This window comes from Coturnix japonica, chromosome 26 (assembly GCF_001577835.2).
Source record: "Coturnix japonica isolate 7356 chromosome 26, Coturnix japonica 2.1, whole genome shotgun sequence".
NCBI lineage: Eukaryota > Metazoa > Chordata > Aves > Galliformes > Phasianidae > Coturnix > Coturnix japonica.
Window position 1 is genome coordinate 4572366 of NC_029541.1, and position 135447 is coordinate 4707812.

At 57.4% G+C, this 135447-nt stretch overlaps 8 protein-coding genes across 18 annotated transcripts in view; 3 read left to right on the forward strand and 5 right to left on the reverse strand.

Annotated features, from left to right (window-relative positions):
- Nucleotides 1-19330: 19330 nt before the first annotated feature.
- FOXP4 (forkhead box P4) lies at nt 19331-51987 on the forward strand. Of its 5 annotated transcripts, none has more exons than XM_015885354.2 (17): nt 19331-19561; nt 29811-30009; nt 35244-35333; nt 39903-40025; nt 41213-41299; nt 43923-44073; nt 44240-44444; nt 44620-44724; nt 45623-45710; nt 46435-46518; nt 46938-47139; nt 47230-47306; nt 47431-47532; nt 49975-50096; nt 50188-50254; nt 50351-50517; nt 50711-51987. In XM_015885354.2, exons 2-17 carry the CDS (start codon nt 29827-29829, stop codon nt 50856-50858), a joined length of 2001 nt encoding a protein of 666 aa, XP_015740840.1. In that variant the 5' UTR covers nt 19331-19561; nt 29811-29826; the 3' UTR covers nt 50859-51987. The 5 variants fall into 5 exon arrangements, with proteins under 5 accessions (XP_015740840.1, XP_015740844.1, XP_015740845.1 ...); XM_015885358.2 differs by having other exon boundaries at nt 43926-44073; XM_015885355.2 differs by lacking the exon at nt 19331-19561 and adding an exon at nt 19591-19760.
- A 7475-nt stretch (nt 51988-59462) lies between these two features.
- On the forward strand, nt 59463-69857 carry MDFI (MyoD family inhibitor). The gene is made up of 4 exons (XM_015885396.2): nt 59463-60146; nt 65703-65843; nt 68186-68431; nt 68799-69857. Exons 1-4 carry the CDS (start codon nt 60098-60100, stop codon nt 69053-69055), a joined length of 693 nt encoding a protein of 230 aa, XP_015740882.1. The 5' UTR covers nt 59463-60097; the 3' UTR covers nt 69056-69857.
- Nucleotides 69858-85726: 15869 nt separating this feature from the next.
- Nucleotides 85727-98321, reverse strand: TFEB (transcription factor EB). 2 transcript variants are annotated; one of them, XM_015885324.2, is made up of 9 exons: nt 98188-98321; nt 90052-90290; nt 89726-89980; nt 89573-89653; nt 88803-88923; nt 88488-88544; nt 88131-88206; nt 87856-88003; nt 87275-87709 (listed from the first exon to the last, which is right to left on the reverse strand). In XM_015885324.2, the coding sequence occupies exons 2-9, from the start codon at nt 90244-90246 to the stop codon at nt 87275-87277; spliced, it is 1368 nt and encodes a 455-aa protein (XP_015740810.1). In that variant the 5' UTR covers nt 90247-90290; nt 98188-98321. The 2 variants fall into 2 exon arrangements, with proteins under 2 accessions (XP_015740812.1, XP_015740810.1); XM_015885326.2 differs by lacking the exon at nt 98188-98321 and having other exon boundaries at nt 85727-87709; nt 90052-90307.
- Nucleotides 98322-98936: 615 nt separating this feature from the next.
- On the reverse strand, nt 98937-103098 carry LOC107324900 (gastricsin-like). Of its 2 annotated transcripts, XM_015885329.1 has the most exons (11): nt 102983-103098; nt 102545-102645; nt 102420-102440; nt 101354-101507; nt 100901-101018; nt 100690-100808; nt 100184-100383; nt 99969-100091; nt 99698-99842; nt 99405-99503; nt 98937-99266 (listed from the first exon to the last, which is right to left on the reverse strand). In XM_015885329.1, exons 2-11 carry the CDS (start codon nt 102589-102591, stop codon nt 99114-99116), a joined length of 1179 nt encoding a protein of 392 aa, XP_015740815.1. In that variant the 5' UTR covers nt 102592-102645; nt 102983-103098; the 3' UTR covers nt 98937-99113. The 2 variants fall into 2 exon arrangements, with proteins under 2 accessions (XP_015740815.1, XP_015740814.1); XM_015885328.2 differs by lacking the exons at nt 102420-102440; nt 102545-102645; nt 102983-103098 and adding an exon at nt 101829-102364.
- Nucleotides 103053-108358, reverse strand: LOC107324901 (gastricsin-like). 2 transcript variants are annotated; one of them, XM_015885331.2, is made up of 9 exons: nt 107291-108358; nt 106942-107095; nt 106403-106520; nt 106075-106193; nt 105583-105782; nt 104926-105045; nt 104528-104675; nt 104206-104304; nt 103053-103191 (listed from the first exon to the last, which is right to left on the reverse strand). In XM_015885331.2, the coding sequence occupies exons 1-9, from the start codon at nt 107344-107346 to the stop codon at nt 103156-103158; spliced, it is 1050 nt and encodes a 349-aa protein (XP_015740817.1). In that variant the 5' UTR covers nt 107347-108358; the 3' UTR covers nt 103053-103155. The 2 variants fall into 2 exon arrangements, with proteins under 2 accessions (XP_015740817.1, XP_015740816.1); XM_015885330.2 differs by lacking the exon at nt 103053-103191 and adding an exon at nt 103763-104053.
- Nucleotides 108359-108469: 111 nt separating this feature from the next.
- Nucleotides 108470-118640, reverse strand: FRS3 (fibroblast growth factor receptor substrate 3). 4 transcript variants are annotated; one of them, XM_015885321.1, is made up of 8 exons: nt 118414-118640; nt 117906-117991; nt 117060-117194; nt 116791-116879; nt 116081-116267; nt 114275-114436; nt 113578-113735; nt 108470-112989 (listed from the first exon to the last, which is right to left on the reverse strand). In XM_015885321.1, exons 4-8 carry the CDS (start codon nt 116854-116856, stop codon nt 112087-112089), a joined length of 1476 nt encoding a protein of 491 aa, XP_015740807.1. In that variant the 5' UTR covers nt 116857-116879; nt 117060-117194; nt 117906-117991; nt 118414-118640; the 3' UTR covers nt 108470-112086. The 4 variants fall into 4 exon arrangements, with proteins under 4 accessions (XP_015740807.1, XP_015740808.1, XP_015740809.1 ...); XM_015885322.1 differs by having other exon boundaries at nt 117906-118099; XM_015885323.1 differs by lacking the exon at nt 117906-117991.
- Nucleotides 118641-119141: 501 nt separating this feature from the next.
- PRICKLE4 (prickle planar cell polarity protein 4) lies at nt 119142-125774 on the forward strand. Its single transcript, XM_015885201.2, has 8 exons — nt 119142-120078; nt 122788-122940; nt 123028-123135; nt 123210-123347; nt 123424-123624; nt 123833-124019; nt 124094-124408; nt 124657-125774. Exons 2-8 carry the CDS (start codon nt 122791-122793, stop codon nt 125109-125111), a joined length of 1554 nt encoding a protein of 517 aa, XP_015740687.1. The 5' UTR covers nt 119142-120078; nt 122788-122790; the 3' UTR covers nt 125112-125774.
- Nucleotides 125775-125952: 178 nt separating this feature from the next.
- The window catches only part of LOC107324772, a 10502-nt gene continuing 1007 nt past the window's right edge, over nt 125953-135447 (reverse strand). Inside the window, exons 3-16 of the mRNA XM_015885102.2 lie at nt 135250-135363; nt 134857-135021; nt 134411-134525; nt 130126-130242; nt 129730-129843; nt 129337-129501; nt 129045-129124; nt 128587-128720; nt 128330-128463; nt 128097-128243; nt 127787-127900; nt 127124-127243; nt 126702-126809; nt 125953-126480 (exon numbers count right to left, since the gene is read on the reverse strand). Coding sequence (XP_015740588.1) covers nt 126298-126480; nt 126702-126809; nt 127124-127243; nt 127787-127900; nt 128097-128243; nt 128330-128463; nt 128587-128720; nt 129045-129124; nt 129337-129501; nt 129730-129843; nt 130126-130242; nt 134411-134525; nt 134857-135021; nt 135250-135363 — 1810 coding nt within the window. The 3' untranslated portion in view covers nt 125953-126297. The remainder of the gene's footprint in view (nt 126481-126701; nt 126810-127123; nt 127244-127786; nt 127901-128096; nt 128244-128329; nt 128464-128586; nt 128721-129044; nt 129125-129336; nt 129502-129729; nt 129844-130125; nt 130243-134410; nt 134526-134856; nt 135022-135249; nt 135364-135447) is intronic.

A 135447-nucleotide genomic window follows, 5' to 3' on the forward strand; every position in this document is an offset into this window, starting at 1 on the left:
CCACAGGTGCCTCCATCCCTCCACCTCCTGAGCACCGAAGGTCCCTTGTCCCTGTTCTGTTCCTGCATCACCGCAAAGTCTCACTGGGCAGAAAGCAGCATAAGGCCACGTGCTTTCTCCCTGCCACCTCCCTGTGTTAATCCCTCACTTACGTCACGGCTCCATCCCCACCCAGGCACGTCACACCACGTGCTGTGTACAGGCCTCCGATGCACAGAGAACATTTGAAAGCAGGATCAGTTTGGGTTCTTTCTCTTTGGGATCTGTTTTTTGTTTCCATTCAAAACAACCCCCTCGGCCGCAGCAGCTCAGTGTCTCATTTTGCCATTTAAAACATCCCACGAGGACTTTTGCAAAAGGGCTTTGGGGAACACAGTGCAGAGCCCATACACTGCCCAGCTGAGGCTCGGCGGGGGGGGGGGGCCCCCCCCCCCCCCCAACCCGCTTGTTTTTCTTATTTTAATTTTTTTTTCATTTCGGTGCCTCTCTTTGTCAGAATTAGTCAGGGCTGAACTGCCTCCACTCCCCGAGGAGACCCCATTTCACCCCGCCTAAAGTTCACCGCCTTGTCAAACCGAGCTAATCTCCTGCCGCGGAGGAAAAAGGCTCATTTCAAACTGCGGCGCATTGGGGGGAGCGGCTGGGGGAGGAGGAGGTCTTCCTGGCTCCAGCCTGAAAAGACCCCGGACAATAATACCCTTTTTGTTCTAGGGCGGTGGGAGGGGGCTCGGCGGTAGGAATGAAAGATGGGGGATATTAAAGGAGCAGGTGAAAGACATGCGTCTTCAGCGGGCGCAGATAAGAGCCGACCCCCTTCTAATCTGACTGAAGCTTATTATCTTACTGCCACAGTCATTACTATTAATATTAAAAACAGAGAAAAAGAAAACTGTGTGACACAACAACTGGCTTCGAAGCCCCCACGCTCGGAGGTGCGGTGCTGGTCAGAGGGACACTCAGCCCAACACTGTCCCCTTGACCCAACACACCAGAGCTGCCTGGGCCGTGGGCTCTCATTGCTCCTCGCAGCTGAAAGCAGCACAGTGGGTCTCTGGGGTGTGTGGGGCAGCAGTGTGATGCCATGTGCTCACAGCACCTGGTTAATGCACAGAGGAACCCGTGGCACATGGCTGCTGCTTGCCTGAGGAAGGTGACCTCTCCATCCCTGTCACGGGTGGTGGCCCCAAGACATGGCAGCTCTTTTTCCCCTCTGCCCCTCAGCCAAGGTTCCATTGGTTCTGGGGGATCCTGATTCTGTTTGTGCAGCACTGAGCGCTCCCACATCCCTGCACTGCTGTCATTGGGCAGCCCCTGTGTCTGCATCTGCAGTGTGGATGCATTTGGCACACAGAGGGTGGACTTTGGGAACCAGCTTTTCACCGTGGCTTTATCCCCAAACCCAGCACGGATGTTCAGCACATGAGGACGCAAAAAGACCACAGCTGATCCCAGGGTGCATTATCCAAAGGCTCCCATCTCTGAGCTCCCCCATGGGGGCTTTGGGGGGGTCCCACCAGTGGCACCTGCAGCTGTACAGCCCCGCTCCCAGCACCAGCCTGTGTTTCCCAGGGAGGTGGGAGCGCTCCCGGGTGAGGCACCGGGGAGGAATGTTTGCTGCCTCCTCCTTCCCCTACAGTAAACATGCACGGGTGACCCCGCAGCGACACGAGAGGGTTGGGACGGTTTGTCTGTGCAGCAGAGCCGTGGGAATGCGGCCGCAGTGGCACTTTGTGGTCACAGTGCTGCAGGGCTGGGGGCTCTGGTGGGCTGCGTGGCCTCAAATGAGTGCAAATAGTCGGGTCTATGGAGAGGAGGGTACACGGTGTGGTTATGGATGATCAGCGTTTGGCCAAGGGATGGAGCTGGCGATGGCCGTGCTCACTGCAGGGTGCTGACACGTGGTGGTGGAGCTGGGTGGGTAGAAATCTTTCCAGTGTCTGAAGGGGCTGTAAGAAAAGGGGCAGAGTCTGTAGCTGTGTGACAGGACAAGGGGAAATGGCCTGAAAGTGGGGAGATTCAGGTCAGATCTAAGAACCAAGTGCTTTGCAATCAGGGCGGTGAGGAGCTGCACAGGCTGCACAGTCGGTAGTGCCCCATCCTTGGAGACCCCCATGGGCAGGGATGGGGCTGTGAGCACTGATGGGTGCAAATCAAGGCCATCTGACCCCACTGCCTGCGGTGCACAGGGAACCAGACAACCCCAAAATAAACCCGGAGTGAGGCAGAGGACACAGAGCACCCCCCCCCCCCCCCCAGCGCCCCTCCGTGTCCTTGGGGCACATCACGGCTGGATGCTGCCCCTGCTCAGAGCCCACACGCTGCAGCTTTGCACGGCGGCTCCCGGCGCTGCGGTCGCTGCTGTGGTCGCTGTTATCATCGCCCAGCCCAGAACACGGTGCTGGGGCCGGGTCGGCCGCTGGGAAGGAAGAGGTTCGACCCCGCTTACAACGCGAGCGGAGCGGGGTGTGAGGCAGATGTGTGCGCCGAGCAGGAAGGGGGGCTTTTCCTCCCCTGGAAACGCGGAGAGTCGGGCTTTTGTGTTGGGAAAAGGAACAAACAGAGCTCAGAGCCGCCCTGAAATGCAGCGATGAGGACAGCAGGGAGGGGGCGATGGGTCCGCGCCGCTGCTCGTCCCATGGAAACGGGCTCACGGCGCAAACACGCTCCGTGGGTCCGTGGGGCGCAGGGGGAGCCGTGGGGCGCATTTCCCAGCGCTTTACCCCAGTTTGGGGTCCGGAGGGGCTGCGTGCTCCCTGCTATGGCTCCGGGCACAGAGCGCGCCCCGCATCTCCTCCCAATCCCAGCAAATACAGGCGGGGAGATGCGAGCAGACAGAGCGCCGGGATGGAACAAAAAGAACAGGGAAGGAAGTTTGGTGAAACAAAATAAAAGGAGGGGGGAAAAAAAGAGAGAAAAAGGAGAAGCGGCCCCACAGAGTGACGCTGAAATCACGGCTCCGGCTTTTCCACCTCGGAAGCATGAAAGCGGCTAAATTAGCAAAACAGAAGTAAACTGTTGACTGCTTCATTGCAGGATCAAGTGTGATAAATGGAGGTTTTGTTCAGCCTCTGCCCAGATGTTGTGTCTGCGCTGGGTGGGTTTTTTTCCTTTTTTTCCCCCTTTTCCAGTTTTTTTTTTTTTACATTCTTGGCCCGAGGCCCGTATATATTTTGGATACTGCAGGGAGTATATAATATCATTGGAAAATGATGTGGTCTGGTAACCTTTTAAATAACATTTCCTCCCTCCTCTCTTTTCTAATAGTTTGTTTTTCTTTCCATGTTTTCCTTTTATTGGGGGGGAAATTTACTCTTTTTTTTCCCCTTGTTTTTATTTTTCAGGCAATCAACGAAGCCGAAGTTTTAAAGCAAACCACACAAACAACCCCAACCTCCCCCCACCCCAATAAAACAACGTGAGAAAACACCCCAAGACTGGGAGAAAGAAGAGTTAAGGGACTCATAAGGGCGCGGGCTGAGGATGTGTTTGGGACTCTTTTTTTTCCTGTCTAGAAAACCTTCCTGGTTATGTTTTAGCATTCCCAGCGTGTTGGCTCGGCAGCCAGCCTGGCTGTGGGGCAGCGCCTTCAGCTCTTTGCTCTGTGGGCATTGCTGTAGCCCCATAGCACGCGGTGGCCCCATAGGTTGGCAGCACCTGCAGTGCTGCTTTGAGGAGCACAGAGTTAAGGTGCAGCACTTTGCAATGGGTGCCAACCCCTCCCCACGGCCTTGATTTGAGCATCCCCCCATAAAGCCAATCCCTATTGCTGCCTCTCGGCAGTGCCGTGCATCCTGCAAGGGCTGCTCTGCCCCACAGCACTGCTCTGGCTCCGTGCATCCCTCCAGCACCCTGTAATGCCAGGCTCCCATTTAGATTTCTCCTTAAAATCCCACTCTAAATGGCTGTGTCTCAGCTGGCAGAGCTCAGCCTGGCTGCAGAGAGAAGCGGGGCCTTGGCTGAACCTGTGGGGTCAGCTCAGCCACTGTGAACCCACATGCTCTGATGGCACTTTGGGGTCCCACCACCACAGGGAATACAGAGGCCAGGTCTTGGCCATGCTGCAGGTGAAGGATGATGAGCAGGAGGGTGCTGAGCAGCACCAAAGTGTGTTGGTTTCACACCGGCTGGGAGCTGTGGGGCTCAGGGCAGGTTGAGGTGAAGTGCCCCATGGGGCTGGTCTGATGCCCACCAGTCTGGATGCCCACAGCTGGGGTCCAGTGGTGCCCTCAGCCCAGGTACCCCATCCCATAGCCATAGGATGCTGTGCTTTGGGCATTCCCCATTTCCCAGCACAGTGCTTTGTGCATTTGTTTCCCTGTTCCAAGGTGATGCTAAGCAACTCCTCCCCCCCCCCCCCCCACCCACAACAACCCCCCCCTAAACAGCAAAAAAAAAAATTAAAAAGGTGAGAATTTCAGCAGATAAATCTCGGCCACTCGGAGCAGTAAACACCTCCCGGAGCCGCTCCCAATCCTGCTGCACACCACCACCTCCCCCCCTTAAGGTAGCAGCGTGGGAGCTCTGCCAAAACGCTGCGGTCCCGGGGGGAAGCTTTCCTCTCACTGAAAGAGCCCTCGCGCCTGCCAGCCCAATTAAAACAACGTGAAAGGAAAGCAGCATCTGGAATTGCGCTGCCTCTCACAGCCAAGTCACAATTGTTTAGTCTGAAAGTCGGCTCAGGCAGAGCAGGGCTGGCTGCCCCCACATCTGGATCTGCGGCGAGACGGCCTCCTTGGCTGCGGGCCTGTGTGCATGTGCATTTTTAACTTTAGGATATGCTGACAAGTTAAGAAGTCAGAAAGTCACTCACAGCAACAGCCTCCGCGGCCCCTTCCTCCCTCCGCCCCTTTCTAACACACACACGCAGTTGACTAAATACAATTTTCTGACATCCTTTCATCTGGAGAGAGTTTCTTCCCCTTCCAGCCTGCAGCCCGGGTCCCCGAAGAGTTATTTGAGCTGAGCCAACACATGTGAACAAAAAGGCTTCTCTTTGCCTAATGCTCAAGGGCTGCCTGTGCTACCCACATTGCGCCGGCAGCGGGGCCGCCCCGCATGGGGACTGTCCCTGCCACCTGGCAGGGGGTGGGTGCCACGGCCATGGGGTGCCACGGCCATGGGGTGCCATAGGGATGGCTGCCAGTGAAACAGTGCCACCAGAACGTGGCCACTGTGATGGGTGGCTCAAGAATGGGGTGTCAGCAGGATGAGTGCCACCATCATGGGGAATCTGGGATGGGGAACCGCCAGGATGGGTTGTCACAAGGATGCTCTGCCATGGGGACAGTGCTGCCAGTGGGACAGGGTGCCACCAGGATGGGCTGATATGGGCACAGGGCTGTCACTGTCACTATGGCAGATGCCAAAATGATACAGCTTCCATTGTGCCAACTCAGTGTCATGGTGAGAGAGTGAACACAACCTTGTGTACCCCGTCATTGAGATGGGGTCAACCAGCCCCCACAGGCAGAGGGCCCTGCAGCACAGATGGGTTCCATGGGCACACAGCCCTATGGCCCCACACATGCATTGGGGTGAGCTGTGGGACTTCTTTGCAGGTTCCCACCCCCCGTGCAACCCAGGGCTGTGTCCTGAGCGCTGCAGGAGCGTCGCCACCAAACTGGTTGAGCAGCTCTGCGGGTGAGTTATGTTGTTTCGAAAGGCTCCCAAACACATGTTGTTCACAAAGCTCTCCTGGATAAATAAATACCAGCATTTCTCTCCTGACCTTTACTCTTTGCCGGGTTTCTCCTAAGCGTGGAGCACACGGAATAGCTGCTGTGCAGCCCACAGCACCCTGCTCCAGCTGGTTGGGTGCGTGGTGCTGCGGGGCACATCTGGAGCTGCATCCTCCTCCCCCCTGCAGCCCCAAGAGCTGGGAGCATCAATGCTCACCCTGCCCTGGGTTGAACAGAGATGGGAGAGCAGTGCTGCCATGCCAGCACTCACACATCCCATGGGAGGCCTCCAGCTGGTGCCACACCATGGTACTGATAACAGCCAGTCACGATAAGTCAGTTGGGTTCCCTTTATTTGCTTTCTGGTTTCCAGGCCCACCAGGCAGAGGGCTGTGCCTCGCGGGGGCCGGGTGCTCAGGGCTGTGCAGTCTATCCAAGCCTCATGGTAGGCAATGTTTGCTCTGAAACCTGTCGTGTGTCTTTGTTCTGCCCAGCACGGCGAGATGCTGCGAGATCAGGGGGGAACATGCTCTCCTGCAGCAATAAAAGAAATAAACCCTTTACGAGCACGGCCTTACTGCAGCCTTATCCCTGCAGAGCAGCCCCTGCCCTCTGCACAGCCCCAAGGGTACGGGCGGCCGTGAGCTCCCAGCCCGCAGTTGTGTTGGCAGAGCTGTGCCTGCATTGATAGCGGCCTGATGGATGGCTGGGTAAACTCGCCTTGTGTACCGACGTGGGTGTCATGCTGACAACAAACAGGGCTTTACCTGAGTGTGTCATACGCGCGGGAGGACGGTAAATAAGCAGTGACACGTAATGCTGCTGGAAACAAAGGAGCGGGTTCCTCCTCTGCAGGGCACGTTGCAGCAGAAGCAATCAAATGCCCGGTCATCTCCTTGGAAAGCACTGGGGAAAACAAGATCAGCTGCTTGGGGAAGGAGAAAGGGACGCTCTGCCTCATCCCAAGGTCCGTGGGGCAGGGACTGTCTGTACCTCGCTGTGCTCAGTGCAGCTCCATGGGATGGGACACACACACTGGGGTCCCCTCGTGCCATGCCATGTCCTTTGGGTGGTAGTTACAGCCCTGCCTCCATCTGCCATCAGTGTTTAAGCTCAGGTCCAATTCCTCCCATTCACTGCACACCCCCTATCACGTCCTTTCTCTCCACCTCAGGTTCCCCACCTGTGACACTGAGCTCTGACTCCCATCTCTCTCCCTTTTCACCCTGCATTGAGCCAGCAATCCCAGGAGGTGCTGAGCCATAAACCCATGGGCTGAGGCCAAATCCCAATGCCACGAGGAGTGATCCTATGGGGAGAACAGTGATCCTATGGGAAGGGACCATCACACCGTGAGGACCACACTTCTGCTGGGCCCCCCCAGCCCGTGCCACACGCACACGTGTGCACACACAGCGTCTCTGGGTTTATTTTATATTTTCCCTCGTAAAGATTTGTGTCCGTGCTGCTCTCCTATCAAAGCCGACAGCGGCCCCTCGGATAAACATGCGGTCAGGAGACAGAAAACTCCAGGCTGAAACACCATTCGTTTCGTCCATAGCAGCATAAACTGAGAGGCTTTTAAGAAGGGCGAATGGTTTTCAGTAAATCTCTCATATCAGCAGAAACCTTTGAAAGAGTTTGTTTAAAGGCTGTGGAGATAAACAGCCCGGCCAAGTGTTTGTTTAAGATGTATGTACTCTGTGTCGACTGGCAGGCTGGTATTTGTGTGGGGGGGGGGATTGGGGGGGTGACCCTTTGTATGCTGGGGCTGTGCGGGGCTCTGGGGGTGGGGGCTGTGGGGATGGGGGCTGGCAATGAGCTGGCACTGGGGTAAGGAGCAGAATGGGGATGATCAGAGCATCCTGCACAGCTGCTGGATGGGGAGGTGGAAAAGGCAAATGGTGCCACACTGCCCCAAATCAGCATCTCAGCAGCAGTGCCAGTGGGTAGCAAGTGTGTCACTGCAGGTTTGGTCCTGAAGGGACTGAGATCCACGCAGCGCTCACCTTTGCCATTCAGGAGCACCTGGATGTCGGGGCTCCATCCTGGAGCTGTGGTGTCCCAGCAGGACGGAGCCTGGGCTGTAATGTGGGCACTGCTGTCGGTGGCTCCTCAGGCCATGAAAACAGAAACGCTCAGAAGTATGAGATGGAATTTGGAAGAAACAAAACTCCGGAGCAGAGCGTTTTGTTTACAGAAAATCAGATGATCCCTTTGGAGCTTTTGGAACTGCTGCCATAGTTCTGAATGTTGGATGCTCTGCGTGTTCTCCAAACAAAACCTCACAGATCCCGTTCCTGAGCTGCTCTGCCAGGTGCTGCCCACCTGCTCCCATTGCTCCATGATGTGCTGCTGCAGTTCTCTTTGAAAAGTTCTGCTTAGTCCCAATCTGGGGATCTCTGCAGTGCGATCTCTGCATTATCATTGCAGTGCTTTGCGCACAGCCCAAAACATCCTTTCCCCCTTTCACCAGGGACACAGGAGCCCACCCCCATCCATCTGCAGTGACCCCTCATCCCACGGGGCCGTTATCGGGCCCTCCACAGCCTTCCCCAGCACAGACTAAACAACGCAGCTCCTCCAACACTCCTGAGGTCCTGTTTCCCAAACCCTTATCAGAACCCTCTGCTCGCCTTTGAACTCCCCCCTGTGCTGCTCTCCCCCCTCAGCCCTGCATCCCCGTGAACCCTCCGCAGCCCCTCCCGCAGTGTTGGTCAGATGCAGCTCATGTGTTCCTGCTCTGATATCTGCCCATCACTTCACCTGTTCTCAGAGCTGTTTCCCAGCTTTTCACTCGTTGGGAAGTTCCTGGAGCTGCACAGCAGTGTCTCCATTGGGTTCCAGCCCTCAAAGTGGGTCCTCTCAGTCCATCCCCGTGCAGTGCAGTAAATATCCCACATCTCATTTTCCTCCCTCTATGGGATTTGGGTCCCCCTGTTTATTCCCATCCCATGAATGCTCCTTCCTCCCAAACCCCATCCCCACTCCAGTCCCTGTGCAGAGGAAAACCCCACGCAGCCGCCGATGAGGAGCCCCCAAGCTCACACTTTTCTCTTCAAACCTCAGCCCTTCATCCTCCCTCCCAGAAGGAAGGAAGGAAGCCCCTTTGTTGAGCACACAGCCTGTAATTTCCCTGTCAGCTCCCAGCAGCGGGTCAGTGTTGTGACTGACTGAGCGAGGATCGCTCCCTTCAGGGTAATTACACTGAATTTCCCCCTGAAGGACGGACAGCTTTCCCAGGATACAAGTTACCCACATCTTCCCATTCACTCACATACACCAGTTGGTGGCTGTGGCAGCAGGAAGGGCCGCGTGTCCCCATATGGGGACGGAGCTCACGGGCGGATCTGGGATCGGTCCCACCTCCTTCCCCATCCCTTCCCTCCTGATGGGTGGCACAGCGCAGCCCATCCATCACCGCCGGCCCCGCGCTCACCCACCGCGCGTCCAGGAGTCACTCATCAACAACAAACAGTTAAAAGGAAGAAAATAGGCTGGAAATATCAATGCACTTTGGTAACAATAAACCCCGCTTTTAATTTATGCTAATATGTGGGGTTGTGGTGACAGTAAGAACAAAATTACAGAGTGGCTTTCTAGCTGGTAATTATCCCTCCATTTTCGTTGCTCGGGAAGATGGACACACAATTATGCTCTCTTGCTGTATATTAATACGGATTCTTGACATCTTCAGCAGACCTGGAGCTGTCATCGGGCTTTTTGTCTACTTTAATTGAAAATTAATGGTTACTGTGTTACCAGGGAAACCGTGGCAATGGACGCCAATAGCGCTCACATATCAAACAGGCACTGGTGGCATTGTCTGTCCGTGTTGACCTTGAAAGTTAAAAGAAAAACTTAAATTAAAATAATAATAATAAAAAGGGAGAGGGGTGGGAAGGAAGGAAAAACCTCAGGAGCGGAGTTGGGTGCTGGGAATCAAAGGGAGAAGGGGAGAAAAGAGGGCACAGAGGGAAAAACTTGGTGTCCTGTTTGTCTTTAAGGGGAAGGGGAAAAAGGCTGAAAGTGAGAGTTGGAGCAGAGAAGCAGACAGCATTGCAGGGACATTGCCAGCTCCCAGGAGGAAACAGGGACATCCTCAGGTGGGAGGCACTGGATGGGCTTAGAACAGGAACATTTCCATCAGTGTAAGCCAGGCTGTGCCCTGTAGCTGTTCCTCTCACATCCCATAGTCCGGCAATGGGGTGGTTGCAGTGGAGCTGCCACCTGGCACCCACACACCCTCCTCATCCTCACTGCCCCCACATCCCTGAGCACAGTGCCAATGGGAGGGAGGCCCGGGTCCTCCGAACCTCCATTGCCCTGCGAGCCCGTCCTATTCCTGAGCAAACAAGAAGGGAAACGTGGCAGAGACGCGCCTGGAAGCGGAGTCTTTTTCATTTTCCCTGCATCCCTGATCCCAACCTTAATCCCTGCTCTGAATCCTGTCAGCCCGGCTGTTCTCGTGCTGACATTGCTGCAGGCACCTTCTCCGCTGCCTTCCCTCAGATCTGCCTCCTCCTGGGATGCCTAAAGAGGACTTCGAGCTCTCTGTGCCTCTGTGCCATTCGCTCCGTGCCCTGCAGCAAAGAGATGGGGGTCCCGGGGGGATGGAGCGGGCGGAGGGGGACGGGGTGTGGGGACAGGCAGTGTTCTGGAGGGGGTGGGATTGGGGGCTAAAGCAACAGTGAGGGGTGGGCAGGGATGGGAGCTGCTGCTTCTTCCCAGAGGGGGTCTGCATGATGGGACCATGCGCTGCTTGTGCTGCAGGGCCCAGCTGGGAATGATGGCTGTGTGCAGTGGGTGGGTGCTGCAGGGGCTGCTCGGGGCACGGGAACGGGAATGGAGAGACGTTTCCAATGGCCCTTTAAAAGAACAACAAAGCACGTGGATTTAAATGTTGCATGCAATAAGAAACGCATATTTGCTTGAACGTAGCACTTCCCTGTGAACTTAAAATCCATCATTAACCCCAAAACCCAGTGGAACCCATAGCCCAAATGAGGTACCTAGGGGGCCCCAGCTGCATAGTGGCAGCCCCTCTCCTCCCCAGTGCTGACCCAGCTTCTCCTCTCCGCTCACTTATTCTCCTCTGAGTGTGCACACAGACGTGGAGGGGCTCAGGCCCGGCCGAGGGCTGCAGTAACCCGACGCGGGGGCAGAGGGGGAGGGCTGAATTCCTTCAAGAGCCTGAAAATATCTTTCTTTTTTGAAATGTTTGTATAGCATGACTTGGCCGATTTACCTCATAATATCTCACGTTGGCCTAAAGCCGAGGGCATTAGCGAAGCTGTGAGCCAGATAAATGATTCTAGCGCTTTTTCTTCTCCGTATCTGCTCTTACAATAAAAAGGGCCCTTTCCATCCAGCCACTCCCGTTAACCCAGGCGGTGCTGGGTGCAGTGGTGGTATTCAGGAGCACTCCTTGCACACAGACCAGCACCAGCACTGAGAGGGGGCTCAGGTGGGCTGTGTCAGGGTGCACAGCCACACTGGCCAAGGAGGGGAAGGAAGAGATAGAGAGGAAGGAAGGAAGGGGAGGAATAAGAGCTCCCACATCCCCATGGGGCACTGAGTGGTGCAGTGTGGCACATGGAATCCGCTGGTGCTGTGCTGCATGGTTTGGTTTGCAGAGGCAAAAGGGGCTCTAGTGTGAAATAACCTCAATTAACCTGCAGAGAATCCCCAGCCTTTACTTTGTGGTGCTTGCGTGGGGATGCTGGAGGATGGCTGCAGAAATGATGAGGGGGTCAGCACGGCTCCTCTCCGCCATCAGCTCACGTCCCACAACGGAGCTCACTGTGACCTGGAGCAAGAAGGTACTGATTTCACTTAGCTCAATTTCTTTAAAACAAGGACAATTACACCAGTGCTGGAAGTGCTCAGTGTGTGGCTCCAGGCTGGATCTGTGCAGGTTTGGCAGGGGATGTGGTGGCTTCAGTGTCGGTCACAGCAGCCTCATGCCACACATTTGGGTGCACAAGAATGGGAGAGTATTACTGAGCGTGGTGTGTTCCCAGCTGCTTCCCACTGCGAGACTTCACTTCTGCACACCAGACAAGGTGGTGCAGCTGCAGAGACACCAGCCTTGCTGAAACCCGGGTGGTGCAGTGCCAGAATTGCTGCTGGGTACCACTGGAGCAAAGACAAGCACTGAGCAGTGGGTCTGGCCAAGCAAAGTGCTGGGCAATGTGATAACACATGTGCAGGGCATGGTGGATACAGCCACCGCTGTGCATCAGGGACATTGGGCACGTGCTCTGCCCAGGCTCCTGCACCCACCCCATTGCTGTCAGGTATCTCGTTTGGCCCGGGGGGAATTATGCCACAGATAATTGCCTGTTTCCTGGGTGCTGGGGTTGGGCTCCGGGGTGAGGGTTTGGGACGAGCCAAGCCGGGTGCGTACCTCCCTGCACGGCTGAGCTCATGCTGCAGACATGGATGAGGTCACCGGGATAATTGCTCTCCCGAAGCGCCGTATCTTGCTGGAAGAGGCTGTTATGAAGGCGGAGAACTTGCTAAGGCAGAAAGTACGTTGCATGCCCCTGGCCGAGGGGAAACGCAGCAGCAGAGTGTGCCAGGACCTCCAAAACTCAGCCCTCAGGCTGCAGGGCAAGGCAGTGAAGGAGATGCCGGCAGCCGAGCTTGAGCTCCTGGGGAAGGCAGGGGCCGTGCCTCAGTTTCCCTGCACACACAGCACCTTGCACAGCACTCAAAGCACTGAAAAAACATCCCAGGATCGGTGGCATCACCCACCCGACCCTCCTTCCTCCCACCAGGGACGTGTTTCATCCCCCTGTGCTGCACTGCTGCGGCTTCAGGGTGACCCCAGCGCTGCCCTTGCCGCAGCCCTCGGCGGTTCCCTTTGCTCTGCTCTCAGCTGGTTCTCCTCCCCGCAGCCCCATGACAGGTATTTGAAAAGCTGAGAGCAGCCCTATCGCATCCCACAGTCACTGGGACAGCCAGACGGAGAGGAGATGGAATCAGAGTGAGTTTCGTGGGGAAACAAACAGAAATACTTCTGTCAGCGCACCAGAAAAAGAAATGAGAAGGGGGGGGAGAGAATAGCCACTCCATGGAAAAAATCAGCTCTTTCCTGAATAAAGCAGAAAAAAATGCTGCCGTATTGAGCTGTGACATATGGTTACACAAATAGAAACCACAGAGGGGAAAATCATGTTTTCTCTTTCATTATTTATCACTCTCTAACTGTCTCCAGCTGGGTGAGTAAACAGCCTCATTGGGCTGTAATGAGAACAGCCTGCTGCCACTGTGCTCCGGGCTGCTGGATCCGTGTATGTGTGTGTGGGGCTGCGAGTGCTGAGTTCCCATCTCCAGCCCCATCCCCGCATCATCCCATCCCCATCCCATCCCCATCCCATCTCCATCCCATTCCTACCCCCTGAACATCCTCACCCCATTCCATCCTCATCCCATCCCCATCCTCACCCCCATCCCCACTGCATCCCCATCTCATCCCCATCCCACGGGGACGGGGGCACGCAGTCCCAGCACTGTGACGTCCTCTGTTCAGTGAGCACTAACTGTGCAGGCACAGTGGCTGCTCCCAGTGATTATTCGGGGAGTGATGTGATGTGCCCCATTTCCTCCCCATGAGCCACACTGCAGATTGACTCCTAAGTGTCCCGTGAAACAGCCGTGTAAATGGCACATTGAGAAAGCGGCGGTGCAGACGTGGGAGGCGGCGGTGGACAGACTCAGCGCTGCCTTCTGGCTCTGATTTCAGCTGCTGCCATCTCCTGCACTGCACACTGCAGGGTCCCATCGCTGTGCCCATGGTCCTGCTGCTCCCTGAAGGCACTGTCAGTCCCACCCCATCACTTCCCCAGGAGCAGTTCTGTGGCTCTCAAGGTCCTGAGGACCAGATCACAGCCACGCTCCCTTCCCACTGGGACTGCAGCAATGTCCCCTTTGGAAGAGGTCTCCATCCCCACCAGCCTTGCTGGAGTCCCTGCAGGTGGGTGGCAGCAGCTGCCCCGAGTCCCCCAGCCCTGTTTCCTTTCTGGGGAGAGATCAGCCTTTCAGATTCAGATGCCCCCGATTAGGCTGTGGATTAGGCTCTGAATTAGGTCAGTGTTGGAGGGTCCCTCCTCGCTGCCTCCTTCTTTCCCCTCACATCTTTCTTGGCCCCAACCCATGTGCACAGACCATGGGCACGAGGCTCCACCAGCCCTTATCCCTCCATCCCAGCACCCAATGCCCACCACAGGCACCTTGGGGCCATTGCATCTACCTGAGTGCTTTGGGGGTAGAAAGTTCTGGCTACAAGGTAGCAGGTCCCTAAAAGCGAGCAATGGGGACGAGCTGTTTCCCATAGAGACTGACCCACTTCTCTATCAGAGAGCAGCAGCCGTCCCTCTGCCACGAGCTGCACACCAAGCAGGACCCCGTCCCTCCAGCAATGAAGAGCTATCAGCAGTCGGTGGCGTTCCCGATGCAAACTGACCCAGTTTTGAATGCTCTCCTCCCACCTGAGGAATTGTATATGGCACATTTGGAGTGAAACTGGGTCACTGTTGAACAAAGGTCACCAAAGAACACGAAAAGACTTTTCAGTCGGAAACCCCATTTTCCACGGTCCCGAATAAAGTTATAAATAGAGTGGCACAAATGCGCACGGAGCGAAAGAGCCGCGTGTTTACCCAGCACGGCCAGCTGAGAAATACAGCCTGAACCAGACCTTGTTTCGCCACAACTGAGCTTCCTGCGAGCTCATGGGGTGGGGGGTGTCAGGGGGGGAGTGGTTAGAAGAACATGGTAAGAGCTGACCTTCTGCTGCTAAACCTTTGCCCTCTCCCTGCGCGGCCACTGCTGCGGGATGGGGGCATTGCTGAGCACCCCCAGGGGACGCCCCGGCTCAGCATGAGCTCCATCCCGCTGCTGGAGCTCTGAATCAAAGCCCTCTTACAGTAAGTGCTCGCTCAGCTTTCACAGCCGCCAGCTGATGATCTAATCCTGCCCGCTGCCCCACGGCGGGATCGCACTCGGGGCTTCTTTTCGTAGAATCCCAGAGATGAGCACCAGATTTGGAGCCATTGAGAAACACTGACAAATGAGCAAATGAAGGGGAAAGCATGGGGCTGAACCCGCTGCGCAAGGGACACTTTCCAAAGGGCAGGCAGGGGTGAGCAGGGGCTCGGGGGGATCGCAGCCTTCTCCAGCTCCTTATGGCTGATCCCAAAGTGTGAGCAGCGGGCTGGGAAACGTCTGCCTTCATGTGAGGAGCACGGAGCCCTGGTGCTGAGGTGGGCGGCTCTGACCCCTTGCTGGGCTTGGTTTGGAAAGGTTCTCCTTTGCTGGCAGCTTTGCACACACACGCACACTCACATCTCTATATCAGGTTCATATACAGCCAAACTCTGTGTGTATTTCCTGTTCACATCCTGCTCGTGTGGATTTTAATGAATTGGTGTCGGGCGAGCGCGATCGCTAATCAGCAAACGTTAATTTTACAGAAGGACAAAAAGAGGCTTTGCTCTAATTGATGGAAAATTGGTCATTTCGTGTCGGGTTGTTGCTCCGAGCTCCAGCAGCTTCATCCCCAGCTCTGTGCCGTGATCCTGGGCTGGATGGGAACGCGCTGTGCTGTGCCCACTGCTGTTGGTTATGGGTTGGGCTATGGGATCCCTGCTCCCAGTGGGTCTGTGTGCCTGTGCTCCACACACTGGGGCTGCTCCAGCTTTTATGGCAACGCGATAAGGCAGTTCTCCATGATAGGAATCTTCACCTCCGTCAAAGGGAGGAGGGACAAAAAAACACCCTACCACACCACAATGCATTTGGAAGGCTCACAGGGACAGTTCATTAAGCAATCAGCTCCTTTAATGAAATATTTCTTTGTTAAAATATTCATTGATCTGCTGCAGCTTTGCACAGAGAAAGGGAAGGATCGTGGCCCAAAAGCTGCTCTGCAGAGCGTGCCCAAGCGGATCGTGCCCCCGTCATGGATGGAGCAGAGATGTGGGGCTTTCCCCTTGCTTGTATCCCAGCCCAGTGATGGCAGGCAACAGGATGAGGAGGAAATTGGGGTGAGAACGTGTGGAAATGGGCAACTGTAGCGTGGGCAGAGGTGGTGCTGGGGGGGGCTTGGGGAGGGCTCGGTTGTGTTGGGGTGCACTGAGGACCTTTTCCAATGGGGCTGTGGGCTGATGCCATGGGGTGAGAGAGGAGGAGGGAGCCCAGGGAGCCAGGCCGAGAGCATTGGCAGAGGAAGAAAGAGAGGAGGGGAAAAATGTATCCTGAAATGAACAACTGCAGACAAAGGGCCAAGTCTGGCTCCCCCCCCTTCCTTAAACCTTACACCATGAGTAATCCCGGCTCCACAGCACAGTCACCGCGTGCGGGTGAGCATCTCCCCAGGGAAGCAGCACAGACAAACACAGGAGCGCAGCCGTCCCGCTCCGGATGAGTAACGTTATTTGAAAAGCAGAGACATGACAGAGAGGGGAGAGGGAAAGAAGTAAAAACAGCACAGATGCAAGGAGAGAGAAGCTGGGGGTGCTGTGGCTCTGGGTGCCAGCATGACATGGCATGACATGGTATGGCATGGCATAATATGGCACAGCATGGCATGGTGTGGCATGGCGCATCATGGCACGGTGTAATACGGCAAAGCAAGGCATGGCATGGCACAGCATGTCAAGGCAAGGGACAACACAGCATGTAGGGCTCCACTGCAGCGCTGCGCTACCGGTTCTCAATCGTGCTGCAATGCACTGATCCACGGCCCTGGGCTGCAGCCTCCTCCCTCTCTCACTTTGAGGCTTTGCAGGCACAGAGGAAAATTGGTCCCTGACTGGAGCCCTCCCCCCCAGCATCCTTTTCTCTGTGTGTGGGAGCAGCACACACACAGCACACACAGCTCACTCTGTGCAAGGAGGGGAAACTGAGGCACAGCACCGTGATCTGCAGGTTGTGCTGTGGATGCTGCACCCTCTGCAACACCTGAAGGCTGAGTTCCCCTCCCTGGGGGTTTTTTTGGGTGTGGGGGGGCTCTGCAGGATGCAGCACAGCCTGTCGCTTTAACAGGGAGCCAGGAGCCTCTCATCACTTACAGTAACTCGGTGCATCATTGCTTTGCCTTGCGCAACACGTGCGCTGCTCCAGGAGCCGTGAGCTGCCAGCACGTCCCATCCACCTCCCCCCACCCCCAGCACCCGCTCAGCCCATGGGGTCCATACGAGTGTAAATGCACCGAGCCCTCCTTCCTAAACATTAATCCAGGAAGGAAAAAATGGCACCTTCCCCGTTTTCCGTATTTTCCCATTCCCAGTTTTGTTTTCCCTTCTTTCCATCTTTTATCTTTTGCTGTCGTTATTTTACTTTTTGCCTTGTAAGGAGTCGGGGCAGAGGCAGAACCCAGGGCTGTCCTCATCCTCATCCTCATCCTCATCCTCATCCTCATCCTCATCCTCATCCTCATCCTCATCCTCATCCTCTCACTGCTTTTCAAACAAGACTAAACTCAGCTTTCCTTTTCCAAGCTGCTCCGCAGAAGAGATTTCAGCTTTCTGTCAACCTGGTGGCAAAACGGAGTCGTTCCCTTCCAGGTAACAGCAGCTGATTGAGAACTTCAGCTCACTAAAGGCTTTCAGTGCTCTGATGAGAGGAGAAAAAACCCCAAACGGGGCCATACATGGTGCCCCTGCATCTGCCCCATATACCGTGACCCTATAGCTGTGGGGTTCAGGTGCTGCCAGCGTGTCTGGCAGAGGTGTGCCTGCATCCCACTGCATCCCACTGCATCCCACTGCATCCCACTGCATCCCGCATCCCTCTGCCAGGCTCTGTAGCTCCTTCTGAACAGAGGGATCTCTGGGCCGCCCTCCATCCACCACCTCCCCTCGGTGGAAGCTGCCCACGTCTTTTTGTGCAAATCCTTCCCTCTCGGATGCTATTTGATGTCTTCAAAGGGGCTATTCTTGTGTGCAGAAAAGAGGGTGAGCTCAGGTCTGACAAGGCTCTTTGCTGGCAGCGCAGCTATTTTTTCACTCAGAAAAGGGCCAGTTTGGGATTTCAAGACCAAAAAAAATCCCCCCTCCAAAAAAAAAACAACCCACCCCACATATATTCTATATTCTCTTTTTCACGGGCTGATATTTGGGTGAAGAACTCTCAAAGTTGGGACACTGTGTCATTGTGGGGATGGGGAGGGAGGAAGGGGAGCGAGCACATGGCTCTGTGACCAGGAGGGAAACAAAGCTCTGCACCGTGTGGACACCTCGGGATGGTCTGAGCCACTGTGCAGGCTGTGGCACAGGGTGCCTGACCCCAAACCAGGGGGGCCCTAAAGCACGGAGATCCCTAAACAACAGACTCCATTCCAAGGGGACCCCAAAAAAGGGGACCCCACACCCAGAGGATCCCAAATCCAAGAACCCCTAAACAAGGAGACCCCAAACCCAGAGAGACCCCTAAACAAAGCGACCCCTAAACAAGTGGGCACCAAACCCAGGAGATCCCACATCAAGGAGACCCCAAACCCAGCGGGACCCCTCACCAAGGGGACCCTTAATACAGTGGGCCCCAAACCGGGGCCGGGGAGGCACAACAGAGACCCCATATACTGGGCCTGCTGTGCTGCCCCACGGACACTCCAGGTGTGCAGCTTTTTGGCCGAGGAACGACGTCGATTTCTTGGTTTGTTCTCCTTTTTTCCCGTTAAATGACTAAGAAAAAAAAAAAGTAGTGAAAAAAAAACCCCAACTCCTCCTCGTTCCAATTTCACTTTTAAAACTGTTTCATTCCTCCAAACCCGGCGGTGTCCAAAGGGCTCAATGTGAACTACAAGCGCTGCTCCCACGTCGCTGCTGCTGAAACAAACTTCCACACTTTGCACAAGTTTCTTTCCCGGATCCCATGTGAGATTTGCCGAGCCGCCCCCCCCCTTAAACACACAAACACCCCCGGCCCTGAGCAGGGTGGGTTTGGGGTCTCACAGCCATTCTGTGATATGGGGGGTGGTTGGGGAGGTGGGTCCCCATTGCCGCGCTGTGATTTGGGGTGCGGGCCCCCAGCCCGGATGTGGGGTGGCGGATCGATGCCAGCTCGGTGGTGCTGAGGAGCCGATGCTCCGGTGGGGGTCGTGGCCCCGGTGGGTGGGCGCTGGGGTCGCGGGGGTCACCCCGTCGCCTTTCCCGTCCTTACAGCGGATCGCTGCCCCCTGCCCGGTCCCCGTGCCGCCCCGGAGCCGCTCCGCCCCGTGCCTCAGTTTCCCTTCCAACGCTTTTCCCCCGGGGAGACCGAACGCGGCGGCGACCAATTAACGCGGGCACTAATTAACAAAAGAGGGGGAGGTTGGGGGGGGGGGGCGGCACCGCGACCGGCGACCGCGGGCGCAGCCGGGTGGGGACGGCGCTTCCCCCACACAAAGCGGCTGCGGACGCTCCCCCTTCCTCCTCCCTCCTCTTCCTCGGGGGGGTGGGGATGGGGGGGGGCGGGCGGGGAAAGCGGCTGCACCTGCTTTAGAGGAACTATGGTAGGGCGGACGGCGCCCGCCCCGCGCCGCCGCGCCCGCGCCGCCGCCGCCGCCAGCGCCGAGCCGAGCGGAGCCCCGGAGCTGAGCGCCGCCCGTTCGGCCCCGGCCCGGCCCCGGGCTGCTCCGCACGGCCCCGGCTCGGCACCGCCCAGCCCAGCCCAGCAGCCGCCGCGGGGCTCCAGGGGCGGCGGCGGTGCCGGTGCCGCTCGGGCCGCCATGGCGCTGCGCTCCTAAAGCCGCTCGGCAGCCCCGGAGCGGCCGCCCCGTCGAAGTTTTTTTTGCGGTGGGGAGGAAGAGAAGGAGAGAAGGAGGAGGAGGAGGAGGAGGAGGCGGAGGCGGTGCGGCCGCATGCCCGCCGCGGGGCCGCGCTCGGCGCGCTCAGGTGGGTGAGAACGGAGCGAGGGGGCGACGCGGGACCCCCCGCCCCATCGCGAGCGGCAGGTGTGGGGGGCTCGGGGGGCTCCGTGCGTCCCGCAGCTCTGCGGGCACAACCCCCAACACGTGCCCCCCCCCCCACGCCCCGCTCCGCGCCGCTCGGAAGTTTGTGCGGCGCTCGGACAAAGGCGGAGGGAGCGGGGTCGGTGAGTCCGGGTTGGAGGGGGTGGCGTCGGGGGCTCGTGGTGCGGCGGGGGAGGTTGTGTGTGCGGGGTCCGTGGGGGGCTTCCAACTCCCCCCCCCCCCCCCCCAGGCGTTTCCCCCGCGGCAGCGGAGGAGCGAAGCGGTGTGTGTGTGTGTGGGGTGGGGGGGGGGGGGGTTTGCTTTGGGAGCGGGACTCGAGACTGACCCCCTTCCCCCCCCTCCCTTTCGGCCCGATCCGCTCCGCAGCCCCCACCGCTCCGCGCCGCGCTCCTTTGTTGGGACTTCGCCTTCCCCTCTTCGTTCCGTTGCCCGCCGCAGTTTTTGTGCCGGTCGCTTTGTGAGGGTTTTTTCTTTATTTTAATTACCGTCATTTTGTTAATATTATTCATTTTCCCCCTGTCCTCTCCCACCGTTTCCCCCGCCCACCCCTCCCCCTTATCGCGCATCCATTCCCTCGTTCGGGAGCGATAACTCCGAGCGGAGCGGCCCCAACTTTTTGTACCGCGCCGCCGGGCCCGACCCGCGGCCGTCGGAGCGCTCCGAGGTGAGGGGAGCGGAGACGGAAAGAATAATTCAACATAATAATAATAATAATAATGAAATTGCGGGGCGCTGCGGGAGACCCCGCAGGTTGGGGCCGGGGGGGGGGGATTCAGTGCGGCGGCTTTCGGGGTTCGGTGCCTTTGTTCGTCGGGGCGGTGCGATGGAGGGATGGGGCCGGGGGGGTCACAGCGCATCGCCCCGCGGTGGGACAGCTCCGCCCGAAGGGTCCCGGCGGGTTTGGGGTGGGTTGGGGGGGTCTCTGTGTTTCCCCGCCGGTGTCACACGGCCGCGATTTGGGGACGGCCGCTCATTGCGGAGCGCTTCGGAGCAGCGCCGGCAGAGAACAAGTGGAGCGCGGTCGGCTTTTCATTTTCCAGCCGAAAATCATTTTATTTTATTTTTTTCTTAAAAACCCTCCGGCCGAACCCGGAGCTCAGAGCCGCCTCCTGCCCCTTCTCCCCGTCCATCTCTGTGCGCTTTGAATTCGGGTGAATCGTAGCGCTCCGTGCTGTGCTGGGGGGGTAAAGTTGTGTTGGGGCTCCTCTCTGCTTCGCGCAGCCCCGAACGAATCCTGTCCCGTTCCTCCCGGAGCCGCCGGACTCGTTGTAAAGCAATAAAAAATAATAATAATTAGTTCTTAGTTTCTGTATTAAAAGCTCGGCTTGTTTTGAACCCGAATCTGAAGGTTTATTTTTGTTATTATTATATCATTATTATTTTATGTATTTCTTCCTCTGTGTTAAAAATCACTGCTGTGCGATGGGAAATCAGTGCAGTTCAATGGGACCCATCGGGGTCTGTGTGATTTCCCCCCCCCCGTCCCCAAATTCCCAACGAACTGAGCTCTGGGGCTCCTGCAACGCCCGACTCGGAGTTTCTCTCTTTCTTTTTATGAATTCCCACCGTTCCTTCAAGTCTAAAACCTGTCGAGCCCCCGGGGGCGGATGGATGGATGGAGGGATAACAGACATGTAACGTTTCTCGTACTCCTTAACCTCCCCCCCGGTCCTTTTTTCCTTCTCTTTTTATTATATTCTCTCTTCGTTTCAGTTGCGGTGAGGAACAGGGAAAGGCCGTAGGGTGAAATTCTGTGCGTGGTGTGGGGCTGTGAGTGGGGCCGGGCTCGGGGGCTGCCCACTGTTTGTGTACGTGGATGTGTTAATTGCTGGGGGGGCTTTTGCTGTCGGGGCCCCCCCGGCTCCATATTGGGTCAGCCCACACATTGTTGGGCGCAGTGGATTCTTTTGGGCTGCTGCATTGGAGCCTGAATTTGGGTTTGGGGCAGAGGGGGAATAGGGAAGATCCCCCCCCTCATCCCGGGCCCAGGGAGGTGCCCCCCAGCAGCAAGGTCCTGGCAGCGCTGTGTGTGGGGAAGGGGAGCGTTGGGGCTGTGCCTTTTTGGGGGGAAGATGCAGGAAAGCATTAAGCTGCTCTTTGGGGTGGTGGCCTCCCCACTCCCCCCCACCCGTGGTAAAAAGGGCGGCATCGCAGTGAGACCCCCACTCATTTTCTGTACCCCCCCCCCACGACTTTTGAACAGCCACGTTTAAAAGTAGCACAGGCAGCGTCTGTCGGTGCCGGGGGCTCAGGAGGGACCCTTCTCTCTGCGGGATGTTTTCCCTTTGCCGGGCTCTGTTGGAGCCTGGAGCGCTATGGCTGCAGGTGGGGGGGGGTCCAGCAGTGCCCCCAGTCCCACTGCGAGTGAGCACCGGGAATCTCCTGCGCTGCGTCCCCTTTGATTTCCATCTCCTGCGGCTGAGCCGTGAGCTGGGGACGGGGCGATGGGGGGAGCGGAGCTGGAACGGGGCTGGGACCCGCTGCGCAGCCCCGATGTGAGCGCACGGTCGGGTCGTGCCGAGCGCTGTGCGGGGCTGCCCCGCTCGATGCGATGCTGCTCGGGACGGGAATCGCTTTGTGAAGTTGTGCTCCGATGTGAACCCAGCGGGTGGAGCGAGAAGGACCGGGATGGAGGGAGCTGGGACGGGAGGAGATGCTGCAGCCGAGCACTCTGTGCCCGGGAGCTGCGAGTTGGGCCGGGGGTGTCCGTGCAATGTGATGTCTGTGCAGGGCTGTGCCGAGTTACAGCGCCGGCAGCACTGCTGGGCACGGGCTGCCCCAGCCACGTATTTATCTATTAAGGAAAAAATAAAATAAAATACAAAGGGGGATTAACAAATAAAATAAAAGCTGCCGTTTGCTCGGAGCTGGCAGCTCAGCTCAGCTCGGTGCTCCCCATCCCCACACATTGGCAGGGAACAGCGCTGCGCTTCGTGCTCAGCTCCTGTGCTGCAGAGTCAGATCCGAGCAGCACCTCGAGGTGCCGGTTTGGGGGTTGGTGTTGGTGTTCTTGGTGTTGGTGTTTTGGGGTTTCTTTTTGTTTCATGTGTTTTGCACAGCAGGAGTTTCTCGCAGCTCCTCTGCCCGCACGCAGTTACCAGCAGTGGAAGGTGGTGCAGCAGGAGAACTTTTGTTGTTGGATGTTTCTGGTTTTTGGGGGGGGGGTGAAGGTTCCTTTCAGCAGCTGTGGAAACATGCGCCAAAAATAAAAACATCAGCATCTTTTTTAAGGTACCAGAGATGGGGGGAAGAAAACCCCAGCGGGGGCCCCGCTTTGGAGGCGATCTGAAGGCTGTTTATTCTGCCTCATTGGCAAAGCCTCTGCACGTGACTGTGCTGAGGGGTGGCACGGAGACCCCCCCCCCCCTTCTCCCTCCCAGTGGTTCTGTGGGGCTGTGTTGGGGGGTGGGCAGCCCGGGGCAGGCAGTGGAGCAGTGAGTTGCCGTGCACCTTGCGCAGCTCCCTGCACAGCTGGGGCTATTGGGGCAGGATGGTTTGGCTGCGTTGGGGGGCTCATAGGATGCAGAACAGCCACACGTTGCCCAGCACTGCAGCCCGGCTCCGTCCTGCCTGCTCCTCGTTGTGTATGACTGCGGAGCTGATCCTGCAAGCCATAGGGTTTGGTGAGTAACTCATTGCTGCCTTCCCATCAGTTTGTGAAGGGGTCTGCCCAATATGTGTTCTGCATAGGGGCCACCTCTGGGGAGCTGCCACATTCCTTGTCACAGGGATACAGCTGCCGGGCTGGGCAGTCAGGTGGGTCATATAGGGAAGGAGACCAGGGCTGGTGCCAGGGATGCTGTGGTTCTCCACAGCTGTGGGTCTGTGGCTCCTTGGGGTGTGTGGTGACGGTGTGGGGACCCGTTGGATGCCCTGGGATGGGGCTGCCAGCACAGTGACTCCATTCAGCTGCGTAGTCCTGGAGCTGCTGTCTGCCCCAGTGCTGGCACAAGGATGGAGATGCGTCCCCGGCTCTGCCCTATGCAGTGGAGGGCTTTGGGGCTTTGGGGCCTCAGGCTGTTGTCGGGAGCCCATGTGCATAAATAGCAGCAGCTCAGCTTGTTTTGTGCATCAGGAGGGGTTGGCTGCCCTAAAACCTGAGGTTGGCACAGAGACCTCATGTTGTTGTCCAGGTGGTTCAGGTCCAGGGGCTGTGCTGGCTTTGGGGCTGCTGTGGCACAAAACGCCACCCGACATGGAAGTGGAGCAGGGCAGCGGTGCCCGAGCAAACCCCAAACCTGTGAGCAATGTGCATCCTGCCTGAGGCAGCTCCTCCATCTACAGCCCTCACCTACAGCCCCACATCCCTCCTGTGTGTGCCCGGTGCTGGCAGGGCAGCGCCCCACAGCAGCACACAGCTCCGAGCTGGGAGATGAGCACAGGGATGTTCACCTTCCTGGGGATGGGACCAGGAGAGAAAACGAAGCGACGGGGGGACAAAGTCCTTCAGCTCCTGCGGCAGGAAATGTGGATGTCGAGAATGTGCTGTTCGGGGCACAGCTGCAAAAACCACTTCTGCTGAGATGGGTTTGGGTGGAGGCGAAGCCGCAGCCCTTATAAACACTGTGCTGGGAGGTGTGTGCACAGGGACTGCAGGTGTGAGGTGGGAACTGGGGGATAAAGGGGGGAAATGGGCAATGGAGGGCTGACAGCACACCTCGTCCTGCCTCAGTGCTGCGTGCTGGGCCAGCAGGGATGCGCTGCATGGAGCCGCCATGTCCATCTGAACTGCAGAGAGGAAGAGAAATGGGGAAGGAGCCCTGACCCCCTGCATTGGGCGAGGTGTGCGTAGGCAGCCCCACACTGGGATGTTGGACCACGCTTCCCTCCCGCAGCCGCTCGCGTTGCTCTGTTGCTGTGTCTGCAGGCAGAGGTTTGCACTGTGGTGCTGCTGGGGTTGGTTGTGCTGCAGTGCCCTGCTCCCTGCAGCGGGTCCCAGCTCAGCTCAGGGCTCTCCGGATCCATCCCGAAGGTTGCTCCATTCAGGCTTTTGGCACTTCCCCTTGTCAGCAGATTTTATTGATACCTGACGTGTCACACATTTTGCTTTTAGGATCTCGTGAATCCCTTGAAGCCTTCCCCTTGATGCTGGCGGGCTGCAGCCCACACAAACAGCTCTGATGGCAGGGAGAGCTGTGGTCCAAAATCTGGGTCAGGCTCGGGGCTGTGGGATCAAACAGCGCGTGGGCCCTTCAGGTGGCGTGGAGCACGGCCCTGTCCTCACCATGATGCAAGGGCAGCACCTCTGCAAGTGACTTCAAAGCTGTTTGCAGGGTTGGAGTTAGCGGGTGCCCAGCACTGCCCCATCTCTGCAGTGATGTGGTGACTGCGTGGTGGTGCTGCGGCCGCCTGCTCCCACCCACCCTGTGGTGGGCAGTGGGGTCCCACATGCAGTGGCATTGTCCCTCTCAGATGCAGAGGGAGGGGAGGGATTTGCACGTTGTGTGTGTTTGCACAGCGTGCAGCTGTTCCTGCATGTCCCTTCTGCACGTTGTGGCAGTGATGGGTTGCAAAGAAGCACGTGTTGTGCATGAAGGGAGACACCGAAGCCCCAGCCTGCATTTGCAGGGCAACACTCAGCGAGATGCTGGTGTCACAGCAATGCGTCCTGACAGCAGGCGTGGGGCTGCAGCGCTGTGCTGCTGGTGCATGCAGCCGTGCACAAGAGCATGGGTTTATCTACACACGTGAGCACAGGTGTGCATGCACAGGTGTGTGCATCCATGTGCAAGTGCAGGTGTGCTCACGGGTGTGTGCATCCGTGCACCTGAGCATGTGCACCCACACGTGTGCCCAGATACGTTGGTGCACAGGTGTGTGTCCATGCACAGCTGCACACAGCTGGGCCCCATTGGAGAGCAGCACAGGGAGGAGACGTTAATGATTTTAATGGGGTTTTGCAGCGGGGTTGCGCCGTGCAGCCCTCATCCCGTGTGGGACGTGCGCGTTTTCCTCCCATTGCTTTTAATTCCTTCCTTCCCTCCGGAGTTTGGAAGGTTTTTTGTTGTTGCTCCCTGCAGGTTTTTTTCCCCTTTCTCCCCCCACCCGCTTAGTTACCGTTCCTGTTAATTAGGTTGTGACGGGGCCGGTCTCCATTCAAACAGGGAACCTCGGGGACGCGCGCTCACAAGCGCATGGTTCAGTGCTGGGGGGGCCGAGGGGCCTTGAAAGAAACCATTTTACAAGTAATTTCTTCATAAAGCTCCTTAAAAGCGAAGCCCCCCCCAACCAGCCCATCTGAATTTCCCCGTTAGCCGCTCGGTGCTTCCTCGGGTGATTAGAAAGGGAGATTCATTTCTGCCTTTTAAACGCCGCCCCGATTGAAATCAGAGAGAGGTTTTTTTTTAGGTTTTTTGTGGTTTTTTTTTTTGCCTTCATCAAAATCTAACATCCTTGAGAAATTAATTTGATGCCTCTTGTTATCAATTAATTGAATCTCGTTGGGAGAGAGCCTGGTGCGGCGGGCGCTGCGCCGGCCCTTCCCTTCCCCGCTGCTTTCCCCCTCTCTTCCTCTTCTGCCGCCGCTTCCGAACACAGTGACATTATAAAACCTCGGCCCTTCTCCTCCTTATTTTCACCCATCTCATAAAATAAATGAATCCAACTTGCTCCCCTCCTCCCCCGTTCAGCTGCGGCTCCTCAGGTACAAAATGCCCTTTTTTTTTGCTCTCCCTTTCCTATAACTTACAGCGGGAGAGAAAAGGAACTTGGTGCTGTCGCAATCATCCCGGCGTCGCGGAGCGGCCGCGGTCCGTCTTTCTTCCTTTTCTTTGCTGGATATTGGATATTTCATTTGAATCTCCCTCTTTTCAATTAAAAGCTCCTTCCCTTCGCCCCGCTCCATTCTCCTCCTCTGTCTCCGCTGTGATTTTCCTTTCTTTAATATTTCAGCTCCATCCCCGGAGATGGATCTGCCCGCGCCTTTTTTTTTTTTAATAGACTTTTTTTTCCCTCTATTAAACTTTTCCAATCTTCATCCCTTTCTTTTTTTCTTTCTCTTTTCTTTTTACTTTCCCACCTCTTTAAACAAAACAACCAAAAAATAAGAGGAAAAGTTATAAAATCCCACTTCCCGACTGCCCCACTTTTGTATTTCAGTAACTGAGAAAGGGAAACTGCTCCATCTGAGCTCCTCGCAGTGCATGGGGTGGGTTTGGAGCTGGGGTCTCACCTGGCCCCACCATCCACCTTTGCATGCTGAGGGCTTTGTGGTGCTGCACGGCGTGGTTCCCTTTGCTGCACACAGCAGAGGGGCTGCAGGTGGTTGTGTTGGAGCTGTGCTCCCTTCCAGCCCTGTTCTGCATCCAGTAGCAGTTGGTGCTCCCTGAGCTTCTGTTGCATCCCAGCACTGCAGCTTTTGGGCCCCTCTGTCACTCTGGGCTTGAAACCTTCACTCTGGACCCCAGACCTTCTCTCTGATCATGAGCATCTGTAGGTGACCCCAAAGCCATCCATGAACACCTATGGGGTGCCCCCAACCCATCCTATAGGGGATCCTAAGCCCAACCATGAGCACCTGGAGGTTACCCCACACCCACCCACGAGCACCAGTAGGTGCCCAGTGTGGGGTGCTCCCACCTCTGCCCCATGGTGGGCGCCCATGGGTGGCTCTGGGGTTCCCCTGAGCCGATGACCGAGGCCCAAGCACCAAGTCACTATTTAATTAGAGGTCCCTGATTAACAAAACTTGGTGTTCAGCTTCCTCCTGCCCTCATCTTTCCTGGCTCCGAATCAATGGCTTTGATATGCTAATTAGGGAGTAATTTAATTTCAAAAGGCCGCAATTAACAAGGGTGTTGTGGACATGCTGTAGTTAAGCGGCGTAATCTAATTTGCATTAGTAACAAGCAGGGACTAATTAGAAGCTTAATTAGACACTTAGATGGCTCTTGTGTTTACTTTCTTAATGAGATGGAGTGGGGCTCTCTCTCTTTTTTTTTTTAATCTTTTCAAGAGCACAACGGAGGGAAGCGTAGAATGGAGCCACGTGCCCAGCCCTGACCCTGCTGGGGGGTCCCCAAAAGTGGGACGGAACCCCCTATGGGCTCAGAGCATCGTTGGGTGCAGTTGGAGCATCACTGGGTGCAGTTTTTGCACCCCTGGATGCAGCTGGAGCATCATTGGGTGCAACTGCAGCATCATTAGGATGGAGCATCCTCATGTCTCCAGGTGCGCCGGGACCAGCTCACGCCAGCAGTTGGGACCCTCTGGGAAATCCCACCTTGGTCCATTTTGGGGGGGGCTGCCCCATCACCCCGTGCCCGGAGCCCATGGGCGCTGTGCAGTGCTCAGTGCTGCCCGGAGGAGTCGCTGGGAGTGAGATGAAAGTGGGAGATGAAAGTGCCTGGAGGTGTGATCCCATTAAAGCGGTGCCCGGGTTTAGCCAATCCTCAGTCCTTTAAATCTCTTCTAATTTCCAGTAATGCTTTAGATTCATTTTAGCTCCCCCGGACTTTTATTTTTAATCCCCTTTCCACATTTCCATGTGTTTATGTGTTAATTAAAGGGTAAAAAGCCATTCTCCAAGCAATCCCGGCTGCCTCGGATTTGGGGCGGCTGTAGAGTGTTCCCACTGCCGTGCATGGGGCTGGGGGCAGCCGCCCCATAGATGCTACATCCCTCCTCCCAGCGCCCACAGCTCCATCCCCTCCACGCTCTGTGTGTCCATCAGGCTGTTAATTGCGTTAATTACGGGGCTCGGAGGTGTTAATTGGAAAGCCCCAGTCCTGTGTGTTGGGGGGATGTCAGTGGAAAGGAATGGTGCTCAACATCGCGGGTTAGCAGCAAGTCGGGATGTCAGGGAGATGTTGCTGCTCAGATTAAGCAATTGTTAATTAAAAAGTGACGGTAATTAATATGCCCTGGTTACCATATGGTGCTGCTGAAGGCTGGGGGAGGCTTTCATTGCGGAAGGTGAGCGCTTTATTGAGAGGGGGGAAAAGAAGCAGACCTCGCTGCCATCATTTTTATGGTAATTATTTTTACTTTCTATCGGGTTTTGTAGAACTTAGAAATGAATGGAAATATTTTTGTTACGACCAGTGCTCGCTTTTATGACTTCCTGCACGGTGCTGCTCCGTCCCATCCAGGCTGTGAGCTCATTACATCGCAGGGATGGGGCCGTCCCTCATCCCACCCCATTCCATCCCCCATCCCACCCCACCCCATCCCATCCCATCCCATCCTTTCCCATCCCTGCTGCTCCTCTCTGCAGACAGATTTCCTCCCATTTCGCCTTCAACTCATCCCCATGGCCAGGAAAGTTGACATCCTTTCCAAAACTCTTTTTTTTGGGGGGAGTTGTTGGTTCTTTTTTCTTTTTTTGGCCTCATTTAATGCTTCCTGCTGCAGCTCTGGATGTTGCCGTTCTCCATATAAAAGTCAGATCTCTCGGGTCCTGTGTGTTCCATGCAACAAATGAGTTTTTTTCTAAAGGCTTTTGCCTTTTGGGGTAAAACAGGAGGAATCGGGGCAGCGCCTTTCCTGGCTGCTTTGCTCCTAATGCAGCATCTGCAGGCAGCATCCCTGGAAGTTGCTCAGCTTGAGCCATCCCAGTGCTGCTGCTGTGCTCCATCCCATGCAGTGTCCCCCATGCTCTTCTCCCCATGCAACATCCCCATCCTCGTGGTGCAGGAGAGCCGGCGGCCCCACATGGGAATTAATGTCAGTCATATACCCTGCGGAAATGACTTCTGAAATGCATATAATCTCAAACATGCAAATGAGAAGCTTGCTTCACCCTGTTTAATATGAATGATCAGCTCCTGAATAGCTATTATTACACGCCACATTTCAGCAATTATGTTGTTCGTGGTTTGTCTTGCTGTCTTTTGGGGCGGGGTTGGGGGAGGGGGGGCGAAAAAGAGAAGAAAAAGGGGAAAATGGCATTTCTTGTCCCCGTCCTTCGTGCTTTATTTCCTCCCATTTGTAACTTGTAGATCAGCTCTGAGCTGTGGTGGTGGGCGACCAGCCCATGGCAGGAGGGACTTTGGGGTCCCTTCCAACCCAACCATCCCGTGGTTCTATGATCTTTAAGTTTGTTCTGTCTGCTGCTGCTGCATCTTCTGCTTTAAACCCTGTGATAAACTCTCACATCCCGGTGCTGGAGCTGGGGGTGCTGCTGGGGGGGGTCACTCTGTCTTCTCACCCTCCGCTCTCTCCTCTCTCCTCAGGTCCCTCTAGAACGTCATGATGGTGGAATCCGCCTCGGAGACGATCCGCTCCGCTCCCTCCGGCCAGAACGGGGTCAGCAGCATCAACAACCAGCCCGACGGGGGCGGGGGCGGCGGCGGGGGCCGGGAGGGGGCTGCCAGCGGGGACAGCAACGGGGAGCTGAGCCCAGTGGAGCTCCTGCACTTCCAGCAGCAGCAGGTAGGAAGGATCCGCGTGGGGCAACTAAAGTTGGGCACGGGGTCATGGTGGGGACCTCTGGGTTTGGCTGTCCCAAATCCTGCTCTAATAAGGACACCCACAGCTGGTGTCCTTCTGTAATAGGGACATCTCTGCAGCCAGATGCCTTCTGGATAGCCCCAGACACAGAGAATCCCCAACCTCTCTGGGGGTTTGTCGTGGGGTTCTCCAAATATTTGGGTTTGGGCAGCATTTGTGTGCACCCCCCTCACCCCCAGGGCTGCTCCAGGAGATGGGTCACACCAGGCCTGGTTCTTGCACCCAGCCTTACAGGGACGGAGCCCTGGCAGCTGCCTGGCCATGCAATGCAGGGGAGAGTTGCCCATGCTGGGGGGGTTGGCACGCTCAGACCCCTTGATGCACAAAGAGGAAGAGAAAAGCTTTAGGAATAGAGTGAAGGCCACAGGCAGTAAAGCAGGAGCAGGTTTGCTCTGTTTCAGCCCATCCAGGTGGGTGAGTGCTGGGAGCTCAGAGATGAGTTAAGCTCACATGAATGGTAGACACGTACAGATCTGTGTGTGCGCTCTGTCCTGGCACACGCGTGTGCACCTTGGAGGTGGCACACGCGTCCCTGGGGGGCACCCATTGTCCCCGTGTTCCTGCAGGTTATCCTTCCAAACAAACTTGGGAGAAAACATAAATTTTCCTCCTTGGATACTAAATAAGGCAATGATCCCTGCCTCGTATGGAGATCGCCTCCCTGAGCCATAAATTCCAGCGTGAAAGCTGTAAAAAATTGCTGTGTCTGATACTTTAGTAGTGAGTGCTGTAAATCCATTACCTGAATAACAGCCGTTTCGCACGCAGTTAAGCCCCTGTTCCCCTGCTCTGAAGGGTAATCATGCGTGTAATGCTCCCGCGAGTCACCCTGTGAGCTCCTCGCTCCGGAGTTGCAGGTTGGATGGATCGGGGACATGCAGCCCCATGTAGCACAGAGCTGCGAGCTGCAGGCCGGGCTGTGCTCTATGGGGAGGGGGAGTGGGGGGCTGCACAGCGCTGAGCTCTTGGCTGCTCCCATAGCAATGCACACAGCGTGAATCCCAGCACAGCGCGTGGCCGGGGCTGCATCCCACCTCTTGGCCCAAATCTCACCTCTATGCCCAAATTTCATCACTGTCCCCAAGTGTTGCCCTTCTGCTTGTAGAGCCACTGGGGGCTTTGAACTTGGGCTTGCTCTTATGGGACATTTCCCAACAAGGTGTTGTGCTCTGCCCTCATTTTTCGGGTTGGTTTTGGAGCTGTGCTTTGGGCTCTGCTGCCCGAGCCCTGCATCCAATGGAGCTGGAATCCAGATTCCCTCTGTGGGTTTGGATGGGGGCTGCTGGGCTGGGCTCAGGGTTTGGTTTGGTGGTGCTGGGGATCCCTGCTGTACCCCTGAGGGGGTCTGTGCATTGTGAGGTGCTCGAGACCCTCTGGAGCTGCTCTGTGCCCACCTGGTGCAGGCACTGGTCCGTCCCAGCCCATCTCTGTGCCGTCCATCCTTCCCATTGGGAGCACCTCCCAGGCTCTGGAGGGACCGGAGCAGCCGCACACCCCCCTCCCTTCCCTCTCCCCCGGCCCAGGGGACGGCGTTGCCCTGAAATCCTCAGCTTTCAATGGAGGGGCCCCGACTGCCGAGCCTGAATAGCGTGCACTGCTTTGTGCCGGGGCTGGCGGAGGGGAGAGGTCGGCCGGGAGCATGGGAGGGCTGCCCGGCCCCCAGCATCTCCCCCCGTCGTTGCTGTGGGAACGCTGACAGACCTCCAGCACGTCGGCATCCGTGCCCCAAAGCGCCCACCCAGGGCTGTTAAGGAGGGGGTTGGACCCACGGGTTGGACCTGGCCCCATCCCCATGGGGGAAATGGGGCGTGGGGTGGGGGGCACTGCCCAGTACTGGGGTTTGGACAGGGCAGCAATGGGGCTTTGGGGTATTCATGTGCACCCTGGGGCTGACGGGCTGTTGCTGCTGGGGGGATTGTGCAGAGCAGGGCCCCGAGTGCTGGGGTTGGTTTGGGGCTCATGGGGTTCCCCAGATTGCTCCAGAAACGTCCTGCCATGAATTTGTTGCACCTCAACCTTTCCAAATGCTGCGCCTGCACCCTCTGCCTGAGCCCCTGCTATTGAATAGGGACAACCAGCCTAAATTCCACCTCTCCAGTGTGCGCTCCTATGGAAAAGGGGCGTCTGGAGAGCTCTGCTTCTCCTGCGTCAGTTCAGAGTTTTATTTTATCACACAAAAATAGGGAGATATTTACAGTTCATTGCGGACTCAGGGAACATGAAGGGCGAGTTATTGGGGGAAATAAGGCTCGCAAAGAAAAGCAGCAACTTGGAGAAGTTGGACTGAGTGCACCGAGCACAAACACAGGAGGGATTTGGGGTGGGGGCTTGGGGAGGGGAGCCCCACAGTGCCCTTCATTTGTGGGTCTGACCCCAATCCTGCACAGAGGGGAGGGATGGGTGCACTGCTGCCAGGGGCCGCCCGGCACACTTTGTTCCTTTCCTTTCTCTGTGTCATTTTCTTCACTCTGCTCTTTTTTGAGCCATTTGGTTCTGGTTAAGCTCGGCCGGGGCTGGGCTGGGTGGAAGTGCTGTTCAATATGGCATCATTTACCGTTAATATCCAGCTAAAAATATCCGCGCCTCCTTTTAACAGCTCTGGTTCTGGAATGGCTCGATGTCATTTTTAGGAGCTTTGTGTCAAAACGCCGCTGCTTTTTTGCTTCTTCTTTTTTCCTTTTTTTTCATCTTTTCCATCTTTTTTCCTTCCCCTTTTTTTTTTTCTTTTTCCTTCTTTTTCATTTTTACCTTTTTGTTTCATTTTCCTTTTTCCTATTTTCTTCCTTTTTATTTTGCCTCTTTTCCTTTCCCCCCCTCTTTTTCTTTCCCTTCATTTTCTCCCCTTTATTTTTCTCGATTCCTTTCTGTTTATTTTTTCCCTTTTATTTTTCTACCAAACAAAACCCAGCAGTTTCTCCCCCCATCCCATGGTTGCATACACAGCTCTATAGGGATGGGAGTGCTGGGTTTTGTCTGGGGGGGGCACCTGTACATGGATGGTGTCCAGGCACTTCTTAGGTCCTTCCTTCACCTCTTTTCAGTGCTTACAATAAGAAAGAAGCTCAAGTATTAAATGAGCAGAGCCCAGCCAGGTTCTGGTGCTGTCTGCACCCCCAGCTCGTAGCACTGCAGAGGGCACAGCCCCACAGCACCAGCTCCCAGCGTCAGTGTCTGAGACGCTACAAACTTTTTTGATGGGGTAATTTGCTGATCAAAGGGAGCCGTCCAGGAGCATGATGAATTTGACACAACCCATTCGTTCCTAATTACGGGTAACGTGCTAATGACTCTTGAATGGCACCGTGCAGGGGGCTGGGATTGAAAAAAAATAATACAAAAAATCATCTTTTTCTGCACATGATGGAGCCGGGAGGTGAACACAGCTGTGCTGGGGGGGATCTGCGTCCCTCTGCCTCCCCATGCTCCCAGCACAGGGTGGGGGCTGCTCCCCTCCGTACCCCTGGGAGGGGATCCTGGCGCTGTGCTGAATGGATGCATACAGCCAGAGTGCTCTGTCTATAGCCAGGGCGCCCTATAGAGAGGATTCCTATATAAACAAGGTGCCTCATAACTGTGGTGCTCTATAATGAGGGTGCCCTATAGAGAAGGTGACCTGTAACCATGGTGTCCTATAACCAGGGTGCTCTATAGTGAAGCTGACCTATAACAAAGGTACCCCATCACCAGGGGTGCCCTATATGAGGGTCCCTATAACCGCAGTGCCCTCTACAAGGATGCCACAATGTCTTTCCTTGGCCCTGCAAGTTTCTCTGTTCCCCTCCCACCTGTCGGCTCCTGAGCACCATTTCCCTTTGATCCCATACAGCATTTCAGGGCTCTGTGCAGCCTCCCATGGCTGAGCTGAACTGAAGCAGTGGTGTGGGGGCAGCAGGCTCTGGGGGGGGGGTTGCCCTGTGTGCGGTCCTGAGGCCATGCCATTTTTTTTCTTGTAAATCTTGTAATTTCGTGCTTGAGAGCACACCAAAGTGAGGCAGCCAGCGGGGAGTGAATTAAATTCCCCCCTGAGAGGCAGTGGCTCGGCCCCCTGCGGCCCCACTGCTGCCATGGGACACCAGTGGCACTGTGCCCCCCAGTGCCCTGCCTGCCCAGTGCTGCATTGGCGATGCTCAGCACAGAGCTTGCAGCAATCCCGGGCCCTCCTGGTGCCCTACAGCTCCCATTGGTGCACAAAGAGCAAACAGGGCATGGGGGGGGTGTGGGGAGAGCAGTGCTACAGGGGTCTCCTGGGGGCGTTGGGCAGCAGCTCCGTGCAGCCCCCAAAGCTGCAGAGGGATTCCATGCAGTGTGAATGGAAGGAGCAAAGTCCTGCACAGCTCTGACAAAAGGACACGTAGAGAGCCCCAAAAAGCTGCCCAGGGGCACAGATGTGCATGGAGCTGCTCTGCACATGCTGCAGTCCCAGCCCCATCCCCAACCTGCTCCACAATGCAAAGCAGCTTCGCATCATCTCCCTCCACCCTTTGGCTTTTAACTGGAATTACTGTTTTCATTTTGAAAAGTAATTAAAACATCAGACCTTGAGCTGTCATAACTGTCACATGGCTCTGTGTGCGCATTGCCGATGCGCATCTATCGCTGGTAATAGCAGGGAAGTATCGGAGCCCGGGGAGGAGCGTGCCCTGCACCAGCTCTGCAGGCCACGAGAGCTGAGATCCTGCTTTATTTCTGCACTTTGGGTGCAGTGATGAGTTTGTCAGCACTTAGAGCCTGCACCTTCTGCTGCCATGCAGTGCTAATGGAGGCGTCCTCCTGCATTTCCTACAACCCCAATCCGGGCAGCAGAGGGAAGCTGTGCTGGGAGCTGTGCTGGGAGCTGTGTGACGGCACCCGGTGTCTTTGGGCACGTGGCACAGCAGGTGCTGGCTGTGTGCAGTGCTGTGATGCTGGGTGCACGTTGCCATGGGAAGGCGCTGGGTGCTGCGGAGGGGGCCGGTAGAGCAGGGTGAGTGCTTTGAGCCTGGATGAGCCGGTGGTGCAGGAGAGCATCGGGTGCTGCCCTCCTTTGTGCCCCCTTAACACAACCCACAGGGAACCACAGCGGGAGGACCCACAGCTGAAGGGCGAGTGAGCCCGGAGGGAGGAGGAGGAGGCAGAGGGCCCCTTCCCACCGCCCACCCCGTGTGTCTCTTTTGCAGGCTCTCCAGGTGGCACGCCAGTTCCTGCTGCAGCAGGCCGCGGGGCTGAGCTCCCCCAGCAGCAATGAGGGCAAGCAGCCGGCGGTGCAGGTGAGCCCCAGGACCTCCCCCTCTGCGGAGCTTTTTGGGAAGGGCTCGGCTGCAAAGCGGCACAGATGTGCAGGGCAGTGCTGTCTGTGGGATGGCCGCAATGCAGCAGGAGCCCAGAGAGAGACACTGATGCCCTGCAGAGCTCCAGAAAGGTGCCAGGGTTTGGTGTGTCAGCCCCTGGCTGCACGCACATCCCATTCCTTTGGCTGCTTCTGTAACGGCAGGATGGGAAGGAAAGGGTTGCTTGGGGTCAAGGTTGTGTTTGGGGGAAAGGTCCCCCTGGGGGACATGGGCACAGGAGGGATGGTGGCATGGAGAGGAGGGCACCGGGTGCCACCTCGCCTTGGGACAGTGTTTGGGTGGAAGTGCAGAGCTCCCTGGTGCTGGGGGAGAACTGGTACCCACAGGCTGGCACTGGGGCTGGAGCCAGGTGGGTCCTTGAGCAAGGGACCCATGGGGCGAGTGTTGGTGGCACTGAAAAATGGGCTCCCATGGGACACAGTGCCAATGGGGGGGCATCTTCTCCTGGCTCTATGCCTTGGCCAAAGGAAAGGGTAGAGAGAAGAGAGAAAAGGGGCAGGGAAAGTGTGGGGGGAAAGCAGGGGTGAGCCCAGAGAGCAGGGGAGGTGAAAAGAAGCAAAACCCAAGTGAATGGGAAGTGACAATTTAAATAGCTGTGTGGAGGGGCTCTCCCTTCAGGCTAATTAAATTTATCGGAGAACAGCAGGTTACCTTATTAGAGCCACGTGGGTTTAATTAACAAAGGAAAGTAATTAGCACGCTCGCTTCCCAAGCTGGAGGTCCTGCCTGTACCAGGTGCAGGGAGGGGGCTGCGTGGGGCTGGGAATGGGCTCCGGTGGGCTCCTTTCTACCCAGAATGGGAGCAGAGCACCGAGGTGAGGACATCCCCTGTGCCCTTCCCCTTTGCTTTTCCTCTTGCTGCTGAACTGCATTTTGGTTGCAAGCAGCCTCTGATCCCTTGGTGAGGTTTCTTTATGCTTGAGGTGCCCCATCCACCCTGTGCTCCTGGCCTTGCCTTGCTCTCTCCTTTGGAGGTTGTATGGCCAGGGCATGGCTGTATTTCATCGTGCATGCAGTGCCACTGCTCCCTGAGCCACCTGGGTGCCACTGTGTCCCTGTGGGGTCAGGGGGGACCCACACCCCTACAGCCCCAACCTCCACGGGTCCCAGCGGCAGTGAGTCAACGTGAGCTGCAGGCAGGCGGCCTTTTTCCAGCGGTGTCTGCAGGAAGGAAATGCAGTCACCACATGGAAAATACCACGCGAGACAAAGGCAGTAAGAGTGAAGTCACGTTCCGGTAAGCACTGTGCGCTGCTGGCCGGCCGGCTGCAGCAGGGTTAACTGCATCTGCTGCCCTCCTCCCTTTGTGTTGCAAAAGAACTTGTGAAAGTTGTAGACGTGAGTCAGAAATAGCTCATAACTCAGCAGCCCGGCCTCTTCCTCCCCTGCCCAGCAGCTGGAGCGGGATCTGCGCGGGGGGAGATGGGGATTAAGCGGGCTGCTTTGAAAGGAAGTTTATCTGACGGCGGTGGTGTGGGTGAGACTGGCCAGGAGGCTGCGGGGTGAGGAGGAGGAGGGAGAAGGAGGAGGAGGAGGAAGGCTGCGTGCTGGTGCTGAGCACCCAAACCCAGAGCGCTGTGGGTTCCCCACTGCTGGGGTTGGGACGTTGGTGGGGCGCTGTGCCAGCAGCAATATTAATGGCAGTCGGCAGCGGCGCGCTCCTGAAAGCAAACAGGGAGCTGCTGCTGGGCGCGATAGGGATCGCGGGCGGTGTGTTCCGTGTGAACCCGCGGTGCCCCCAGATGCCTGGAGGTGTAGCTGAGCACAGAGCCGTGCAGCTGACATTGGGCTGCAGCTGCAGCCCCAAAGCCATCGCCATGGGATGGTCCGAAGCATTTCTGCTTCTTTGCAGCCTGGAAGTGCTGGTGATTTTGGTGGAGTGGTACAAAGTTGTGGCGTTTTGCAGCGAGCTCAGCGCTGTGCTGCTCTCCATCGCTCACAGTGCCCACGTGCTGCTGTTTCAGTGCTGGGCTCCATCCGTCGCAGCATCACGGGGTGACCAGAAATCAGCCTCTGGGGCCCCTCAATGCGGCTGCACAGCTCTGAGTGGGGACGGAGCGGCAGGGAAGGGGAGAGGAGTTCAGAGCAAACTGCGGGAAATTGCTTTTCTTTTGTCTGCGGTGGCGGGGAGGGCAGCGGAGCGGAAAAGTGTATTTTGTTGATTTGAAACTTGAGTGAAATGGGTAATGAAGACAGATCAATAGCAGCCCTTCTGCAGTCCCTCTCCTGAAGGAAGGCAGCAGCCCGTCCTGCTCCGCACTGTATTTCCATCTCAACACCCTGCCCTCCATTCTGAGCCCTTCCTCCCCAGCACCGCTTCCTTTCCCCTGCCAGCGGCCCAGTTACCCCCATTAGTGCATTGGATTGATCCCCACCTGGTGAGCGGGGTTGGGGCACAGGTGGGACAAAGCAGGGGCTCTATCTCCTGCCGTTCCAAGCTAAACCCTCGGTTTGAAGCTGTTGCATTTGTGTTTTGGGGCTGTCGCAGTGGAAATGGGGATGCTCCTTTGTCGTGGCTCCATATGATGCTGACAGTGGGATCCCGTCTTGTTTTCCACCCCCGCCCCAGCTCTGGCACGTTGGGATTACAACCCCGAGTGCTGGGAAAATGACCCGCGGGAGATGGAGGCGGCCGATCTGCTGCAGCATCGTCGGGTCTTTTAGTGAGGCAGCCAAAGCTGTTAGTAAGCAGTTCTGCGGGGTGGCAGGAGGCCAGCAGTGAGGCAAATCCTTCTGTGTGCCCACGGCAGATGCCAGCCCGTCACACGGGGCCCAGCGGGACACAGACGGGACTGAGTCTGGGTGCCGGGCAGCCTGAAATGCTCCCATCTCCCATGCTGCCCATCCCCAAAGGCTGCCCTGTGCCGTGCCCCAATCTCCAGCTGCCATCAGCCCCCCCAGGTGGCACCTCGCGGTGTCCCTGTGCTGACAGCAGCTGTCCCATTCCCCATCCCACAGTTGGGATGGGTGAGCAGAGTTTGCTGCAAGTGGGAATTTCCCATTGGATTCCAAGCTCCTGCTCTGCTCGGAGCCATCCCAACATCTGGGCAGGGAGCTGCGCTCCGCCGATGCTCAGCCTCACCCCACCACCTTCCCACGTCAGCCCCGTGTCGGAGCGCGGGAGAAAAAAGGCATTTAATGCAGACAAAGGTTGTATGAAAATATAATTCCGCTTTTGTTAGCAGCCATCAAACTCTAAAAAGCGTCGCTTTTGTTTTCTTGTAACGTTGTGAAAACCTCGTGTCGGATCGAGAGCTGGGGCCCTCTCGACTAATCGCCTCTCCTTTGTGTTTTTAGATTATAGGGGCAATTAGTGTTGTCAAAACCTCTGGCAATTCTCTTTGCTCTTGACAGGGTGTCAGTCCGTTGGGCGAGAAATGGAAGGTGTTATAACTCTCCGGTAATTAGGATGCCTCCGATTGGAAAATGCCAGCAACGGCGGATGAGGGGCCGTGGATGGGGGTGGGGAGGCAGCCAGGGCTGGGGGGCGGGATGCGTGCAGCAATTAATTAGGGGCTCTCATTCTGAGCACGCTGCCAGCTTGATGAATCGCGTAGGGAAAGGAGCGGGATGCTCCTCTGCTCCCAGCGCGTGAGCAGACCCCTGCACATCGCTCTCACCAGATGTGTGCACAGCTGCACGCTGCCACCTGAGCTCTGCGTGGGGACGCCGTGGGGTTGGCCGTGGTTTGGACTCCTCCGGCCCAGCTCGCTGCTGGGGCTGCTGTTGTTGGGTGGGGTGTCATCCCACTCACTGCTTGGTCCGTATCGCTGTGCTGGGATGTCCTCAGGCCCCCAGTGCTGCCCCTCTGTGAGCACCCAGCAGCAGCCCCAGGCTGTGAAGCAGCAGCAGTTAATAACTAACCCTGACCCGCTGGTGCCTGGGGGGGCTCATGGTGACAAACGGAGCTCAGCGTGCTCCTGACACCTCCCTGCAGCCCGGTGCCTGAGCAAACAGATAAGCCTTTGCAATCTCCCTTGAAGGTCAGCACGCTCCGGTGCGGCCGGGTGCTGGCGGGGGGAGGCAGTGCTGGGGCTCCTCCCTGGGCTTAGGGTGAGCTGCAGCCACAGAGCCACCAGCTTCATGGCTCTGTCTCTTGGTTCTGGAGGTCTTCAGACCCGTGTGCTTGGTTTGCATGGTGAGAAGCACCCAGGGAGCACTGGGGAGCCCCACTGAATGCCCAGTGCTGTTTGGGGTGTTACCCATGCCCATAGGATGACAGGGGCTGCACATGAGGCAGTGCTGGTTCTCAGTGCTTCGTTCCTGCAGGCTCCTCTCTGCCTTCAGCACCGCATCACATCCCCACCTTGGGATCAGGGTAGTCCCGTCGTGCCAGGACCGACACCTGAGGGCATCTGCAAATGGGATGTGGAGACACGGGACACAGGGGAGGTGGTTGGCAGAGGGTTTGGGATGGGGTCAGGCTGTCAGCATATGGGGAGGGCTGGGAGCAGCAGTGTGTGACGTGTGTGTCCCTCCTCTCTGCAGGTCCCCGTGTCCGTGGCTATGATGTCCCCGCAGATGATCACGCCGCAGCAGATGCAGCAGATCCTGTCCCCACCGCAGCTCCAGGCCCTCCTGCAGCAGCAGCAGGCAATAATGCTGCAGCAGGTAACGCTGCTCCCCCTGGGGTTCCCAACTTCCCTCTGCCCTTCCCTGGGGGTCCCCGGCACAGCCTGCACTGGGAGAGCTGCGGGTGCAGCTGCAGAAGGGATCACAGAGCTGTGCCCTGGGGCCAGCAGGGGGCTGGCAGGGGGCTGCAGGCCGGGTGGGTGCTGCATGGCTCCATCCAGATCCAGGGCTGCAGCATTCCCAAGTGCTGCTCACATGTGAAAGGAGCAATGAGGGAAGAGGAGGGAGGCGAGGAAAAAACCAAACCCCAAGTGTGGCACAAAGCTGGGCCGCTCAGTAAACACCTCCGCTGGCGGAGAGAGGGAAGGAGCGATCCCACAAGCATCCTCCCCACCCTTCCTCCTGCCTCCAGTACCTGTTTACTCCAAACAGGCTGATAAGGGCTCAAGGTTGGCCCCAGGGAAAGAACAAAGGGTAAACACTACCCTGGGTGGGTCCTCCCGCAGCCTCTTTGGAGCCGGATAAAGAAACACGTTTGACTGCAAATTAAACAACCCAGGCCGGAATAGCTCGCATTCTCCACCAGAAGAAAACCAAACATCACACCTCTCACCCCTGACCCAATGTTCCCGCAGCCGCGCTCGACCATGCGGCAGAGCCCCGGCTTTGATTGGCTTTCGGGTAAACACCGAGCCCTTCCAAACCTGTTCACCGACAGAAAAAGCAAAGTTGCTGCTGTCAGCGCTGTCAGCCCCGAGCTGATAAAGGCTTCCCGGCATCCAAAGGGGCATTCCTGAGCCACAGCCGCCCACCCGCGCTCGCCCCCAGCCCTGCAGCCCCATAAGCCGTGCTGTGCCGTGGGGCTGTGCTGCTGGTCACCGAGTGGGGCTGAGTGCTGCAGGCATCACCCGCACTGCGGCTCAGCACATGGGATGTGGGTCTCCCTGCTGGAGTGTCCTCCCTGCACACAGAGCCTGCACTGGGCATGGGGGACACCCCAGCTCTGCAGCAACATCCATTAAGTGTGTGGGGCTGGGAGGGGGATTCTCTGCTACTGGGACGTGGGGTTACTGCTGTCAGAACAGATGTGCTCACACCTCATCCCTGCCCCACTGAGAGCTGTGCTTGGCACTGGGTGGCTGCAGCATGGGGTTGGCAGTGCAGGGCAGGGAGCCAACTGGGTGTTGCTGGTGTTGATCCGTCCTCTCTCCTCCCGTCCCTCCCAGTTGCAGGAATACTACAAGAAGCAACAGGAGCAGCTTCACCTGCAGCTATTGACACAACAGCAAGCCGGAAAGCAGCAACCCAAAGAGGTGAGCTCATGCAGATGGGTTCTGGGCCATCAGATCTGGCTGCAAATAAAAGGGGACCAGCAGGAAGAAAACAAGGCGTGTGCAAATCCCAGCACCTGGGGGAGCAGCAGGGCTGTCAGAGGGGACATGGGACTCAGTGGCCCCTGGGACAAATCCTCCCCTTGAGGGGAGGGCAGAGCAGGGTTGGCACAGCCCTGCCCCATTGCATGGCCTGGTTCAGCCATGTGGCAGCAGCACAACCGGGATGCTGCAGTGGGAACCCAGAGCAGGACTTAGGAACCCTTTTCTCCTCTCTACTCTGTATGTGGTGCTGCCAGGGCAGTTCCATGCTGTGCACATTGCTGCAGCCCAGCACTGCTGCTGTCTATGGCCCGTGCTGGCACCCACTCGAGCTTTACTGGGCTCTGACTGCGGCTGCCATCGTTGTGCCCATGCAGTGCGCAGGGGTCAGCCTTCCTGCAGCTACATCTGAGAGGATCAGATCTGGCTTAAAGAGAGCGTGGCAACTTGTAATTACAGCACTGCAGAGCAAAGGAGAAATGTGTCTGCTGAGAAATGCTGCCGGGGAGAAGGGGCACGGCTGGGTGCCTCGCTGGGATGGAGCGGGGCTGTGGTGTGTCCCAGAGCTGTTTGCTGTGTTGCTTTGCAAGGGAGAACCCTCAGCATCCCGGTGCTGTGCTTTAGGGCTGGGGACATCCTTCCCCCTGTGGAACAGGGTGGCCGAGCTGCTGCCATGTGCCATTCCTCCCCAACCCGCTGTTCCCAGAGCCCTGCAGAGCAAGGGGGTCCCTGTGTGCTCCAATGGAGGGGGCTGCCCCTGCTCCCCCCGAGCCCACTCCAGCACAGCCCCCCAAGTCCATCCAGGCTGGGGAGGGACGACGGGGGGCCGCCTCTGCCTCACCTCGGCGTCAGCTTAATGAACTGCTCCTGTCAGTCCCTGGTGTCACGCTGAAACTCCTCTTGATGTGCTCATAAATCAAAGTGACGGCGCCTCGCACCCCGTGAGCTGCACCCACTCAGCTGCAGCTAATGTAGGCGGCGCTGGGAAGGTACCGCAGCCCCAAACCAGGGGGGTCACTGCCATGGGGGTGGGGGGACACTGAGAGACCCAGCTGGGTGATCAGACCCTCACAGGGAGCCAGGACAAAGGGTTCCAGCTCTTAAAACACAGTGGGCACAGCTCTTGCTTCCCATCAGGGACCCCCACCAGTAGGTGCTGCGGGTTGGACCCCTGCAGGTGCACCCTGTGTGCACGGTGCATTCCAAACCCATTCACTTTATGGCTGTTCAGTGCTTCGTTTGTGCTCTCGGGGGGGGCAGAGGGGCTCCCGGGGAGGATGTGACACTTGGTGGGGGTGACCCATAGTTGTAACTGTGAAGCTGGAGGGACACACACGTGGGTTGAAGTGTTTGGAGCTGCAGAGCGGGGTGTGCCCACAGGGGCTGGTTGTGCTGAGCTGAGTGCCCCGGGGATCCCAGTGACTTCATCTGCTGCCAATCTGCCCCTGCTTCCCACCGGGAAGTGCCATGCATGAGGCAGTGTTTGGGAGCCTAGGCATGCCCAGGGCCCCCGGGGAGGGCGGCGGTGGGGCTGGGAGAAAGCAGGGAGAGTCTGGCCCGGCTCCGCTATGGGGTGAGGACATGGCTTGTGGGGGGGCACGGGTCTGCCTGGGGTGCACAGCCCTGTCCCGCTCTCCTCCCTGCATCCCAGCCCTGCAGGGCCGCAGCATCCAGGGTTCCTCCCGGCCCAGTGTCAAATGTGCTGCTCTGAGTGGTACAGTGGGACCCCGTGCACACCGTGCTTGCAGCTCGCTGCTCCCATGGGGCCCCATCCTGCTCTGTGCCCCACAGAGCTGCATTGCCATGGGGGTCAGCGCACTGCTGCCAGCCTGGCTCCTCACAGCCTGCAGACAGTGTCAGAGCAAACAGAGGGGTTCACGGGGTTACGGGGCTGCCTGTCCTGCTAATGAGGCCGGGCAGCCTGGGGCAGCTCCCCTCTCATGGCCCGCTTGGATTAGCAGCTGCCTTTCCCTGTCCCTAATTGAATTCTCTCCCCTTCAGTTAATTCTCATGGATTTCTTGGTGCCTCCCCAGAGACCCGTCCTGCCTAACAAGTTTAGGGCCAGTTCCATTGGTCAGAGTTGGGGGAGAGCCCCCCTGGTCTGTGCCCCATGTGGTGACAGGGGTGGGCACCCATGGACCACCAGCACTGGGTGCCAGCTGCCCCCAGCTAAGGGGACTCATAGAGATCATCTGTGGGGATGGGATGGAAGGAGGGTGTGCACAGCTGGTGTTTGTTAGGGCACATTTTGGGTGCTGGACACCCCCCTCCATTGCTGGTGCTGTGCAGAGCTGTGCCTGGTGCTCACGCAGACACCCAGCTCTGCTCCCTCCCTCTTTTCAGTGCTTCCTCTTTTATTTTTTCTCCTCTTTTCTTTTTTTTTTCCCACTTTCCTTTTCTTCCCCTCCTCTTCCGATAGATCAAAGCCTGTTCCTGGCGCGGCCGCCAGCCAAGCAGGCCCTGCAGCATGGAGCCCCGGCGTGCTGCCCACACCTGCAGCCGTGCCCCTGCCCTCCCCGGGGCCACGATGGCGCTGCTCACCGTCTCCCTTTTGTCTCCCAGCAGCCGTTAGGGAACAAGCAGCTGGCGTTCCAGCAGCAGCTCCTGCAGATGCAGCAGCTCCAGCAGCAGCACCTGTTAAACCTGCAGCGCCAGGGGCTGGTGAGCCTCCCGCCAGGCCAGGGCACCGTGCCCCTGCAGACCCTCCCTCAAGGTAAGGAGTGGGGCTGGGGGCTCGGGGGGGTCCTGGGGTTGGGGTTTTGTGATGTGGGGATGATGTGGGAGGTGATGATTCGCACAGTGCAGGAGCGATGCTGAGCACTGGGTAGGATGGGGGGAGGTTGTGTCCCCCACTGATGGCTGTGTCCCACCCCCTGCAGCTGTGTGCCCCTCGGACCTGCAGCAGCTCTGGAAGGAGGTCACTGCCACCCAGCCTGTCGAAGACAGCATCAAACAAGAGGGTCTCGACCTCACCACCAACACCTCCAACTCTACCTCGTTTTCGGCCGCCAAGGTCTCACCTCCCATTTCCCATCACCCTCTGCCCAATGGGCAGAGCACCATGCACACGCCGAGGAGGGACAGGTAGGGACAGGCTCTGACCATTCTGCTTTTACCCCCGGGGAGGTGGGTTGGAACCAGAGGGTCTGCAGGGTCCCTTCCCCCCCAACCTCTGTTCTGTGATGACTGGGAGCCACGCAGCCCATGGCTGGGGAGGTTCTCGGGGCTCACCCCCCCCATGGGTCTGTGTCCTCTGCAGCTCTTCCCATGAAGAGACCCCCGGCTCTCACCCACTCTACGGCCATGGAGAATGCAAGTGGCCGGGCTGCGAAACCCTCTGTGAGGACTTGGGACAGTTTGTCAAGTAAGTGCTGCCTTCCTTATGGGGGAGGGCTGATCTTTGGGGCACGCCTGAAATTCAGTCCCCGGGCAATGCAAATGGGGGAACCTGTGCAGAAGGGGACACAGGGCAGGCCGTGCTGCTGGAGGAGGAAAGAGCCCGTGCAGGGCTGGGGGGTGCAGCTCCCTGCTGGGGGGAGAGGAGGGGAGGGAGCAGATGGCAGCACGGCAGCGGCTGACACCGCTTGTGGGCTCTGCACTGACTGATTAACTCCGCTGTCGAGGAGCCCTCTGCTAGCGTCAGGGTCAAACAAATTGTTTTCACGCTTCGTCAGAGGTTTACTTAATTAGTTCATTTGCAATTAGATCTCTTTGTAGCCGGGATTTTTAGCAAAGACATCAGAAGGAACTGACGGGCTCTCTCGTTTGCTGCGTTCCCCCCCTCCTCTCAGCTGTTTGCTGGCAGTGGGCACAGTGCTGCTTGGTGAGGGCTGGTCTTCCAAAGCCTTCCTGGGTATGGGGAGGGCAACTGGGGCTGTGCCACCCTGCCCTTCCCCTGGGACGGGGCCCAGCAGTGCTTTGCTGGGGGAGGATGAGGAGGAGGAGTGCGAAGGCATCCGTTGGGGCCGGGAGCAGTGAGTCAGTGCATCAGGCTGTGTGCCCTCCTGCCTCTGACTCACCAGGTGAAGCCAGATAAGGCACAGCCGAGGCTCTCCAGGCATGTTTGCACGGGGCAGATGAGCCACCTCCGGTTTGGAAAGCAGCACTGGGTTGGCACGGAGGGGCCAGGGCTGACAGAGCCACCCCCATCAGGGAGGGGAGTGGTGGTCTGCATAGCGGGGCTGACCCCAGTTGTGGCCTCAGTGGGCGGGGGGCACATCTCTGGCACATCTGAGCATAACACCCCACGTTCTCCTCCTCAGACACCTCAATACAGAACACGCACTTGATGACCGAAGCACAGCCCAGTGTCGAGTTCAGATGCAAGTGGTACAGCAGCTGGAGATACAGGTGGGCACAGGGGCTGCTGGAAAGTGGGGTGCTGGGCGAGGAGCCCAAGTCTGATGTTCAGAGCGTGGCCAAGGGATGCTATTTAAATAGTCCTTTTCCCACTGCCTCGGCCCCCTGCTTCCCCAGTCCAGGGGGGCTGCGCTGCCATTGCAGCTCTTGGCGTAACGCATGGGGTTGAAAGCAATTACCAGAGCTTAAAGAGGGGAGGGAAGGGAGAAGGAAAAACAACAGATCCTGAAGGGCTCGCAGAGTGCTGCGTGTGTGAGTGGGGAGCTGCCACCACAGCCACCAATTATAAAGTTTTCAGCACGGAGCTCCCGCTGTGTCGGCGGAGAGCGTCTGCATCACGAGGGGGGACCTGTCAGCTCTAATGAGCGCGAAGGCAGCCGAGCTGCTCCAAACTTGCTCAAACTCCACACCGGCTCCCACCATTAACCCCTCCCAGCCCAGGTTTGAGGGGTCGTGGCAGGAAGGGAAGGTGACGGGAGGAGAGCGCGTGTCAGGTCCCATCGGCTGCGCTGAGCTCAACGCCTCCCCTGGTGCCACAGCGAATATTTCACCCTTCCCTGCGTGCTGGGGAGCAGTCGGGCGGGGGGCACAATTACTGTGATGCTGTGCATCTGGGCGGATGGATGGATGGATGGACACAGGGGTGGACGTGGGGACATGGGTACACTTGGGGATGCCCCCATCCCACCTGACCCGCTCCCCTCTGCCTCCTCAGCTGGCAAAGGAGAGTGAGCGCCTGCAGGCCATGATGGCCCACCTCCACATGAGACCTTCGGAGCCAAAGCCTTTCAGCCAACCTGTAAGCACACGCCTCCCTCCCTGCCCCTCTGCCACCCCACAGCCCCCACTCCTTTGCTTTTTCCCTGCTCCTTCCTCCCCTCTCCCTGCATGTGGCCACTGTGTGGATGGGCTTCTCAGGATGTGTGTCATGTTCTCCAGTTCTGATCTGTTGTGCCAGCATCAGTGCATGGCGTGGGGCAGAAGTGAAGTGCTGCTCGTATTGGTACATGGTGCTGCTTTGGGCCTGGGTGCATCCCATCCCTACCTGATATCTGCATCCCCATCCCATGGTACATCCCACTCCCAGCAGCTCCCCCTGCCGCACCTCTCACCTCCTGCCCACAGCACAGTCCCACTCCCAGTGCCCGAGGACCCCAGTGCCCAGCACCCAGACCCACACTTTCCCCACTCCCATCCGCTCTCCCTTCCTCCCCGCAGCTGAACCTGGTCTCAAGTGCCACCCTCTCCAAGAGCACCTCGGACACGTTCCCTGATGGTTTACCTCATCCCCCCACCTCTGCCACGGCCCCCATCACCCCGCTGCGGCAGGGCCCCTCCGTCATCAGCTCTTCCACGTTACACAGCGTGGGGCCCATCCGCAGGAGGAACTCGGAGAAGTTCTGCACCCCGATATCTTCAGGTGAGCGCAGGGACGGGGCCGCGGGGCTGGCAGTGCAGCCTGAGGGGGGGATGCCATCACCCCTCCATCCCCTTCTTGTCCTCCCTGCAGAGCTTGCACAGAACCATGAGTTTTACAAGAACGCGGATGTCCGGCCGCCCTTCACGTACGCCTCGCTCATCCGGCAGGTGAGTGGCTCACCCCAAAGCTGCTCCCTCCCTTCACTACAGCAGGAGGCAGGAGCTCCTCTGACTCTTTGCATGAAGGTCGGGCTCTTTGCGAGTGATGCTCTGTCCCCTCTTGGCTCCCCAGGCCATCCTGGAGACCCCCGACAGGCAGCTGACCCTGAAGGAGATCTACAACTGGTTCACCAGGATGTTTGCCTACTTCAGGAGGAACACGGCCACGTGGAAGGTGAGAGCACGGCACGGGGCTGCTGCAGCCCCACATCCAGCACAGCAGAACCCAGCACTGCTGGGGGAGACGCTCCCATTTTTATGTGCTGGGGTCTGGTTTGTCACACAGCTTGGGAATAGTGTGGGGAATGATTCTGTGCCTTAGATGTGAGCACTCTGCCCCCAGGATGCATCCCCTGACTGCGGGGGGAGAGTTGTGGGGGAAGCAAGGGACCACTTTGCAGATGGAAGGGGCTGCTGTGATGGCAGGGATGGGTTGCTCTGCAGCCGGGCATCCCCATGCACTGCTGAAGCAGGGCAGATGAAACCTGGTGCCGGGTGGTGCGTGTGTGTGATGCAGCGCTGTGCAGCCCGGTGTCCCCCTCACGGCACAGGGCAGCACTGCAGCTGGCCGAGCTGCACCGAGCATCGAGTGGGGCTGTGCTCGTTTCTCCCATGCTGAGGTTTGTCTGTGGGGCAGAGAGCTGTGGGTCCATCTGGCACAGCCCTTTCCCTGCCCCGTGTATCAGATCCCTCCCCTGTGCAGTGAAACTCTCCGTGCTCAAGGCCAGGTTTCTTTTCAAGGAGGGGGATGCACAGTAAAAAATCACCTTATTTCCTCCCTCCAGAAAACTGACATTTCTGAGGTTCCTCCCTCAGCCCCAACTTCCCCCCCAGGACCCCATCCCCACACTGGGGCAGAGCCATGGAGCAGTGTGGGGGCCCTGGGCTGGAGGGCATAGAGCAAACATCATTATGAAAGGCAAAGAGGAGAAGCAAACAGAGCAGCCAGGTCTGGCACTCTACAAACACTGTTCAACTATGAAAGCTGTGTCTGGGTGAGGTGAGGACCCCCACCCCCAGGATGGGCAGCACTGCTCCATGGCACATGGGGTGGCTCATGGCAGCTGCTCAGTGCCAGCAGCACAGTGTGCTCTGCAGAGCTGGGGTCCAACTGGGTGGGAACAGTTTGGAACCACTGTGTGGGGGGGCAGTTCCCCTCATTCCCACATCCCCAGCACTTCCATAGGGATTTGTTCCACTTCTGCCCTGTGCAGGCACATCCCTGCCAGCACCTCCCCAGCACAGTGCTATTGGGGAGCACTGGGCTGCCGGGGGGCACTGGGGAGGGATGCTGCCGGCTCAGTCAGGCTCTGAGCATACAGTGCACCCTGCTTCTAACTGGGGCTTTGTTTGGCCAACCAGCCCCCTGCGTGTGCAGGAAGGAGGAAGGGAAGGAAGTCCTGTGTTTGCTCGCCCGAGGACGGGGGTTCAAGGGCGGTTCTGGATCCTGTCCCCCCTCCCTGCCTGGGGCTGAGGGTTTGCAGTGAGGGCACAAGGACGGGGAGATGGGGATAGTGGTGTGGGATTCCCTGTGGGGTTCCCGGCTCCCTCCACCCATATCCACCCATACTGGACTGGGAGGACAGGGAACACCTTTGGGGTCAGATGAAGGGATGGGCAGAGAGGAGGGAGGGTGAGGGGCTTTGTTTCCATCCTCACATTTAAAAAGGGGTTGGGGGGGTCAGACAGTGCTGTGTGCTGTGAGTTTCCGGGACCTCTCACACTCAGTGATGCAGGGGGGGGGCAGTCCTTGCCTCTCCTTCTGCCTTGTTGTGCTGGCCGGCTCCTTTGTTTATACAGCCCCCATTCGACCTTTTAAATTGCTGTTAATGTTTTAGCGTAACGAATTAGTCTCTCATCACGAATCAGGACTCGAAATAAAATAAAAAGAAAAAAAAAAAAAAGGAAAAAAAAAAAGAAAAAAAAGAAAGAAGAAAAAAAAAACCCTCCGAGGCCAACTTCCTGAAATTGGGGTCATTCTCATTTGCAAGGCAGAGAATCTGAGAACCTTAATGCAAGGAAATTTATTCAAAGGCAGAGCCCCGGCGTGATTAGGCCCTTTGTAATTATAGCTCGGAGAGATTCCACTCCAGCCTCCTGCCTCCCTCATGGATTAGCAAGTGAGTCGGAAAAATACACAGGATTTAATTAGAGGCAAATTAAAATTGGTAATGAAATAGGGGCAGTAGCAAATGGCAGGGAGTTGGAAGGGGAAAAGGGAGCCGGTATCTCTCGGGGCTGCGCTGTCTGCCTACGTGTGCATCTCTTTATTTTACATTTAGAGATGTAAAGATGGTCGACGTAAAGAAGAAAGGGAGGGAAAGGACCCAAAAGGGATTGGAGGGGTGGGGGGGGAAGCGAGGAGGAGAGCTGTGTGTCCGCAGCGGGTGCTCAGGTCCCCGCTGGTGTCACTACCCCTTGTTCTGCTCGGTCCCCATCCCAGTGGCAGCATCAGGCTGAGGGTCAGGGCATCACAGAGCCGTCACCTTGGGACAGGCTGTGTCAGCCCAGGGTGAGCGGTGGCACCGTGTGCTGGGGGGGATGGAGGGGGGCAGCTGTCGGGCTGTGGGTGTCAGGGCTCGGCTGTGCTGCTCAGCTGCATCGTCCCCCCCTGCAGAACGCCGTCCGCCACAACCTGAGCCTGCACAAGTGCTTCGTGCGCGTGGAGAACGTCAAGGGCGCCGTGTGGACCGTGGATGAGCACGAGTACCAAAAGCGAAGGCCACCAAAGATGACAGGGTGGGTGCCATCATCTCCTCCTCTGCTGGCAGCGCTGCCGCTCTCGGGGCTGGCGACGCTCAGGCTGCTCTCTGCTCTCTGTCTTCTGCAGGAGTCCGACTTTAGTCAAAAACATGATTTCAGGACTCGGTTACGGAGCACTTAATGCGAGTTACCAGGTGAGGATGCTCTGCTCATCCCCATCCCTGCAGCACGCAGCCAGCCCCACTGCACGGCAGCGGCGTTCTCCCATCTCACCCCTTTGCTCGTTGCAGGCGGCGCTGGCAGAGAGCAGCTTCCCACTGCTCAACAGCCCCACCATGATCAACACCAGCTCCGCCAGCGGGATGCTGCACGTGGGCCACGACGACGTCAGCAGCACAGTGGAGCAGGTCAACAGCAACGGCAGCAGCAGCCCACGCCTGTCCCCACAGCAGTACAGGTTGGTGGGACGGGGGGCGGCCACGTCCCTGCAGGGTGTGGGGTTGGAGAAGGGGTGATGGCGCTGCTCGGTGCCTCTGGTGGCTCATGGCCCCCACCCAGGGGCAGTGTGGGTTATAAAGGGTCGGGGGGTTGAGTGCCAGCAGGGCCGTCCCTTTGAGGTGGAGGGCTCAGCCCCACTCTCCCCCCTGCAGCAGCCACCCCGTGCACGTGAAGGAGGAACCAGCTGAGGCTGAGGACGACAACCGGCCCGTCTCACTGCTGGCCACCGCCACCCAGAATGTGACAATTCCTGACGACAGGGACCTGGAGGAGGAGCTGCCGGTGGAAGACTTGTCCTAAGGACCCCGAGCGCTGCCCGCGCTCCGGCTGCAGACAAACCCCGGCTCCTGCCTCCCCAAGGTGACCTCTGGCGTTAACCCGTTTCTTCAAGGCACTTCCACAAAGCAGAAGGGTTTCCTTGGGGCACCCGTCCTGCTCCCCACTGCCCGGTGACTGGTGGGTCCCTGGACTGGGGGACGTGCGGCGAAACAAGAAACAAACCCCCCCGAGCTGAACGTTGTCCCCCCTCCTCCCTTGGTTAGTAACTGGTGAACGAGGATGGTAGATTGTTTCTGTCCGAAGTCGTCCCTCCTTCCTTCCCCACACCCACACTCCAAGGAAGGCTCCTCCATCCCCTCATCCCACACCGTGTGGCTGAGGGTTCTCTACAAGATGTGGCTCCAGGATGTCCCCAGACCCCCGGCGATGGCCCCAGGGAGGCAGGACCCCTCTGCCGAGCCTCTTCCCAGCGGGTTTTGCACTACGAGGACCCGCGGTCCTTCCCCACACGCCGCCTCCATCCAGCTTTGGGGGAAGAAACCGCAGAAATGGGGCTGAGACCTTCACTGCAGCCTCACCAGCATCCGGCACCTGCTGGGATCCCTCGTGCCTGCATGGCCCAGATGTCACCACCAATGGTGCTGCCCAGCCCCTGCGTGCCGTCCTCCAGTCCCCAACACCACCGGGCTGGTGGCATCCAGGTGGTGACAGCCATCCTGGCCAGGCACTGAAGACAAAGATCCGGCTGCATCTTGGCGTTGGGTGCCGCGGGTGATGGCTCCCGGGGCCAGACCTATGTAAGGCTGGTAGGGAAGAATCTTGTCGCTGCAGCTGGGATGGGCTCTGCGTCCTGCAGGAGCTACAAAGGAGGCTGGCACATGGAGTCCCACCAGCAGAACCCTGCCGGGCTCTGGCACTGCCATCCACACCAGGGTGGTTCGGGCTCAGCCCCAGGCCGGTCCCGCTGGAGCCGGGCTCTCCGTTCCCCATTTTACCTTCATTCTGTCCTCCTCTTGTGTGCGTTGCGCGTCTGCATCCAGATGGGAAGATACCAAAAGATGTCTAGAGACAGCAGGTCCGTAGTTCAGGTGAACAGATGGTATTGATGCCAAAAAGAAATATTAATAATAACGAGAACGACACAACCAAACACCCCTCTTCTCCCTGCGCTTTCTTTCTCTGGTGGCAGTGGTTGTACCCTGTGCTCCCCATGGCCTGATCTGCACCCCCCCCTCCTGTCCTGGGGGTGCCATTTGGTGCTGCCTGGCTGCAGCATTTCTCTAGGCTCATCTCTCCTCCTCCTTCCTCTGCTATGAGGCACTGAGAGCCACTCTCCAGTGCAGTGGGGCTCTGTGGGGCACCTTGTGGGGCTGCTGCGTTTTGTGCTGAAAATGGGACACGTGCTGTGGGGCACGGGCAGGGGATCCCCAGGTGAGCACTGTTTTGTACCCGTGTGTCACCTTGGCGATGTCCCCAAGGTGCTGCTGACCCTGCAGCACGTATCCCCTCATTCAGGTAACTGACACCCACACAGATCCCACGAGTCCAAGCAAAGTCACCCACTGCTTGGGGAGCATCCCCCTATTGCACCATCCAGGCGATGCTGATCCCCAAGGCTCACCCTGTTGGGGGCTCACCAGCATCCCCCGTACACCCGCCATAAAACCCCCAATAACCCAAATCAATGTACGGTGGGCAGGTCCCTCAGCCCGGCTGGAGCCCGCAGCGCTGCCGCTCGGGTCTGTGCTCTCGCTAGGTGTCCCCACTCGCCCCGCGTTCCGCAGGCGCACGAGCAGCGCGCAGCGCCGAGCATCCCCCACCAAAGAAATGGAAGGGGTTATTTCCCCACGCCCCGAACGAACCCTCCCCACCCCAACCAACACACACGCTCACCCCCCCCCCCCCCCCCCCCCCTCCGTCCTAATACAGCTTTATTGTTTTTAATATTCGTTTTCGGTCTTTTTAAGTTATTGTTTGAAACAAGTTTACAGCTCCGCGTGGAGGTGTGGATGAAGGTTGGCCGGTGCCGTGCGCTGCTGCTTCCCTGCCCTGGAGGGGCGCGGGGAGGGGGCACGAGGATCCCCCTGCCCTGATGGTGCCCCCCACCTTCCGCCCCCACCCGCACTCATTGCAGCTCAGTCTCCCCTCAGCGACCATCCAGGCTTCATTTTTATCCTTCCAACTTAGGAAGATTTCTTCTTTTTTTATCCATACAAACACTGGCAGTGCTTCCCCCTTCCCCTCCCACTCCCCCCAAACCCCTCCGTGCCCTTTGCTGGAGCTTTCAGCATCGCTGCTTTAGGGGTTGTGTGGAGCATTAGGATCCCAGGCAGGGCAGCCTCCCATGCCCTCCCATCTCAGTGGGACAGTGTGGCCATGGGGTGCCAGGCAGGAGCCGTTGTCCCCAAGCATGGGGGTCCCCCCAGCCAACTTTCCTCACATGCTCTGAGGTCCTGAGCACCCCGATGGCCTCAGGAAGGGGACGATGTGCCCTTACTGAGGGGACGCTGCATTCCGGGGGGTTCAGGCAGAGCTGGTGGCACTTGGTGGCTCTGGTGACGCTTTGCTGATGTCTGCAGCCCTGCACAGCTCCCACTGCTCCTCTGGTGGGGCTGCATGTTTCCATAGCTGCTCCCTTCTCTTCTCAGCTCCCTTTGGGGATTTCATTTTTTTTAGCAGATCTTCCAACGTTGTTTTCCTGCACTGGGCTGAGCAAAAGCACACACAGCGCGGGCACACAGCACAGTGTGGGCACACAGCACAGTGTGGGCACACAGCACAGTGTGGGCACACAGCACAGTGTGGGCACACAGCACAGTGTGGGCACGCAGCACACCATGGTCACGCAGCACACCAGCACTGCAGGCCTGCTGTGCTCCCCCTCAGTCTGTGCTCTGTGATGTTCCAGCTTTTATAGCGGTACAGTTCCCCCGAGCTCCCCCCCAGCACTGCAGTGAGGTCCCTCCTTGCACCCCCCGACCCCTCCTCGCCCTGTGCCCTATAGGTTGTTAGCCGCAATCCTGGCTCGCGAGAGCACTATATATATATATATATATATTATATATATATAAGTAAATATATAAATATAAAGGAGTTTTTTTAAAAAAAAACAAAAAACAAAAAGAAAAACAAAAACATGCCCATGTTTGGGCCGTCCCACAGCTCCGAGCCGTGCCTCCCCCCCAGCCAAAGTGGGACCGCAGTGGGGGGGATGTGGGTGCCACGCATTGCCCTGCTGCTCTCAGCCCCATCCACACCCTGCGCCCCACCAGGGATGGACCCCCCCACACCCCGGGTGCGTGTTTCCTTTTCTGCCAGTTGGGATTTGTACAGAATTCCACATCTTACCTCAAACACGTGCCCGGCGTTGGGGGGGGGAGGGAGGAAGGATTGAGGACCAAACGCAGCGCGTGGCGGAGCCCCTCTGTCTGTATATACGGAGATTTATATATACTGGTTGGAAACCCACCACCACGAACTGTTCTGTCCCGTTGGGGTGTTGGTTCTGCTCATGGGGGCACCTCCCGTGGGTGAAGGCGTTGCTCTGCTCTCTCGCTGATGTCCCGAAGGATTTGCTCTGTTCTCAATGTCAGGTGTTTGTTTTTTAATTATTATTATTATTATTTTTAATGCTGATTCATTTTGTGCAGAATCGGTGGAGGGAGGTGAGCGGGGGCTCAGCGTGGGGGCAGCGCTGGGTGCCTGGGGTGGGGGGACAGCAGCAGCCCAAACTGCATTAAACCAAAGGGTTTCTGTGCTTTGTTTACATGACCGTCCCGCGTCGCCACCCGGGAGAAAGTCCCCACATTTGGGTTTTTGTCCTGGAAATGCTGCGGGAGGTGGGGGACAGGATGGAGCCGGGCAATGGGGGGACCCCCCCCCCATCCTGCACCCCAGTGCTGGGCTGAGAGCCCCTCACGGTGCAGCCCCGAGGGGTGGGGGGGAGCATCGCCCACCAACACTTCTCCTTCATTTCCCTGTATTTTTCCCCCTCGTTGCCGGGTGGGGCGGTGACTCTGGGGAGGGGCCAGAGGGAGGCAGATGGGGGGGGACGTGTATGAAGCCCCTTCCCCACCGCTGCGTCCCTCGTGCTGTATAAAGGAAATAGCGTTGCTGTGTATTTGTACTCCGACCTTCCGTGTGTCTGCTTTGGCAGACGGTAAGCCCTTGTACAGTAGGTCTAGCTGCATGTAATCTGTATGGACAATGGCATTATAAAATGCAATAAAATGAATTACCTACCGTCCGCGCTGCCGGCTGCTTCGTTGCTGCTATGGGTGAATGCAGCCTCTGTTGGCTCTCCCAGCGCCGCTGTGGACCCCACGTGTGTCATCGCTCCCATTCTGGTGGGGCTGCTGGGTGGGGGTTGTATCTGCTGGCGCTGCAGCAGCCTTCCCATGCACGGGTGCTGGCAGCCACACGATCATTGTTAGCTGCCAACAAGGGAGGAATTTTTGGTTCCCAGCACAAGTCGGCACTGGAGAGCTGTGCTGGAGATGGGAGCCAAGAGGAGCTGGGCTTCACTGCAGGTTCAGCCCTCAGCCGTGGGGCTGGATAGGATGGGGTTGCATGGGATGGTGTAGATGGCATGGAATGGCATAGATGGGATGGCATGGAATAAGATGGGATGGCATTGAATGGCATAGGAGGCGTGGGATGGCATGAGATGGCATGACATAGGGCAGCAGTGGCCCCAGGAAAGGCATAGTGGCAGCTGCAACAGGAGAGACTAAAGTTCCATAGTGCAGCATCCTCACCAGTGTGTTCCATAGCCCTGGGCCTGGGGATGGGGAAGGGGATGGAATGGAGATGGGGAAAGGTATGAGGATGGGGATGGAGATGGGGATAGTGATGGAACAGATTTCAGCTGCTGCAGAGGCCCCCAGCCAGCTCGCAGCCCCCCATTCCACAGCCCAGCTCAATGGCTCGCTCCCATCTGTGTCTAGACCTTGCCAATATTAATAGTCTGTTATATCCCCTTTCCCTCCACTGCTCTGTCTCAGCCAAACTTTCTTAATCTTTTTTCCAGTGGCCATTTTCCAAGGCTCCCTGACCCACAGCCAGCTCGCCCATGAGTTCCTGGGCTGCTCTGAGCCCATCTGTGCCAGCAGCGTGCTGCCGGCCCCGGCCCTGAGCACCCATGGGTGCAGGGTACCCCTCCCCACCCCCACTTTGTGTGTCACAGGGTGGGTGCAGGGCTGGGGCGGGTCTGGGGGCTGCACGTGCCTCTGATTGATTTAACACTTGGAGAAGGAGATCAGAGCTTTCCAACTGGAGATTATTTTTCCTTTTTGTTGTTGTTGTTGTTTTGTTTTCCTTTGCTGGGGACGTGCAAGTTTGGTCTGATTGCTAAACCAGTGCACGGCTCCAGAGGGGAGAATGGGACTGGGGACACCCAGCTCACTCCTCCCTGCATCCCTCCCACCAGGGTCTGCTGTGCCCCATCCCCATGCTCGGCCCTAAAGCACAGCCCCAAGCAGGGGAAAAAAGGAATAAAGGATCATTTTGGTTGTTTTATTGTCAGTTTGTGTGTTTGTTTCTACAAAGAGCATTAAGGAACTGCAGCACCTGCAGTCAGGGAGAGATGGGACCAAAGGAGCAGTGATGGGTTTCCCTATGCTTTCCTTGCCCTTGTGCTGTGGTTATACTCCAGCAGTCCCTTCACATGGCAGGCCCATAACCCTAATCCATGACCCTAAACTTAACTCTAACCCTAACCCAAACTCTAACTCTAATCCTAACCGTAACCCTAACCCTGACCCTGACCTATCCCCAGGGCAAGGTGTGATGGAATGGCCATGGGAGCAGCCCACAGCCCCTTTCTTTTCCTGTGCCACCCAGGCAGTGCTGTGTTCCTGCAGTCAGCACTGTGCCAGCATCACCACGAGCCCCTGGAGCTGGGGGGACCATGGGGGGGGCACAGGGCTCTGCTCCAGCACTGCTTTGTGTGGGGTGGGCTGAGCCTGTAGCCCCCTCCCACAGGATGGAGAACAAAGGGGGTTTTGTTGGGCAGTGGGGTGTGATCCAGCCAAGTGGGGGCTGCAGGGAGCAGCGAGATCCCCCCCATCAGCTCCCCCACCCCAGCACTGCCCCTGGGGGGAGCACAGTGTGAAAGGGAAGCCTTTAATTTTTCCATCTTCAAAAGATGAGCATTCATGGGGCCCTTTCACTTCTTTTAAGTCTAAATGTCCGCTTCCTATTTATTTATTTATTATTATTATTATTATTTTTAATATTATTTACAGAAATAGCTCGTGACTCATCAGAAACCTTGGAGCAGCAAATCTCGAACAGAGGGGTCATTCACTGGGAACTGGGAGCTCCACTCCCCCCCCTTCCCCTCTCAGCTCAGAGGAGCTTTCGGGAGCTTATTTTGCTCAGGGATTTTGTGTGCTGTAACCACGCAGACAGAGCAGGGGGTTGTGGGGTTGTGGCCGTGGCCCTACGCAAACACGGCTCCGTCTGCACAGCCTGGCTCTGTTGAAATACAGCCCCATTGATGGCAGGCTGAGCGCACTCTGCCGCCCGGTTTTGGGGTTTTTTCTGTTGTTTTCAGACTGCAAGTTTTCTTTTCGGTGTTTATTTGTGCTTTCGAAACTGCAAAGAGTGCAGGGCGGGATGGGAGCCTGTGGGTGTTGCAAAACTCACTTTAAACTGCAAAGCTGGGGCTTTGTGCGGAGTCCACGCTGCGCCGGGATCTGGGGGTGGGCTTCCAGCCCCTGTTGCCCATCCCTACCCCATTACCTGTCTCACCCCGCTGCCTGTCTCCACTCCATAGTCCAACTCACCCCATTTTCCAACCCATCCCATTGCCCACCTCCATCCCATTGCCCATCCTACCCCACTGGCCATCCCCACCCTATTGGCCATCCCCACCTCACTGCCCGTCCTGCCCCAGATCTGGGTTCCGGAGCACAAAGCAATGGGATCGGGTGTGCACTGCAGGATATGAGAGGTTGGCTTTGGCCATGTGATATGAGCACAGCCACTGCCATGAGCTTCTGTGAATGTGGGTCAGTGAAGTCCCACACCCTTCACCAACGGCCCCAAATCACATCACAGTCCCACAGTGCTCGTGGTGCAGCAGGGCTGGGTGATGCTCACGGCAGGACCCGCTTCGTACAGCACATGCCCACACACCTCTTGCTGCTGCAGCGCGATGCCAGCACTGCTCAGGGACGCTTTCTATATAGGGGTCACCATTTGGTTTTATGGAGAACGCTCCCATCAGCGTGCTGGGCGCTCCGCGTTGCTGAGTAATTGGTAACACGCAGCACAGAACTGCCCCAACTTGTTTGCACGCCCTGCTGCTCCGCTGCATCCGCTGCAGCGAGGACAGCCCCATCCTTCTCCCCAGGGCTCCTCACGCTGGGACGGGGCACCGGGGCTGCCCTACCCGGGGTCACACTGCCCCACAGCCCCACAGCAATGGAGGGCTCTGGGGGTGATCTGTGCAGGGCCCTTCATGGGGTGTGAGCTGATGGACGCTGGCGGTGACGTCCTGGACCCATCTCTGCAACACAAAGCCTGCAGCAAGGAGGGCTGGGGCTGGGCTGCTGTGGGCTTGTGCTGGCCAAAATTCCCCCTGGATGAAGGTGGGCTGCAGCTTCAACACCCCATTGGGAAGAGGCAGCACGGAGGCATTGGGACAGCAGAGAGAACATCAGCCTGGTGCTCAGCATCACTGAGGCAGCGTGGAGATGGGATGCGCCCTGCCAAAGCTCACGGGGAGCCCTGAGGAACCAGGAGCAGGTACCTTATGGCAAAGGGACCTGGGCGGTGGAAGAGGGGAGGGCATGGAGCTGCTTTTCAGGGCTGGTCCTACCTTTGTTTGTGGGGTCAGGAGGGGGAGAGGCTCCGCCCCTATGCCCTCTCATACTGACCCCTGCATCCTCAGAGGGCTTTTGGAACAGTGCTGCTCCCATTCTGCTGCAGCTCCTTGCATGGTGGGCCCTGATGCTGCTCCCCCCCCCTTTCCTCCTGAGCCACAGGAGCACAGTGCAGAGATCTTGGGTCATGGCTCAGCCTCAGCAGCACTACGAGGCTGAGCTGCCAGCACGGGGCTGGGGGTAGCGCTGCTCTGAGCTCAGCACATGGCTCAGCATCAGCACTGTGCTCCTCCTGCCCAGGGCTGCTCCCTGCCGATCCCAGGGCTGCTGATGCCGGCATCAAACACCTCCATCCAGTGTCCTGCCTTGTGCAGGTGCCAGGTAAACAGGGAGGAATGTGCGTGGTGGTGCGTGAGGCTGGAGGGGCTGATTCTCTGACACCACAACGCCATGAGCATGGCCGGACCTGCCCTGAGTGCTGCCCTAAGGGACATTTTGGCCAGCTCCAGGTGATGGAAAGGATCTGGCCGCTGTCCCCTGGTGACCATGGGGTGACGGCAGCGGACGGGGGGCACAGGGGATCACCAGCTCCAGCAGAGGGTTTGGATCCCGGGGCCCACAGCGCCGTATTGCAAACATGGAGCGCTGATCCACGATCCGAGGGAAGTTTTGTGACCCCACCCCAGGGCAGGGAGGGCACCCCCAGCTCCTGGTTGACACCCACAGCAGCAGCCGAGCTCCGCAGGGATTATTACAGCGTGAGTATTTCCCGTGTTGTGCGGCAGGACGGCTCCCACGGGGCGCAGCACTAAACCCGGCTGAGAAAAGGGCTGCCCGACCCCCCGAAGGGGAACGAGCCCCGGCGCTGCGTGCGGGGCGGTGGGAGGGGGAGATCTGTGACCGCGGCCCCCACCTGGGGAAACTGAGGGGGAGGAGCGGGGGCTCTGGGGCCCCTCCTCCCTCCGGCCTCCTCCCCGTCCAACGCGGAGCCGGAGGCGCAGCCCGAGAGACCCCCGGGAGCCGGGAACCCTCCGCCTTCCCCCCCTTCCTTCCCCCCCGCTCCGCTCCGGCCCCCAAAAGAAACTTTCCTCCCCTCCTCGGCGCAGCGCTTCGGCGGACGCGGGCGGTTGTTTGTTTGTTTGTTGGTTCTCGCGGCTTTTTCTTCTTTTTTAAGGAATTGGGGGAAAAAAAAAAAAAAAAGTTTAACAGAAAGAAAGAAAGAAAAAGAGCAGCAACAGCGGCCGTCGGGCCGGCAGCGCTTTGCGCGGGGCGATGCGCGGGGGGGACCGTGCGGGGCGGGCGCGGGGCTGAGCGCAGCGCGGAGCTGCGGGGCCCAGGTGAGACCTGAAGGGGGGGGACGGTGTCCGTCTGTCCGTCCGGCGCTGTCTGTCCGTGTGTCCGCACTGAGCCGTCTGTCCCACCGCAGCGCCCATGTCCCGGCAGAGCCGCCCGGAGCCGCGTCGCGTCGAACCGCCGCCAGGTACCGGAGCGTGGGGGAAGGAGGTTCGGGATGGTCCGAGGGGGGCGATGTATGTGCGTGGTGCTGGGGGTGGGTACGTGTCATGGGGGGCTGATGGGGGGGTCCTGTGTGCGTGGCTGTGGGTGTGGGTACACGGCTGGGGGTGTGGGGGGTCGGCGTGTTTGTGCGTGGAGCGTGGAGCTGACTGTGTGTGAATGGCGTGGGGGGTCCTGGGGGGCGGTGGGGGTGCTGGGGGTGCTGGAGCCGCGTGGCTCAGGGAGGGGCGTCTCGTTGGGGTCTGCCTGGGCTTGGAGGCGTGTGAGAGGTTGGGGATGGGGGGGGTGCGTGGTGCGGGGCTGGCAGTGCGCGTGGTGCGGGGGGATTCGGGCCCACGGTGCGCAGCCGTGTGCGCGGCTCTGTACGTGCACGAGCGCTGTGTGCGTGGCTGTGTGTGCGTGCACACGGCTGTGTGTGTGCACGGCTGTGGGGGGTGAGGGGGGGATGAGGACGAGGCCTTTTCCTGGAAGGCCGCAGTGTGTGCGTGCACGGCCGCGTGTTGCGGTGCGTGTGTGCGCGGTGTGAGCGCAGCTGATGCCCTGAGTCTCGGGGGAGCGCAGCACAAACTTTGAGCGGCCGCACGGAACGACAGGGCCGGGCTGGGCTGGGGCCAGAGAGAGATGAAGGGGTTAAAACCATCCCCGGGGGGGCGGGGGGTTGGCTGGGGATGGGGGGATGGCTGGGACTGTCCTGCAGCCCGGAGGCTGAGTGCTGGGAGCTGCGTGGTGTCATGCGGGCACAGGGACACAGAGCCCAGGCTGCTTGCAGCTGGATCTCTGCTTGTTGCCTTTGGCCCCCAGGCACGGCTGGGCCTGAGTGCTGGAGAATGCATCCTCTTGTTCTCTCCCCCTGCTTCTCCTGCTGGATGCTGCGTTCCTGGCCGAGCTCTTGGTGCTGCTCTGTGCTGTCAGACCTGGGGCGATGCACAGTGCGACACTTGCAGGGCTCTCCTGATCCAGGTGGGAGATGGGGAACCATGCCTGGACCTCGTGCCAAAAGCTCTTGCATAGGAGCCAGCCGACAGCCTGGGCTCAGAGGAGCTCTGTGTGCTGTCAGAGCAAAGCTGTCTTTAGGGCTCTTAGAAATGTGCTCAGAAGGAGCTCTGGGTCCTTTGCTCACCCCACAGGAGTGCTCTGAAGGGCAGCTTCCCATTGCACACGCTGCTGGCTTTTGGTGAGCGATGAATGGACGGTCAGTCAGCACTCAGTGCTTCTTGGCTGCGTGACGTTGCAGTGCAGAGGCGTTATCTCCTGGGCACTTTCCAGGGCCCCGTCGTGCTGCACAGAGCCTGGGAATTTATGCTCATCTCCTTTTCCCGCGCTCCGCAGATGAAAGCAGCTCGTTTGGTAGCACTGAGCCTGCAGAGTAAATGGAGCAGAGTGATGTGGCTGCACTGTGTGCAGAGCTGGGATGGCACTGCCACGCTCAGCCTCATTTCTGTGCTCTGAGCTCATCCCCTGCCATCTCTGGTGCCCACAGCCCCCTCCTGTCCGGGGCTGCCCAGCCCTGAATCAGCCACAGTTTATAGAGGAGCCTTGGAGGGAAAACTGCCAGGTTTGGGCTCAGTCTCTGTACACTGTTGCTCTGGGCATTTATTGCTTCCCCTATGAACCTCCTGGTGACAGAGCTCTGCTTCGTGCTGGCTGAGCTCAAGTAAAACACATTGAGATTGGGGAACGTGTGATGGGCACCGGCTTAGAACTGTGCGCTGGTAGATCTGAGGATGAAAGGTGCCGTATGACTGCAGATTATGACTCTTGTTAATGACGATGTCCACCAGCTCACGTTTATCTGCTCTTCAATTAACTTTTTTTAAGGACTCTTAGCAGGTTAGAAAGACACAAATTTTCCCTGGCAGAACCTGTGCTGGTTTGACCCCATCAGGTTACACAATTACTGTGCGGGCACGGTCCTTAATTAGACTCTCCATAATTTCCCCCAGCTCAGCCGTGAGGCTCATTGCTGTGTTGCCTGCTGCTTTTCCTCTCTTGTGGAGGTAATGGGTCACCCACACCGTCCCCATCATCACCACTGGGAGGACTGAGCCTTCCATGAGGGTCTGGGGTGGTCGGTACATCCTTTGCAGGAGCGGTTGGGTCATTGAGGACATTTGGTGCTGGGGTTTGTAGGGTCATTCAGAGCAGAGTCTGTGCCCCAAACCTGCAGTGGGGTTTGGTGTCTGGAGGAGCTCGGTGAGCCCTGTGGAGCTGTGGTTTCAGCCCCTGCCCTGCACCAGGATGGACACAGGTCCAGCCTACCCGAAATTCCTCTCTCCCTACCCACCCAATGCCTATAAATAACAAATAATAACAACTCCCAGGCTGGCAAACCATCCGGGGTTTTGTGGGTTTTTGTGCTTTGTTTTGCTTTTTGCATTTAGGAAGTAACTTTTCATAGAAACCAATAGTGGTTGTTTGGTTTGAGGGTTTTTTTTAACCAGATTCCTCATAGTCCCAGCAGCAAAGTGTTATCACAGAGCACAGCCCAGGTGAGCAGGGAGGAAATACTTGCCAGGACTGAGCTGGGACTGGAGCTGGGCTGGATGGAGCTGGGACTTGCCTGGGAGCAGGGCAGCTGCTGGGCATTGCTCGTCCCTTCCCTCACAACCTCCTCTTCCTTTCTCTGAATATCATTGAGCTGCTTTAGTGCATTAATTTCAGACTGAATGTAAATAAGCCGTTTGGATTCCTCCCAGCTGAGCAGACTTTCAGACCAGAATTGTTCTTTCCTCTCCTCCTCTGGCTCACAGGATTGGAAGAGTTTGTTTCAGTGCTGTCTCTCCTGCGCTTGAAACCACTTAATCAAGCTCTGTGATATCCCTTGGGTAGGTCAGACAGGCACCTGATTGGGCCAGGCAGCCTGTATGGGGAAACCAAGCAGGATTACACACTCATTTTATCTGCACAAAAAAGATTAGAAAGCTCCCAAACTAAATATCACCACAAAGTAGAGTGTTGGTGGTGGTGAACGCCTTGCTCAGCTGCCTCCGTTTGTGTCTCCATCCAATTCAGTCCTTCCCTGACCGACCGCTCCTGGGAGACTAAAAGACAAGGGAAGGAGACGTGGGACTCCTGACTCGTGTCAGTGGAGATGTGACCCATAGCCCTGGACATGGATCCAGATGTGTGCCTCTCTCCTGCCCCCGTATTCCTCCTGTGGCCAAAGCAGCTCTGGGGCAGAGGAGAACCAGCTCATCCCTCACGTCCAGCTCCAGCTGAGTCCCAAGCGGGAGCCATGGGAAAACCTGGGAGAGTCTGACCCCAAAGCGTGTCTTCAGCATCGTGTGTTCCCACATCCTCCTCGCCTTCCAGCTGGGGGCCGCATGGAGGGGACAGTCTGTGGGTCCTTGCGGTCAGCCAGAGCCCCACTGGGTGCAGCAAGACCGTGCTGACGGCAGCAGAGCTCCTGTTTGTGCTGCTGACACACCACTATTTCCTCATGTTTGTTCAGGGCTTTGCAGATGGGTCAGCTCAGTCCTGAGTGCAACAGGGAGCGCAGCATCCCTCCTGCCCTAAGCATGCAGACTTCTGCCCCTCGTCAGCACAGAGCTGCTGGTGCAGCACACCCTCCTGCTGCTCCTTTCCCTGTGATCCCAGCTCTGCTGACATGTTTTGCTTTACGAGTCTGGCTTTCTTGCTCCTTTCAGCTCCTTCCCCCTGTCCCTCCATTCTTCTCAGTCTCTGTGCTGTTTGGAGCCCTGTGGTGTCCTGGGGCTTTTCAGTGGGCGAGTTCTGACTTTGCAAATGGGGAAAGGAGTCAGAATTGTTGGGAGCGTGCATCGCTCAGCCTTGGCAGCCAGGAGCAAAGATCAGGAGCTCCACATCTCTCTGCTTCCCTCATCTCTTGCAGCTTACAGCAGTGCTGTGATTTACCAAAGCCTGACTCAGGCTTCCAGCTTCCAACACTTCATCGTCCCTGTTCTCAGGAATCACCGCCCTGTGCCACACTCTGTTGTTTCTCCCTTGTGTTTGGCACAGGGCTGTGCAGATGCTGTGATAATACCGGGGTGTCCTCGTGCTCCTGGTGGGGCAGCAGGGCTGTGTGCAGGGCAGGAGCAGCTCACCCAGATCCCTCTCCCTCCTATTTCTGTCTCTCTCCTGGTCAGCTTGTCCCAGTGGGCGTTGATTTAATTGCCATCTTCCTGCACCGCTGTGGCTGTGTGTGAGAGCTCATGTTGCACAGGGTGACAATGCAGGTGCAGCAGAAAGCTTCTCCAAAGTGATGCTCGGTACCTGAGCCCCTTCCCATGCCCTTCAGCCACGGCTCTGATTGCTCAGCTCTGGCTCAGAGCTCCATGTGGGGCTGCCCATCCATCGGGGTGTCAGTGTTTGCTTCCCACAGGCGTTGGCCAAATCCCTCGGCTCTGAGTCAGGCTGGCCCAGGTCAGGACACGACAGAGGACGTGGCTGCAGCCCCAGGGGGCGTTACTCACTTTTACACCACACCTGTGCACAAACACCCAGAGGCCTGGGGCAGCCCGCTGTCGTGTCTCTATTTCACCCTGCACTCTCACAGGAACATGGGAACCAGTTTTCCATGCTCCTTTCTGTGCTGTGCTTGATTCCGCTCCATTTGGGTTTTGGAGCCAAACTGCAGAACTCAGCATCAGAATCATCACACCACATCACTGCCAGCTGCATGCGTCCCCTCCTGCCCACCCCAGGCTGGGGGTTTGCCCCCACCTCCCTTGTAGGGCCTCTTGCTACAGTCCCTGTAATTACACAGGTGAAGTCTGCCCGGCTCCAGCTTGTAGGACCCTTGTAGGACCTCTTGTTACACAGAGTGGCTGAGGGCTCACTGTGCCCCCCACCCCTGCCTTCCTGCATGTAGGACCTCTTGTTATAGCCAGGGAAATTACAGCTGTTTGGTCTCCCTCCCTTTGCCCAAGCTATAATTTAGGGTTATATAAAGTGCAGTCCAGCCCCTGTTGTGCAAGCAGCTGCTATTCCTGTGCCGGGGAGGAGGAGGGGGCTCTGCAGCCCCCCTCGATCACCCGCTGGGGAAGTGGTCCCCACACCCAGCTGAGATTCTGCAGGGAGATGTTTGGCACTGGGGTTTGTCCCCACAAAGCAGGTGAGCTTTGCTCATTTGGGATTTGGTTTGCCACAATTGAGGCAGTCCCACAGGGGCTGCTCCTGTGCCAGAGCAGGGGGGATAAGATGTGGGGTGGCCGGCAGAGCTCTTTCATGAGAATGGGGGGAAAAGCCTGATGGAGGTGCTGGGTGTTGCTGCATCCCCTCTATTTACAGAGGGGGAATCTGAGACCTCAGGAGGGTTTTAGGAGGGTGCTCACAGACCTCTGGCATTGCAGGAGGGTGAGCAGTGCCATGCAACCCTAAATCCATTGCAGCTGTTTCCCCAGCTGTGCACTCTGGGCCAAAAAACAACAGCAGCCAGTGGACACAGCTTGCATCCTGAACAGAACCCCAAAGCGTGATCCAGGGCTGTGACTGCCCGTGGGGCTGTGCTGCTGGCCGTGACCCCCCCCAGGACACTCATCCCAACTTCTTTCTCTTGCAGAGCTGGGTGAGACCTCGCATCCTTCACCTGCAGCCCCCAAGAGTGAGAAGCCTTTGGACGATGCTGAGTCCCGCACAGCGCTGCTCAATGGCACTGCAGCAGCCAAGACTGAGCTCGTGGGCACCCCTGAAGCTGTGACATGTGAGTGCTCCTTGGCAATGGCACTGGCAGCTCCCAGCATGGCTGCTGCCAATTAATAAGTGATAGTGCTCAATAACGAGGCAGGCAGTGGTGGGAAGCTCTCATCTCCATGCTCTGTTGGTGTGTCCTTGCTCTGTGCCCCGTTATGGGGTGGGTGGTTCTGTTCCCAGGTCACCCCTTTGCACGCAGCCACCCCCATATGTTGGATGTGGGTGGGTTGGTGCTTCCCCCCGGGGGGAGCAGGGTGGAGATCAGGTTGTGAACAGTGAAATGGAGGCACTGCTGCCTGGAGCAAGGAGAGCACACGTTTCCCCAGCCCCAGCACGAGTCCTGCAAGCATCTGGGAGCTGGGCCGGCTGCCCACAGACATTCTGCACCTCTGAGTCACACCACAGCCACTGCACCCCGCACACTGCGGCCCCGCGCAGCCCCCTCCCCACCCTGTAGGGCCAAGGGGAGCACGGCTGGGCTGGTGGGGGGGCAGGATGTGGGGCAACCCCCTCCTTCCCCTCCGGTCCCTCAGCATTACCAGCAGCAGCCCTGCTTGCAGCCCACTTAATGCTGCTTTCAGTGCAGGGCCAGAGTGCAGCCCAGCCCTGCTGGTGACCCCACCTTGGGCACAGGCAGGAACTGCTGTGGGTCTGGTCCATCTGAGGACATTGGCACCAGGGAGCTGAGCTGCTCCACGGAGCATCACCCCAGTGTGAGACATCCCAGAGCTTCGTGTTGGGTGCAGACAGAGTCAGTGGAATGGGCTGCTCCTCACTGCACTGCCATCACCCTGCACAGCATCACACACCACTGCACAGCCACAGGTTGAAGGGCTGTAGGCAATCCTGAGAGATGGAAGCTATTTTCCTTAAGGAGAAGGGGGGATTGCTGGCTGGCCCTTCCTGCTGCTCGCTGGAGTTGGAGCAAGATTCTGATTTACAAACAGTTTAATCTGAGGAATGCAGTGAAATGGAGAATGCCAAACCCAGAGCACTGCGGGCTGCTGTGAGCTGTGCTGCTTCAGAGCAAAACAGCGGGTGAAGCCGGGGGTGCAGGGAGAGCAGTGGGCAGAGGCGGCTGCACGGGGCTCTGTGTGCTCATATCCCCCGTAGCTCCAGCCAGCCCTGGTGCCACTGTCCCTATGGGCCCCATGCACAGTGGTGGGACATCAGTGTGTGCTCCTGTTCCCTTGGGATACCAAACCCCGGGACTTAAAGGGGATGGTGGGGCAAAGTCTCCCATTTTATCCATGATCCATTTCCCATTTACCTTTTCTGCCCTTCTCTCACCCCTCTTGTTTTCAGCCCAATCTTCCAGCTCAGCTCTGGTTGCTGTAAGCTCTTCTCACCCCAATGCCCTTGCAGACTTCTGCAGCTCCCATTTTGGAAGCACCACAGTCACACTCTTGTGGGTTTCGTTCCTCTGTCTATTTTTGCCAGTGCAAGAGAGGCAGTCATTGCCGGGGGGGGACCTAGACGTGCCCCTCCTCCCATGGGTCCCCTCATGGCCACGCTGTGCAGAAAGCAGGTACTGTTCCCGGCAGCCGGAGGTGCCTTTGCCCTCAAGCCTCCAGGCTGAATCATCCCTTGTTTACTGGAGCAGGAGAAGGAAATCAAAGCTTGGCAAAAGCTCCGCCAGTCCGGGCTGGGTCAGTGGCTTCCATTGGCATTGCTGCAGCGGGGGTCATACACTGCAGCCCCCTCCTTCGAGCTGTGTTTCCAGCCCTCACCGCACGTGGGGACGCGGCGCCGGGCAGGAGCACACAGCTGGAGGCTGATAGAGCAGATCTGTGTTCCCTCCTCCGGCCGAGGAGTTCAGCCAGAGGCTGGGGAGCCCTTTCATTACGCAGCCGGGGTGATGAGCTGCGCTCCAGCTTCAACTTATCTGGCTGAGTCGAGGAGGATGGCCGTGCAGCACATGGGCTGCGCTGCGGGATGGTGGCTGTGCCATTGAGTTTCTTTTGGTGGCAGCAGAGGCAGAGGTTTCTCTCCGTGCCCTCCGTACCCCTGCTCACCTCCACCCCTCCTGCCTGTGCTGGCAGTGCTGGGCCCCCCCTCAGGTCCTCTGCTGAGCTTTGGCAGTTGCACCACATCCTATGAGCCAAGACATTATTTCTTGCTCTTTTCTCATCCCTCCCTCTCTTTCTCCGACTTTGCCTCCTTCCTTCCAGCTGTCTCTTGAATCTCATTCCTCCTCCATCCTCCTGGACGGTGCTTTTGTCAGCATCGCTACATCCCTGCTGCAATACCATGCCAGGTTCCCACATGCTGGCAGGGTCCGGGGGCTGGGACCTCATTTGTCTCTCAGCACAGCACTTCACAGACCATATTGACACCCTGCTCTCCCCCCAGGCCAGCCCCAGACGCGAGCAGCCACGCAGGCCCCCGGCCCCTGCACCCACCTGCTGCAGAACGGGCCTGGACAAGGACCAGATCCAGGTGGGAACACAGGGAATGGGATCTTCCGCCCTCTGCCCAGCTCCCAGAAGCCTCACCGTAAGCTGCAGCCCCACCACTCCATCAACAGCCAGAGCAGCAAGAAGAGCAAGGGCAGCTCCAAGTCGGCTTCATCCCACATCCCTATTGAGGCACAGGAAGGTACTGGCTCTCTCCAAGGGGGGGTTCTTTGCTGTGGTCCCATATCCCATGGGGTATCTCATGTAGCATCATCCCAGCTCACCAGGACCCTGCAGTTGGGCAGCAGCCATGCTCCCCTCCCCTCCTGCATCTGCACCACTCACCCTTCCCCAGGGCAGGTACTGACTGGGGGTCATTTCACCTCCAAAATCAGTTTCTTTTGTGGTCTAGGCATGTCTCAGGCACTGAAGGAGCCGTGTGTGGCTCCCAGCCCCATCCCAGCCCCTCCCTTAGTTCCCAGTTTTCATCCTTCAGGGGCTGAGCATCCATTCACCAGCCCAGCCCTGGTATCACTCCTCCCTGCCCACTCTCTGATGTTCCCTTGCAGACTGCTGCGTCCACTGCATCCTCTCCTGCCTCTTCTGTGAGTTCCTGACCCTCTGTAACATCGTGCTGGACTGCGCCACCTGCGGCTCCTGCACCTCGGAGGATTCCTGCATCTGCTGCTGCTGCTGCAACTCGGGCGAGTGCGCGGACTGCGACCTGCCCTGCGACATGGACTGCGGCATCATTGACGCCTGCTGCGAGTCGGCCGACTGCCTGGAGATCTGCATGGAGTGCTGCGGGCTCTGCTTCTCCTCCTGAGCGCCGGATCTGGGGGGAGGGGACCGTTCCCATCCCCTCCTGCTGGTCCCCCAGGAGGCAGCGTGGAAACCCAGGTGTGAAATGCCAAAAGACGGAGCCCGGTGAGGAAGGAGGATGCTCCCCCCTGCTGCAAACCTCATCCTCGGAGCTGGTGAGCCAGCAGATCCTGCCTGGGGAAGGGTGACTCTGCAGGGCTGGGGACAGCCATAGCGCTCTACCTCTTCCCCACACCCGGGGCTGATGGAGCATCCTGCCACCTGAGCCGAGCGCAGGAGCTCCCACCCCACGCCGTCCCAGGACGCTGCTCCAGGTGCTGTGTCACGCTTTGCGGTGGCCCAGGGCATCCTCACTTCTTGGCTCCTCCAAGGCTGGGTGCAGCAGAGCCTTCCACCCCACAGAGATGCCCCCTGGCAGCCAGGCTGTGTGGGTGGGCGCAGCCCCCAGCCCCTCCTCGGTGCTGACATTGGCAGCCAAGTGCAATAACCAGCCTGCAGTGGGGTTCTCCCGCAGCCAAGTGCCTTTGTCCCCCCCTGCTCTCTTCCTGCAGGACTGGAGCAGCCGTACAAGCTGTGACCGACCCCAAGTGCTTCCCTCACTGGGCACCTTGGTGCAAAATGACCCCCAGCAGCTGCTGGCCCCCGACCCATCACCCTGGAGTCAGGGCTTGTGACTTGGGGAAGGTGGAGAACACCCATCGGAGGGCTGGGGAGAAGGGGAAGGAGAAGAAGTGTCATGGTATTATTATTATTATTATTATGGTCCCTTTTGTTACTATAAATAAAGGTCTTTCTTCATTTCTGAATAAGGGCTGCTGCATCACCTCACAGCCACACTGCGTCACCTGTCCCCGCATCCTGCTGCAGGGCATGGGGGCCTGCAGGGTTTATCTTGGCATTGGGGCCATGAGGTGGCTCAGCAGCAGCCCTGGAGCTCTCCTGTCCTCTGCCTCTCGCTTCACCTCTGTCACAGAGACATTATGTCCCTAAAAGGAGGGAACAAATGATGCAGATTCCCAGTTGCAGGGCTGGGTGGGCACAGCCTGGGGTTTGTGTGATGCTGTGGGAGTTGACAGGCGGCAGAGTGTGGTAGTTTGGGTTCTCCTGTGCCACCTCTCAGCCCTGCTGAGGGACGGCCAAGCATACCATGCCATGCTGTGCCATGCTGTGCTGTGCCATGCTGTGCCATGCCATGCTGTGCTGTGCCATGCCATGCTGTGCCATGCCATGCTGTGCCATGCCATGCCATGCTGTGCCATGCCATGCCGTGCTGTGCCATGCCTGGAGATTGGCTTGGGGTCCTCACCCCCACAGCAAGGCTGCAGGCTGGGCTGAAGTTGAGCAAGGAGGGAAAAATGCTTTAAAATCGAGGCCAAATGGGTCAGTTGGTCACAGTGACACAGGCTGGTTCGGGATCTGGGCTCCCTGCCCTCCGGGGCTGCAGCTCAGCCCTTCATCCTATTTTTAGTGGTGAGCGGAAGGCAGTCGCAGCCCAGTGCTGGGCAAGTGCACAGCAGGGAGGAGGAGGATGCGAGCAGCCTTCCTCCATCCTAAGTGTGACGGGGCAGCAGATTGGGGTTGAACCCATCCTCAAGTGCAGCTGAGCCCCAAGTGAGGAGTGGGGGCTGCGTTTTGGTGTCTGCTCCTGGACAGGCAGCGCTGGGGCCCCAGCACGGAGCGGGTGGGAGCATTTCCTCGGTTCTGGCTGCGGCTCAGCTCCAAGCCGCTCACATCCTTGGCAAGGAGGGATGGAGGCGCCGGCCCTCCCCAGCCCGGCCTCACTCGTGGTGCTAATTAGGGAGGCTGGAGCTGGCGGCTGCTCTCCCTGTGGTAACAAGCGCTGCTGGAGACGTTTAATAGGGAACAGATTCCCCCGGTGCTGGAGGGGCCTGGGGTTGGTCGGCCGTGCTTGTACCCGGTGTGGGAGGGATGGCACAACCCAGGGGGAAAAGAATGCAAAGTAAATAGCCCCCGTGCAGCTGCCCATAAGCACAGCTCTGCCTTGCAAAGCGACGCTCCGTCTTCAAACAGGGCCAATCTCCACCAGCTCCATGGGCCGGGCATTGGCACAACAAGGTCGGGGTTTTTAAAGTCTCTTTCCCAATTCCGGAGTGCATTCACTGCCCGTGGTGTGCTGCAGTGTGGGAATGGTGGCACAGAGCAGAACGAGTGCCTGGAAAAGGGCTGGGAGAGCCAAGTAGGTGCCTGCCCATGGCTGCAACCTGCTGCTGGCCACGCACCTTGCAAAGCACCAGGGAAAGCAGGGGTTAACCCTCCTGCCTAGGAATTAATTAACAGCAGATGTGCACTGGTTTTTAACTAATTACTCTCCTGCCAGCACTTGGTTTTCACTCTTACTGTGGAAGCCTCAGAGCTGGGAGCTGTTGCAATGTGTCCATGCAGATGCCAGCCCTGATGTTGTGCCACACCAATGCCTGGGCTCACCCATGTCCTCCCCCCAGCCCAGCTGGGACAGAATTGAGTTAAATGGGCTAAAGTCCATGGAACGGCCCTTTGCTCTGTTCCTGCTGCTTTTAAAGCTCAGTAACCCGGTGACATGGCTCTGCCTGCCCACGATGGGGGTATGTAGTGGGTGCACGGCCTCACCATGGGAAGGGAGAGCTGCACCACTCGTTGCCTTCAGGGCTTTCTCTTGCATCGCTCTGCTGGGGATTTATTACGGGTGAGACACTGGATGTATTAATAATGGAAGCTGATCCTCTAATTGCTGCCAGGCTGCATGTTCCCAAGATGCACAACACCTGGCAAGGCAGCAGCGTGCAGCAGGACCCTGCCATGCCATGTGTGCCGCTGAGCCCCTCCTGCCCCACAGCTGGGGGTGCCGGGCAGCCTGGCACTGATTGCTTCCAGCAGCCGGGGCTATTTCTGTCCACAGTCACAATCAATAAAACAAGCGAGAAGATCTTTTTATTTTCCACTCCAAATACTTTCTTCATCCCATTTCCTCCTGCTCGCAGGGTGTGCTCCAGCCAGGGGGGCCCATAGAATCAGCTCCTTCCCCCTCCCCATTGCTCCCGCTCCCCATCCCAGCCCCGTGCGATCCCCATTTGATGCGCCGTCAGGGCAGGTTTGGCCAGCAGTGAGAGAACAGCATCCCACATGTGCGTGCGTGCGTGCACACACTGACACACATACACATGAAAACACTTCCAGAGCCAAAAGCCAAGAAAATATATAATATTCGAGCTCAGTCCCTGCAAGCCGTGCAGCTCATGTAATCCCGGTTCTGCCGGGTGAGGGGGGAAGGGCCGAGGGGAGATGACTGCAGTCTATTAAACTTCCTTTGAGAACCTGCCAGCCTGACAGCAGCTGGAAGGAATTAACTGCTCAGGTCCACCAGCTCGGCTCCTCGCTTTCACCCTTCCCCAACACACCGCCCGGAGCCGCAGCCCCTGCAGCGCTGTGCTTCCTCTGCTCTATGAAACCCCTGGAGCTGGGCAGGATCGGGCTGGGGCCGCTGTGTCTTTGATCCCCGCGATAAACGTGAGAGTCCGGTGAGGGGGAAGCTGCTGCCTGCCGACGTCCTGCACGCGTGCAAAGCGCTGCCAGGCGTTTCTCGGGCTGCCGCTGCCTGGAGCCCTCGTGCTGTGCGCTGCATCCTCACATCATCTCAGGGCGCTGCTGGCCCCTTAGTGGGATCGGGGCTGTGATTACCCAGAGCGCTGTCTCTGGGGTAGGGGCGCAGGATCCGTCTGATGGCCGCACAGCGCAGCGTTGGCTGAAGCCGTCGAGTTTTGCTGCCAAGCGGCAATTTGCCTGAACGCAGCGCTGCTCCAGCCGGCCCCGGGGCTGGGACCCAAACGGAGACCGTGTATCCACGTCCTGCCCTGCTACCAAGTTGGAGGAGGAAAACGCAGAGCTGTCGCTTTTAACCCTCTCCTGGGTGCTGCGGAGGAGCAGCCCCTCACCCCAACGGGCTGCTGGGAGTAAATGGGGTGGGGGCCGGGGGGGGGCAGCAAAGGGCTGGCCAGGAAGTGTGTCCCTGCTGGACCTATGGCTCCCAGGGGGTCATACACGTGTGTACCCATGGGGACCTACGTGGGAACTGTGTGTCCAATACCGTCCCTTCAGGTCCTGCCCGAAGCAGAGCACGACAGTGGAAGTGCAGTTTTAAACTAAAAGAGGGAAGATTTTAGTCAGATTTGAGGGAGAAATGCTTTTCCCAGAGGCAGTGCTGGCATTGCTGCCCAGAGCTGTGGGTGCCCCATCCCTGGAGGTGCCCAAGGCCATGGATAGGATCTCTGGGCAGCCTGAGCTGGGGAGGGCACCCAGCCCACAGCAGGGGGGGCCTGGGGGCTGTAAGGACTCCAGCTGTGCTGTGGTTCCAAGAAGCCCATCCATGGCACAGCTGGATGAACACACAGGGCTCAGCACCACCAGGCATGGGGCAGAGTAGGTGTGTGGGGCCACAGGGGGGCAGATCCTGCCTGGCATTACACATCACATCACCTGGGCTGATCACATCCTCTGCCATGGGTCTGAGCTGGGAGATGTGGCTGATAAAATTCAGAGTGAGTTTATTTCCATTTCACTAACATTCCTTACACACCCAGCACCTCAATGCAGAGTGCTGCAATCCTATAGGCCCCTCTTTGCCTCTTCTTTCATCTCAGCTGCCACCACAACTGCCAGCAGCTCCAGCCGCCCTCATTGCCCCAATCACAGACACCGCAGCCATTGCATGAGAGCCATCCCAGTGCCACCAGTCCATCCTGCTGCCACATACTGGGGGGATACCAGCCCTGCAGAGCGAGCAGAGACCCCTGTGTGCAGCTCATCAGGAAGAGGTGCCTCATAAACCCAAATAGTGATTTCCTGCTGCAGGCGGTGGGAGTTGTTTTCTTTACAAACGCGGCTGAAATCGGAGAGGGGATGGAGGGAGCTGAAATATCTGGGAGCCGTGAGACAGCGCCGGCAGCCAACGCACACACACAGACGTGCAGCACCCGCCGGGGGTGCCAACATTTGAAAGCCATTAAGGGGAATATTTGAGCAGGAAAATTCAGCCCTACCTTTAACCCCACACAGAAACGCACCGAGCGGCCGCCGTGAGTTATAGGGTGAAAGAAGTGGCCCCGGTTTTGTTTTAAGAGCGAGGCGCCGGTCCCTCCCAAGCAGGGAAAGTTGGCACACGCGTGTGGCTCCTATTGATGTGCTCAGCCTCCTATGGGCTCCTCATACAGCCGATCCCAAACGTGGGGGTGGCACTTGGGGGTGACCTGAGCCTCCCACTCCCTCCATCCATGTGTGAGAGGGACCCTCTATGTGCCACAGCATCTGGCTGCACGTGTGTATATACATATATAAAAGCCTTCATACACGTTGATCCATATATATGGTTGGCAGCTAGCACAGACACACAGAGATGCATATAGACACAAGTTCTGCACCCATCTGCTCACACACAAACTTTGTGCACCCCGGGCTCCATCCCAGCAGCAGGTTCTGCTCCTCGGGTCCCTGTGGCTCTCCCAGCCCTGGGATGCCCCGTGCTCATTTGCTTTCCGTGCTTCAAAACACCCCCTTGGTTCTGTTCAGTTGTCAGCAATTTGGGAGCCATCCCCCGCAAAGCCATTTGGTGTTAATTATTGAGAGGGAGGCGGGGCTGATGGCTCCTATTTCTGCACCAGCCCCGTTCATTTCCAAGCTCGTTAGCACCTAAGTTTGCTCGTGGCTATACATAACAAAGGATTTTGTGTTTTAGGCTGAGTTTCACAGCGTGCCTACACACCCAGCACTGCTGGTGTCCTCTGCCTGCTGCAGTGCCAGGTAAGCAGCTCATCTGTGTTTGCCTTGGCTGTTTTACTCCAGATTTCGGCAGCACCGCGGGCTGTGCTGCTGGTCACCAGCTGAGCTCACACCTCCGAGCCACCTTTTCTCTCTTTGCATAGAGCACATCCCAGCTGTCTCCTCACCTCCTCTTTTTGTTCTCGTCCCCTGCCGTGGCCCTGTCTGCCCCCCAGCTCCGAGATGGCTTCCAGATGCCGCGAGCACCAGCTGCATCGCTCCGTGCCCCAGCCCCATAGCACGGGCTGTCCCTCGCTCCCAGCCTCACGGATGCTGACAGCACAAACCCGGCCCTTTTCGTACCGACCAGACTCCGAACTGCCCGAGCTGCGAAGCGCTCCGGATGCTCCCGCCTGGTCCATGCGGCTCCTGGTTCGGAGCTGATGTTACCGGCGTGCGGCTGCCCCCTAGTGCGGGGTCCCCGCGTCTCTTAGTGGCATCCATCCGGGTAGCAAAGAGGGTACAGAGTTTTGCTTGAAGCAGAAGGGTGTAGTCCTATGGCAATAAGACCCCCCCCCCCAAAGGGCTCTGGGGGGCTTTGCTGCAGAGCTCTGGGCCCAGCTGGGCATGGGGTGCTGCAGCAGCTTTGGAGATGGATGCAGTAATGTGTTGGCAGCAGATCTCAGCAGTGCTGGGGCTGTATGTGGGCTGGGGTGCCAAGGGCTCTCAGCAAGGCAGGGCTCCCTGCACCCGGGCACGCTGTTCTAGGGTTAGTAGGACCAGCTCATGGGCTGCTTTGCCAAACCAGCCGGATCCCAGGGCTGTTCCCAAGGCTGCTGCCCTGACTGGGATGTAGGACTGCACCAGGTCTCAGCATCCTCCATCTCAGTGTCTCACACCGGAGGAGCAAACAGCTCTGAAGCACTCTGGAGGATTGGCATTAGTGCTGTGCTTTCTGTGCCTGCAGCATGAGCAGCTCAACACAGCCTCAGCCACCACCATCCCCATTTCAGGGAGTGCAGAGGAAGCTGGTCTGGTGGGTACAGCCCCTAATGGCAGAAAGGAGAGAGGAATGAAAACCCTCCTCCCCTCCCACCCGCCCAGCTCAGTGTGCAGATCCCTGTGCTGACATCTGCAGAACCTCAGCACAGTGCAGCACAACCCGGCCCTGCATCCATGTACCAGCCCAGCTCTGCTCCCCTGCAGCCCTACAGCCTCCTGATGGGGAGCAAACACTCACCTCAGTGAGGAAGGAAGCGAGCAGGAGGCAAACATTTACATCTCAGGCAGTATTTCTTGGCTGTGTATGGGAAGCTGCTGTGACCACAGCACATAAATGCCCCTTTGATTATTTCCCTACTTCAAGTTCTGAGCTGCCCAGCAGGGCACATCCCTGCACGGACCTCCAGGGGCAGCTGTGGGGTAAACACTGCGCTGTGCTGACCATGAGCATCCCCAGTCCCGTCCTTTTGGGCTGAGCAGTGTACAGATAGGGAAGCCGTGTCCCTTTGTCCCCTCAGTTGCCCTCTACAGACACATACGTAAAATCTAATTAAAATTTAGCAGAAGAATTTAAATAAAAATGGTGTGGGGTTTTTAGCTTCAAAAAAAGAGAGACAGAAAGAGCAGATCCTGAACAAAGGCCATAATATTAACGGGGCCGATTCGTCAGCCGCTACCTGATAATATAGAGTTGAGAGAGCTTTATTAACGTTGGAAGCCTCGGCTCTTTGTTAATTACGGGCTTTGCTAATGATTTGGAATATTGGCCGGTTCTGGGGGATGTTGATGAATAGAGACCTCGCCAAGATTTATTCCTAATTATCTCATTTGTCTCCCTCCATTACTTTTTATGGCTGAAATTTATGGAGCTATTACCAGGGACCTCGCCGCAGCTCCGAGATGATCTGGGAGAAGAGAGATGTTTAATAATAATAACAATAATAATAATAATAAAACGCCAGATTAATAGGAAACCGATTATGAGGAGGCTGGGGGGGGTGTGACCCTTTGTGACCCCCGAGGTCCCCTCCAGCCCCATTCCTATAAGTCCTTGCACAGCCCTGGGGGACACCCAGAGATGCTGATGGAGCCTCCAGGATTTCAGTGGCACCTGTAAGAGCTGCAGGATGCAGAAATCTATCGGGTTTTCCTCCCTGCTTCCCTGTGTCCAAAACACCTCGAGCCATCCTGAAGGATTTCCTGTGTCCCTATAAGCGATGGCAGCTGTGTGTGCCCACTGCTACCTCCATGGGCTGCAGCAGGACCCCACACTGCAATGCCTTCCTGCAGCCCAGGGCAGGGAGCAGAGCCCGAACCCTTTAATTATTACACGGAGCAATTATTTTTCCCATTGGCTCTGGGGTCTGATTCTCTCCCAGGTCTCCCAGTAAACATTTTCCCAGTACTATCAAATTTGCCACACAAAGGAAAGCCGGGGCTGCAGCTTATCTCCGCTGAGTATTATTCCCCTATCTGCCAGCATGTAAACCTACTCTCGTCCGATAAGAGGCCTCACACAAAAGATCAAAGCGAGCACAGCTCTTACAGAGAGGAGGGTTTTCTTCTTTTCTTTCTCTCTCTCTCTCTCTCTCTCTCTCTCCCCCCCCCCCCCCCCCTTTTTAGTGTTATTATAAATTTGCAGATCCAGAAGAAGCTGCATTCCCGCCCAGTAACGCAGATTAAAATAATTACCCGCAGCTGCTTTCAGCTGCCAAGAGGAAAGCGATGCCAAGAGCCCCAAATTCAGCAGCCCTCATGGGGACTGTGCTGCCCAGCACCCCCAGCCAGAACCAAATGTCCCCTATAGAGAAGAGGACACTGCTCAGCCACAGCATGAGCCCACTTAGAAGAGAGGGTTTCCCATTGGGAAGCTTGGTCCAAGGAGGATCTTCTGGGTTTCTTTGGGATTTGGGGCTGTGCATTGGGTCTGTAGGGCACTGACCTCTGTGAGAGCACCACACCTGGCTCAGCCCTAGAACACCCTGCATCCCAACCCCAAACTGCCTGCAGAGGATCAAGCCCTGAACATGGAGTGCCAGGCGCCCTCCTTCCACCCATCAACACAGATGGCAAAATCTAAATGTTATGATAAGGTATTTCTCCCAAATTTCCATCTTAATAGAATTACGAGCCTGTAATTACCCTACAAGCCTGAAAACCTGCCGGAATCCCAATTAGGAATCTGAGGACATAATTGGGCCCTAATTAGAAAGATTTGTCAAAAGTGAACAATTTTCTCACCTCTTCATTTTCCTTTCTTTCCCTTTTCCCCTCTTTTCGCCCCGGTGCAACTACAGATATTTTCTGCTCCCTCCACCTCTCCCCATAAACGGGGGCTGCTCTCTCCCAGCTGCACTGTGCACCTCTCAATGGTCCTCTGGGCTCTCAGGAAAGGTGAACTGGGCAGCAGGTGTCAAACTGCTTCTGTATCTCCTGGAAAACTGAAACAAAACAAACAAAAACCTACAGTTAAACAACTGGCGGAGGAAGGAGAGGGAGAGAGAGAGGGAAAGACGTGCAAAACTGCAGCCTTGTGGGTTCTGGCTTCACTCTCACCTTAAGGATGGGTGCTGGTGGGCAAAGCTGCTGTCAGAGGACACTACCTGAGGACACAGCAACAGTTAGGGCAGTATTTTGGCATAGGAGCTCGTCACCACCATCACCATCCCCATGGGGCCACAGCAGGTTGACCCAGCGATGCTGCATTGCTGAGACCAAAGTGCAGGAGAGCATCAGTGTGGGGCTGTCCCCCAAGTGGAGGGATGATGGCACATCACCCATCATTAACAACCCTTAACAAGCACTCCACACCCACAGCACTTCAACCCAAGGTGTGCACATGAGTGTGTGTGTGTGTGCGCTCACCCCTTCCTCCTCCTCTTCATCCCACCAGAGGCTCCTTAGTTAAAAGTGACAACAAGAGGGGAGGGGTTGGGGGGGGGGGGGTCAGCATAAGGGGAAGCCTGGTTTTCCTAATTAACAATTAGCACAGAGTGTGCTGCTAATTACGTGGTTCCATGTAATTAAGAAGCTAATTAGTGCAATGTCAATTAAGATTTAATTAGTACCCTTGTCAAAAATACTTGAAAGCGCAGTTTATATGCAAGTACTTCAATATTTCAATGGCCATGATCTCGGTGGTGTGAGGCAGCAGCCTGCTGCCAGCAGCCCCCCCTGCAGCTCTCTGCACTTTATTGATATTGTCCTCTCATGTTGCCACTCAGATCCCTGCTCCTGTCGATGCTCTGATGACGTGGCAGCACTCAGCTGTGCTGGAGCCCCCCACCCAGGCTCTATGGGGCAAATAACTCCCATCCCCAACACCTGCAGCACCTCAGTGAGGGGTCCTGCAGCCCTGGGGCAGGGCTGGGGTTGCACAGAATTCCACACCTGGCAGAAATGCACACAGGGCTCTCAGGGTTTCAGGACGAGCACGTACAAAAGTCCACCTACAGAAAAAAAACCACCAAGAACATGCTCAGCAGTGAGTAAATCATCTGTCTGCTGTAGCTTGAAGGCTCACAAGTCCTGAAATGCAAGGAGAAGAGCCAGCCTCACTCTGCTCTGCAACCCACACTGTGCCAAAGGCTCATGAGCTCAGCTGTGCCATCACCTTGCTGCAGCACGTTCTCCCATGTACATTTACCCCCAGGCACACAGCCTCGAGGTGAGGTGACCCGTGGGATGGGCTGCTCGGTCAGACCAAAGCCTTCAGGATATCTGTGCTTCTGGAAGCAAAGCCCAAGCCCTGGGCAGAGCCAGGACACTGCTCTGAGGGGGTGGGACAGAGCATGTATCATGCAGGACATGCAGGGCTGTCCCATGCTTGAATCCAACAGCTCAGTGCCATCCCCACGTGGTGCTGCAGCCCTGATGGTGTGGATGGGGATGTGCAGGGATGTAGACACAGGGATTGGGATGAGTGGCCATAAGGATGTGCAGGGACAGGGACACACAGGGATGGGGATGTGTGGGGACAGGGGTGTGCAAGGATGGGGACATGTTGGGATGGGGAAACACACAAGGATGGAGATGTGTGAGGATGGGGACACACAAGGATGGGGATATGCAAGGACATGGACGTGTGAGGATGTGAACATGTGGGAGTGGAGATGAATGCAGATGGGGATGCATAGGGACCAAGATATTTGGGGACTGGGACTCAAGCGCTTTGTGACCTTGTTCCAAAGGAGAGAGGAAGAGGCAGGAGAGCTCCATCAAAGCTCCGGGCGGGGGCCGAGCCCAGGAAGCACAGGAGGGGCTGGGATTTTTCTCTTCTCTCCCCCCCTGCCTTGTACATGCAGAGCCGGCTGCTCTCCCACAACGGCTGCCAAAATACAGTGAGACAGGGTATAATTACAGACACTTACTGCGGCCATTACACCACCAGCACGGTCTGCGCAAAGTGACACACGACCCGTCAACTCCTTATTCACGCCATTAAGGGGACTCATTAGCATCTTCGCTCAGAAGCAAAATTACCCTCACTGCTCATTTCAAGATGTCATAAATTTTAATTTAGGACCCAAAGATAGCACAATGGGAGCAGAGCGGCTCTCGGCAGGCGCGGGCTGAGGGAGGTGGTGGTGGTGAGGGGGGAAGGAGGAAGGGAAGGGCTGGTGAGATGGAAGGGGGGTGAAGGAGAAGAGATGGGAAGGAGAGGGGGGAAAGAGAAGACGTGACCGGGGCATGGAAGGTCTTCGGCCCATTGGAAGCAATGGAGAAGGAGGGAACTGGGCAGGATCCGAATGGCACTTGGGTTGGGTTGGGTTTCCTGGGAGGTGTCACTCCATGGTAGGGCTCTGGAGCAGGGAGGGGGGGGGGGTGAAACACAGAGCCCCACGCACAGAGGGGACAGAAGCACAGGGAAGGGTTGCTGTGGAAGAAGAGACCAAATCCCCCTAGGGAACCCCACAGCACACAGCACACATCTTGTTGGATGCCCATGAAATATTGTTTTGAGTCATCTTAACCTTCCCCATCACCACCCTGTGCTGGAGCCATAACTGCACAGGGGATGCTGAGATGTTCCACCCATCTCCCCAGGGCTGAGCTGCAGGTAATACCCAGATCCTGCTGGATTTTGGTACCTGTTTGTGCCCATCTGAGTGCACACTGTGCACCCCTTCCCTCCCAGCCTTTCCCTGCAGCCGGGACAGAACACAATTAAAACCTCTTAAACTTTACTGTGATTAACAGTTTCGGAAGTCCACATCTTTAAAAAATGGGGCGAGGGGGAAAAAGAATTAGAAGCAAAGCAGCTCCTAATGCAGGCGGGACTCCAGCCCGCTCCTGTGCTATAAGAACATATATCCAGAAAGGTTATGTTAATTTTTAATGTACAAGGCTGTAATTAATTTCTGGGGCTGGCTGGATTAGCTGAGAGAGTAAATTTCAGCCTCAGCTCGGGCTGCAGATAAAGCAGCACTGCCAGGAGCAGCACTGCAGCTCCCAGTGCCTCCCAGTGACACAGCGCTGGGACAGCAGCAAGTCCAACTGCACCTCTCAGTGCACATCATCCAAGCACCCAAAACAGATCTGGAAAAAGTAGAAAATAATCCTTCCAACAGAGAGACAGCAAGGAAGGGTCTGGGCCAGCAGGAGGGATCACACGGCCTTAGAAATACAGCAAGTTTTGAAAGGGAAGAAAAGGCTCCATTATCCTCATATTAAACTCTCCCCCTCTCCCTGCCCCTCTGTCAGTCTTCAGCTCACTGACACCCCCCAGCCTCTCCGAAGACAGATCGTTCCCTTAATCACTCTGGAAAAGAACCCCAAGCCGATATAATATTATAATTAATTAATTCACTAAAAAGGTATTAAATTTCTTTTCCCCCCTGTGGATATTATCTGAATTCATTGACCTTTAGAAAAATCACCCTCTAATTGTAACCAGGTTCAAGTGCATTTCCAGCCTGTCCCTTTTACATTAATAATATCTTCCAGGACTCCACTATGCTGCTTAAATATTGTATAAATTTCACTGCCCCCTCAAAAAGGAGAGCGAGAAAGGCATGAAATGAAAACTATGAGCTGATTAAAGCAGCTCAGGAGCACAGGAGAGGAGGCAGAAGGGCTGCACGGTGGCCTGAGAGATGTGCAAGCCCGAAATGGGGGCTTGGGGTGAGGAATCCCACCTCCCTGAGGTCTCTGAACAAACTGAACTGGGTTTCCTTCCAATGGGGTTCTAAACATTGGGATGAATTGAGTGCTGTCAATCTCAGCCTGGATCCCGGGATCCCAGCGCTGCTGTGTGCTCCTGACCCAGTCCCTGCTGTGTGTGTTCAGCACCAGGCATGGAAAATACAGCTGGCTGCTGCTCCGCAGCCCTCCTGGGACCATGGGACAGAGGTGCCAGCCCTGGTAGGGGCACAGAGAAGGGCAGGGAGGGCTGCTCAGCTCCAGCTGAGACCAAAGGCACAAGTTCTGCTGCTCTGCCCCTCCATGGGGCCATGAAGCACAGCCAGGAGCTGCACTTTGGCTCTGCAGGGCTCAGACTCAGGGGATTTGCCCCCTCACCAGTTGTCCTGCATTGTGGTGAGCACGGCTGCGTCCCTTTGACATCATCATCCAGGCTGCAGAGGAACCAAGGCACGGACACACAATGTCCTTCCCCAAAGGGGAGCTGCGTTCTGCCCACGCTGCCTTTCCCTCTTCCCGGGGCTGTTTCCCAGCACAGCCCCTCCCAGCTCTCCCCATCCTTCTGCCCCCATTCTCTGCCCCTTGGCTCAGGGCACACGGCCACTCCTCCTGCAGCACCAGGCATCCCAACAGAGATTAAACCAAACAAGCTGCTGGCAGAAAAACAGCAGCCAAAGGCACCCGGGGAGTTCCCCTTTGGAGCCAGGGACACCTTCTCATTGGAAGCGATGTCTGGACAGACATCACAGGTTTTCCAGTCTCTCCCTCTTTATTGCACACTCGGATTTGCTTGCAAAGAGCTGCATCAGGTTCTCAAAGCCAAAGTGGCTGCACTGCCTGCTCCCCACCTGAAAAAGCCATCCCTTCCCTCTGACCTCATCCCAACCGTTGCCACAACAACCCCAGCTGACGTCACTGGTGCAGTGTTGGGGCTTCAGGTGGGGAAGGAGCAGCGCTGAAACCACAGAAGGAGCTCAGTGAGAGCCAGAAAGGAAATGAGGGGAGAAGGGGGGGAAGGAAAACTGAGCAACAGCCCAGCAGCAAGACAGGGGATGGCTTCCAGACTGCAGGCCCGGCTGGTCATGGGCCAGCAATGCTGCAGAGCCCCACACCCATCCCAAGGTGTGGAGTGGGGCAGGGGAAGCCCTGAGACACCCCAGATCCTCCTGCAGGCTCCACACTTCTCTGCTCCCTTTGTGGGGTAGGGCTGGTGAGCAGTGCGCTCCTGGGGTGCTGGGCTGGCATCAGGATGAAGCCCAACTTCTGTTCCATTAAGGTTTTTCACTCCTTCTAAGACATCTTTTTGCAGACAGTTGTCTGGGATGCCAGCAGCATCAATCTGCCCATCTGCATGTGAAGGATGGCACAGAGGGAGTCAAAGGCTCTTTAGAAGGAACCCTGTCCTCAGCCAAATGCAGCTTGACCAGCACCGTGCAGATCCCAAACCAGCCCAGCTCAATGTCCCACACCCCAGAACCCACCCTGCACAGCAAAGGGCTTTGTCCCACCTGGAGCCCATGGATCTGCCGCACTGTTTTGTGGCACAGCCCAGAGGAAGAGGGTTCAGAGCTCTCAGAAAGTTGGATTTGCAGTTTCAAGAGACGTGAAGAGCTGAGTGAGCTGCTTTGTTGGCAGTGCTCAGAGCTCCAGAAGAGAGATGCTCCAGCTGTTCCCCTTGTGGGCTCACCAAGTCCATCCCAGGGGGGCAGGGAGCAGCGCCCCGGGCACGGGATGCTCGGGCTGAGCGCAGGCAGGAGATGACCCTGATTGCAGGCAGCACAACGGGGCTGAGCTCTGGAGCCAGCAAGTCCCAGCAGCTGGGACGCAGTTCCTCTGCCCCAAATCTCGGACCGAAAGCAGCAGCCGCCCCACAAGAGATACCTGCATTCCTCTGCTGAACCCTATGGACCAGGGGCAGCTGCCCGGCCGGAGCAGGGACCCGGCGGCACGGCCGGGCTGGGCACGGAGCGGTTTTCTCCAGCAACAGTCTGGCTCTCTCTGGTGGCTGCTCGGGCCCTGTGCAGCCTCACGGCTCCTGCCCAGCGCTCAGCGCCGTGTCCCGCACCGCAACCCCGGCCCAGCCCTGCGGGACCCCGAGGATGCGCTGAGATGCGCAGACACAGCCCGACCTCCACGGGTGAGACGTGAGGATGTGGCTGTCCCCAAAGGACCCTCACCCGGAGGGTGCAGCCGCTCCCAGCACTGTTTAGGACCCACCCAAAAAACAACCACCATGTGTTGTGTGGGGCAATGGATAGAAGTGCCAAAGAGCACAAAGTGGAACCACTGGGGACTCATAGAACGGCTTGAGCTGGAAGGACCTTTAAGGCCCATCTGGTCCCACTCTGACGGGACACTTGCAGCTCAGTCAGGTTACAGGATGGGCAATGTGGGACTGAGGACACCCTCAGTGACCCCACTGTGGTCCAAAGATGTTTAGATGATGACCCAAGTGAGGAGCTCCTGTGAGCCTGCAGCCCAGTCCCATTGCTGTCCACCCACCCACTCATCCACCCACCCCTCCGTCCATCCATCTTCCCATCTATCCACCTGTCCGTCCATCCATCCATCCATCCATCCATCCATCCATCCATCCATCCATCCATCCATCCATCCATCCATCCACCCTTCCACCCATCCACCCCAGCCCCACAGCAGAGCCCGGTTGCAGCTCATCACAGCCCTGCAGCCCCTCTCCCTCCCCCATACACCCAGTGCAGTGCTGACTCCGCTCTGTTCGGTGGGTGGCTCACACTGTAATTAAGAGCCCTTCTCTCCCGCCCGCCCGAGCTCCGTCTCCAGCAGCTGTTGTTCAAGCGAAGGAAACCCCCTTTCGTCCTCTCTCTCCTTTATAAGGTGTTTTTTTTTCTCCCTTCTGAACATAAAGGGGTGACAGTGCTCCAAGCCGGGGTCTTTTGCATTTCTGAGTTGGTTCTGTTAATTGGAAGGAGGGTTAAGAATCTGCAAGGTCGTTTCAATCTACATCTGACCTTCAGAGTAATCCTCTATGCCAACACCAGAGCATGTCATTAAAATGAGGCCCTCTACCATATCCCGGCATCCCTTTATTCTCTCCTTGTGCACATTAATTGCTCATAAGTTGATTTGATCTCCCTATTCTGCAAGAAGTAAATTGCCCTCTTATTTCGCCATTTTCATCCTGTTTTCTTAATTAGGCCCTTAAAAATCTCTAGGGCCTCAGCTGGGCCGCGGGCCTCATCCTGGGAATAAATTTTGATCTCCGCCTGATAAAGAGTGAGCAAACCCAGAGATGGAGCAATGTCACCCCCCCACACACACACAATCCTCCTGACATGAAAAGGCTATCAGTTTTTCTCTGTGTTAATATAGGAAATCATTCACACTTCAGGCGTTGTTCTCTATTTAGCGCTCACGCTCCCCAGATAAATCAGGGTGGGTTTTTTTTCCAGCTCTCTGAACCCACCCCCCCCCCCCCCCCCCTCCTCTTTCTCTCACTTTTCCCCTTTTCCCTTTAATGAAGTTTCCAGGATCAGCCCCTGTGATTTTCCACCCTGGGAAGTCTATTTTCAGGCAGGATTTCTTTCTATTTTCCTTTCCCTGTGTGTGTGTTTAACCCAACAGCAGTGTGAGCAGAGGGGCAGCACTTTGCACCAACAGGGCACCCCCACCCCCACCACACCCCCACCTTTCCAAGGCTCCAATTAACCATCCAGATGCCAATCGGACGCCCAGCACCCCAAAACCCAACAGCACTAACAGAGCGACCACAGAACAAACAGCCCTCACCACCATCTCCACTATGTTGTAAATAAATATACTTTAATGATTCTTCTTCCATTCCAGTTCATTCTTTTTTATACATTTCTTTATAAAACAGTAGTAAAATTTCTTTTTTTTTTCCATTTTTTTTAAATCAGAGCACAGTGCATTAAAAAATAAAACAAAAAACAAAAACAAAACCTCCAAAAAGATTTAGAAAATAACAATAATCCACAGCTGCTTGCTCACACACTGGGAGATGCACCCCCGCAGCAGGAGGGTCCAGTGCAGCCGTCCTGGAGGACCATTGTCCCATCCTAAAGGATCAATGTCCCATCCTAAAGGATCAATGTCCCATCCTAAAGGACCACTGGCTTTGCAGGCACTAATGGCAGTGATGCCCAAAGGCCTCTGGTGAACACACGGGGTGAAACAGACCCAACTCCACTGGCTCCTGCCAGCCCTGATGCCCCCTCCCCTCTGCCCCTTCTCTCCCCCCACCCTCCACACTTCCCCGCACCCTCCACACCACACAGGCATCTCTCCTGCATTCCTCGGGGGCTGCCTCACGTATCCCTTCCCCACCTCAACCCACTGACCCCCATCCCCACACAGGCTCTTGCTACCAACCTACCTCAGCCCCACAGTGCTGCGCTATGATGGGGCACTGCAGAGTTCCATGCAGCCTTCCCTGATGTCCCCCTTTTGGGCTTTACAAATCAGTGCAGTATTTTCACTCTGAGCTGTTCCCCCTCACACCCCCAGTTCCCCCCCCTGCTGCCAGGGAAGCAATGACCCCACAGCCCCACGGGTGAGGCTGGGAGCACATTGCCAACAGTGGGACAAGCAGCAACACTCAGGTTTAGCAGTGGGCAGAGACCACCCCCGGCACTGCTGCTGTGCTGATGCAGGGCGGGATGTCAGCTCAAAGAACTGGCATCAAAACCACGTGCTGCTCCCCAGCTGAGAGCACAGAGCGGTGTTCCAGGGCAGAGGCACTTCTGTGGGGTGGAGGCTGATGGACATGGAGCTGCTGCACCTCCAGGACAACAAAGCGACACAATTCAATAGGACAACCCCTCCCAAGTCCTGGGAATTTGCACTGGAGCATCGCTTCCCCCCAGTGAGGCACTGTCAGGAGGAGCCCAAGCAGGGAGGTGACACTGACAAACCCATCAGTGGCACTGCAGGGGAAGACTGGGAGGGGGCAGCGAGGCAGAGAGCTGTGAGCATCACACCGGGACGTGGAGCTCCGTGCTTCAAGCCCTGCACAGGGAGCACAGCGGGGACGCGCTGGGAGGTGAAGCAGCCGAGATCATGCTGCCTGGCTGGGAAAGCTGCAGCCAGGCCAACGCCACGGCAAGCCAAGAAGGTCGGCTCCGACTCTGGGCAACAAAAAAGCTTGCAAAAGACACGGTGGTACCTGGTGAGCCTTGAAGCGAGACCTCCGTTGCATAGAGAAAATGTACTCCTATGTAGATTCAAGTGCTCAGCAGGACGGGCTCCTCCCCCGGGAAGAAGGGTGCCCTGTGACTTCACTAACCAAACTGGAAGGCCCAGTCCTCGCCCCCAGCGCAGGCGCAGCTCCTGGTCACAGCATGTCTGTGTCCTCCATGCTGAAGCTGCTCCGGCGACTGCTGGCCTTGGAGGCCTCGGGGGACACGGCTGAGAACAGGGGGTCGGAGGCCAGGGGCAGCATGGTGTCCTGCAGCAGCATCAAGTCCAGCTCCTTCTTGGATAGGGAAGGGAAGGAAGCACTGTGGCCGGGCTCCAGGCTGTCTGGGAAGCCCTGGGAGCCGTCATCAAAGCTCAGGCTGTGGGTAAAGTCCAGCTGGTGGTAGGGGGACTGCGGCTGTGGAGGCAGCACCGGCTGTGACTCAGGGTCCGGGGTGGGCAGCAGCGGCTCCAGCATCCCCTCATCTGCACCAGCCTCTTGCTTGACCACCTGCTGAGCCAGCTCGGCCACGTTGACACCTGAGGGCGAGGAGGTGGGCAGCCCATGCACACGCGCCTGCATCTCCAGCTCCTGCAACAAAGGACTTTGGTGGGACACGGCACGTGGGGACAGAGCAGATGGGGACGTGGTGCTTAGGGACACAGCGTGCAGGAACACGGCAGGTGGGCTGAAAGAGGCTGGAGAAAGGCAGGAAGGAAGAACAGAAGGAAACTCACCTGGATGCGGAGCAGTAGCTGCTTGTTTGTCATCTCCAGCCGCCGAGAGTGGTTCTCCAGGTCTCGTGACCTCTGCAGATCCTTCTGCATCCTCTTGATGTAATCCACAGAAGCTTTCAGGATCGTCCCTTTGTTCCAGCGCACGTCCCTGTAGTGCAGGATGGAAAAAGAACTTGGCACCTGCAACTGCTTGCTTCCCAAAACAGCACCTCCTGCTACAGGGCGAGGAGCCCACAGTGCCCACTGCTATCCCCACAGAAACCAGGGATACATACAGGTCATTGGCCTTGGGGATCAGCATCCCCAACTCCTTGATGCGATCGTTGATGTTAAACCTTCGCCGCCTCTCAACTGTGGGGTGAGAAGAGAGGAAATCAGTCAGGAGGGGGGAGCACCTCGATGCCCTACAGACTGGCTCCCACCCCAGTCCAGTGCCCATCCAACCTTCCCCCCATGTTAATAGGAACAACAGGGTGCCCCCTGCATTACGAGTGCAGGCTATGGAGGTATCTCCCTTAGGATGAGATGGGATGGGAAGCAGACCCAGCTTGGAGAGAGGAGGAAGAAGGAAGAAGAGTGTTGAGCTCAGAGGGGAACAGCATGAATCCACAGGCAGCCAGCACCCAACTCACTCAGGTTGTGATTGTCTTTCTTCTGGCGCTCCTTTGCCAGGGCTCGGCTCTCAGCATCTGAAATGGAGGCCCACAGTGTCACCCGGAGGGGATGAGGCTGCACCTTGCCCCATCAGCATCCCCCAGAGCCACCCCCTGCACCCGCATGGACAGAGTAGCCCTGGCCAGCCCCAGTCCTTGCTGCCACTGCAGCTCCCCACCATACTCTGGAGCCTCAGACTAAACCTGGTGCTAATGACACACCTGGGCATGGGAACAAACCCAGGTCTGGGGACACAGCAGGGGATGAGGACATACCCAGGTCTGGGGACATACCTGTCAGCTCTCTCTTCTGGGTGAGCTCGGCAGGGCAGGAGCTGCTGGTGACACCAACAAGAGAGGCGGTCACCTGGGGGTCCCCACTATAGACATTCATGTGACTGCTGGACATCGGCAGCTGAAAACCAAAGGGACAGGTGGGTTCAAGCCCAGCTCCTCGGCCTCTGGGATGCAAGTGTGCAGACAAAGCAGCTCTAATTGCCTTCCTGGGCCCTTAAAATAGTTATAATCAGAGCAGCAAAGAAAACAGGACTTCAAAGGGCGCAGCTGGTGCCCTCCCACAGCCAGCATCCCAAATGGGACAGATGAATCACAGCTGAGGAGGGCCCAGCAGGACGAGCCCCACATCACAGCACCACTGCCAGATAGACCTGACCAGGACTGAGACACAGCGGGTTGCAGAGCCCTCCTGACTCCAGACCACCCCCCAGTGCTCCCCTCCTGCCTCTCTAGTATTTTATAAGGGCTGCAAACTATCATTAAAGAGGAGCAGAAGCTGAAGAACTGGCTCTGGAAGATGCAGGAGGATGAAATCCCGGCTCCCCCTCCCTGCCCCTGTGGGGGGGCCATTCCACTGCTCCCACCTCTCCCCTGGGGATGAGCCAGCCCTGATGCCCACTGGCACGATGGCACATGGGGCAGCAGTGCCAAGGGATGTGGGCTGCTCTGTGGGTGTGATTTCCTGCTGGGATGAGGGCAGCCATGAGCTCCAGCGCTGCCGCAGGGTCAGGGCAGGAGGACAGATCACCTCTGTGCCCTGGACTCACCGTGTTGGGCATGTGGACCTCGGGGTTCATATAGCCCAGAACATCATCCAGGCGCATGATGTCATCGATGACCTCATCAAACTGAAAGGAAAAGGCACCAGGTTGTCAGTGGGCTCCTCTGGGGCAGCTGTACCCCCGGCAGCCCCTCCTCACCTCCCGCTCAGGGTTGGAGCCGATGTTGAGCATGGCCATGGGGCTGTTGGGCGCACTATTGCCCGCAGAGGAGGACATGACATGGCCAGGCCGGACACTGGGGGACGCAGCCGGGGGCGGCTTTGGCGAATGGCTGGCAGGGCTGACGTGGGCAGCAAACTTGTTCCCATAGGTCTCGGAGAGATAGGCCTGAACCTTCTTATCCCGCGACTTCTGCAGGTGGTAGGAGGTGGGGTTCTCCAGGTAGGACTGCACCTGCGTGGGAACAACCCGTCAGCACCCCACACCACTAGAGGGTCCCCGCATCCATCCCCCCGGTGCTGTACCTTGAGGACCTCTCCAGGCACGGGCGGTGGGGACTGGTAGTGGATGGGGGTGTTGATGGCGGGGGTGGAGGCCACTGGCATGCGCTGCTGCTGCATGTAGTTCATCATCAGCTGCTGCTGCGCGCGCTCCCGCTCGGCCTCCTGCTGTGCCTGCTGCTTCATCAGCTCCATCCGCAGCCCGATGCGGGACGCCATGGTGCAGCGGGGCGGGGGGACACAGGCCAAGCACGAAAATGACCCTGTAAGGGGGGAGAGGAGAACGCTGTGCATCAGGAACAGTGGCAGGGAAACTGAGGCAAAGGGAGGGAGCAGATGTGCCCCATGTGCTCGGCGTGAGCTGCAGGAGCAGTCCTGCATCCGACTTCACTACGCTGCACAACAGCCCCCAGTCTGCATGCTGCCATCTGAGCAATGATGAGTCAGATGGCCCTAATGACAGACAGCTCTGCCTGCAGCTTCCCAGCACAGCGAGGGAGGAGGGGACAGGGCACGTGGGGACAGCCCGGAGGAGATGGAGCACGGTGGGTCTCTGCGCTCAGGAAGCTCAGATGGGAACCTGCAGGAGCTTGTTCTGAGCCACCAACTCTGAAACACAGCACAAGAGCAACAAGGCAGGCACTGGGAGCAGCCCAAATCAGGAACAAGAAAGTGAAGGAAGGCTGAGCAGAGAAGGCAGCGCGGTGCCAGGCACTGCAGCCAGCGGCACGGGAGAACAACACGGCTTTGTGTGGGGACGGCACGCGAGCTGGGTGCGGGGAGACACAGCACAGCCCTTGTTCCCCTGCACAAAGGGGATGGCGGCCCAGGAAGGGCAGGGGATGGGGCTGCTGGGATGAGGGGCAGCCATGGGGTGGGGGGAGACCTGTGGGATGCCCTGTCTGGGGTGTGAAGCGCTGCGAGCCATGGTGCCAGGTTGCCACATGTGACTGATGGGGGCACGGAGCTGCTGTGTAGGATTGGGGCTGTGCAGAGTCCCCATCCCCTCTCGCAGCACACACAGCACAGCCAGGCACCCAGGCTCTGGTTTACAGCCAGTCAGATCTGGAGGGCTCTGCTGTTTAAATACAATGAGTAATTGCAGACAAAGGGGGCACGGAGGGGACAACACCAGGGCTTCAGAGAGGCATCTGATACGTAGTGCCACACAATATCCTAAGGGGGAAATTAAATCAAGCCAGCATGGACAGAAATACGATTACATGGATCAAGAGCCAGCTATTGAACGGCAAGAGGAAGGTAATTAATTAGACATGGTGGCCCATCTGAAGGGGGATGGGAGAAGAGGAGCCTGGGACAGGCATCAGATGGAGCTTTGGAGCAGGAGGACGTGGGATGAGCAGCAGTCCCATAGAACTGGTGGGAGCCAGAGGGGCCACAGGACGGCCTGCAGTAAGCAGCACGAGGCAGAGGGGATACAGCACAGCTCATGCACACAAGGGACACCACAGCATCACTCATCCCACAGCACTGCTCAACCCAGGGCACCACCCCCCAACCTGCCAGGCTGCAGGACACCCCCCAGCTGCCCCTTTGTAAGCACTGGGGGCAGTGGGAGCAAAAAGTGCTCCCTGTCCTCCTGTGAAAGCCCCGCATTTGTAGACAAGGGATGGGGCAGGTGGTCACAGTGGGGCTCTGTGCTAAGGAGAGGGGTGGGAAATTAGGTCAGACTTAAAATAACCCATTGGGTTCTGCTTGGCTTCACCCCCCCAGGAGCAGCCGGCAGCTTCTGCTTTCACTCTGAATCAGCCCCAGTGGGAACACAGAGCAGGAGGGAGACGGCAGGGTGGGATGGGGACCAGGGCAGCACTGCGGGGCTGGCACTGCCCAGCACCCACCCCAGGGGCACCTCCCACACTGGGGCTGCATCCCTCAGTTGGACCATGTCTGGGATTCCTGCTATTCCAGGGAAGGCGAAAGGTTTTGGCATCCAGGAAGGAGCGTGCCTGCTGCTCCGGCACTGCGGCGCTGTTCCCACTGTCCCGGCCCAGTCCTGCATGAAGGATCTATCCCCATGCACAGCCCCACTGATTATAACTGCTCTGATTATAACATCCAGCCAGGGATGGAGAGGGGCGGTGTGGGCACAAGGAGCAGCAGGGATGGAGAGATGAAATACAGGGAGGGCCGGGGGGAACATGCTGCCCTGTGAGGTGCACCGTGGAGATGCTCCATGGGAGACATAAAACCTGGGCAGCAAACCCTGCAGAGCCACCCCAGGAGTGAAGCAGAGCCTCACACTGCCACAGCACAACGCCCCAATGCATGGGAAGCTTTCAGTGCTCAAAAACCACACGTGTGGGTGAGGGCGGATTTGGGGGCAGCTCAGCTCAGCTCCCGGCCCCAAAAGCAGCAGGGCAGAGCAGGGGGATTTCTGTCCCTTCCGAGCAGCTCCAGCGTGCTGCAGCAGCGCGGTTATTTCTGGCCCTTCCTTGCTCCTGCGGGGTGTTATTTCAGCAGCCTGCCCCTCCCTCACCCCAGCAGCACTCAGGAATCGCTGCAGCCAGAGCTGCCCCGGTGACACCGACCCTGTGGCACAGTGTGCGGCCCCAGTGCTGCCCTTTGGCCCCTCACAGGCTGGAGCTGGTGCAGACAGCAGCTGATAGAGGAGCCGGCATCGGCTGCTCAGCAACTGCTGTGCGCTCAGCCGTGCTGCCCCTGAGCTGCTCCAACACAGCAGGGGACACACACAGCCAGGAGCTCCCAGTGCCAACCTGCTGCATGTCCCCTCATCGCCCCGTCCCCATCTCCAGCTCAGGTGTGCCTGGGTGGCAAAGTGAAGCAGCTCAAGAAATGGGGATTAAATAGAAAATGTGCCATAGGGCAGCTTGCAGATGCAGCCTTTGGCAGGATCACGCTGCCCTCTGCAGCAAAGCAGCACCCACGCTGCCAGCAGTGCATGCAGCCAGCAGAGCATGCAGCCAGCAGTGCATGCAGCCAGCAGTGCATGCAGCAAGCACAGAATCTCATCCTCTGCTCGCAGCAGAAAAGCAGAGGGAGCAATGCTGCACAGCTGCATCCCTGCCTCAGCGCAGAGCCCAGCATGCAGGCAGCCCTGGACTCAGGCAGTCAGGGGGTGAACAGCCCCCCAGCCCCACGCTGCTGCACTGACAAGCACGTGGGCTGAGAACGGAAATGGAGAAGGAAGAAGTGAAAGCAGCTCTGCTTTGTGCTGCGGTGCCCAACGAGCCTTCCTTCCTGGTTCTGATTTTTCAGACGTGGGGGGCAGCAGGCGAGGAGCCCCCTACAGCCCCCAGCCCAGCCCTATGGCGGCACTGCGGGTGATGTGGGGGGCACAGCTCTGCTCAGCCCCCTCTGGGATGCAAACCAGCAGCACCCGGCTCTCCCTGCTCCCACCCCACAGCTTTGCTCCAGCCTTGTTGCAGGTGCAGGGAGGCACTGATGGCACCCACGCAGCTGCCAGAGCCAGGCGGGAAGCGGACACGCATTACCTGGGTAGGGGGTGATGGGGGGCTTAGGGGGTCTCCGGGCACCAGGGCCTGCTGCTCACAGCCGCTCCGCGCTCCTCCCTGCCCTGCCCGGCTCCGTGGTTCCTCATTTTTCGGAGCCTGCTTTTAATGTGACAGCAGCGCGGGTGGAGGAAGTTGCAAAAAAAGGCCTCGGAGCCAGTGTCTGCGCTGAGTGCTGCGCTGCAGTCAGCAATCCCACCAGGGCAGAGGGACAAAAATAGATGCAGCCACCGCCGCCAGCTGCTGGCTCTGCCCCACGCAGCCCCTCAGTGACATCCCCTCCTGCGGGCACTAACTGCCGCTGCCCCTTTAAGGGATGGGCACTGGGGGTCCCCCCGCCCACCCAACACTGCACCAGGACGGCCACGCTGCTGCCACCAGCAGTGACAAAGCTGGAGGTGGACAAGGACACACAGGTGACGCCCCACAGCCCCTTCTGCACAACCTCTTCTTTGTGCTGGTGGTACCCATAGGGCTGCATTCCACCATGCGACCAGCTGCAGCTGCAGCATCCCCACCAGCCCTATGGGATGCTGCTCACGCTCCTCCCTGCAGCCCCACGGTCAAACCCCCAAGGAGACACATTGATGCAGGGCAGGTGAGCTGCCACTGTGCCACCCCCGTGCCACGCTGCCAGCAATGCAGGCTGGCACCTGGCTGCTGCCATACAGCTGGGACTGGCCCGCTGCCTCCCTTCAGTGCTGCTGTTGGGTCGGGTGACACCTGGTGGGAGGAAGGTCAGGGCCCTTCGTCTTCATCAGCACATGGAGGAGCACAGCTCTGCTCCGTGCACTGTGTGTCCCGGGATGGGGTCTGGAGGTGGCACTGTCCATCCTCAGAGACACCCAGTGCTCAAACCACACTCAGCCCTTTTACACCGATACAGCACCAACACCAACACAGCTCCACTTGGGGCTGAACCAAAGGTCCCCAGGTCCCATCCAGACATCGAGGCTGAGGATGGGAGGTGGGAGCAGCGCCCTCAGAGAGGGGGCGGCAGGTGGACGGCAGAGCCCTGTGCCCAGCACGCAGCCCTGAAAGGGAGAAGGCAAAGGGGGGAACTTGGCACATCGACCCGGAGTCAGTTGACAGCGCCAGCGAGCAACTGAGTCACCAGCACTGTTTTTAGCCCCGGCATCTCAGCAATGTGGACCACGGCGCTGTTAACAGGAGCGTGGGTCAGAGGCCAAATGTTTTCCCTTCCATGCGTTAAATGCTGCTCTTGGAAGCAGCCCAGATATTTAGTGCAGTAAAAACATTAACGGAGCTGTGGGTGACAGCGGCACCCCAGGAGCCCCCACCCAGCAGGGAGCTGTCAGGGACCGAAAAGCATCAGCATTGGAGTCAGGGCTGCACATCCCTCATCACACACGGCTGAGGTGGCACCAAGGACACTCACAGAAGCTAAGTTCCCACCTGTATGTGCAGTTGACCTTTATGGGGTTAACAATACAGCCCTGCTCCTTCACCCCTAAAGGTGCGAGGCGGCACCAGGACAGTGGCTGGCACAGAGGGGCCATCCCTGCGGGCACTGCTGGCAACTCACAGCTGCCCCCAGAGCTGCCAGAGCTGCACAGTGCAGTGATTGAAACATCACTGTCCAACTGACCACTGCGGGAATTCACAGCCCGCCTGCACACAGCCCCAGCCGACACGTTCCTGCCCTCCCACCCCATCCGAGCGGGGAGGCAATTAAAAATAAAAGCACTAATGGGCAGAAGGACGTTCCTAAGGGTGAGGATGAGCCAACAGCAGCGCCCGGCACCACCCGGGCTGAGCGATCCATCCACAGCAGAGAGGGGAGAACAGAGTGACCTTGGGAGGCCCCGGGGTGGGGGGGGAGGACAAGGAGACACTGTGCTGCAAAAAGCCGAGCAGAGCCCGTCCTGGGGGGCAACACAACCACAGGGTGCTGCTGCCCCGGGGTTACTTGGTAAAGTGCAGCAATAAGCAATAAGGGAACCCGGCAGAGCAGCACCGTCCCCAGTTCCCCGCCTCGGGGCGCATGCAGAGCAGGTAGGACGCGCCGCCTCCCCAAACCCGGCATCGCAGCGCAGCCCCAAACCCACTGCGGTGCTGGGACGGGGTGACCGCACCTTCAGTGCCCCCCAGGCACTGCCAGCCCACCCCCAGCCCCCCCCAACCTCAGCTCCCATGGGGAACATTTATAAATACGCCACGTCCCGCCCGGAGCCGCGTCCCGGAGCCTCATGTAACCGTACCGGCCACCCCACGCTGCGGCCGCCCCGGCCCCAGAGCTGCAGCTGTTCTCCAGCCCCAGCAATAAACACAGCGGGGACAGGCTGTGCCGTGTCCTGCCCAGGGCCCGGGGCTCTCACCGCACCAGGGATGTGGGTCCCACCCCGAAGGTCACACGTCGAGCCGCGGTGCGAAGCAGCCCCGTCCTGCAGCGCTTTCCCAGCCCCGCACCGCGGTCACACCGGTTTGGGCAGCACGATGATCCCGCCGGGAGCTTCGCCTGCAGCGGGAGCGGAGCTGCAGCAACGGCCTGGAGAGGGGAGCGGAGCTGGGAGCGGAGCTGGGAGCGGAGCAGCGCAGAGTGCGAGCTGCTGCCAGCACTGAGCCGACCCCACGCCGAGCCACAAGCAGGGCACACAGCCCGATGCTCCCCCCTCACCCCGTGCCGTGTCAAAGCCACCATCCCCCGGGGCAGCCCATCCCCGTGCATCCGACATCAGGAACAGCACCTGATCCTGACATCCCCCCGCTCCCATCCTGCTCCCACCGCCCGGACAGGCATTATGGCCATTATGGCACCTGAAAGGCAGCGCAGCAGCTGCACAAACTGCACATGTTCTGCTCATGCAAGAAGTAAATCACTTTCATTAATGTCATGCACGCAGCACGGCAGGGAAAGAAGGGCGACGTCGGGGCCTTTCAGGTTTATCCAGTGAGAAAGTTGCATTGATTTAACTACAAGAGATCTCAGGCTGCAGGTGAGCAGGGGACACACCTCAGGCCCAGGTTGCACAGTGAAGGCTGCTGGGACCAGCAAGGGGATGCAGATGTGTCAGTGACAGCTGCTGCCAGGATGCCCTGTGGCAGCCCTGAAAGCAAACAGAGGGGGGGACAATGCAGCCACCATTGGTCAGCATCACAGCACCACGACCACAGGGCTCCCCAGGGGACAATGCCCACGTGGGGACATCACTGCACACACAGAGACCCCCAGAGCCCTCCCCAGCCCCAGAGGTGCCCCGCTGTGATGTGGCACCGCCCTGCACACCTGAGCCCCCCACACACACACACTGAGAGCGTGGTGGAAACCTCAGCACAGCAGAGGAGCGAGGACACGAGCCGGCAGCTCCCGGCACAGAAAGGAAAGAACGCGCCGGCAGAGCAGCCATGCCCCAAACCGGCCGGATACGGGGTCACCCCGCCCCGACCCCACCCCGGGCAGTTTCCTCCTGATAAGGTTGGGAGGCGACGCAGCATCGCTCCGAAAACAGCGGGGTCAGCACGTGCTGCTCGGTGCCACGCGGTGCTCCGAGCCCCGCTGCACAGCGCACCCCCCGCAGGTGCCCCAGCGCTCTGTGCACAGTCCCACCCCACAGAGCTCAGCAAACCCCCCCCCCGATATCAGCACAGCTGTGTCATCCCCCTCTGGAGCCCAGCACGGTGTGTGTCCCCTCCCGGAGCTCAGCACACGATCCCACCCCGCATCGCTCAGCGTGTCCCACTCACAGAACTCAGCAGTTCCCCCCCCCCGGATCTCAGCGCTCCCAGTTCAGTTCACGTTCACCTCCCCCCCCACCGCGCGGCCCCGCAGCGGAGCAGCCGTGCGTGCAGCCATGGATCCATGGATGGCAGGGGAGAGCGAAACGGAACAGAGGAGTAAGGGGGGGTGGGGGGGAGAGGGGGAAGCCCCCCACAGACCCGCCGTGCAAACAGCCCCGGGCCGCCAGGCGCAGCTCACAGCAGCCCCGCCCGTCCGGCCCCGCACGGCGTTATTATTTATTTATGTGCGCTCAGCGCCACGAGAACCGCCACATTTTCGCCTTTTTTCTTCTTGTTGTTTTTTAATTTCCTTCTAAGCCGAGGAAATTACCCCCCCCGCGAAATTACCCCCCCCCCCCCCTCCTGCCCCCCCAGCCCCCCCTTCACCTCCTGACTCAGCGGGCTGTCCGCAACCCTTCCCGCTCCGCAATTCACCCTCGAACACAGCGGAGGGGGCCGCAGTTTGCGTACCCCCCCCATAAAGCGCTGTGACCCGAGGGGGGCCGCCCTCTGCCCCCCCCCCCATTCCCCATCGACCCCCAAAACTCCGAGCGGTTCCGTGCGGGGGGACACCGAGAGCTGAGCATCCGCGCCTCAGTTTCCCTGTGTTTGTGCATTGGGGGTGGGGGGGTCACCGCCGTGCAAGAAACACAACCCCTCCCCCCACAGCACCCATTAAAAATAAAGCGACCGCGAGAGCCTTATTGAAACGGCGGCTGCTCCCCCGTTGTTATTTAACGAGGAAGACGGAGGTAGGGGGGTTGAAAAATAAACGTCAAAATGAATATATATATATATATATATATATATATATATACACAATATTCTATATTATATATATAGAAGCAAACGGAGACGAAACAAACCAGCCCAGGTTCGCCCCCGCGCTGGGGGAGCACAGCCCCCCCCGCACCCCAACCCCGCAACTCACCCAACTCCCCGCTGTGCTGCGCGGGGCGGCTCCGCTCGGCTCGGCTCTGCTCTGCGCCGGCCCGGTCCCACTCCCGGCCGCGGCCTCCGCTGCTCCCGTGCCAAAGGAGGGCAGCACTGCCCGCCCGGCCCGGCCCGGCCCGCTCCGCAGCACGCCGGGAGCTGTAGTCCGGAACGGGGCCGGGCTCCTGCCGGGACTTGTAGTCCCCGGTTCGGCCGCGGCGGCGTTACGGGCCGGTTTCCTGCCGTGCCGCTCCGTGCTCAGCGCCGAGCAGCAGGGAGCTGCAAAGCGCCGCTCATCTCATACAGCGGCTCTTTGCCCCAGGACTGTGCAGCCCCGGCACAGTTTGCAGGGAGCAGATTGAAGGGGAGATGACACACTCTGAGCAGGATTTGGGTGTTGGGCCACAGCTGATGGGGCCCTTTGGTGCTGCACCCCCTGCGCAGCCCTTGCGTGAAGGCTCTGGCCTCTCCCAGCCCACAGCACACAACATATTGTGTCCAGTTTCCACTGTACCACTGGCAGGAACCAGTTTTTAGCTGCCCAATTGCAACGACTTGAGCATCTCCAAAAGAAAAGAAACCAAAAAAGACCCTTTGATTCACTGCAGCTCCCAATGACGGCAGGGATGCTCAGGTTATTTGACGTGTTGGAGATGTGTCCCAGTGGAACACTCTCGCCGTGCAGGAGCTTCCCTTGCAGCAGGAGGGGCTGAGACGTGCCATCAGCCTGCACTCTGCCCAACCAACTCAGCTCAGGGAGCACTGAGGCTCTGCAGTTTATTTGCAACAGGAGACTGAGAGCACAGCCTTACACAGAAACCTCGGACAGACGGAGAGCACGTAAAGGAACGTAAAGGCCCATAGGAAACCCACAGCAAGACTCGCTCAGAGCAGGAGGGGGCTGCGTTTGGCTGCTCCGCTCCTTTACACCGACTTGGCGAAGCCGATGCGGTTGTACGCCATGTCAAAGATGGTGTAATACTCCTTGAGGAACACGTCGCCCAAAATCCAGAGCGGCTGCCCATTCTGGGACGGCAGGTAGGTGACTTCGATCCCAACGGTGCAGTACCCATTGCTCTGTAAGGGGAAATAATGGGGGTCAGAGCCTGGGGGAGCACCTGGACCCCAATACTGTGCAGGGGGGGAGCATCACTGTTCACACAGGAGTACCAGGCTCTGTGCTGGACCCCTGGCACCCGGGAGGGTAATACAGACCTTGAGGACGTAGGCAGAGGGGGGCAGTGGGAGCCGCACCCCGTTGATGATGAAGGCGATGGTAGGCAAGTTGTGGATGTCATTGCAGTCAACTGCGTACTGTGGAGAGACGGTGATGGGGGCGTTATGGCTGGAGCAGGATGGGAAGCAGCACTGACTGAGGTACAACACATCCCTGCTCCACACACAGCGCTGCGCCCTGCAAACACCACCTGAGTTCTGCAGGATCTGCCCAGGCCCAGGGCTTGTGGCTCACTGACAAACCCCACCCTGACCCCAGACAGCCCCCTTACCCCAAAGCTGGTCTCCTGGGCACCCACAGCCTGCAGGAATCTTCCCAGGTACCGCTGGGGCACAGTGAGTAGGAACGTCCCTGTGTCCACGATGGCCTGGCAGCCCTGTCTGCACCAGCCCTTCACCGACTGTCCGATAGCAAATCTGAGTGCAGAGAGGTGGTGGGTGTCACTCTGAGACCCCACCGGGCACAGAAACTCACCTTGTCCAGGTCTGGGAGGCTGGAAGCTGAGGCTGCACACAGCTCCATCAGGGATGGATGCAACTCACTCATCAATTGCCACCTGCCAGTAAAGCTCCTGGGTCACCGGTGCCCACACAATGTCCCCAGTGAACAGCCGAGGGTCCATTCCTCCCAGCACGAGCTCTCCTCCATAGTTGTAGGTGGGTTTGCTGCAAGAACAACGCAGTTAGAGCAGCAAGGAACCTGCATGGGGACAGCCAGAGGGACAGTGGTGCATGGGGGATATGCAGGTGGGCTTTACCGAGAGAAGTAGAAGCTGAAGATGGGCTGATTGAGTTGGTTCTGCTGCAACATGCCTTGCAGTGGGGTGGGAGTCCCTCCAGCCGCGAGTGCAGGGTAAGCCATCCCCATGATCCCATCAAACTGGGCGTAGTAGAACGGCTCGGTGGGCTCATCCCTGCTCAGCCCAAACTCCTGGTTTCTGACTGTGATGCTCTTGATCTGGAGGCAGAGGGAGCGCTGTGTCAGGCTGTGCAATGTGCAAAGAGTGCAAAGCCAAAGAGAGCAGACCCCAAGAGTGCAAAGCCAAAGAGTGCAAAGCCAAAGAGCAGCCTACAAGGCTGTAGCTGCTGAAAACATCTTTGGGCGCCTGGCAAAACAATCAGCAGTCATGCAAACAAAGCAAAAGCCCAGCCGGGTAACTGAAGGGAGCAGTAATCACTTTGCACTTTCTGCCCATCTCAGGACCTGGTTTGCACCATGCTGCCTGTACAAGAGCTGCCCCCCAGCCCCCAGCAGTGCACCCACCCGCAGTGTGTCGTAGCCCAGCAGCACAGTCAGTGTCCCACTGCCATAGGACAGTGTAACGCTCTGCCCGTTGTTGATGTAAGTGGAGGATGCACCGGGGTTGAACTTGGCGTGTTTTCCTGCAGGAGAGATGGAGTGGAAGAGCTGCTGGGGGTGCTGTCGCTGTGGGACTCACAGCTGCTCGGGGGGTGGATGTGGAGGTGGCACCCACCGCATGCCGGCATGTTGCAGAGTGTGGAGGGCACCCACAGGTTGGAGGAGCCGGTGTCAAACAGCACCAGGAAGCTCTGGGGGGGGGTCCCGAGGCTGATCTCCCCAAAGTAAGAGGACTGCAGACAAGAAGAAGGTTATGGCCATGGGATGGGGCTCAGCTCCATCTCCCTGCCCTGCGCCACGTCCCAGCACCTTGCAGCAAAGCTGGGGATCCCCTCACAGTGACAAAGTGGACTGAGCAATCTACCCCCAAATTAAGTGCTGATCAATATTTCTGGTGTCCCGTATAGAACGCCAGAGCTTTTCAGGCAGCTGGGGGAAAGCTCTGCTAAACTCTACCATAACCTTAAGGAAAGTCTGAGAACAAGAGCTGTTCCACTCTTGGAGGCCCAGAGGTGAACAGACTGCTCTGACAGCAGGGAGGGGCAGGGGGAGCAGTGAGAGCACTCACATCCAGGTGGGAGGCCATCGGCTCGAACACAACGTCGTTCCTGGTGAACTGGTATTTCTTAGCTGGATCGTGCTTAATTTTCTTCAGGTATTCGTCCAGCACTCCTGCCTCCCTCATTTTCTCCCGTATGGATTTGCCTTTCTTCAACTTGATCCTGTGCAAGTGGAGGGGGAGGGAGGGGGAGAGAAAAACAAAAACAATAAAGCAGGAAATGAGGTGATTTGGGCATTTCCAGGTGTCCTCTCCTTTGGGTTCCCTTGCATCCTGCCATGCTGCGAGTCATCTGCACAGAATCTCTGGGCCAGGGGCACAGCCTGGGCTGCTGCTGGTGTGGCCACGATGGGTTCTGGAGATGCACGTGTCCAGATGCACCAAGAACACCACGTCCCTGAGCAGTGCAGCACACGTGTGACGAACACAGCCGGTCTCTGCTCTCTGAGATCCCCCCGTCCCTGTGCTGCTTCAGCACACCCACCTCACCAGCCCCTCTGTGAGCTGTAGGCACAGCATGGCCAGCACGAGGCACTTCATGGTGCAGCTGGTGGCCATGGTGCACCCGTCCAGAGAGCACAGCACCAGGCTGAGCCACCCAGCCCGGCTGCTTTTATACCAGCACGCACTGACCTCCTTATCTACCTGCCTCTGTTTTCCATTACCGCCGTGTGTAACCCTGGCCTGAAGGGTTTCTTTGTATTTTGGACCACGAGGAACTTGAGAAGTCTTGTCGTTGGTGGGGCACCCGGATGAGAACAGAGCACCTTGCACCTTCCACGGCCAAATCAAAGTGTGGCCACTCGATAAGGGCCGCCCTTATCACGGCAGGGAGAGGAGTTATCGCACTGCCAGCATGCTGCAGCACTATCTGGATCCTTACAAATCGCCTCAACCTTTCCCAAAACAAAGGTGCTCACAGCTCATGGTGCAGGATGGAAATTGGCTTGTAGGCGGACCCAGCGCCATGAGGACTGTGGGGCGTGAAGGAGAAACGGGCGCTGGGCTGAGACTGAAAACACCCTTCCGATACCTTGTTTGGTGCCATTGCTGCAGGCGTGTCTGCTGCACCCACCTGCAGCCATTCATAGAAGGCCTGGGGTCAGAAGGGAAGATAGATGAGTTCCATCTCCTGGCCCACCCCACAGCACTGTGCACCCCATGGGGGCTCAATGCTGCCCCCCAGTAGCTGCCGCCCACCTGGCTCCGCTATGGCCGCACTCATCCCACGCTGGCGCTTTGCACATCTTATGCTCCCTTGGGAGCGCCAGGAAGTGTGTGTCCTTTGCTGGATACTGAGTCTATAATAAAGCAATTATCTTGTTTGCTAGCAGGATTGATAGAAAGATCAACTTATTAAGATTGGATAAAAGGCACATTCTGGCTGAAAGCAAAGAACGGTTATCAAAACGTCAACATACCGCGTGTTATCTGCAGGTCCCCATGGGGACTCAGGCTTGCCAAAAGACAAAGGAATAAGATGCCCTCTATAGCACACGCAAACATGCTACTTCTGTTTCCTTTTGACCCCCAAAAGTTAAACAGCATCTGTTTGCTAAGGCACTTAGTCCAACAGGAGTCGGGGAATTCCAGTCTCTGCCATCAGAGATGGCGCATCCTTGTAGAGGCAGCGCTCACCTGCACTGCTGGGCATGGACACGTGTTGGGGCCGGGCTCTGGGCACGTCCTGCTCCTCCTGCTGCATCAACAGACCGAGCAGCCCTCAGGAGAGCACTGCACCAGGCTGCACATGGCTCTGAAATGGAGTCCAGCCTCAGCCTTGAGCAAAGGCATTCCCAAAGACATCGCAGTCACTCCAGATTTCTTGGTCCGCTCCAGGCTTTGTCCTAGAAAAAAGCACAGGGAGGTGATTGGTCTCAGCACCAGGGCAACCAACCACCCCCACTCCTGGACCCCTTGGACACAAGATATTGCTCTGAATCTCAGCAAATGGGAGCATGGAACAAAGGGAGCATGAGCATGGGGCTGCTCAAACAAGCACCGTGCCAGCTGGAACCTCCCAGGCACGGAGCGTCTGGGCAAAGCCCGCCTTCCTCATCCCATGGGACTGAGCTGGGAGGTGTGTAGTAGCTGGAGAGGGCAGGGATATCAGACCTGTGGAATGAGGAACGATTGAGCATTTGGAGCCTGGAATGTTTGCCTAGTGCCTGGCTGCTTCCAAGCATTATTTTAGCCACACAACACCCTTGTGTGTGGTTGAATGTTGAGTTTGCTCCTGCTATAAACTGGCTACCTGAAGCAGCAAGGCTGGCTGTGTCCTCTGCTTTTACCCCCTCACTTTTATTGGGTTTTGAAGGGGGAATATTTTCAGCCTCGTTTGGTCTCATTTGTATCCCCCCACAACCCCAAAAAAAGGAACATATTGTGAAATAAGAAAACACAAACTACATACGCTTAATCTTATTTTCATGGCTTTTATTTCTTCACTATACAATCTGGAAATAAACCCATCTTCAATGCATGATTTTGCAAGAGAAGGGGGTCTGGGCTCTGAGGGGACAGAGATGCCCCAGTGCACAGAGCTGTGGCTGCCTACACAGCAGCAGCAAAGCCCACCCGATTGTTGCCCATGTCATAGATGGAGTAGTAGACCCTGAGGAAGACATCCCCAAGGATCCAGAGGGGCTGCCCAGTCTGGGAGGGCAGGTAGGTGGATTCAATCCCAACGGTGCAGTAGCCACTGTTGCTCTGTCAAGAAGGAATAATTGTATTGGAAACCTCTGGGTTGCACAGCTCTATAGCCAGCGCCCTCCAGCTGTCCCCCAGCCCGTGTCCCCTTGGCTTATCTCCCATAGGTCCCCGAGGGCCAAGGGCACAGGCCAGGCCATAGGATGCCGTACCTGGAGCATGTAGGCAGAGGGAGCCAGGGGGAAGGTGGTGCCACTGATGACGAAGTAGAGGGTGGGCATGTTCTCGACGTTGCTGCAGCTTGCCACATACTAGGGAAAAAGAAAAGCACGGCTGGTTTGTGCCTGGTCAGGTCTGTCAGCAGCCCATGATCCAGCTGGACTGGATCACCTTGGAGGATGTTTCCAACCTCAGTGATTCTGTGAAACTGGATTTCCAATGCTCCTCCAGCCCAAGTGCTTGACAGCAATTGCCCACCATGACAGATGCATCTCCTGTCTCTCTCCCCTCATTTTCCCAGCCCATTCTCCCTACCTGGCCATTGCCGGCATCCTGAGCTCCAATGTACTCCATCAGCTCAGAGAAGATCTGGCTGGGAACGGTGAGGAGGGAGGTTCCTGTATCGACGATCCCCTGGCAGCCCTCGCTGCACCAGCCACTGCTCTGTGGACCAACGGTGAAGCTGTGGGTAGAGAAGACAGATGGCTCATGAAACTCTTTGCTGCTGCAAGAGGAATGCAGGGGCACGGTGTATGAGAAGTGTTCTCTACAGGTATACATCAGCACTGTCAAGAATTGCCTCCAGAGCCCAGAAAGCCTAAGATTTGAGATCCCTGAAGCCACCAGAGGTGACAGAAAGATTCTTCTTGTGGCTGCAAATCTAAGAACAACCAGAGCTGGTGTGGAGGAAGCTGGAGAAAGCGACACTTTACTCTTCAATGGCGATCTGCCAGTAGGTGGTCTGGGTGACAGGAGTCCAGACGATCTGCCCCGTGTACAAGTTGGAGTCGATGCCACCAAAGACGAGCTCACCTCCTTGGCTGCCCTCCTGCCTGCGGGAGGAAGGCACAAGTGACAGAGTCAGAATCATGGAGTGCTGGAGTTGACCCCTCAAGGCCATCCGGTCCCATGCCCTGCAGTGCACAGGGACACCCACAGCTCCATCAGTGCTCACAGCCCCATCCCTGCCCTTGGGGGGTCTCTGGAGATGGGACATCACCACCTCTCTAGGTAGTGTGTGCAGTGCCTCACTGCCCTGACTGCAAAAGACTTTGCTCTTATATCCAACCTAGACCTCCCCTCTTTCGGTTTGAAACAATTTCCCCTTATCCTGTCACAGAAACCCTGCTATAGAGTCTGACCTGTCTTTCTTACAGCCCCTTCAGATACTGAAAGGCACATCAGTAGAGACAAACAGCCACCAGTACCAGCCAGTGTGCCAGTAAGTAGAAGGGGCTGGGCAAACAGGAGAGCAGGAAGGAAGCATCAGCTGACAGGCTCTCATGAAGGTTTCAACAAGTAAAAAAGATAATATTGCTGGGAAGCAGAAAGGCAGCACGAGTTGGAAGGGAGAAGAGGAGCATCCCTACCCGCTCAGGTAGAAGCTGAAGATGGGGGAGTCCAGCAGGTTTTCCTGCAGCATTTGCTGCATCACAGTGGTGGCCCCACCAGCAGAGAGGGAGGGGAAGGCCAACCCCAGGATGCCATCAAAGGGAGAGTACAGAAAGTTGGTGCCAGGCTCCGTCTCGCTCAGGCCGAACTCCTGGTTTGTGATGGAGATGCCCTGGATCTGCGGATGAAGAAAAGAGGCAAAGCTGCCATGAGAGCACAGCATTGAGCACTGCGACCTGCAGTAGGACAGAGGGCCATGCGGTGGGGCACCAAGCCAACATGGGGCTCCATCCTGCAGCTATATGTGTACACAGGGGACTGAGAGCCAAGAACAGAATTCCCCTGTTTTGCTCCTGTTCCACCCCTGGTCTCCAGGAGTGATCAGCCCATGTGTGTGTGCCCGCTGCAGTTCAAGGCTGCAGGGCAAAGCTGGAGCACCCCTCGCTCCCCCCATCTGCAGTGTCACTCACTGTCACTGTGTCGAAGCCAAAGATGCCGGTGAGGCTGCCACTTCCATACTGCAGGGAGAAGTACTGGTCCTGAGTTGAAAATGTGGAGGACTGATCGGGGTTGAACTTGTTGTGGTTGGCTATAGGAAAAACAAAGCAGAAGAGTGACTGTTCCATCCAGGGGCACTCAACCAGAGGCTGAGAAGCAAGCAACAGAGGTTCAGAGCAAGCAACAGGGACCTCAATCAGAGGGTAATAATTGGTGGTAATAATTGCTTATGGTAAATACAACAGGGGCAGCCAGAATTCCCAGGACCCCCCTTGTGCACCCTCCTGCCCAGGAGCTCACCGCAGGCCTGGCTCTGGCAGAGCGTGGAGGGCACCCACAGGTTGGAGGAGCCGGTGTCAAAGAGTACGAGGAAGTTCTGCGGGGGGGTCCCAATGCTGATCTCCCCATAATAGGCAAACTGGAAATAAGGGGACAGGTTTTACCCCATGTAACTCCTCAGACGTGCATGCTAAACCTCAGCCCGTGCAGCCACAGGACTGCAGGATTCCTGCTGTCCCGGTGCACAACAGCACTGTGCCCTGAGCATGGCACTGCTCTCTGCTGCTTCTCCCTGCAGTGCAGGCACAATGCAGCAGCTGTGTTTACAAGCAGCACAAAGGCACGCAGACCCTTCCTGCAGTGCTACTGTCAGTGTATTTCCAAAACAAAGCACACAGCACTCACACAAACACCCCTCTTTTCCTGCATGACCACAAGAACAGCTCTTGAAATAAACCTTTGGTTCAAGGTCTTACACTGAACATCCCAGACTTCTCTATTCGCATCCCGTTCCTCCTGTCTCACCTTCCCCTCACTGTCCCCAGGGGGTGGATACTCACATCCATGTTGTTGGACAGGGGCTCGTAGGCAGTGGCGAAGTTGCTGAAGTACTTGTAGGCTGGGTCATAGTGGCGGTGCTTGGCCAGGTAGTCCTGGAGCACCCCGCGCTCCTTCATCGCCTCCCTGATGGACTTGCCTTGCTTCAGGGGAATGCTGCGGGCAATAAGCAGAAGCTCGGTGTGATGGGAAGCAAGTTTCCATTTCTCATCACATCCCCTCGTTTTTGCTCTCTGTTGGTCTTTTCTCCCTCCCTGCCCTGCCTAAAGCTCACCCACATGCATGCCCCAGTTTAAACCCAGCACTCCCAATGTACGTTTCACATTGCCACCCTCCTGACTTGCCACTCACCGCAGCAGCCCATTGCAGAGGTGCAGGCACAGCACGACGAGGATCAGCCGCTTCATGGTGAGCTGCTCTCAGAAGCCGTCCCAGTAACCTGCAGAGCTCTGCATGCGCCTTTATGTACCCCACCACGGCCCCTATTGCCTCCCCCTGTGCCATGCACGCGGCCAGAGGTTATCACTGCAGCCCAAAAATGTCCCCGCGGTGCTAAGGAATATCTTGGGAACTCCAAAGTCAAATATCAGCAGCAAACACCGACCTGTTTGCGAGCTATTCCTTGTAGGAAAGAAACAACTGATTAGAATGACCCTGTAAAATTAACCAAAAGTCCGAGGAGCTGAGTTTGCTGCTGCCCAATTTCTTCTTGACTTGATATGGTTGTCAAAGACTCCCTCGAAAGAAGCGGAAAAGATTTCATTGTGTTTTCCAGGGATACGATGGAAAGAACAACACGGGTTATCTGCAGCTCTGTTATCTCCTGTTTCCATTGCAGTTTTTACCTCTTGCATTTTTGAAAGTCCCAGAATGACCCTGCAGGAAGGAAACACAAGGGCTTGGGATGGAAAGACACCGCAACCCAAGGTACACTCCCTTTGGAAGATGCAGACAGCTCTATTGGCTGCAATTAGATGCACTCCTGCTGGGAAGGGCTGTCAGGAGGGACTTCCAAGAGTCAAGGCATTAAACTGACCCTGTGCACAGTGAGATCACTGCGCTATATTGTGGAAAATAGGCAGATCCAGTCCACACAGAGCAATGGCAGAATCTATGGGATGAGCCAATGGGTTTATGCCCTAAGGGATGTCATAGAAGGGTCAGTGGCTCAGAAACTCAGCTGCCACATTCACTTTTCCCTGCTTCAGAGATGCGGGGACTCAAGGAGAAGGAACGGGGCTGTGCGGAGCTGTCGGCACCATTGGCCCTCTCCACTCCATGGCAAACATCGCGTGTTCTGCCCCACTATCAGAAGGACAAAATATCTTTCAGCTGAAATGTAATCTTATCATCGAGGTCTGGCTTCACCCCTTGGTCAAAACAAGGGGAACAGAAACAATGGGATCAATTGGGGACACCAAATGACATTTCCATACAGACTGTTTTGTTACTGAACCGACATCTCACCTTCAGAGCCCATAAGGACGGGACAACAAGCCCAGTTTGTTAAAATAAGACAGGAGCGCTGTATTGTCACCATATTCCATTTATTCGGTATACATTCGTAGTGCACGTTAAAGTAAGACATGAGCACTCCTCGGGTCACATAGCACTATTGTTCTTCACCTGTGAGGTTACACCCGGATGAAATATAGAGACTGAATGACACCCACGGAGATACCCTGAAGAAATAGGACTGCAGTGAGATCGGCCCCCTGGGCACAGCAGCCCCATCCCCGGCGGGCGCAGCCCCGAAGCTCTGCCATTAGTCTGCCACATTGGGAATGCTCAGAGACAGCAGGAGAGTCACAGAGAGGGGAAGCAAAGGGGAAAAGAGCTCGAGAGAACGCAGATGCATCCGGGCCTTTCAACTTCAAAATCACATTCACCGATGGAAGAAAAACAAATGAGTTCTCTTCCTTAGAATTAGCTTTTTTCTACGCCTTGGCCTGTACCTGCCAACTTCAAAGCTCTCTGGATTTCCCCTAATGTATTCACCTTTGGTCCTGTTTGGGAACAGGAACCTAAACCTGTTCTGCTGCCTGAGCACGGCACTGCAGGAGGAGCCGCGCTGCGGGGGCCGTCAAAGCTCAGCATCCCAGAGCTGAGTTTGGGCGACGGGGTTGGAACCTGATGATCCTTGGGGTCCCTTCCAGCCCAAGCCACTCCACGATTCTATATGAGGCAATGCATTCATTAACAACAGCTCGTTAATGATGCTTCACAGTCAAGATACAACCCAAGAAGGGCTAAGCAGCATAACACGGAGGGACAGAACGACTCTGAGAGAAAACAGCTGGGAACATACAGACGTAGCACTGAGCCCTGACAGAGCTCTCACTCACATCTCTAAAGCATCACACCAACAGCTTGGTGCCTCTTCCCCTGATTTGCCACAGTGACACTCAGGCACAGGGAAAGGACACGCAGCAGAACCAGAGCTGGGAGCACTGCTGGGATGGGGCAGCCAGAAACACAGACAGCAGGAGCTGAAGCTGGGCTTGGGTTTCCTCCCACCCACCAGCACGGCTGGGGTAACAAAAATAACACTCAGTGCTGCGGTAACATTCAAAGCTCTTCACAAAAATATTGATCTTTCAATCCACAGCCTCTCATTTGCCACTCTCTGTGTAAGGCCAAAGAAGCTCACAAATAACCGAACTCCTTCCCTGGGGGAAAAGCAGGCACAAGAAACAGGTTAGAATTTAAAACAAAAAGCAACAAATGAAAAACCCTCCCACGATAACAGACAGCTGAGAGCCGTGAGAAGCTCAGTGCTACCGAGCAGCCTGGGGAGAGGGATGGGCAGGAATCTGGGTATGAAGTCCCCAGGGAGGGAATATCAGGGGAGAAAATCTGCTCGGCTCACTCAAAACTCAAATGGGAACCACTCGGCCCTGGGTGAATCCTCAGTCTCTACACCAGAGTTATGGATGCAGACACATGCAAGGTGTGCTGCCCTGGGGAGGCCGTCCTTGCAGTGAGGGATGGAGCACGGCTGGACCATGGGATGCTCATCAGCTGCCCCAGGTTAAGTTTCCCATCCATGCAGGCACTCACAGACCCATCACTGTGCACACACAGCGAAACCCCAGCAAACTTGCAGCTAAGGCTCAAAGCAAGATCTGCCACACACACCTTTGCAAAGTGCTGCACAGGCACAACGTACCTCATAAGGGTGATTTTCAACAAGGAGAAACCAGCAAGAAGGAAGGAGGCTGCAGGGTTACGAGGGGGCTCTGCCACCCACCGCTCACAGCCCAGCACTGAAGGAACCAGACAGAACAAACCCAAACCTCAACCTCCTGCTGGTTTCTCGTGCTGCAGCTGCTGCAGCTCTGACCACTAGAGGAAGCTGTGACACTGGAAACAGCAGCACACCCCGTTGTACCCTGTACCCTGGCCCTGGCATCTCGCTCCACAGAAGCGTAAGATGTTCCATCCTTTTCCTGGTGGGAGCACTTTGCATTTCTCACCGGGCTGTGATGCTGGAAATGCAGGTTCCCACTGGAACCCGCCTCCTGCTGGTGCTGCTGGAGCCACCCCAGGCAGTGAACTTACAGAGCAAGAGCTCGATACTGACATACTTTTATTAAAGCTTTATGCAATGGGTCTGTGCACCTCTGAAGCAGCTGATGACAGTGTGCTGTCCTCCTTCACAGCAGCTGCTCACCGACTTCCATGCTTGGAACGAGGAAGGCACAGCCAAGATGGGCAAGGTGGGCAGCGGGACAAGCTGCTGGGTGCTGGGCCCCTCCGCTCACAGCCCAGGGAGAAGAACACAGAGAGCACAGAGTGGGACTCCAAAGCAACTGCACAGCACCCCTGTCTCACAGATACAGCCCACGGAGGCCAAAGGTAACGCGGGGAGGGGTCAGGCTGCAGCACAGAGGGGTGTGGAGGCACGTCCTGCACCAGCACAGACCCAACACAGCACCTCACGTGGAGGTCTGACAGCTCAGCTCCAGCGTCAACACAAAACTCCACATCAAAGGCCACACATTTACGGAAGTTTAGCCCTTCCCAAGTCTGTAGCTGTAGGAAACAAATGACACATTCACTCTAAACAGGATCAAATATTTCTCATGGACCCGGCCAGGAACGTAGGTGCAGGCAACCACTTTGATAGTGCTCCAAGCCTGGCCACCTCACACCCACCCACCCGCTCTGCAACAGCGAATCCCAGTTCAAAAACACTGAATCACAGCTGCTCTTCTCCCTGACGGCGGCCTTACAAGGCCAAGAGCCCTGCTCAGACAGCCCAGGGGGCACACGAGCACACGTGTCATGCTGGCACTACTTTTGGCCATCACCACCAGGATGCAAAAAGAGCATTTAATAAATAAAGAAGTAAACAAATCGACAGTGCTTCTGAACAACCCCCTCCCAGAAATCACAACTGGGTACAGTACAATTGAAGGCTTCTGTACCCAACCTCCAGCCCCTCACACCTGCAGTCTGCCCCTCCTCTTTTTAAGCAAAGTATCTTCAGGAAATGAGGTTTCTGTGATCACAGTGTTTGTGTCCATGGCTGTCTGTCCTCTACTATTGGTTTCTAGAGCTGCCCAATCTAAATCGAAACTGAGAAAGGGACAGAAGTACCAGAAGCTTCTACGAGCTTCAAGAAAATAGTGCACAAGGAGAAAGGAGCAAGCTGAGGAGGGAAAGACTGCAGGGAAAGACTGCAGCACGAGCTCCCATGTCGTGAGGGACCAGAGAAATCACAAGGCAAAAACCGACTCTGAGGCAGCAAAATGCAGTCAGGCCTCCCCATAGAAGATCACCAGCTGCTGGCACTGCTCACGAAAAGGCAGGAATCCAGGAGGGTTAACCCTGATGGAGGTGGCATCCATGCAGCGCCAGCACTACCATGGGCACCCACTGCCCCTCTTGCCAGAAAGACAAGGTAACTCCCAGATGGCGTCTTTCAACATCCCATAAGGCTTTATAAAACAAACTGCACGGGAGACGGAGAGAGTAAGACAGACAGATAGAGCAGCGTGAACAAAAGCTGTCGGAGCCATCCCATAACACCAGGTAACGGGGCAAATGAGGAAGCAGAAGGCAATGGTGGATGGAAGTCACACCAGGCAACACGCTGAAGGGTGGGTACCAAAGCCACAACGCAGTGCTTGCACTGGGTCCCCTTACAGAGGCAGGTCGGTGCTGTTGTGTCGAGTTTTCCGTGAAGTCCCATCGTCCCTCGGCCGGGCCCGCTGCAAATTGGACATGGCTGCTGTCTTTTTGAGGTCAATAACCGCGTAGGAGTCCGTCCGCTGCACTTCCTGGGGGGCGGCTGGTACATTGGGATGGCCCTTGTGAGGCTCAGCCTCCAGCTCCACCTGGATGTAGTTGAGCTGCCGGGGCTGCTCCAGCCGGGGCCGTGGGAAGTCAAAGCTGAAGACGCTGGGCACGCAGCCACGCTGGGGTCTGGGCAGGAAGGTGCTGCGCCGCAGGCTGCTGCCCCTGTGCAGCGCAGCGCTCTCTGAGTTCATGTAGTTCTGCAGGGGATCCTCTTCTCCAGCCTCAGGATAACCATTGGGAGAAGGCGTCAGCGCGTCCCCAGCATCCTCCTCGCCCTGGTGGAGTGGCTGGCATTCCCACACTGGAGGCAGCAATGGCAAGTTCTCATAGTGCAGTAACGCTGCTCTCCGATGGGAGCAGCTGGACGAGCCCTTGTCCTCATGGGGGACCTTCAGACGCCCCCCGCGGCAGAGGGATGAGGAGCTGGGAGGCAACAAGCCATTGACATTCTCATAGACGCACTGGGGTGAAGGACACTCATCCTCGCGCTCGTTGTTGTTGTTGTTGGGAGCACAGAAGTGTGTCCTGCACTCCCGGTGGTGCCGACTGATGCGCCTGTAGTTGGGTGCAGGACCCAACACAAACTTCACCTCCCCTGGCTGCAGGAAGACCTGTGGGTTGCGGTCTTCGAGGGAGCAGCTGCGTTTCCTATGGGGGAAAGGAGGGTGGACTTCAGGCAAGGAGTGCATACAATGTTGGCCCCTCAGCTCCTGATCACCATTGGCTGTGTTCACGTAGGTGTGAGACTGCAAGGAGAGAAGCAGAGGGACAGTGAAAGGAGAAGCAGGAGCAAAGCAGCTGCCAGCAGCTGAGAAACCAATAGGAAAGACTGATGAAGGCGGAGATGAAAGAGTTTCAGAAGCTGAAAATGTTTTGGGAAGCAAAACTCAAAAGACATTTCTGGATCTGTGGGCTGACGGAGAAGAACAAAAAAAGAAAATTAAAAAAGGATTCCAAATGCAGAAGGGACACAACTGATCTGTCCCACATCCGATGCATGTGGCACAGAACAAAAACCAAAGCCACCTCATTAGGTTCATGTGGGCCCAGTTCTAAAGCTTGTCTGGGTCCCTCTGGATGGTGTTCCTTCCCTCTGTCACATCAACTACACCACTCAGGGATCAAGGAAACCAAATCAGTCCACCTAAACAGAGTGCCTGTCTGAGCTGAAGTCCCCAAGACCAAAATGAAGTGAAAGAGAAGAAGAGTGGCAAAGATACAAGGATCACCCAAGCTTTGATGGAGCAAAAGAAACCTGGAATTTCACGGAGCCACTAGCAAATCAAACTTGTTCATTGCTTGAAAACAGGAAAATTTAGGGCATTTGTGTTTACCTGATCGTCAGGCCCAATGAGGGCATGAGTAGAGTCTTCACCCACAGAGGAATGCCTCAGGCTGCTCATGGAGGGGTGGCGGGCTGCCAAGTACGACAGGTTTTCTCCTGGGAAACTGTGGAATCCATTGGCAAATCCTGGGACAGTGTATCCCAGACCTGGGACAGAATGACAACAGAGCATTGGTCCGGTGCATAAAGTAGCATTTCCACAGTGAGCTGGTCCCTGAACTGCGCCCTGCAAGTCAGAATCAGCTTGTCTGGAGAAGATTCCTATCATGAAGTGCCTCGTACAAATACAAGGGCTAGGCCCTCCTGTTTACATTTATTTAAGTGACTCCTAATGGAGGCAGGAATTGAGCAAACCTGAATTCTTCCAGACACGGTTTCCTTTGGGAACCACCTGATCCCTGTAGGTGCCACTTAAAAAGGCCTTTTGGCAGAGCTCCAGGTGAACACGGGCTGAAAGGTGACAACCCATTGACTACTGAAGGGTTTTTTTGTTGCTGTTTCCTTGGAAACAAAATACCACACTGCAGACAAGTGGAGCCTTAAAATAAACACGCTGTATGGGGCTCACACAGGCGTAAAGATACAGGTCAGCAGCAAGGCAGCATTGGGGAAATATCCATGGCCTGCAAAGGGCAGTTTTACATGAGCAGCAGCAGGTGTTGCCACGTGGGCTGAGACAGACTTACTGGTGGGGACCTGGGGGTCCCGGGAGTGCTCCCTCTCCGTGGGGTGACTGTTCCTGGTGATGACAACAGGCTCTTCCACGATGTTGATGCTGTTACACTGCATCAGGTCCTGGAGCAGATTGAAGATCTCCTCTGCTCTGGAACACTTGAAGGCAAAAATCCCTGCAGGGTAACAAGGAGGAGGGTCACAAGAGCAAGAACGCAATTCTGGCTTTAACAAGGGGATATGTAATTCTGGGCTGTAAATGAACTGGCAATTTTGATTTCTTTTATTGTGTTTAACATAATCAACCCCTGAAACTCACAGCCACATGAGAACAACTAACGTCTGAGTGGATTATTGCATCAACATCACCACGCAGTGCCAAGGCTGCCATCTGGCCTAGCAGTGCACCACTGTAAAAACAGAGCACCCCAATTATCTCCTGACACTTGGTGCTCCACGAGCAGAGGTGTGAAAGATACAAGCTAACCGGTTTTGTTCTGCCTCTAATCTTCTATTTCAGCTCACTTGGCACAGCACCCAGTTCTCACTGCCAGGGGAAAGGCTTTCCAGGGACTGGTAGAAGCTGAACTGGGCCCTGTGGGGTTTCTATGTGGGAGAGGAACAGGAGTATCCTACTGCAGAAATGCATCAAGTTGAGCAGTGTCTCTCCAAGCAATCAGCCCAAACCAGAGCTGGTGTGTGTGCAGAGCTGAGCAATCCCTCACTGCAACACACACACGCACAAAAGCCATAGCAACGAGGATGGCATGGCAACAACAGCTGCTACTCCAAAAAATAACATTCAAAACATTCTGACCAAAACACAGCTAGATCTGCCTTATGTAAGACAGCATCAGGAAAGGATCCTCCAAATCAAATTAACTGAGAAGAAAAATATCTCACAAGGAAGGGAGAAAACTCCTCACAACGGTGTCACCCCTTTGACTTACAACTGGTGAGCGTGTGTCTGCAGAATGTGTTCCAACACATGAGGAGGAAACAAACTCCCCCTGATCCTGCAATGCACACACCAAGAAAGCGCCCAGCTCTTTAAAAGCAAGAGAGGCCGACTGGGAGGGAACTAACAGGCACCATAGTAAAACCATTCCCAGTGCTGCTGATGACTTGGCACATAACCCTGAGTGACTCACTTCCCTTTGCACAGCATCCCTGTGCATAAAAATCAGTAAAACACAAAACTCTTTTTCCTTTGCTTTACAAAGTGCTGCCAGATGCAAAATAGAAAACACGAAGCAGAAATAACACAAACCACGGGCAGACAGAATGCACTGCAAAAACAAAACATGTTTAAGTAACTGCTGTCACTGATGTGCATGTGAAAGCTCTGTGAAATAACCAAATCTGAAGAGGGGTCTGGGAAAAGGTGCAGCTGATGTCACTTCACTTTATTCCCAGAGTTAAAGGATGCTGAACAAAGCTCCAGTCCTGCAAAAAGCAATTCTGAAACACAATGCACAGCTCTGGGCTGCTCAGTGCCTGGTACCAAGTTTGGAGCTGAGATGTAACACTCGGACATTAAGTATGTTCCATCTGCTGCAAACTTCAGCTGAAGCCTGGTTCGCCAGTTACCTCCTAAGTGCCCATGCAAGATGAGACTGCCAGACTTACACCCAGGTTCTGAGCCACAGGAGCACTCCCATTAGTATTTTAATTGAGTATCAACTGCACGTGCATGCACATGGGGTGTTCGGGGGGATCAGAGGCTGCAGGAACACCTGCTGGTTCCTCAGATGCAGGATTGTGGGAAGCCACAAGCAGAAACCCCGTAGCTCCTGCTTCATGAAGCAGCCAGCACTCACCCTGCCCCGTGTGGCAGCGACGGCCGCTCTCGAAGGAGAAGAGGTTGGAGTCGTAGCCATAGCGGCGCAGGCAGAGGTAGGGCCACCTGACTGCATCTCTCTTGTGAGTGTGCAAGATGAGCTCCGTCTGCGTCAGCTCCATAACCCCAGATCCCAGCTCATTACCTTCATCGTCCACGTTCGTTACCTGCAGAAACCACGCAGCTCACATCAGGAAGCTTGGTGTGTTTAGGAAAGGGGGGGGAAAAAAAGGCCCTGCCACTAAGATGCTGTAATTCCCCCTTCATTTCCTCAGATGCCCTTTTTTCAGCTGAGAGCACAGATTCACTGCTGGCAGAAAGCACAGAGCTGACAGGGCTGGAGACTTGGTGCTCAGCAGTTCAGCTGATGAGTCTCAGCACAGACACTGGATCACAGCCCTGAGCAATAAAAGGTTTCTCTCCAGTTCTCCATTTCCTTGCTCAGGCTGAATCTCAGCGTAGAGGAAATTTCTACTGCAAATATGAAACATATCTGCAGCAGAGGGTACTTAATTAAAGGGAAAAAAGAAAAAAAAACAGCAACATGTTTGCAAATCTTATCAAGTGAAAGACTTGTCTGTAAGAGCAGTTTTTCTTTGCTTCCATGCCCAGAGCCCAACCCACGCTGAGCTTTGCAAGCAGTCAGAGCTGCTATAAATTCTCTAATGGGGATGAAGGCCCAACACTTACCTTAAATTTGGTGGGGTGGTTGTCTGGGATGCTGTCTCCACACAGACAACTGCAGCAGCTCCCCATGACGGCAGCAGGAGAGGTAATCCCTGGGGAAAGGACACAGGAGAGAGCAATCAAATTACAGCCCATTCCCTCCTGGGTGTCCCTGCGTGTGGCTCAGCCTGTTTGGAACTCAGATGCTTTTTGCTTTGAGAACTTCATGACATGTTCCCCAATGAATGGACCCTGTGCAGTATAAACCTAATTAAGAATAACAGCTTTCTTACCATTAGGCAAGTGGTTGCTTGGGTTTTCTGAAGGTGAGAAAATCCCACTACTGCCGTCCCTTTATCTCCTTCAGGACTTCATGGTACCCAGGTGTCAGTCACCCAGAACACGAGGGAAATGGCCCCATCTTCCACCTGGCAAGAAAGTTACAGTTCAAGAGATAAGAAAAGAGAGAAGAATAAACATGTGGGGAAGGAAAGAAACACATCTAGAAAACCTAAAACTAAGAGATATTTGACCTCTCAGCTTTGGGATTGTACCCAGGAAGAGCAGAGAGCAGCGAGGACTCAGGGCACGTGACATCTGCTGCTCGGGTATGGGAAGGTGCCTTCATTGGATGGAAGGTCCTTATGAGACACAGAACAACAGCCCTGTCAGCAACTGAACACAACTACCAGCCCGTTTCAGACTCTGAAAACTAAGAAATGCCAAATAACACAATTCAGCTGTCTGCTCACAGGCAGTGAGTGCGAGCACGGAGCACACAGGAGTTATACCCAGTAGTGAGGAAATAGGGCAACTCTGAAGCAGCCCTAACAGATCCACACCCACTGCGCAGCACTGGGTTCAGCACCAGACCCTCCAACACAGCGATGACTCCTGGGGCCACATCCCTGTGCTGCTGCAGAGACTCCCCTGTTTGGTTCTCAAATCAAACCACAACCTACCGACCTTCCCTGCAGCTCCACGTCACCCGGCCTCAGCTCCAGCCCTTCAACACCTCCCTGCTGCATCCACACCCCTAATGCACAGTCCTCCAGTGGAGGGAGGCTTGGAGCGGGGCAGGCTGGAGCTGCCATCACCCAGCACATCTCCATCACTGCACGGCTTTATCCCTCACTGACCTTCAGCACCGATTGCTGATCTGCAGCCGAATCCTGGGGCTGGTCCCTGGGCTCCTTGTCGTGGGGGCTGCCATCCCATCAGTGCTCTCACGGAAACAAGAATCCCACAGAAAACACGTTATCTTTGCCCTCTCTTCTTTGCTCCCCTCTCCCTCCAGCTCAGGGATGGAGCCCCATCACCTGCCCTGAACTCACTGCAGCCAGGAGGAGGAGCACAGTGAGACCCCAGCCTTGAGGGGCGGCCATGGCGGGGGGCAACAGCTCAGCCCTTCACCCAGCCCCCCCCCCCCAACCCCCATCGGGCTCCAGACGAACACAACGACCAGAACCAGAACCCGGCAATGGGGCGGGGGAAATGGGACCGGGGGAGGATGGAGCGCAACGGGAAACGGGGGGGGGGGCAAAGGGGCAACGGGGCAACGGGGGAGGAATGAGGGGGGGACACAAAGGGGTTAATGGAGCGGGTGGGAGCGGCGCTGCGGGACGAGGCCCGGCCGTGGGTCGGTACCTGAGGCGCTGCCCGGCTCCGCCGTCCGGGAGCTGAGGCCGGGCCCAAAGCTACGAACCGGACCGGGACCAGGACCCGGCCCGGCCCAAGGGCTGCGAGCTCCGGGTCGGGGACCGGGACCCGCCAGCGCCGCGTCCCACGGCCCGGCCCGGGGCCGCCGGGAGCAGCGAGTGAGTCCGCCGGCCGCCGCCTAGAGCGTCGCGCTGGGAGGACCCCGGGCAGGCGGCGGAGCGGCCAGAAGGGGGCGCCACCACCGAGAGCAGGGATGGGGGGAGGGGCTAAAGGAGGGGGAGGGGTCAGTGTAAGGGGCGGGGCGAAGAGAGACGGGGGTAATGGGGGATATGGGGATAGGTGGGGAGTTATGGGGCGGGGGGTCTATCGGAGGGGTCAGTGCGACAGAAAGGGGTCGGAGAGCCGGGAGTTATAAAGGAGCGGGGGGTGGGTGGGATTGCAGGGGGGATCGGGGCGGCACGGGGCTGTGTAGAAGGGGTCGGTGCCCCCCCACACGCAGCCGGAGCTCGGGGGGTCCCTGCGGTGCCCTCAGCGCAGTGACTGACTCCAACACAGTGACTGACTCCAGCTGCAGGACCCCCCCCCCCCGCAGCGCTGTCCCCGTGCGGACTTTGCCCCCCGCCCCCTCCCCTGACGCTCCGCTGGCGGCTGTGGGGCCGTGGGGTCAAAGTCCGCCCCATGCCCACACAGCGCAGCTCTGGCTCTGACCGCCCCCGGAGCGAGGCTGCGCCCTGTGGGGTCCCTGGGAACAGTCGCTGTTCAGCCCCACGTGTCTCCCTGTGGGTGGCAGCAGGGAGGGGGGGGGGCTCAGTATCCCCGACCCCTGTACCCCCCCCCACACCCCGCACACTGCTCCATCCGCAGCACGGGGGGTTTTACAGGGAGGATAAAACACTGCGGCTGCAAAATGGAAATCTCAGAAATCAGGGACACACAACAGGGCGGGCACGAACCGGAGCGCGGCCCCGACGCGGCTCCTGCTCCGACTCCTGCCATTGCCGAAGCTCTGGGAGGAAAGTAGGACATCCCGGCCGCCTCCGGCCAGAGCCCCGCGGAGCTCCCCCACCTCAACGCCGGGGCGTAATGACACCTCCCCTCTTTTATGAAGCTCCGGTTCTTTCTGATGTAGGGACGAAAAAATACATCGCGGCGGATGATAAAAGCCGCCCAAACGCCGACCCGGGGCGAAGCGGGGCGGGGATGGTCGGAAAATAAGAGGTGGCGAGAAAACGCGATGCGATGGGAGCGCGATCCCTGCAGGGTTAACACTGCGCCGGGCCCTGCCCGTCCCCTCCCCGCTCCCTCCATTGGCTGCCGCTGGAGGTTTAGGCTAACGAACCTCTAATTGGGACCCCGGCTGACAGGGCTCCAGTTTCCTGGGCAGGAGGATTGAAACAACAACAACAACAGGAAAAAAAGAAAAAAAAAAAAAAGAAAAGAAAAGAAAAGAAGAAAAAAAGAAAGAGGAAAAAAAAAGAAAAAAAAGAAAAAAAGAAAGAGAGAAAGGAGGGGGGAAATCTACAAACAAAAACAAAGCCGAAGGAAGCACAGCCCCGGCTGCTGTTGGATGTTGGATGTTTTCCTTTCGTTTTGCCAAGTCCGCTCGGCTCAGAGCTCCGACCCGACGGGACGGGACGGGACGGCACCGGGCAGGTAAAGGGGGATGGGGGGGGGGGAGGGGAGTAGGTAAGGGGGGGGGGGGGGGGGGGGGTCCAGCGGGGCCGGAGGAACCGGCTGGCTGCCACGTCCGGGAATTGTTGCGGGAAAAGGAAGGGTGGAAAACGGCGCGAGGGAGAGGAAGGTCGGCCGGTTCTTTGCGGGTTGGGATCGGGGTGGGAGCGCTGCTCCAGCGGCCTTTGTCTTCGTGGAAAGCGGCCCCGGACGGCGACGTCCTTCGGGAACCCCCCGCCCACTCATCGGCTGCAGGTGCGGAGCGGGGGGCGGCCCCGGGAGACGCAGCTCCGGCCGGGCGTTGTGCCGCGGGTTCCTCCTCCGCCCCGGTGCGGGGTCGGCGATGGGGCAGCGCTCACACGTCGGTCCGGCCCCTCCGCACCCTCGGGTGGCAGAGCGGGATGCCGAGACCACCCCCCCAACCTGCAGCACCGCGGGGCTCCGATGGCCCCGGAGGTGGCTGCGCTGTGACAACGAGCATCCGGCTGCTCTGCCGGCTCGGCCCCGCCGTGCTGCAGGACGGGCTGCTCCGGCTCACCCTGCCAGGCGTCAGCTTATCTCACCCCCGGAGAGATGCATCTTTATGGCTCTGCATCTTCATTTCCACGTACGTTCGCTGCAGCTGTGTTGACGGCAGCTGGAGCACAAACAGGTTATCCCGTGGGTGAGGTGCATACAGAGCCCCTGGGAGCTGCCGGTGTTTGGGGTGTTGGAAGGGGAATCTGGTCTTCTTGGCAGTGACCTGCTGTTGTGTTTCCTCGGGGCCGTGGAGCTGTTTGGTGCCCCGGAAAAACAGGACAGAGGTGCCTTGGAAGTGGGGCTGCCACCGTGGGGAGGCGGCTTCAGGATCCCTGTGGCTGCAGCAGGCACAGATGAGCCACGCTGAATGTTAACGCTGTGATCTCTGCAGGGACAGACCCAGGAGCCCCACGTCCTCCCGCAACAGGATGGGGACAGGAGCTGATCCCTGAACTGAAAGGGATTAAAATTCCTGTGGATTTCAGGGAGCTGTGATCCCTTCCCCAAGGCAGGGGCCTCTTTTGGGGTCATCAGGGCGGGCGATGCCAGTATTTGCTGGGATGGCAAAACAGAAAACCTCCAAATAAACAGGAGGGGGGAAGGGGGGGCAGCGAGGACATCAGCCCGTCCTATGGAGCAGGGCTGAACTGTGGCAGTTTGGAGAAAGCCCCGGGTTGAGGGGCTCTAAAAGCCCGAGGCCGCTCCATGCGGTGGCGCTCGGTTGCTCCTGGGGGGACCCCAGCTCCGTGCCCAGCTCTGTGCTGAGAGCATCCCGCATCCCTCCGCAGGGAAAGGATGATGTGGGACTGCCTGGAGGCAGTGGGGAGGGCAGAGGGGATGGGAGCGGAGGAGACGGACCTGTTGGAGCTGCCCGGCTTCTTAGCATGGGAGGCGCGTACGGCTGTCACAGTCTGCGGCTAATTACAGGGACCTGCCTGCAGCCCAGACGGCTGCCAGCCATCCTAATCACATCAAACCGGGCTGGGCTGGGCTCTCCTGCACGGACCCATTGATTCACAGCCCTGTCCCCAGCCTTACCCCAGCGGGCTCCTGCTGGCAGCCCTGGGATGAGATGCCCTACGTGGGTAGGGCCCACTCTGTTGCATCCACGGGGCCCTGACAGGGTCAGACGACAGCAGATCAGCCGTGCAGTTTGGGATCTTAGCAAACAGAGCAAAGCTTGGGACTGCCATCCATGTCCCATGGGAGAGACCAAAGGCAGCAGCAGGGCTGTTTGAATTCAGCACCCCGGGGATGCTGCAGTGCTCCATCACAGCTGCAGGGCTGAGGCTGTTCACTGATCCAATGCCACTGGTGGTCCTTCACCGAGCCAGCACCACAGAACTGGGTCAGGTGTGTTCCTCCAAGCACAATCTGTAGCCACTCATCACAGCATGCAGCCGCCCTGCCCTAACGTCAACAAGGACGGCAGACCCCAGGGAGCAAGCTGCCCTTCTGCTTTATCCCATTGACTGCCAATCTGCCGCGTTAATCATTGACCCGGGTGCACGGCTGGGAATCCTGAGCTCAGAGCCGTGCACACACACCCTGGTGCCCTGAGCTGCTGCGCTGCGGGATGCCCTGCTGGGTCAGAGCTGCGGGAGAGCCCGGAGCCTCCGAGGGGCTGTGGTTACCGACCCTCACAGCCACAGCTCTCTGCCCTTTCCCGGGGAGCCTTTTTGAAGGGGTGTCAGCCCCAGGGAAGCTCCTGGGGGTGTCAGCGCGGTGCAGAGGGGCCCCACAGGAAGAGCTGCGGGCAGCTGTACGGGGAGCCCCAGGAGCCACCGCATCGCTTTGTTTTGGAAAGCCGAGGAAGGAAGCGAGCGGCGACAAACGCTGCGTGGGGAGGGGATGGGACGGGTTCGCATCGCACAGCCCTGAGCCAGGCACGCCGGGCGAGCAGGAACAGCCGCTCGGGGCAGAACAATGGCAGCCCGGGGGGAATACATTATTTTCCATCAAACTGGGCGAGACCTTCGTCTCCTCCCACTGCTCCGCTGGGGACAGGCCACTAACCCCGGGCTCAGCCGTGCCGGGAAAGGGCTGGCGGCAGCTGGGGGACATCTCCCGCTGCGGGTGAGAAAACATCAAAGTGCGGCTCACCCGGAGCTGCCCCAGGGTGAGAGCAAACACCCGCGGTCCAACCCCCAGCCTCCTCTCCTCTCCCCGCAGCTCATGTCCCGGCCGAGTCCCGCATGGCCGCAGCGAGACGAGCCCCCCCCGTGCGGCACCGCCACCGCGCTCCCCCCGGCCTCGTCTGACAGCGACTCCGGCTGTGCCCTGGAGGAATACCCGGAGCCCCCCGCAGAGCCCGCGCCCCCCGAGGTGAGCAGCTCCGACCCCGACGGGCGGACGCGCCTTTAGCCGAAGCGACGCCGCTTCAGCCCCTCGTTCTCCCACCCGTTTCCCAAGGTCCCCGCCTGCTTCGAGAGCCGCCCCTCGGACCCCCCCCGTCCCGCCGACCGGAACCTGCTTCGTGTCCGAGCGCTCCTGCAGCAGCTGCCGCCTCAGGACTGCGATGTAAGAAACGCACGAGTTTGTTCGGTGCCGCCCTCCCCGCGCTGCGGGTCCTTCACCTCCCGTTCCCCGCACAGGAGCGGTATTGCCCCGACCTGGAGGAGGAGGAGAGGAAGCAGCTCCGGGCCTTCAGCGCCGGCCGCCGACGGGACGCGCTGGGCCAGGGGGTGGCGGTGCCGGTGCCGGGCGCCCGACACGGCTGTCCGTGCAGGAAGGTGAGGCCCGTCCATCCCCACGGACCGCGCGGGGCCGCCCTGAAACGCGGCCTGACCCCGACCCCGTGCGTTGCAGTGCGGCAGGAGGCTGAGCAAAGGGGATCCCGGCATCGCGGCGTCACGGCTGGGAGAGCAGCTCTGGCACCCGCCCTGCTTCTGCTGCCACGTCTGCCACCAGCCCCTGGTGGACCTCATCTACTTCCAGCAGGATGGGAGGATCTACTGCGGCCGGCACCACGCCGAGCTGTTCCGGCCACGCTGCGCCTCCTGCGACCAGGTGGGAACGGCCGAGGAGATGCTCCGGGCTCCGTCGTGCCGCCTTTATGTTCCTGTCCTCCGCTGGCAGCTGCAAACACGGCAGGACGGGCCGCTGGATCTCCCTCCCTGCACCCCGGAGATTCCCACGCCCACCCCAAAGCACAAGAAGCGTGTTGCGGGCGGTGCGTTCTGCGGGTGGTGCTTAGGGACGGTTTGTTCCCTTTCAGCTCATCTTCTTGGAGCAGTGCATCGAGGCCGAGGGTCGGCGCTGGCACCCGGAGCATTTCTGCTGCCTGGAGTGCGACGCGCCGCTGTGCGGGCAGCGCTACGTGATGCGGAGCGGCCGGCCCTGCTGCCGCAGCTGCTTCGACGGCCTCTTTGCCGAGCCGTGCCAGGCCTGCGGGGAGCCCATCGGTACGGCCGTGCTGCTGGGGGGGGGGGGTGGGCGGCTGTGGGAGACCCCCCTGTCACCTGCGATCCCCTCATAGGTGTTGACAGCGAAGAGGCCACACACCAGGGTCTGCACTGGCACGCCTGCGCCTCCTGCTTCTGCTGCAGCCTCTGCCAAAAGCCGCTGCGTGGGCAGCCCCTCACCGCCCGCTGCGGGCTGCTCTTCTGCTCCGAGAGCTGCAGTCTGGGCTGGGATGTGTCTTCTGCTGCCTCCACCAGCTCCGATTCCTCTGACTCAGCCTTTGTCTCGGCACCGTCCCCTGACTCGACGCCTGTCTCCAGAGCCAGCTGTGCCGCCAGGGCTGGGGGCGCCGCAGCAGCTGGGGGCTGCAGACAGCGGGTGGAAGGGGCCGGTAGGGACCTGAGTGCTGCACTTGCAGGGGATTGGGAGGGAAATGGAAGCAAACCCGGGCTCTGGGTGCTGCACTGGGAGTACAGCATACAGGTGCAGCCCGGCTCAGGGCTGTAGCAGCAGCTGTGGGCTCCCAGCCCAAATTCCACAGCTGAGGTTTGGTTGGTACAGCCCCTGCTGCACAAGCAGCTGCAGCGAGGCAGGCTCAGCCTTTTTCTCCCTCACCCTTCCTTGCTTTCCCTCTTCCAGAGATGCTACCGGATCAGGCCTCCACGCACCCTGCATTCAGGAGCCCTGAGGACCATGAAGCAGCTGTAGAGAGGAGCAAGGATGCTGTGTGCACAGGGATGCTGAGATCATCACCCAGCTACCCCTCCAACCTCCAGCCCGGCACAGGGGGTCCTGAACCCCGAACAGTGGCAGGGGATGGAGACCCACACTACCGAGTGGGTCTGTCCCCTGCCCGACCCAGCCCACATCTGGAGGACGTTGACCCACAGGATATCATGGAAGAGGATGACTCTTGGTGTCCCACCTGCTCTTCATCCTCAGACTCTGACTCAGAAGAGGAGGGTTTCTTCTTCGGGAAACCCATCCCCAAACCTGGGATGAACTCTGTGGGCAGGGAGCCCCAGCACCTGGAGCGGGCGGGATCCAGGATGGCAAAGCTGCGGGGCAGCAGCAAGCACTGCAGCGTGTCCTAGCACAGCGACACTCAGCAAGCAGGGGAGCCCAGAGGAAGCAGGGCAAGGTGGCAGTTTGCATGGTATTTAAGCAGAGGGGCAGCAGCTGGGTCCCAAAAGCACAGGGGAGGGGAGAGCACCTTGTATGGCACTGCCATCCTGCCAGCACTTACAGTGGTCTCAATGCATTCCAAACACCTTTTAGACACAGCCCAAGGCTGAGGTGGTAGGGGGGGAAGCTGCTGGGATCTTTCACCAGCAGCTGCTGGCAAAGCACAGCCTGCAATTCCTGCTGGCCTCTCCTTCAATTAGGAAAAGGTAAAGCGAGCAGGGAGCAGAGAACCAGCAGCCCACACTGGTCTCTGACTGCTCAGACAAACCCAGATCCTCAGAGAACTGCTGTGCTCTGGGGAGGGCAGCCAAGGACTTAGGACAAGGGCAGACACCTGCTGCAGGGACTCCTGCCCAGACTGAACAGGAGGGATCTGGCCATCAGGGTCAGATCCAGATGCCAGGTGACAATCTCTCACCTGTAGGGACATCTTGAAGGACACGAGCTGATGCTGCCCTGCGTGGGGCTGTGTGCCCTGCCACTGCAGGGAGGAGACCAGTGGGGCAGCTCTGCCATCATGATGGAAGAAGCTCCAATAAAGCTCAGCTGAGACCTGACTACAGGAGTGACAACCAAGCCTGGCCTGTTTCTCTCCAGCCTGGGGTTGCAGCCGTGTTAACTGTGCTGCTGGAGAACTGTGCTCAATGGGAGCTGAGGGCCCCCAGGAAAGGACCAGACTGGGGTGTCACTGTGGGACCCCTCCCTATGCACGCTGGCCCCAGCAGAACAGGAATGGAGCAACAGCAGTGCAAAGGCTGCAAAAATAATTCATTTTTATTTATGAAAAAGAACAAACCATGAATTTTGAAGAGACTGTTATGAAAATGAGTAGTAGAATAAAGGCCCCTCCTCACAGTTTCCCTCCCTCCCTCCTCCCCCCAATAAAACCACCTCCCTCCGTCACTATAAATACAGGCCTACATATGGCTCATCCATTGCCCACAGTCCCCAGTTACTGCCTACAACCATCAGAACCAACCACCCTCCCCACAGTATGAAGGCCTTCCAACGCCCCGTCTCCAAGAGAAACCATGTTGGCACATCCCTCCAGCCCCACAGTGCAGGCTCTGCCAGCACAGCCCCACAGCTCCCCACTCAGCAGCTGGGGTGCAACTCATCGTACTCCTGGATGAAGTCCTCCATCTCCTTGATGAAGCGGTTGCGGAGCTCACACAGGTTGTCTCTCAGTGCCTTCATCAGCACCCCCTCCATAGAGGGCTCCTTCTGCAGCAGCATGATGGACACCATGGCAAAATTCAGGCAGAAGTCGTGGTATCCCTGCAGGGAGCAGCCTGGGTTCAGCACGGGGCACTGCAGAACCTCACTGCCAAAAGGGACTTATTTCCCCTTTAGAGTGTCCCAGAGGTGGCAGCCCCTTCCCACAGCACCTGTGCTGAACTGTCCCAGGGCTCGCCCATCACCCAGCACTGCTTTATTCCCCCTGTGGGTTCTGAAGCTCCTGACAGTTCCCACACACCCCTGACTGTGCCAGGACTCACCTGCTCGATGCTCTCCTTCTTGGTGAGGATGGCAGCAGAGCGCGGGTCTGTGCTGGTGGGGGAATGTGTGGAGTGCAGGGGGTGGGGTAAGCTCTGGAAGCCTGCAGCCTGCGCAGTGGAAACAATGAGGTGAGTCTGGATGCTTTGATGGGGAGAAGGTGTGGGCAAGGGAACAGGCACGGGGCTGGCACCACATTGGAGCTGCCAGCTGGGGACCAGTCACTCTGTGGAGGAACCTGCTGGGACCCCGCCACCCTTCCCTCACACGCAGGAGGCTGCTCCTTGCTTCCCACTTCCACTGCAGCCCCAGCAGCCTTGCGTCAAGACCCAGAGGCCCCACTGGATGGTTTCTCTCCCCCATCAGGCCATGATCACAGTTCCCATACACCTGCACAGTACACAGGGCAGGGCTGCGCACGTACCAGCTCTGTCCAACCCCAAGGATGCTGCCCGGTCCCGGCTGGTGCTGCTGCCTCAGTGCAGACACTGGAGCTGGCCGTGCTGGGCTGTGTGCTGGGCTCTGCAGTAGCCTCCAGTGGAATCTGTGAGTTTTCAGATTGGTGAAGGCCACAAAGAAGCAGTGGGAAGGCACTCGAGGGATGAAGGCAGAGGCAGTGGGAGCCAGCACTGCAAGCTAACACTGCGGCCTTCAGGAAGGGAAACCTCAGGCACTCTTCTCCCAGGAGGAAACAAGTGCAGCCACAGGCTAAAACCCACCCCATCCCGGGCAGCTGCTGCCTCTGCTTCACCAGCAGCACCTGGCAGTTACTGCCATGTTTGAGAGAGCAGGCAGAGCTCCGCATGTACCTCTAAAACTGGGCCAGCAAGGACAGCCTCAGCAGGCTGCAGAGATAACAGACTGCACAGATACAGCTCAGCACTTCCACTAGCCCCAGGGACACTTTGGCTGCATGGCTTTATCTATCTGTGCATATCACTGCAGATGTATTTCAGAGTCCACAGAAAGTCATTTTGATACATCCCAGGCAAAGGGAAAAATGAGGTTCACAGAAGGGACTGCAAAATCCCACCTCCCTCATGGCACAACATTTAGGCAGAAAGGGGAGACATGAATGAGCACATACCAGCTCCAAGCCTTCATCCTCCTTGGTGCTGGTCATCTCTGGTGAGACTGGCTCCAGTTCCGATGCAGAGGGCTGCTGGTTGCTTGCAACTTCCTCTCCAACTTCTGGCTCAACCTGCAGGCATGCAATAGCATGAGGCAGGGTTGTTCATCTGTCCCAGAGAAAAGAGCTGGGACACAGGACAGACAGAGAAGGTGAAAAGTGAGAGAAAGAAGTGAGGGGTTACACAGGTTGAAGTGATCCCCTGGGCCAGGCAGCTCCTGGGGTGAAAATATCTCCATATGCACTCAGGAAAGAGGTGCCTACATACTGGCTTTGATTCTGCTGCTGGCTCCTGCTCCACTTCCTGGGGGTCAGTGCCTGGGCTTGTCTCTGGGCTCTTCTCTGGGCTTTTCTCTGCATGCCCAGGCTGTTCCAGCACCTGGCTGTTTGCCGCCAGCAGGCCCTGGGGGACATCCTGCTGGTCAAGGCCATAGCAGCAGCAAGGGATCCATGTGGCCATGCAATTGGAGTCACCACTGTGTACCTGGGGTAAAAACTTACCTCATCCACCTGCTTCTCGCTTTGCAGACTCTTTTTGCAGGCAGTAGGTGACTGGGGAGCACCAAGGTGCTCTTTAACACCTGGCTGGCTGGCTGGGGAGCTCGACTGAGAGGGTTTGGAGGATGGATGGTGTCCTGCAGAAACACAACAGGACTTAATACACAAAGTGCTAAACCCCCCCATGCAGATGCTGCTGGCTGCACCCACCACAGAACAGAGGGGTCCCGGGCAGCAGCCAACACTGAAGCAGCACAAACCTTGAGAGCTCTGGGGTGAGAACTGGCTGTGCGGATGCTGTCTCTGCTGGATGGGCCGAAGGAGCCGGCAGCGTTTCTGGCGTGGGCCACGATGGTGCTGGGGTGAGAAGTTGTCCTGGAAGACTTCTTGCTCCCTATAAGAGCCAAGGGAAATTCAGGCTGGCAAGGATCCCTGGTGCAACCTTCCACCTAGAGCAGGGCCAGTTTCAATGCTGCAGTGCCCTGCAGCAGTATTTAGTCCACTGCATCCACCTGCTGCCCACAGCCAATTGCTGTGCACCAGAGCTGAGCCTAGATATGTTTGCTCATGTAGCACAGCTCCCCCACCACCTGAGATCCCAGAGGGGACCACCACTCCTCAGCCAACCCACAGGAGCTATGCTCAGCCCAGACCTGCAGCAGGATATAAAGCTGACCCCTTTCCAGCCCATTGCCCCATGCTTGGTGCAGGCACCCACCATAGGAATTCAGCAGGATGGTGCTCCTGGCCGGGGAACTCAGGCTGGGCAAAGAAGTCCCAGTGACGCAGCTGTGGTATCTGAGGAGAGAAATGGTTTACATACTAAGCAAGTAAAGAGACACACCAGCTGGCATCAGGGCAGAGGAGCACTACCTCTGCTGCCAGCACAGCGCAGGGAAACGCAACGTGGTTTGCCATCCTCATCACGGAGCAGTAAACCACCCTTTTGCCCTCTGCCCATCCATGGTGCCATGGCCACCACCATCCCGCCCCTGACCAGCTCTCCTCACCGGCTGCAAGTCCTTGACAAACATTTCCTCATGGCCGTGGTGATCCTCTCTTTCCATCCATGGAGGCGGCGGCTCTTCACAGTCCTGGGGGTCCCATCCCCAGTTCTCTTCATTCCAGTGGATGTCAGCAGGGCCAGGGAAAGGCCTGGGCTGCCTGGGACCAGGCTGACAAAGCAAATCACCACAGGTGAGGACAGCAGCACACCTGGAGCAGCCACGCATCCGGCAGCCTTCCATGGGGATTCTGGTTGTGCTCCAGGTTCCCCTGCCCACTGAGTTCTTTACAACTCTCCTCTTCCCAGGGGAGTCCCATCCTTTAGCCAACCCAAACTTGGACAACCCCAGCAGCTCTGCCCACCACGTGCTGCCCAGCTGCTCGCCCCAAACTCTTACCAGATGCATCCTTCCCCTGGCTCTCCAGTGCTGGTGCTCCCATGGAGGATCATGCCAGGCATCCCAGGGGCCATGAGCATGTGGAGGTGGAGGCCCAGCGTGACGCGGATAGGGCTGCAGAGAGGACACAGAGAGAGGAAAGCAGGATGAGCCTCCCCGCTGCTGCAACTTCCCTCTCCACCACCAGGATGTCATGCACGGATGGGTAGCTCAAAATCCTCCCATCTGAAGTTGCAGACAATTCCCGGCCTTTCCAGCTCTCTCCTGTACCACAGAGATGCACCTCCAGATACTCCACATCCCAAGGGATAGAGCAGTGGGTACCCACCCTCACTGCCCTACAGAGAAGTCCCACAAAGCTCCTGTGCTCCCATCCACAACCACAGCCCCACCTACCTCCCAGGGAAAGGCCCGGGGCCCCCTCCTGCAGAACCGCTTTGAGGACATCTTGCTAAAGTGTTGCCCTAGCCTTGATCCCTGCACAGAGGAGGTCTTCAGTGAGTCCTCATTAGGCTGCAAAGGAAGAGGAGTGGCTGAGTACATCCCACAAGATGGGCATTACCATCTCTCCGAGGTCAGCTTCCCAGTGGTGCCACCCACAGCTGCCCCTGCTCAGCTGAGTTCTGAGCACTCGTGCCCTCTGAAGCACAGCACAGTACCACCAGCAGAGAATGCAGTGCAGAACTGCTCCCTGTCCTTGGAGGAGACAAGGTTCAATGCAGTGCTGGTGCTCTTCCCCCACACCACACACATCTGCTGCCAGGTCTCCCCACCCATTGCTGATCTCTACCTGCTCACATCGATGCTTCCACTGCCCAGTGCATTCTGCACAGGTCACAGTGCCCAACAGCACCACCTCACTATTGTCCCTGTTGTGTTGGCTCACAGCCACGCTGCTCAGGCTGCCTCAGCACCAGACACTGTCTCAGCTCTCTGCAGGGGTTGAACCCTGTGCATACACCAGGGCACTTCACAGACTCCTTGGGGATGCGCTGGTGAGCTCCTCACTCAGCAGCCACAGGGCTCAGTGCTCATTGCACAGTATAGCACCAGGGCAAGCAGGGTTGGCTCTGACCTGAAACAGCCAACCTGGGGTCAGCGGGCTCTTGGAGCAGCCAGGGCAGGCAGGCACCTCAGCCATCCTGCCAGGAATCATAGCACAGACACCCTCCCCTTGTCTCAGTGAGCAGCAGGGACCGAGCTACAGGACAGGAGTGTAAGAGCAAGAAAATAAGCACTTTATCCCCAGATTGGGGTTTTACCTGGCAGACCAGTCCCAGGGGCCTTGCAGGGGGATCTCTTGCTGGCAGGAACCCAGCACCAGTGAGCACAGGATACAGTGAGGATGGAACGTCCCACACACACAGGGCAGATTGCACCACCTCTGTTTGCTGAATGCAGCCCAACAGGAAGCAGTGGCTGTCGGCAGCTGGGTGACGGCAGCTGGGTGTTAATCCCCCCCGGCCAGCTACCTTTGTACTCCTCCTGCCCACTTATTTGCTGCAAGGCACCAAAAGTCAAGCTGCAACACCTTCCAGGAGGCTTTACTTTTTACAGAGCACCTCCTGACACTGACCAAGGCTTCTGGGAACACCCACCAACAAGAGGGGCACAGAGCATGGCTGGCAGCTGTGGAGTATGGCCCAAGCATAGCCTGCTGAAGAAGGGGAGAGGTCATGCAAGACCAGAGAACAGGACAGGGCATAGGTCCAGTAGCCATCCTCTGGTCAATAACAAGAACTGCCCCTAGCCGTGCAGGCCGGATAAGGCCATAGCTATGCCTCTGTCACTCCACCTGCCTTATCTATGCCTAACAACATGCAGCCTAGTACTCATGTCAAGGGCCTGAGCTATGACTGGAAGTTGTCAAGGAAAAGAGAAAATACCACCTTTGGCAAAAGCACAGAAAACATAAAACCACGTAACAAAAATGAGGTTGTAAGGAATCAACAGAAGATTCTCTTCCATTTTTCTTAGTAAGTCATATGTTTTCTAGACCCATGTTTATATCTTAATTTGCAAAACCTGTGACTCAATACTTTCTTGCTTATCATGGGAAAGCACATGAGAAAAGGGGTATCCTGTCAGGATGCTGGAGGACACCTGAGGTTCCTCTCAACCAACCTGAGACCCACCCAGCATGTAACCCCCAGATCCAGACCTGCAACTGCTGTGCCAGCAGGACAGGTCATACAGCCTTACCTGACCTTCCCCAGGATACTGATGAGGTTTAAACTGTAGCAGCCTTCTCAAAGCACGTTTAATATTGTCTGAGTGCAGCTGATATGTGTCAGAGAATGCGCTGCAATCACTGCCTTCTCATTGCTCGCTTCAGAGCATGCCTGCAGCCCCCCCTTATCTCCCAACGACTGCACAGACCCAATATGGCACCTCTTCTCCAACTGGTCCCCAATAAACACAGTTTCTTCTCCCTGATCTCTATCAACAAACTTTGTTTAAAGCACAGTTTAATGCAAAGCTTTCAGAATCGCTATGCTGTGCCAGTCACTCCATCAGCCCCATGAGAGCCCCCACTCCTGCCTCATTCCCACTTCTGGAGGTTCCTGCAGGGACAGTCAGGCAAAGCGCAAAGCTCACCAGCTGGGCACAGCTCCGCCTCAATCCGTCACTGCCACGCGCTCCCAGCTTCGTGCCGGGGCATTTTGGGGCACAGACACCCCAGCAGCGCAGCTGCTCCGGCACAACCCGAGGCGGTGGGAGGGGAGGCCGGGAGGAGCGTCCGGTCGGTGTGTTGGCCCTGGCCGGGCAGCGCTCAGCACAAAGGGCTGCTGCCCTCACACCCACCTCTGCAGACGGCGGAAGCTGAGGAGCGGGGAGCTCCGCTCGTCGGGCAGGGCCGGCTCAGCCAGGAAGCTGCAGCTCAGCGCTGCTGGGTCGGCCAAGAGCCGCCTGGGGACGATGGGCTGCCAAAGCCGGCCGTGTCCGCTCACCTTCTACCACCACAGCCGGGTCAGTTTCCTGCTTGCAGCCCTGCAAACCTCATCGGCTGAGCCCGGGGCTGCTCGGGAGCTGCCCACGGCGCTGCTGCCGGCCCAGCGCACCCCCTGCTGGTGCCGCCACGCACACGGCGCCTCCTCTCTCCCCGCATTCCCATTTCCTTTGCTCTGACCGGCCAGACACGTTAGTGCTCGGTGCAGGCAGCTCGCCCAGCCACCTAACGAGATGTATCACTGTCCTGCTGCTTAATGAGCATCTGCTTCCTTTCAGGTCTGAAAGCCGTTGTATGGATGGCGGTTGGGAACGCACCGATAACAAGCTGGTCCAAACTGGTCTGTCCTGCAATGCAAACTCCCTCTGTATTTTAAAGAGTAAAGCAAAGTTTGTGACCTTGCAGTAACGTGGGAGGGAGATAAGGGAGAGCACGGAGACCAAGCTGGAGCTTGTCAATGCCAAACATTAGTAAAGGAGGAGATAAAAAGGAAAATTTAAAGTCTGAAGCAGAGTGAAACCTTAAAAGATGCCACATGAGATGAGCAGCGCTGTTAACAGTGATGGGGCAGCTCGTGGCCCATTGGAGCTCACTGCTTCTCAGTGTTGCTCCCACCAGGCAAATAACATGCAGCTTCCCAGCTGGTCGGTTAATTGCAGCCCCTAATAGCTATAAATCAATTAGCTAACTGGGCGGATCAATGAGCTCTTTGGGATTTGGGAAAAGAATACAGCAGCATGGACAAATGTGTTCCCAGCCTAGGAGCCCACTGTGGCAGCACGTCACCTTACAAGAGGAGCACCAAAGGCTCCGATGGCTCCTTGGCTGCTGTCTTCCTACCAGACCCAGGTCCTCCTCACGATGACCCAGGTATCTGCAGACAGGAGGAGAAGTGCAGCTGCTGGAGCAGTGGAGCAGCATTCTGAAAGGGCAAACCCCAGGAAAAGGAAAGCAGGGGAAGGGGATGAGGCAGAAGTGAGAATTGCTCCAGTTCCTCAAAGTGTAGCAAAAGAGCAGGAAGGAGCCAAAAGAAGAAGCAAGTGCCCAGCAGTGCTGCAGAGCCAGAACAAAAGGCGCATGCTCAGGACTGTGCCCAACTACTGCAAAACCTCAGTGCTCACCAGCACTGCTGCTAACCTGCGGGAGCTGCGTGCAGGCAGCCAAGAGCTGGGCGGTTCACAAAGCAAACACACAATTGTATGAAGCTTCAGACACACACAGGGTGAGACAGAGAGAATGGAAGAGATGTTTTCCATACAACACTGCTGAAACGCCATCCTGCCCACGTGTACCACCAGTGCTTATACAGAGACGCAGTGTGGGTCACAAACAGCCCAGCTCTGGCAGCCCTGCCTGGAAAATTCACTCACACACGGGTAACATCCCACACAACATTTCAGGCCTCCCCTCACTTTCTATGCATTTCTCTCTTATCTCACATCCTGCAGGCAGCCTCAGGCAGCAGCACAGCTGCCCTTATCACCCGCTATGAAACATTGTTCCCAGGCACAGAAACCTTCCAGTCCAACCAGCCTTGGCCGGGAGGTGACGGCGCTCACCAGGCACTAAGTTTCTGCACAGTGGAAGCTCATGGCCAGACACACCCCAGATTTTTGGTTTCTGCCACTGAACCGCTGCATGGGCAGCTCGCCAGGGCTGGGCTGGACATTCCTGCTCACCAGCCAACGCGCAGCATGTGTTTGCTGGCTATGAGCTTATGCAGGGCTTTACCTTAGTGACAAAAGCAGCCATAAACATGACCAGGTTATAACAATACAGAGAAAGAAGAGGTCTGCAGGGCCAGGAACCACCAGCCTGGGAACAAAGCACGTCCTTGAGGAGCATCCTGGAGTTGTACACAGGAGAAAAATCAGACATTGAGAGATTCTCAATACGTACAGAACAAAGAAACTACAAAAACGATCCTAATATGATCCTACTGTCTGGGAAAGCAGAAATCAGATTGGGAAACTGAAAACAGGCATGGGAAAGCTATGTGATACCTCCCAGCAGATGGATCCTTGCACAAAGCAGGCTCCCCACTCAGTGATGTGGTGCATCTGCAACAGCAGCCTTCACCATCTGCCCCCACAAACAGCTCAACAGAGAAACATGACCCTGTCTGCCACCCTCATCACACCACCACCACCATCCCTCCCCTGACCAGCTCTCCTCACCAGCTGCAAGTCCTTGACAAACATTTCCTCATGGCCGTGGTGATCCTCTCTTTCCATCCATGGAGGCGGCGGCTCTTCACAGTCCTGGGGGTCCCATTCCCAGTTCTCTTCATTCCAGTGGATGTCAGCAGGGCCAGGGAAAGGCCTGGGCTGCCTGGGACCAGGCTGCCAAAGCAAATCACCACAGGTGAGGACAGCAGCACATCTGGAGCAGCCACGCATCCGGCAGCCTTCCATGGGGATTCTGGTTGTGCTCCAGGTTCCCCTGCCCACTGAGTTCTTTACAACTCTCCTCTTCCCAGGGGAGTCCCATCCTTTAGCCAACCCAAACTTGGACAACCCCAGCAGCTCTGCCCACCACGTGCTGCCCAGCTGCTCGCCCCAAACTCTTACCAGATGCATCCTTCCCCTGGCTCTCCAGTGCTGGTGCTCCCATGGAGGATCATGCCAGGCATCCCAGGGGCCATGAGCATGTGGAGGTGGAGGCCCAGCGTGATGCGGATAGGGCTGCAGAGAGGACACAGAGAGAGGAAAGCAGGATGAGCCTCCTACATATCAATATCCTCTTGATATGTTGATTCCCTTCAAAGC

Coding starts and splice junctions, on each gene's coding strand:
- TFEB (XM_015885326.2), bottom strand. CDS start 90,246: ATGGCGTCCCGCATCGGGCTGCGGATGGAGCTGATGAAGCAGCAGGCA. Junction 88,545..88,802: donor CCAGAAGAGAGAGCTGACAG/GTATGTCCCCAG, acceptor CCTCCATTTCAG/ATGCTGAGAGCCGAGCCCTG. Junction 88,207..88,487: donor GAAAGACAATCACAACCTGA/GTGAGTTGGGTG, acceptor CTCACCCCACAG/TTGAGAGGCGGCGAAGGTTT.
- MDFI (XM_015885396.2), top strand. CDS start 60,098: ATGTCCCGGCAGAGCCGCCCGGAGCCGCGTCGCGTCGAACCGCCGCCA. Junction 60,147..65,702: donor TCGCGTCGAACCGCCGCCAG/GTACCGGAGCGT, acceptor TTTCTCTTGCAG/AGCTGGGTGAGACCTCGCAT. Junction 68,432..68,798: donor CCCTATTGAGGCACAGGAAG/GTACTGGCTCTC, acceptor GTTCCCTTGCAG/ACTGCTGCGTCCACTGCATC.
- PRICKLE4 (XM_015885201.2), top strand. CDS start 122,791: ATGTCCCGGCCGAGTCCCGCATGGCCGCAGCGAGACGAGCCCCCCCCG. Junction 122,941..123,027: donor CAGAGCCCGCGCCCCCCGAG/GTGAGCAGCTCC, acceptor CCGTTTCCCAAG/GTCCCCGCCTGCTTCGAGAG. Junction 123,348..123,423: donor ACGGCTGTCCGTGCAGGAAG/GTGAGGCCCGTC, acceptor CGTGCGTTGCAG/TGCGGCAGGAGGCTGAGCAA.
- FOXP4 (XM_015885354.2), top strand. CDS start 29,827: ATGATGGTGGAATCCGCCTCGGAGACGATCCGCTCCGCTCCCTCCGGC. Junction 40,026..41,212: donor AGGCAATAATGCTGCAGCAG/GTAACGCTGCTC, acceptor CGTCCCTCCCAG/TTGCAGGAATACTACAAGAA. Junction 50,255..50,350: donor CACTTAATGCGAGTTACCAG/GTGAGGATGCTC, acceptor TGCTCGTTGCAG/GCGGCGCTGGCAGAGAGCAG.
- LOC107324901 (XM_015885330.2), bottom strand. CDS start 107,346: ATGAAGCGGCTGATCCTCGTCGTGCTGTGCCTGCACCTCTGCAATGGG. Junction 107,096..107,290: donor CTCTGCAATGGGCTGCTGCG/GTGAGTGGCAAG, acceptor TATTGCCCGCAG/CATTCCCCTGAAGCAAGGCA. Junction 106,194..106,402: donor CTGCCAGAGCCAGGCCTGCG/GTGAGCTCCTGG, acceptor TTTTTCCTATAG/CCAACCACAACAAGTTCAAC.
- FRS3 (XM_015885323.1), bottom strand. CDS start 116,856: ATGGGGAGCTGCTGCAGTTGTCTGTGTGGAGACAGCATCCCAGACAAC. Junction 114,437..116,080: donor TCGCTGCCACACGGGGCAGG/GTGAGTGCTGGC, acceptor GTTACCCTGCAG/GGATTTTTGCCTTCAAGTGT. Junction 113,736..114,274: donor GGACCCCCAGGTCCCCACCA/GTAAGTCTGTCT, acceptor ATTCTGTCCCAG/GTCTGGGATACACTGTCCCA.
- LOC107324900 (XM_015885328.2), bottom strand. CDS start 101,902: ATGGCCACCAGCTGCACCATGAAGTGCCTCGTGCTGGCCATGCTGTGC. Junction 99,843..99,968: donor TGGCAGGTGGCAATTGATGA/GTGAGTTGCATC, acceptor CTCTGCACTCAG/ATTTGCTATCGGACAGTCGG. Junction 99,267..99,404: donor CCTCTGCCTACGTCCTCAAG/GTCTGTATTACC, acceptor TTCCCCTTACAG/AGCAATGGGTACTGCACCGT.